At 38.1% G+C, this 129,674-nt stretch overlaps 2 protein-coding genes across 6 annotated transcripts; one reads left to right on the top strand and one right to left on the bottom strand.

Moving 5' to 3' along the window:
- Positions 1-12,567: 12,567 nt before the first annotated feature.
- On the top strand, positions 12,568-36,805 carry Kbtbd2 (kelch repeat and BTB domain containing 2). 2 transcript variants are annotated; one of them, XM_027939641.2, is made up of 4 exons: positions 12,568-12,620; positions 24,346-24,848; positions 31,944-32,109; positions 34,098-36,805. In XM_027939641.2, exons 2-4 carry the CDS (start codon positions 24,679-24,681, stop codon positions 35,631-35,633), a joined length of 1,872 nt encoding a protein of 623 aa, XP_027795442.1. In that variant the 5' UTR covers positions 12,568-12,620; positions 24,346-24,678; the 3' UTR covers positions 35,634-36,805. The 2 variants fall into 2 exon arrangements, with proteins under 2 accessions (XP_027795442.1, XP_027795441.1); XM_027939640.2 differs by lacking the exon at positions 12,568-12,620 and adding an exon at positions 12,841-13,143.
- A 32,856-nt stretch (positions 36,806-69,661) lies between these two features.
- Positions 69,662-127,692, bottom strand: Avl9 (AVL9 cell migration associated). 4 transcript variants are annotated; one of them, XM_027939602.3, is made up of 16 exons: positions 127,389-127,692; positions 113,702-113,822; positions 112,306-112,391; positions 108,270-108,341; positions 105,842-105,931; positions 104,893-104,959; positions 103,855-103,895; positions 101,465-101,503; positions 98,167-98,236; positions 97,276-97,814; positions 92,006-92,140; positions 90,323-90,542; positions 85,820-85,937; positions 82,503-82,556; positions 81,914-82,002; positions 69,662-69,885 (listed from the first exon to the last, which is right to left on the bottom strand). In XM_027939602.3, the coding sequence occupies exons 1-16, from the start codon at positions 127,479-127,481 to the stop codon at positions 69,863-69,865; spliced, it is 1,857 nt and encodes a 618-aa protein (XP_027795403.2). In that variant the 5' UTR covers positions 127,482-127,692; the 3' UTR covers positions 69,662-69,862. The 4 variants fall into 4 exon arrangements, 3 of the variants coding, with proteins under 3 accessions (XP_027795403.2, XP_027795402.2, XP_027795405.2); XM_027939601.3 differs by lacking the exon at positions 69,662-69,885 and adding an exon at positions 73,735-78,605; XM_027939604.3 differs by lacking the exons at positions 69,662-69,885; positions 92,006-92,140 and adding an exon at positions 73,735-78,605.
- Positions 127,693-129,674: the final 1,982 nt, after the last annotated feature.

Here is a 129,674-nt window from a genome sequence, read left to right as displayed (position 1 = left end):
ACGGTGGTGCATGTCTGTGATTCCTACTAGTTGGGAAGCTGAGGCGGGAGGATCGCAAGTTTGGGACCATTCTGGGCAACTTAGCAAGTTTCTGAGAAGCTATTGTGAAAATCTACCGATGGTAGTTTTTTTTTTTTATACTAAACCTCACTTTAGATCTTCTTTATTTTATTATTATTATTATTATTTTAATTTTGAAGTATTGGGGATTGAACCCAGGGATGTCAAGCCACTGGGCTAAATCCCAACCTTGCCACACTCCCTCTTTATTGTGGTGCTGAGGATCTCATCCAGGACTGTGTACTTGCTAAGCGGGTGCTCTACTACTGGGCTATCTCCCCAGCCCTCCTAGCCCTTTTTATTTCTTATTTTGAAACAGGTTCTCATCAAGTTGCCAAGGCTGGCCTTTAACTTGCAATCTTCAAGCCTCCCAAGTAGCTGGGATTTCAGGTTTACTCCACTGGGCCCAGCTAAAAGGGCTTCTTTAGCAAGAAAAATTTAAGAAAATGTATTCTTCCCTAGTGTCAGGAAGACACATGGCCTCAGGCCATCAGGCTTCTATTCTGGCCAGATCCACCTGTGGTTGGTTGTAGTAGTCTTGGGCCATGAGTCTACCTTTGCAGTAGCAGTTCATATTACCCTGAGTCTTGGTCTTCCTCGGTGCTGTGCTAGTCTTGGCAGACAGAGGGGTCAGGGTATTGAACATTGGTGGTGACTGGCATGGCCTGTAAGCCTGGGGCTAGTCTATCCACAGTGATTCTGCTCAGAGCTATGCAGAATCTCACAGTGCCTGCCTGTGGATGAGGTGTTTGGGCCCACCTCAGTATCAGGTTAAGTATTAGAGTACTCTGAGGATGAACTGATGACATTTTCTAGGTATTCCCCTGGTTTATTTTGAGCAACACACCCACTGTGAATTAGGGACAAACCTGAGCTTGAAATTGCCCTCTAGTGTTGAAAAATTCACATCACATCAACAGTGGCAAACCAGGATTTGTATACATGGTGAAAGTGTCTACATGCTCTGAAAAAATTAATAGGCTGCTTAGAATTTCTGGAAAGACAGGCACAAACAAAGCCAGATTAAATATCTAATTTTTCAGTGTCCAGATGACATCATACACCAACAAAACAAGAGCTTTCAGGAAACTATGACCTTCCCTAACAGTCAAAATAAGATGCCTAGATAGTAATCAGTATGAGAGAACACTCAGACGGACAATTTAAACACTGCTTTTAAGGAAACTCAACTAGCTTCAAGAGGACTTGGAGAAATGATTCAATAACATAGAATTTTTTTTTAATATTTCTTTTTTAGTTGTAGTTGGACACAATACCTATCTATCTATCTATCTATCTATCTATTTATTTATTTATTTAATGTGGTGCTGAGGATTGAACCCAGTGCCTTGCACGTGCTAGGTGAGCGCTCTACTGCTGAGCCACAACCCCAGCTCCACCTAACATGGAATCTTAACAAATAGCTGTAAGAAATTTTTTAAAATCAAAGCCAGAGCCAGGCTCTGTGGTGCACGCTTGTAATCCCAGCGGCTCAGCTGGCTGAGACAGGAGGATCAAGAATTCAAAGCCAGCCTTAGTAAAAGCAAGATCCCAAGCAACTCAGTAAGACCTTGTCTTTAAATAAAATACAAAATAGGGCTCTGAGAAACTGATGTGACTCCATTTTTAAAAATAAATAAATAACAGCAGCTTCTACCTCAAGGCCTCTCCTAAGGAAGGGTGCGTGACCCTTGTCCTGGGAAAAACTCACAGAACACTCCTAGGCACATACCCACCCTGCTGAGTTGTTTGTAAATAACAGGAGAGAACTGCGGTGCCAAGTATCCCTGACTCAGTTAAGCTAGGTGAGGACCCATAGCAACCCCCCTACCAACCTCCAATCAGCAAAGATACAGGGAAAATACCTAGGATGCCAGATGACCCCCCAGTAGTTTATGGTGGTTGATAACATGTTGGGAAACCATGTAGTTTAGCATGTACACCCCTTGTGGCCTAAACCAATCAGTTCAAAGGAATCTCTCTCTTGTACTAACCAATCACCCCTACCCAACTTGTTCCTGCCAGTAAATATGCTAATCAATGTTAAGAGTTATTGTTTGACTTTCCCCTCGATGTGGAATGATTTGCTGTGTGATGTTGTGACGCATAGCGTATCCTCCCCAAACCTAATAAATCTCACTGAACAAAGGACCAGGACTCACTCCCTGGGACCACTGCGTTGGAAACGATTGTGAGTCCAGGCTCGAGCTTGCAATAAAGACCCTTGTGTGATTGCATCGGATTCGGCTCCTGGAGGTCTATTGGGGTCCCACAAATCTGGCATTACAGCTCTAGGCTGAGTGCCCTTGAGTTCAATCCCTGATATGCCTCCCCCAGCCAAAAACAAAACAAAACAAAACAAAAAGAGAGCCAGGGATGTAATTCAATGGTAAAGCAGTAACCTTGCATGCCCGAGGCCCTGGGTCTCAACCTCAGTACCACACATGGAAGAAGATGGAGGAGGAGAAGAAAAAGAAATCCTTGAGCTTAAAAATACACTAAAAGAGCCAGATGTAGTGGTGCATGTATATAATTCCTGTGATTCGGGAGGTTGAGGCAGGAGTAATCTCAAGTTCAAAACCAGGCAGGAGGATACCAATCCTCAAAAAAGTAAAAATAAAACTACCATTTGATCCATTCCTGAATGAGATCAATGAGTGATCTCATTCCTGGATATGTTTCCAAAGGAAATGAAATCACTGTGCCAAAGAGACATCTGCACTCCCATTTTCATTTGTACCACTGTTCATAATAGCCAAGAAATGGAATGGACCTAAGTACCCATCAGCTGATGATTTGATTCAGCAAATGTGGAGCATATACACAACAACGCACCGTTCAGCCATAAAAATGAATGAAATCCTATCTTTTGCAGCAATGTGGATGAAACTGGAGGATATTAAATAAAATAAGCCAGGCAAAGAAAGACAATTAGTGCACAATCTCATGCGTGGAATATAAAATGTTGATCTTAAGGCTGGAACTACATAACTCAGTGGTAGAGTGCTTGCCTAGCACACATGAGGCCCTAGGTTTGATCTCCAGCACTAAAAAAAAACATACTTTTTTAAAAATGCGGCAAAATATATTTAGAAGAGAAAAAATTTTACCCTCTTAGGCTCTCTGGCTGGGTCTGAGAATTAAATAGACTTAGCAGGAAATTTTTATATAAAAACGGGAGTTCCCATTAAAAATAATGAAGATCCAAAGAAGTAGTAAAATCTTAAGTGCTTAAATGTTAGGTTAAACAAATAAATAATTGTGGAAAAGTAGTTAAAGTGAATAGGAAGACTAAAGGAAAATAACTGATCTTAACAAGGTCTGTTTGTACAGAATGCTCTCAGTCTGGACTCCCCATCTCTGATGATAAGAATGTTTCTTTTTTCCTTCAGGTATAGGGAGGTCTTTCAAATGGAAATTTTGTCTCCCGTTTTCAGGATGAAAAGGAGCCACAAAATGTGCTTCTGCCTGTTGTTTTTCAAATGTTTTTAGTTTAGCTGTGCACAATGGCACCCACCTGTAATCCCAGCGGCTCAGGAAGCTGACGGGAGGATTATAAATTTGAGGCCAATCTCAGCAACCCAGTGAGGCCCTAAGCAATTTAGTGAGAGCCTGTCTCAAAATAAAAAGGGGTAGGGATGTGGCTTAGTGGTTAAGTGCCCCTGGGTTCAATTCCATGCACGGAAAAAAAAAAAAAAAAAAGTGCTTTTAGTTTAAAATAATTCTCATGCTGAAGTGGCATATTTTGGAGCGATTTGGAACACTGAGGCAGGAGGATCCCAAATTCAAGGCCAGCCTCAGCAATTTAAGAAGAGCTTGTTTCAAACTAAAAAATAAAAAGGGCTTGGGTGTAAAAGCAACAAAGTAAAATTTACAATTTAGCCTTTTTATGTGTAGAATTCGGTGGTATTATGTATTGTTTTGCAGCCATTATCACCTCTGTCTCTGGAACATTTTCTTATTCCCAAACTGAAACTCTGTTTCCTAAAGTAACTCCTCATTCTCTCTCCTGCCTGGCCCTGGCATTCACCATTGTACTTTCTGTCATAATGAATTTGACTGTTCTGTATGCCTTGTATAAATGGACTCATGCAATCTTTGTCTTTTTGTTTTAAGCTTATATCACTTATCACGTCTTCAAAGTACATGTTGTAGCAGATCTCATAATTTTTTTAAATTTGTTTTTTAGTCGTAGATGAACACAACAACTTTATTTTGTTTATTTACTTTTATGTGGTGCTGAGGATCGAACCCAGTGCCCCATACATGCTAGACAAACACTCCACCACTGAGTCACACTCCCAGCTCCTCTCATAATTTTTTCTGTTTAAAATCTGCATAATAGCTGGGCATGGTGGCACATACCTGTAATCCCAGTGGCTTGAGAGGCTGAGGCAGAAGGATTGTGAGCTCAAAACCAGCCTCAGCAATTTAGCAAGGTCTTAAGCAACTTAATGAGTTCCTGTCTCAAAATAAAAAAATAAAAGTGATGGGATGTGGCTCAGTGATAAAGGGCTCTTGGGTTCAATGCCTGGCACTGTAAGGGGACAAATAGATGAGGATGGGGGAACACGTGGTTAAGAGAATAATCCTATAAAATGAGCCCACTGTTCTGACTTCCCATATGCTTTGTTTGCCAAAAAGCAATCTGCCTGCAGCCCTGCCTGGCCCAAGGGGACAGGAAATGTCACATTCCTCAACAAATAGGCAGGGGGCCTGAAGGGCCTAGCAGTCAGTGTAATAAATTATAGGGGTTGAGAAGATGAGGGCTGATTATCAAAGAGAAGATCACATTTTCCTGCTCCAAGGATTGCTAAGCCTCCAGATCACACTTCCAAGACACAAGCGGTTACCCCCTGGGCTGCTCCTTCCTGCCCTTAGAAGAAAAGAGAAGGTGGGGGTTCTGGGGTCTATAAAAGAACAAGACACATTCACTTCTTCAGCACCCAGTTCTGGACCCCACTTCTCTCCAGAGAAGTCTATCTCTGTCCCTTTCTTAAATAAAACTCGCTTTCTATGCCTAGGCATTTCTCTGGTGTTTAATCTTCAACATGGGAGGGGGGGATTGGGGGGGGGGCACTGGAGGACCTGATCTTCAAGACCTGTATCAGCACCAAAAACCAAACAAGCAAACAAAAAACCTCAAACACTAAAAACTGCATAATATTTGATTGCATTGCAATAATATTCCAGTGTATATATATCACTTTTTCTTCATCCATTCAAACAGTTTCCATCCCAACGTTTCCATCTTTTGGCTATCCTGAATAATACTGTGATGAATGTTGGTGGATAAATATCTGCTCATGTTCCTACTTTCAATTCCTGGGGGTATATACTTAGGAGTGGAATTGCTGGATTCTATGGTAATGCTATATTTAACTTTTGTGTGTATACATTGGTTTTTGTTCTTGTTTATTTGTGCAGGGCTGGGGATCCAACCCAGGACCTCACAAATACTAGGCAAATGCTCTTCTGCTGAATACTACTAGTTCTCTATGTTTAACAAGGATAAAACACATAATATGAACTGCTATTAAGTGACTAGTATGTTCTGGGAACTTGATTTACATTTATTAAAGGCTTATACAATATTAAGGCTTTTTTTAATATTGGGGATTGAACCAAGGGGTGCTTAACCACTGGGCCACGCCCACAGTCCTTTTTTTAAACAATATATTTTATTAGAGACAGGGTGTTGCTGGGTTGCTAAGTGCCTCACAGCATTCCTAAGACTGGCTTTGAACTCGAAATTCTCCTGTCTCAGCCTTCTGAGCCACTGGGATTACAGGAGTGCGCAACTGTACCTGGCCAATATTAAGGTATTGAATGACTGTTTTTTGGTCTTCCAGGCTAAGAGAAGTTAAATAACCTGCCATTATCAAATAGCTAGTGAATGTAGATTTGTTTGCTTATTACAGTTTATTTATTTATTTATTTTCAGTACTAAGGAATGAGCCCAGGGCCACACCACATACTAAACAAGAACTCTACCCCTGAGCTATATTCGTAGACCTTTAAAAAAAATTCTTTTTTGAGACAGTGTCTTGCAAATTTGCCCAGGTAGGTCTCAAATTTGAGATTCTCCTTTCTTAGGCTTTGAAGTACCAAGGATGACAGGTAAATATGCCATTGTGCCCAGCTCTGAATGGTAGATTGAGAAGAGAATTTGGTTCAAAGCTAAATATACTCTGTTTTGCTTTTGTTTTCATTTTGTAGTGCTGGGGATTGAACCTAGGGCCTCACAAATGCCAGGCAAGCACTCCACCCACTGAGTTCAGTCACCAGCCCTAAATGCACTTTTTTTAAAATATTTTTTTTTTTTGTAGTTGTAGATGGGCAGAACGCCTTTGTTTATTTTTATGTTGATGCTAAAGATCAAACCCAGGGCCTCATACATACTAGGCAAACATTCTACCACTGAGCTATAGCCCCAGCCTGAAATGCACTGTGATTTGCTATGTTGATCTTATGGTTTGTTTTTCTTTGCAGTCTCAGCCATTTCTTCCTTGCTGAGAGAACCAAGATTTTGTTAAGATAATGAAAAGCAATGTAGCACTCCTGTAATCCCAGATGCTCTGGAGGTTGAGGCAGGAGGATCCCAAATTCAAAGCCAGCCTCAGCAAAAATGAGGCGCTAAGCAACTCGGTAACACCCTGTCTCTAAATAAAACACAAAATAGGGCTGGGGATGTGGCTCAGTGGTCAAGTGTCCCTGTGTTCAATCCCTAATATCCTTCCACAAAAAAGAAAAGCAATGTGATCAAAGAGGGATCTCTTTCCCAACTAATGATTGGAGTCTAATTACAACAATCTCATTCTACTAACCTAGAGGACATAAATGAAATTCTGACCTAGTATGGTGCTGCACCCCTATAATTCCCACTACTTGGGAAGCTGAGATAGGAGAATTGCAAGTTCAAGGTCGGCCTGGGCAGCTTAGTGTGACCTTGTCTCAAAAAACTAAAAGGGAGTGTGGGTGGCTGGGATGTAGCTTAGCAGCAGACTTCTTGTGTGGCACGCAGGAGGCCCCCAGTAAAGGAAGAGCTCTGTTCAGGATTCTGGGAAATATTGTCTTGTATAACTACAGTACAGTATCAAAACTAGAAAGTCAATTTGGCACAATGCAATTAACTAGACTATAGACTTTATTTAGATTTTGTCACCTTTTATGTAAACTCTTTCTTGGTAGGTGTTATATATTAAACAAATGTTCTATGGAATTTTATCATATATATAGAATTATGATTCATGATCATATATACACACAATCAAGATACAGAACTGTTCTGTTACCACAAAGAACTTCTTTGTGCTACATTTTCATAACAATATCCATTTTAACTAGATTTTCTTTGTACCATTACAGTGAAGCAGAGTGTAGAGGATATATTACACATGAACTCTGTACTGTTCCCATCAGAGCTGGCCCCAGTAACAACCTTCCCCAGAGCCCAGGATTTTTTTTTTTTTTTTTCCCATACTAGATATTGAACTCAGGACCTCACACATGCTGGACAAGTACTCTACCACTGACCTACATCCCCATCCCTTTTTACTTTATTTTGAGACAGGGTCTAAATTGCCAAAGCCAGCCTCTAATTTACCTCAGCCTCCTGAGCAGCTCGAATTTTTAGGTACATACCATCATGCCTGAGCATTTTTTTTCTTTTTTTGCGGGGAGGGGAGTACTGAGGATTGAACTCAGGGGCACTCAACCACTGGGCTATATCCCCAGCCCTGTTTTGCATTTTATTTAGAGAAAGGATCTCACTGAGTTGCTTAGCACCTTGCTTTTGCAGAGGCTGGCTTTGAACTCTTGATCCTACTGTCTCAGCCTCCTGAGCCACTGGATTACAGGCATTAGCCCCTGACCTGACTCAGAATTTTAATAGGTTAAAATATTGTTAAACCTGGGGCCAGGGTTATGGCTCAGCGTTAGAGCGCTCGCTTCGCACCTTCGAGACCCTGGGTTTGGTCCTCAGCACCACATAAAAATATATGAGTAAAATAAAGGTATTGTGTCCAGCAACAACTAAAAAATAAATATTGAAAAAAAAAAAAAGCCTCTGGGGAGGCTGAGGCAGGAGGATCACAAGTTCAAAGTCAGCCTTAGCAACTTAGTCAGGCCCTAAGCAACTCAATGAGACCCTGTCTCTAAATAAAGTACAAAATAGGGCTGGAGATGTTGCCCAGTGGTAGAGTGCCCCCGAGTTTAATCCCTGGTATTGCTAAAATGGAAACTTTTGACAAGCCAAATTTACCATTGTTTATCTTCAGTATTTTTTGCTCCCCCCACCAACTTCATGGCTGTTAATAATTAAATGAAATCATGCTTTGTTAACTGAAAATGAATGCTTGAAATGATGTCATTTGTTTAATTTGGAATATAGATTACAAGGAATGTGCTGTATATTCCAAAAAAATTGTGTACATGTTAGAAAATACTGATTTATGTTCTCCCTGAAGTGGACAGTGTAACAAGCTGTGATTTTTCAAGGCTTTCCAAGCCAAGAGGCAAGATCTGTAAATGAATGTAGAGGGTGTTTCAGGTAGACCCCTAAGCTAATGATGTCAAGCATCCTGTAGTTGTTCTAAAGTGGTCGTTGCAAAAAGAACACTGAACAATGAGTCAGCCTCCTGTGTACTGGTCCCTTCTTTCTCATTGTTTCATTCCAGCTCCCTTTGATACTTTTTTTTTTTTTTAAAGGGATGAAAACCTTGAGATAATGGATTGCAAACAAGTACAAAATTTGAAGATAAACGTTCAACCTGTTCTTTCCCCCCGGTTAAGATAATAACATGCCAAAAAGATTAGTTTCTTTGAAACTCTAGAAACATCAGTCTGTCCTGGCAGCCCTCATTGTCTTAAGTGTTAAGAAAGGATGCCTGGGGCTGGGGTTGTGGCTCAATGATAGAGCATTGCCTCACATGAGAGAGGCTCTGGATTTGATCCTCAGCATCAAATTAATTAATTAATTAATTAATTAATTAAGCTCTTGTGTCCATCTACAACTAAAAAAAAAATTTAAAAAAGAAGGGATGTCTTAAATATTAACCAACACACTATTTGACCACACAATATTCATTCCCAGTGCTTTTTTCCCCCCTTGTAGACTTGTGCTAAAACCTGGGAAAATGAAGCGCTTGCAGCTACATGTGACCAAATTGCAGTTCTAGACAAGGAAATGTACATGGGAAGTCTGTTGAGGGGGGGTGGGGGAATGAGATAGTGTCTTGAGAAAGCTTTTACTTTCCTGAAAACAAAACCAAAGCAAAACAACAAAAAAAACCTCCCCATCTTCTTGCCTTGTATAAGAGTGAAAAGGGTAAAACTACTGTCACCACCTTGCATCCTCTAGAGAATCACAGAATCGATGGCATGCTCAAGTGTTTGTCAAATGATTGAATCTTTTGTATTAAATTTTTAAAAATTTTGGGCTGGGGTAGAGCTTTAGCACCAAATTTTGGGCTCAGTGGTAGAGTGCTTGCCTAGCATGTGTGCGGCACTAGGTTCAATTCTCAGCACTGCATATAAATAAATAAAAATAAAGATCCTCAACAACCAAAAAATAAAATAAGAATTTTAGTGTTGTGGATAGAATTCAGGGCCTTTTGCAGGGCAAGCAGATGTACCACTGAGCTACACCCCTAGCTGGAATGATTGAATCTTTTGTATGGCTTCTTGGTTTGATTATTAAGGTTTTTTCATATTTTAATTGATACATTATAGTTGTACACAATGGTGAGATTTGTTGTTACATATTCGTACATGCACACAATATTACAATATAATTTGACCAATATCATTTTCCTCTCCCCCACACCCTGTTTCTTTCTTCTACTCTACTGATCTTCCTTTGATTTTCATGAGACACCTCCCACACACATCTTTTTTTCCTTTTCCTCCCTAGCTTCCACATGAAAGAAAACAAGATCCTTGACCATCTGTTTGGTTCGTTTTGCTTAACATAATGCTCTAAAGTTCCACCATTTTCCTGCTAACAACATAATGTCATTTTTCTTTATGGCTGAATAAAATTCCATAGTGAATATGTCTCCACATTTTCTTTATCCATTCATCTGTTGATGAACACTTAAGACTGGTTCCATAGTTTGGCTATCGTGAATTGTGCTGCTATAAACATGGGTAAGCATGTGTCATATAGTATGATTTTAATTCTTTAGGACAAATATCAAGAAGTAGTATAGCTGTGTCATATGATGGTTCCATGCTTAGTTTTTTGAGGAACCACTATTCTGATTTCCATAGTGGTTATTACTAATTTATAATCCCACCAACAGTATAAAAGTGTTCCTTTTTCTCCTCATCTTCTCTAGTATTTATTATTTTTTGTATCCTTGATGGCTACCATTTTGACTGAAGTGAGATGAAATCTCAGGAAAGTTTTGATTTGCATTTCCCTAATTGCAAACGACGTTGAATGTTTTTTCATATATGTTGGCCATTTGTATTTCTTCTTTTGAGAAGTGTCTGTTTAGTTTATTTGCCCATTAACTGGGTTGTTTCTTAGGTATAAAGTTTTTTGAGTTCTTTATATATTCTGTATATTAATTCTCCATCAGAAGAATTACTAAGAAAGATTTTCTCCCATTCTGGAGGTTCTCTCTTCATATTCTCCTTGTTTTTAAAACATTTTTTAGTTGTTGATGGGCCTTTATTTATTTACATGCAGTGCTGAGAATTGAACCCAGTGCCTCATGCGTGCTAGGCAAGTGCTCTACCACTGAGCCACAACCCTAGCTCTCTTTTCACATTCTTGTTTCCTTGTGCAGAAACTTCTAATTTGATGCCATCCCATTTCTTAATTCTTGGCATTATTTCCCAAGTTTTAGGGGTCCTATTGTGAAATAGGACCTGTGCCTATATATATATTTTTAAAGACTCAAACTGAGTTCCTTTATTTTTTATTTTTTTAATATTTATTTTTTATTTTTCAGTTTTTGGCGGACACAACATCTTTGTTTGTATGTGGTGATGAGGATCGAAGCCGGGCCACCCGCATACCAGGCGAGTGAGCCACATCCCCAGCCCCAGACCTGAGCCTATATGTTGGAGTATTAACCCTATGTTTTCTTCTAGAAGTTGCATAGTTTCTAGTCTAATTCTGAGGTCTTAGATTCATTTTGAGTTGGCCTTTATGCAGGGTAAGAGATAAGGGTCTAGGGTCTGGGGGTTGTAACTCAGTGGTAGAGTGCTTGCCTAGCACATGTGAGGCACTGGATTTGATCTTCAGTATCACATAAAAAATAACACACCTATAATCCCAGCGGCTCGGGAGAATGGAAAGTTCAAAGCCAGCCTCAGCAATTTAGCCAGGTCCTAAGCAATGCAGCGAGACCTTGTCTCTAAATGAAAGATTAAAAAGGGCTTGGGATGTGGCTCAGTGGTTAAGCACCTTGGGTTCAATCCGCGGGACCAAATAAATAAATAATAAAGGTATCGTGTCCATCTCTAACTAAAATATATATTTAAAAAAGAGATAAGGGTCTAGTCTTATTTTTCTATATGAACTATTATCAGATAAGCACAGAGGGAATTCAATAAAGGTTTGTTAAATGACTCTACTTTCTAAATTCTGTAAAACAAATTTTATCAGTAGTTCCAGATACCACACATATTGGCGTGCATTCAGGTGATTTAGACTAGCATCCAGGAAGTGAATTCCGTTAGTAATGTATATGTTTTTATCTTAAAGTCATCTCCGTTCTCTATATTGGACTTGTGCCAAGAGTGAAAATTAGGCAGAGTCTGTGTGAGCATTTCTGCTCATTTTTTGATCCATGAATAACTCCTAGCAAATGAGACAGCAAAACTACAACCTTCTGCTTGCTAACAAGCTATGGCAAGTTAATCACACTAGTGAGGGCCACAGCCATTTGCTGATACAAGCGCTTCGCGTTGGAATTTGTGAGAGAAGGGGAGCCGTCGCATTGCACCAAAAACTGGAGTCTTTCCTCGCAGACGCTCCCCTCCTTCCCCAACTGCTGGTCCTTCCGGGTGCTACTTTGACCTTTTCCTTGGCCTCAGAAAACTCAACATGCTTTAGAAAGTGGAAGGCGTGTTTTGGAGAGCAAGGACGGAGGAGACAAAGCCCAACGTCTTCCTAGGTTCCCACTTCCCAGGTCTGGCATTGTTTAGTCTTACAAGCTCCCACTCCTTGACCCAGCCTGCAAATATCTGCCATTTCCAGGGGAAAAAAATCTAAGAGGAAAACGACTGCCGGTGTCATAAAATAGGGTGTTTTGGGGCCTGGATTTCTCAGTGCTGAATTTCTCAGGCCCCTCCTTTCGCCAGCTCTCTAACCCGCCACTGCCAGATAGAGCTCGCGCCGCAGGCCCGCGCTGATCCGAGACCCTTCCTCCGCGCAGGCGCCCTCGGCGGGCTCCCCTGACCTTCCCCGGGAACCCCCTTCATTTACGCTCGCCGTCACCTCGCGCCGCCCCCGCCCTTCCTGCTCTTTCCGTTTCTTTCTTCGCGCCTGCGCGGCCTCAATTGTTTTGGCTTTCCGGTGGGATCCAGCAAAGGAAAAGGGCGGGGTAAGTCAGCTGAGGGCGGGGGACGAGGGGCCTGTCTCGAGAACCCGGGAAACTGAAAAACTGCCGCTTGTGTCGACAGGCGCGCGAGGGGAGGGAAGGGAGGCCGGGGGAGGGGTGGGCGCGCTTGCGGGCGGGCCAACGGTCCGCTGCCCGCGCGCTTCCGGGCCGCGGAAGGGGCGAGAGCGCGCGGCGGGGGCGGGGCGCGGGCGGTGAGTTGGGCGTCTCGCGGCCCGGGGCTGACGAGGCGGCGCGGCTCCCGAGGGAGGAGTCTGGCGGCGGCTGGGCCCTGAGGAGCGTGCGGCGCTCCCGCAGAAGACGCTGCTTTCCGCACCGTACTGGCGGGCCGAGGGTGGGCGCGAGAAGAAACCGGAAAGAAGAGGCGGCGGCGCCAGCCTTCCTCGGCGGGAGGCGGAGGCGAGACCCCGGCCGGGGTAGCTGCGAAAGGGCCACGCCCCCGCCACCGCGCCCGCGCGGCCTTGTGTGTTCGGGCCCGCCGGCCGGATCGAGGGACTGAGGGACTCGGGTGAGCAGGCATCGCGGGCGCTGGGCGGGAAGGGGAGCCTGTGGCGACCTGTGTGAAGAGTTGGGGAGGAAGCTTGTGGCAAGAGGGGGTTCAGCCCTTTGTGGCCCGGCGGGCGGGGGGCGGCGGCGGCGGCCGCGGCCTCTTTCAAACCCGCGTCGCTTCCGCCGCGGGGGGAGGGGCGGCCGGCCCGGGCGCTCCCGCGGGGGCGTTTCCGGCCCGGGCCTGGGTTCTCGGTGGCCGCGGGTCTCCCAGGCGCCGCCCGCCCTTGCCCGAACAGCGCGCCTTCACTCGACGACCCGCGGTGTGTTCGCGACAGCGTGCGCTGGAGGAGGGCAGCCCCTTCCTTATGTTTTTATTTTTGTTATGTTTCTGATGCGTCTTAAGTAAACCAAGAGCGGTCTAGATTAACAGAGATCCTATTATGGTCTACTAATGATTTTAAGGAGAAAGCAGAAGCTGCCCTTTGAGACGGGAAATTGTGTACGTGTTTACTTTAGACTGTGAAATCGTTAACTTATATGAACTCGACCACCTCCTTCTTATGAATTGGAAAGTAGTGGAGTAGCAGAGTATCTTAGTTCGCCGTCCCGCAGTTGTTTGGAGTTAACGGCTTTTTTCCTTCTGGCTGAGCAATCTTTAAGATCTCTTTGTAGTTACCTTAAAGGGAGAGGAATATCCGTTCCACTGTCTACAGGATTTCTAGAATGGTCAGTTTCCACGAATGCGTGTTTAAATTGAAACAAAGGATTCAGAATGGAGAAGTTAACTTTAAAAATGTATGCTTTGGCCAACGTCTACATCAGTTAGTCTCATCAAAACGTAGGGGACCAGGACTGGTCACGTGTTGTTTATACATGAATCTGTATGTCTGGCTCACTGAGCAATCAGGCATTCAGAAACAACCCTATCGCAGTACGCTCTGACGAAAATTAATTCTTACAGTGAAGCAGTTAGTTACCAGTTTACCCTACCCTGAATTAGGAATTTTTGCCTGAATTTGAGTAGTAAGGACTGCGCATCTCTTCCCAGTTGTGAATGAGTTAAGTTAGTAGAGAACTTTTTTTCTGGCAGTTTTTTTTTCAAAAGGATCCCCTGCCCCCCGACCTAAAATACATTCAGAAGTCAATTCAGCCAGTTTTCCAATCTCCATGGTGTGAAATTTTCTATTATTTTAATTTGGCTGGTAACTGATGTTAAGTTTACTGCTTTGATCTTTTGTTGGCCTAGTGCTTTTTTAATACCTTTTAGATAGGGTCCTAAAATCTTTAAGAGGTCTGTCAATTTTCTTCAGGACTATGGCGTTTCTCTTGAGCACGTTCTAGTCCACACAAGAGTGCTATTCTCTACGTAGTGCTCTTTTTCTCAGTACATGGCGTTGTAGAAGAGTTTGTAAGTTCTGTAACTCCTACCCCTTTTTGCTCCCATAAGAAGCATTGTCATAAAATCTAATGTTATTCACAGGACCTGTAAGAAGATGGGATGGAAGAGACATATTCTAGTAGTTAAGTACACACTCCATGGATTTTTTTTTTTCTCTTTGGTTATTGGAAATAATGAACTATTTCATCATATCTAAACATTGAACATTGTATTGATGGTGCATAGTAAATTCCTAGAAACTTGAGTGCAGTCTTTATAAAGCTAAAGAATACCTTGTTTTTTTCTAAAGATTATGCACGTTTAAGAGAAAAAATAATTATTTTCTTTGTCCACATTCCTAACACAGTTGGTACTGGAAAAAAGGACATACAAATGAAGATTTCATTCTTTCCTTACACCTCAGTCTTTTCCAGTTTTGTAGAGTTTGAATAGACCAAATGATATTTAAATAACTCAGAATGCCCAGTTTGGTTCCAGTAGTTTTTTAAGTGTGTGAAGAGTGTTGCTGGTTCTCTTGGTGTGGATTTGAAGTGCTTCGATTCTTTGTAGGAGAAAGGAATTATTATAAGAGATTTGGAGAAAATATAATTATTTGACAAGAGAGTCTTCCCTTTATTTCTCTACCCCATTCTCATGCCTCTGACAAGTAGTGACTTGTAATTTCTTTGGTAAGCTTCTAAGAAAAAGTTTACCTTCACTTTTACTTAAAGAAAGAAACTAGTCATAATCATTGTTGGCTAGGCTCCTCATGACTTCATACATGAGTGTTTGAATATCTAGGAAATCGACTGTGATTTAATAAATCATTGATTTGGTGGAAAATGAAGTTCCATGAAAAAGTTGAGGTCAGTTTTGCATTAGCATGCCTTTCCACAGCTTTCTTAATAAGACACTATACAAGGCTATTGGGGGGGGGGGAATGTGTCCAAAATAAAAGGACATACTACATTCATATAATTACTTTATCACAGGTGGTGTGCCTTTTTTATTCTTTTGTTTTTTAAAAGCAAGATAACTTACTAGTCATAATACAGTACAGATTCTTACACTACCCTGAATTTGTTTAGGGTGCTGAACATAATAACCTGATGGAACCATTTGGTCTTTTCAGTATTATAAAGAAGGAACACAGGGGACTAGTTATAAGTTGTGAATTTGGCTAGAGAAAGAAAAATGTTGAAATTTATTAAACTTGAGAAATTCTTCAAAGGGCAAGGTGGTTTTTTTTGTTGTTGTTGTTGCTACTTGTTAAAACTCAGAAAATTCTTTATGTAGCATTTGATAATCAAAAGAACAAATACTTTTGATAATTTTAAAGCAAACTTTCTAGCATCAGTGTTTTGTCCACCAAAGGAGAAGCTTATCACATTGAAATGAAGAAAGATTAGTTTTTATGATTGTGCCATCATGACTCTGAATTTAGTTTTTGTGCACTGACATCAGTTTTCACAATACTAGTTTTTGATGAATTTGTTTTTTTGTTTTTTTTTTGATGATTTGTACCATCAAAATATTCTCTAAAAACTTTGAATGAATTTTTCTTATCTCAAATACTATTTAGGACTGGGGATATAGGTCATTAATAGAGTGTTTGCCCAGTGAAAACTTGGGTTCAATCCCCAGCACTGCCAAAAAACAAAATACCATTTAGCCAGGATGAAAAGAATTATTTCAAGTGCTGAGACCTCATAATTGTAATTTTTAGTCCTGGTAAAGGTATGGAGATCAGGAACTTGGAAAGTACTACAAAAGCTTAACCAGTGAGTGGACTAATGGTAATTGCAAAATTTTACATAGTAGTACTGTGTTTCAGGCCTTTAAACTCATTTAATCCTTGAATAAATCATTGAAGAGAGTTCTGTTTTTATTTTCATTTTACAGATGAGCAAACAGTTCAGTGCAGAACTAGGCTTTCAAACCAAGTAGTTTTGAGTTCCATGCTCATGACTTTTTTTTTTTTTTTTTTTTTTTGCAATACTTAATACCCATAATACTCTGAATCCTTTCTAAGAGAAGTTTTCAGTCTTCTGTACTGATATTTGTAGCATTGAAAGATGCAGCACATTGAAAGTGTTTCCTGTGGATGAAATGAAGTATGTATCCCACTACCCTTTGTGGAAGAGAGATCTGCCTTGAACACAGGGCCTCACACATGTCAGGCAAGTGCTCTACCACTGAGCCATGACTCCAGCCCCATTTTTAAAAATTTAATTATTGTTATTTTTTAAAAAAATTTTTGCTTTGTTGCCCAGATTGGCCTTGAGCTTGAGATATTACTGCCTTAGCCTCCTGAATAGCTGCAGTGATTATAATTATTATTATTTAAAAATATTTTTTTGCATTGGTGGGCTCAAAATTAGCCTTGTGCTTCTTGGCAATTGTTTACCACTGAGCTATGCTTCCAGCCCTTGTTTAATTAATTAATTAATTAGTTTTGCAGTACTGGAGATTGAACTCAGGGCCTTATGCATGCTAGGCAAGCATTCTACCACTGAGCTACATTCGAACCCTTTAAAAAATTGTGCAGGCTGACATCGAATTTGTGATCCTCTTGTCTCAGCTTCCCAAGTGGGAAAATAGGTGTGTACCACTGTGTCCAGTCTTATTATTTTAAGAAATTCCTGGTACTGGGAATTGAACCCAGGAGCAGTTTACACTGCACTACATCCCCAACCCTTTTTATTTTTTATTTTAAGACAGAGTCTTGCTAAATTCCCATGGTTGGCCTTAAATTTGGCACTCCTCCTATCTCAGCCTTTCAAATCATTGAGATTACAAAGTGTGTGCCACCATGCCTGGCATCTTTCTATTATTTATCCTTCCTCCATTTTTTTTTTTAAAGAAAGAGAGAATTTTAATATTTATTTTTTAGTTTTCAGTGGACACAACATCTTTGTTTGTATGTGGTGCTGAGGATCAAACCCGGGCCGCACACACGCCAGGCAAGCGTGCTACCGCTTGAGCCACATCCCCAGCCCCTCCATTTTTCATTCATTGCTCAGTTATTTGTCTCATTTTCATATTCATAGTACTTAATCCCTTACTTTTTTTTTCTTGAGCCTGTAATCTTGCCTGATTAACATTGGGAAAGTTTGCTTTGCTTCTGTTTGTGTTTCTGTAACTCCTCATTAGAAGGGTTCTACTGATACACCTGTAAAATGATAACTAGGTTTCAAAGTGAAATTAGTCATCTTCTTCCTCAACCCCCTCCCCCATGAAAATACTGCCTTCAGCCTCTGAAACCTTAGAAAGTGTTTGGAATGGTTTTAAAAATTTCAACATTTCATACATTTCTCTCTTCGTTGGTTCTTTAGTCTTTAATATCAATATTTAAAACCTATAGGACAAATTCATTGTTATTGTTATCTCTTTATGGGTATTAGAATAGTATTTGTGTAAATTTCCTTTGCAGATACTCAAGCATATTTTGCATCCTGAAGACCTAAATATTTTTTGTGTGTGGTGTTGGGAATCTAACCCAAGGCCTTGTGCGTGCTAGATAGGCACTCCACCACTGAACCCCAACCCCAGCCCTTTAATACTATTATAGGAAAGTGAAGTGAGCATTTCAGACAGTGAACTTATACTTATGAAATAAGTTTTCTCCTGCGTTTGTTTTTATGGTAAAATTGAAAAATCAGGTTAGCTCTACAAAGATTTTACTCTAATCACTTTGATTATTTAAGGGAGAAAAACATTGAAATAATTTTCTGTAGGAGGGAGGTGTTTTAGATTTGTAAGTGGAATTGTGTGTCTGTACATTACTGATTTATTTAATTTTGATGCTCATTTAGTTGCAGGTTGTTTGCTTTGAAATGTTTTTGTGGTACTTTTACTCAGAACCTTTTAGACTTGAGTTTCTAAAAATATTAGAAGGAGAAATGTTTTCTTTTCCTTCAGTTATTTCAATTTATCGTTTTACTTGTATAGGAAGTCCTTAGGTGTAAAAAATAAGCAGGACTTTGTACTTTTAATAATTAGTGGATAGAGAAAGGGATCTCATTTTGTGTGTAGCATTCCAACCTTACTCTTATTCTCTTCTGTCAAGCAAATCAGTTAAAACCATTGAATTGAGCTCAGGACTTGGTTGGGGGGGCGGGAGAAGTTAAAAACATCCATAGTTTTGGGCTGGGGTTGTGGTTCAGTGGTATACCGTTTCCCTAGCATGTGAAAGGCAGAGTTCAATCCTCAGCACCACATAAAAATAATTAAAGGTATTATGTCCAATTACAGCTAAAAAATAAAAATAAATAAAAAATCGGCAGTTTTCATGTCAAAATACATAGTACTTTTCTTTGAGTATATGCTATTTGCATGGCTCCCATTTAATTTTTAACGCCAGTTGGCATTTTTCATTGTAGAATATATTATAATGATCAACTTTAGGACTTTCCTATTAATCTTCAAGTACTTGGTACCAGGAATTGTGGCATATAACAGTGATTTCCTATTTTTTTTTTTTTAGAGAGAATTTTTAATATTTATTTTTTTTTTGGTTTTTGGCGGACACAACATCTTTGTTTGTATGTGGTGCTGAGGATCGAACCCGGGCCGCATGCATGCCAGGCGAGCGCACTACCGCTTAAGCCACATCCCCAGTCCGATTTCCTATTTTCTTTGGCCTTTGGTTCATCTAATAATCCATGTGTTCACTAAATACCTTTATACAAGAATTGTCTTGTATATATCTGTTTTTCAGATGTATATAGATGTGGTTGACAAAACAGTAGTTTCAAGGTTTTTTAATATCATCATCATCATCAGTAGTGGCAGTAGTAGTAGTGTTTGTTTTTAGGTTTGGTTTTTAGAACAGGGTCTTGTTATATTGTCTATATTGGCCTCCAGCTCCTGGGCTCAAGAAATCCTCCTGCCTCAGCCTCCTAAGTCATAGAGAATGCAGGTGTGAACCCAGCTAAGTGTTTTCAAATCTGTATTAGCCTTTGTTGTTATTCCCCCCGCCCCCCAACAAATTATCTGGAGAGAGGGATGTCTTCTTCATTTTTGAACCTTAATAAAAGGTATTCATAGCAAAATCTGTTTCTGAAGTCCATCAAACGAGCAAGAGTTTGGGAAGGTAGTTGTGTGATTAAGTGAGAGATATTAGAATATTCAATTGAGAAGAAAAGAATCTATACAGGTTAGGTTAAATAAGAATTACATGTAATTCAACTTCCAAAAATTTAAAATTTGTAATTTTTCTCATTTTTGTGGTCTGAAGGGAAAACATTCCAGCAAAAACTTCCAAGTATATATTTTAGTCACTGAGTCAATATTTCATCAAGCAGTCTAAAGCAGAGATTGGTACATGTGGCCTGTTTTTGTAAATAAAGTTTTATTGAAATACTCATATCCATTCATTTACATATTGTGTTTGGCTGCCTTGGGATGGGAGTTTTTTTTTTATATCATAGTTGGGTTCATCCAGACAAACTCATTGGACGCAGGGAGATCTTAACAGTCCCCAAACCCTAAAGTATCTTGTCTTTATGGTGAAAGAAAATATTAATATATCTTTGGAAAATTTTCTTTTTTAAATTAGGTAATCATTATATATGTTAATAAAACTCGCAATATTTAAGTAGATCTTTAGTAAGTTGTTCTTTCTTTCCCAGTGTGAACCACTGTTAGCAGTGGAACCAAGCACCAAGCCTTTGTTCATTTTGCTTGTATTACAGTTTTTAAGGTAAAGAATAAAATTTCTCGTATTCTTGTTTCTATCATAGTTTGGAGTTCAAAGCTGTGTGAGGATGTGCACACGTGTTCCCAGCAACCCAGGAGGCTGAGGCAGGAGGATCACAAATTCAGCACCAGTCATGACACCTAAGCAAGATCCTGTCTTAAAATAAAAAGAGTGGGGAATTTAGCTTAGTGGTAGAGTGCCTCTTGGTTCAACCCCCACTATCACAGGGGAACAAAAAGTTTGGAGTTCAAGACCAAACTTGGTGATAGAGTGATACCCTATCTTGGAAACAAACAATTTTAGGGCTGGAAGTGTAACTGAATGGTAGAGCCTGTGCTCAATTTAGCATGCACAAGAACCTGGACTCAATCTGCAATACCCCACTCTTGAAAAAATGAATAAATAAATTAAAAGTTTGGAAATGAAAGACCAGAACAGTTCCATTTCAAGAAAAATGTTTTTAATATGCAGCTTGCTTCACTCTGCCTCTAGTGACTACTGTTTTTTAAAACACCATGTTTTTAATTGCCAACTATGGTTTTCCCTGTAGCCTATAGTGAGAATAAATGCACTTGGTGTTTTGGAACCTTTAATGATTGGCACCTCTCAACCTAGGTACTTCAAGTGCAATGATTGGCACTTAATAAATTCTCAATAAACATTCTTGAATTAAATTTAAGCAGCTATTAATTTATAATAAAATTAAACAGTTTCCTTGGTACCTGAGAATTATTCAATCTGAGGATGCCAGCTTCTAAGAATAACAGGAATATGTGACTTTTTGAAGTTAATTTTTGATGTAATATGGAATGGTATGAAAAACAATACAGTTAAAAGAAATTTTTGTGAAATATGTAATATTTCACTTCATAGTTAAGTATTATAGTACAGACTTTCTTTCTCTCTCTCTCTCTCTCTCTCTCTCTCTTTCTTTTTTGTTAGATGTGTTATGGGGAATTTGAAACGTGTTGGTTGATCATCCTAAACTTTAGAACTATTTGTATGTTTAATTGATAAATTTTTGCAGTCTGTGTTCCCAGAGAGATAAGATACTAATTTTGTTTTAAATTGTACTAGATATACATCTGGTTGAATTCCTGTTTAGTGTGATGTCTGAATGACTTCTGCTTATTTTAATGTAATTTTTATTTAAGATTTCTCTCGTGGATTATAAATCTAGCAAAATCCAGATAAAAAATAAAAAATGAGACCCTCAAAAATCATTATAGAAAAATCAGGTCGTATCATTGTGTGGCTAATGAGTGACCAGACTTATCTGTACTAGTCTCTAAGAAATTCTGAGATGTAGCAGTATATCCTTAAGTGCAACTTGGCCCTGGTCACCAGTTGCTGTCACTTTGTTTGAACATGGATGAAGACAATTTGGGGTCCTATAGCTGGGGTTAGGACTTTGAGTTTATTAAGGCATGTATCCCCCCACCCCTCTTGCAGGCCTTTTGTTGCAGGTCTAGGATGGAACCCCAGACTTTACAAGTCAGGCAAGTGCTCTACTGAGCTATATGCCCAGCCCAAATGGATGCATATTCACGTGTGTGTGTGTGTGTGTGTATGTGTATGTGTATGTATGTATGTGTATATATATATATCCCCATAGTTTTGATTTTTAATAAGGGGATGGGATTCAAGAAGGCATATCGCCCTTGGGGTTGTTAAAATTACTTCATGGCCTTGACATATCCTTCATATTGTTGTATGCAAACAAACACTTGTTTAAAAAACCACCTGCTCTGTCTCTATTCCTTTATTTTCCTTACATAACAAATGTCATAAATGCCTCTGTATGGGTGTCTTCCATGTACTGCTCTAAATGCATATATTTTTATGAGAAAAATCTTTATGAGTACCATTGATGTAGAAGGTATTAAGCATTTGCAATGCCAAATGTTGTTTTTTGCAATACTTTACTTGCAATTTTGAGATTCAAAAAAAATTAAAAGAAAAATTTTGCTAGTAAACCTGACCTGAAGAAGAAACATGAAGAAAATTATACATGAAGCTATGTATAATTTTTATTTTTTACAGTGTTTCCCCCAGCAAAGATAATGTGTCTACTTACAGAGCACTACCCTAGAGTCCTTGAGAGGATTTTTTTAAATAGGATACATGTACCACATTACTGCCGTAAAATCTGAAAAATTCTTAGTTACAGAATATAACTGTCCCAAGAGTTTTGAATAAGGGATTGTGGGTGGGTATCTGCTTACTTGTGTGTATGAGAATGATTCTTTTTCTATACTCTTATAGCACCAGATCTTGCTGCATTATTAATGTGGCAATAGCCAGTGATTTTAGGTATTGTTAGCTTTAGAAGTTGGAGTAATAGAACTTAGATTTATAGTATAAATCAGTTCTGGAAAAGCAAAGATGCTACCTTAAATGAACCAAAGTCTCACTCTGCTTTTGCACCTGTTTTAGTTATTTCCATATTTGTTGGAATTTGACAGTCTATATCAAGTTAACAATTTGTGTAATAGTATAGCTTGGCAGGAAGATACGATATGATCTTCTTTTTGACATAATGGATGATATTTTGAGAGAAAAATATTAGTGGTTTTAGTGATGGTCATATTTATAGTTTTTAATGTCAAAATCACTATTTTCTGATTAAGAGATTTAAAGGTTGTTTAATAAAAGAAGAAGAGGTGGTAGGTTTTTTTGTTTTTTTTTTTTATAGATGGCCACAATATTTTTATTTTGTTTGTTTATTTTATGTGGTGCTGAGGATCCAACCTAGTGCCTCATATATGCTAGGTAAGTACTCTACCACTGAGCCACAACTACAGCCCCAAGGTGGTAGTTTTGTAGCTTATAGTAGCATTTTGTCTGGATTTTCTCTCGTTTTTCTGTTAATTCCTTTGCCGCATGTTGTAAGTACTAAATTCCAAATAAGATTTCAAAGTGAAACTTTCATTCATCTGGAATTTTTTTGATGAATTGTATGCAGTATGACTAAAACGTAGGTTTTTTTTTTTTTTTTCCTTCAAGTAGTTAGACAGTTCTTCTAGCTTTTATATGTTGAAATAAGCCAATCTTCCTAATTTGAAATGCCATGTTTATCCTCGTGGTAGTCTAATGTCTTGTGTGTGCTTGGATTTATATTACATCTATAATACATCTTAATATTTAATGAGTCTTAAGAAATTGCCCCCCCCCCAATATTTTGACATCTTTTGTGCATTCTTACAGGTAATTTCCCTGAAAGTAAGATTCAGATGGTCTTTGTATTTAAACTAACTTACTAATTTGGAAAATATTCATATTTGAGTAATATTGCATTTACTGTTTTATGAACACATATTTCCCTCCATTTATGTTTTTTTTTCCAATAAAATTGTATGCTTAAACATAAGATTCCTAGGAAAGATCCATTCTGCAAAGAAATACATTTCTTCTCTCACACTATTGACCTGCAGATTTTAGAATATATAGCTTAGGGCTGAAGGTGCTGCTCAGTGGTAGTGCTTGCTTTCTTAGCATGTGTGCAGGATTAGGTCCAATCCCAAGCACCTTGAAGAATATTCGCCCCCCCCCCCCCAACATATCCTACACATTGGAAATAAATAGTTTAAATCTATTTATTGTGTAGTTTAAATCATTTTAATTAAATATGAAGTCTTAACATTTAAAATATATTTAAAGATGACAGTCATTACAAGAGTGAGGGTTCTTACTCCCCTTTAATTATGGTTATGTGTTTTTGCTTAAGCAAATAAGTAGATCTGGTTTTGGCAACTTAAATTCTTTGAAGAAAAAAAAAGTATGCTTACTCATGTGTTCCTATTTTCCTGGGATGTTTATACTTTGCATAGAAGACAGAAAGTTAAAACTCTTTAAGTGTTTTATTTTAGTTATACATGACAGTAGAATGTATTTTGACATATACATACATAGAATATAACTTCTCATTCTTGTGGCTGTACATGATGTAGAAAAACTGTTAAGTGCTAATTTTCTTTTTTTTAATGTAGACTTTTAAAATGTTCATTTTTCTCATGTGTCATTTTTATTTTAATGTCTAAAGTTTAACTTCAAATAAATATAATTTATAAGCTGCCATTTTAAACATTGTAGTCTAGAAGTGTACTGGCCTAGATAATTTAACTGATCTTTTTTCTTTTTAGTTCTCTGGAGGATCATTGAACATAGGATGTTGCCACAAAATCTACCTCCTGTATTTTTCTCTTTTACTCATGAGCTGCACAATTGCAAATTTGAGCAGGATGTCTGAAGACCATGTTGAAAAACTCTGAAGAATCTAATTAACACAGGATGACCTAGCAGTGATTTTAAGCCTATAACAAGATACTATTCATTAGTGACTGTGTCAGTCTTGGTTCTGAATGCTGCAGATAACAGCAAGCAGACTTTCTCTTTTATTTCTGAAGTATTCACTTGACCTTCTATCAAGACTGACTTTTCTAATCTGTTCCGGGAGATATTAATGGAATACAGTCATGTCCACTCAAGACGAGAGGCAGATCAATACTGAATATGCTGTATCCTTGTTGGAACAGTTGAGACTGTTTTATGAACAGCAGTTGTTTACTGACATAGTGTTAATTGTTGAGGGCACTGAATTCCCTTGTCATAAGATGGTTCTTGCAACATGTAGCTCTTATTTCAGGTAAGTACTTTAACCTTGATAAGTTTGTAATTATAAATAAGATTGTTAGCTTGTTTTAGGAGGAATTCTTTTATATATTAAATTTTTTTAAAAAATTAGGTCTCGAGCTGGGGATGTGGCTCAAGCGGTAGCGCGCTCGCCTGGCATGTGTGCGGCTCAGGTTCGATCCTCAGCACCACATACAAACAAAGATGTTGTGTCCGCCGAAAACTAAAAAATAAATATTAAAAAATTCTCTCTCTCCCCCCCCTTTGAAAAAAAAATTAGGTCTCAATGTTTTGCTTAAATTTTCAGTTTAGATGATGTAGTATTGTCACTTTATTTCCTAACATATGTAACATACAAAAAAAGGTTTTACAAAGGCATAAATACAAGAGATTTTTTAAAATTACCTAAGGTAAAGTTTCAATGTTAGGGAGACATGAAGATTGAGAACACTTTTTTCTTTCAGAGAAATGAAAATCAGATAATTTTACTCTGGAGATATTCAAATACTACATTGAGAAAACAGTGATCCTTGTTTATAAATTTAAGTTGTAATAGACTAATAATTTTTAGAAGATAATAACTGTTATTATTTCCTTCACAAAAATGTATCTTTTTCTTAGACTTGGTTACTATTATTCTTGGGATACCTTTTTTAAAGCTTAACTTCACATTTTTTATGATCTTTTGCATCTTTAAGTTTCATGAAAAAGAATAGAAGCTGGACATAGAAATTGTTTTTTGTGTTCTGTACCCTTAAGTGGACTTTTATTTAATATTTGGAAAGGACAGGGTGAATAAAGATGAATTAAATGCATATCAGTGTATTCCTGCTACAAATGTTAACAGGGTAAATGAAGATCAGCAATGAATTAATTTCTGCTGCTCTTTAGTGGCAGCTATAAACAGGACAGATTAAACTGACCTTTCAAGGCTAATTTATATGAAGATAGAGAAACTTCACATTCCTCAATGTACCACATCCCATAATTGCAGAAGCTAAGGCCAAAATGCTAGTTGCCTAGCTGTGCCTATATTTTTTTATTTTGGTTGAATCTGAATTTTTTATGAAATTTCAGGCACTGATTTTTTTTCTCTGTCAGAAAGATTAGTCTGTTTGCAAATATAGATTCAAAAACCTGTTTAATCATTAGAATTCTGTTGGGTGCTTTTACAATTGGAGATCATTGGATTACAAAGCCAGAAATACTCATTTGGTGGGTTTGAGATATGAAATTGCATCTGTTTATTAGAATCTGTATTAAAGAACATTGTAAATGGTTACAATGCTGCGGGGGGGAGCGTTTTCCCCCTCCCCCCAGATATATTAACTTAGGTTACAGATCAAGGTTCCAAGTTCAGTCAATACCTTGGCTCATAAGTTTTCCTTTTTAATGGCCATTAATTATAAATTGATTACCTATTCATGGAAAGAGCTTTTTGCCTTAGTTATGGATTTTCAGATTGAGATTTGTAATTTAGGATCCTTTGTCATCTGATCTAGCTTTCAAACCTGTACAGAAATTCTATTAATATTTTCTGTCTTTTCTTTATTTTGATCAGAAAGTAACACATGGGTTTACTTAGTTGTCTTCTATTTTTCCTCCTTTATTATAAAGTTTGTGACTGTAGAGATAACATTTTTAAAATTCTCTAGCCATGAGGTTATTTATCTTTAACCAATATAGTTGAAATTAGTGTTCTTAAAGACCAGGAAACTTGAATTTTTCATTAATATTACAATCTTAAAGACGAGTCCTTCCGAGACTTTCATTATTTCTTATTACTAGCAGTTCCTTTTTTTTTTTTTAAGTTTCCTTGATCATCTGAAGGAATATGACCTCCCAAAAGCAAGTCATATATTTTATATTTATGAAATGAGTTAATAGTCCAGTATATGTTTGTATTAAAGCTACTTATCACAAAGATCTTATCTGTGGGTCAATTGAATAGCAGTAAGAAGAAAACACCCATATATTAATAATATTCTTGCCATATATGATCTTTTATCTGAAATGGGTAAATTATTGTATACTTTGATCTTTTTCCAAGTTTTCTTCAACAGGATTCCACTTTCAGGTTTCCAGATTGTTACATACAGTGCTACTACAAATTTAGAAATTCTGCCTATTAAACTAGATATGTTCTTCCTTTGTAGTTTGTGTTACCTGTACCATCCCATCAAAAACCTGTAGATACTTCTGAATAGTAGTTTCTATTTCCTGGTAACATTTACTGAATGTTTTAGACCCCAAATGAGAGAATTATTTGAGAATTAACCAGAACTTGTATGGTACTTAATCTGTTAATGTATTATGTAAATTATGATTTGCTTTTGCTTAAAAATGTCAGTTTGAAAGTTTCAGATTGGCTAGGCTTCTACTATTGTTGGTCTTTAGGAAACTCAGTTACTTAGTTCATTAGTTTGTTGTCAATAAAGCATAATTTAGGAATAACTAATCTCCGTGCCTCTGTATAGTCAGCCATTCTCTTGCCCTTAGTCCCTTTTCAAAGTTACTGCCTTCTAGAATAAAGGTAAAAACAACCGCTTGATCCCTAAATATTTCATTTTATTTTGAATTTTTTTTTTTAGTTGCTAGATGGATACAATACCTTTGTTTTATTTATTTATTTATTTATTTATGTATGTATGTGTATGTGGTGCTGAGGATTGAACCCAGTGCTTTACCATGTGCAAGGCGAGCGCTCTCCCCGTGAGCCACAACCCCTGCCCTAAATCTTTCAATTTTTTTTATACCTTTATTTTACTTATATATTTTTATGTGGTGCTGAGGATCGAACCCAGCACCTCTCACATGTGCTAGGTGAGTATTCTGCTGCTGAGCCACGACCCCAGCCCCATCTTTCATTTTTATTCAGAACCTTTACAGTTCTTTTTCAGGTTGCTTGTGATTATCTCCCATTTTCCATGCCAGAAAGGTGAAGCTGGTAGCAATAAGTGTTTTGAACATTTTTTAAGAACATTTCCTGGCTCTTTATTTTTCAGTCAAATTTATTTGTGGCCATTCGGTGTCCTTTAGTGGGAAGTCATTGATCACCCTAATTGACATTGTTTGTACCCCCTTTCCACTCCTTGCTTGTCTGGAATCAAGCTACCATTCTTATTGCTCATTCTGAGCTATATTAGAAGTCATCTGTGACTAATTGCTTTTACGGCATTTATTTCCCTTGACTTCACAATTTTAATTTTTCTTTTTTTTTAAGTTGTACTTGGACACAATATTTTTATTTATTTTTATATGGTGCTGAGGATTGAACCCAGGGCCTAACATGTGCAAGGCGGGCGCGCTACCACCGAGCTACAGCCCCAGCCCAACTTCACAGTTTTGACACCAGTTTTTGAGTAGTATTATGCTGGTCTGATGATTATTTCTCTCATGATTTTATTTTTGGTGGTACTGGAGATTGAACTCTGGGGTGCTTTACCACTCTGAACCCAGTGCCTTGTGTAGGCTAGGCAGTTACTCTATCACTGAACTACATCCCAGCCCTCTTTCATTGGGATTCTATTTTTTTTTTTTAAATTAAAAAATTTTATTTATTTATATGTGATGCTGAGAATTGAACCCAGTGCCTCACACATGCTAGGCAAGTGCCTACCACTAACCCACAATCCCATCATTGAAATTCTTGAGTGGGTTTTTCTTTTGTAGTTTTTTAATCTTTCTCACATAACTTACCTGTCTTTAGTTTCTACTGCATGAATGTGTCACCTTCATTGTTCCACTGATATTTAATATTTATCTGATTATTATTTCCATTTGACCCATCTGCCTTTAAATCACATGTATCCAAAATTTAACTTACTTTTCTCCTGGGATTAACTTTTCTTCTTGGATTTACAATTTTTCTTTAAATGGCTAACAATAGTTTTTCAGGTTCTTAATAGAAAATGAATAGGTAATTTTGACTCCTCCTTGCCTGTTTTGTGCTCTATCCCATTGCCTTTGTTCAGAAAATAATCAGGACTTGTAGGCCCTTTGTAATATTTTTTGTATCCATTTCTGGCACCTTCATCTCAGGTGTTTTAATTCTCATTGCTGTAGCCTAAAACAAGTTTTCATACTGCTAGTCTTTGGCTCTTGAAGTCATCCTACAGTTCATTTTATCATGTTGAATTTTTTTTAATAGTTTTTAGTTGTCAGTGGACCTTTATTTTATATAGTGCTGAGGAATTAACCTAGTCCCTCACACATGCTAGACATGTGCTCTTCCACTGAGCTACAATCCCGGCCCATCATACTAAATCTTGACTTAAAATCCTTCAGTCTTTTCCATTATGTACAAGAAAAAGCTCAGACTCCTCCTTTTTTTTCATTTTTGGTGCTGAGGATTGAACCAGGGCCTTGTACATGCTAATAAGCACATACTCTACCACTTACCTCTTATCTTACTTTAAAGGCTTTCCATGATGTCTTAACTCATCATTCCAGTTTATTTTTCAGTATCTCCATGAACCTTATGTATTCAACTATGCCCCTTTAACAGTTGGATCTACCATATTTTATCAATTTTGAAGGTGTCCCCCAACTCTTCATTTTTTTTTTAATGTTCTTTTTAAGGTGGACACAATGTCTTTATTTTATTTTTATGTGGTGCTGAGAATCGAACCCAGTGCCTCACATATGCTAGGTGAGTGCGCTACCACTTGAGCCACATCCCCAGCCCCTCTTCATTTTTTGAGACCAGGTGCTAAAGTTTTGAGGCTGGTTTTGAATTTGTGATTATCCTGCCTCAGTCTCCCAAGTAGCTGGGATTACATGGATGTACCATCATGTCTGACTCCTCATCTTATCCTTGAGAGGCCAAAGCTAGTGATTGTTATGATGGATCCCATTCTTTTTGGTGTGGGGGAATGGGGGAGTAATGATGATTGAACCAAGAGGAGCTTAATCACTGAGCCACGTTCCCAGCCTTAAAAAATTTTTAAGCCAGGCCCAGTGGCATACGTCTGTAATCCAGATGGTTTGGGAGGCTGAGGCAGGAGGATCCAGAGTTCAAAGCCAGCCTCAGCAAAAGGAAGGCACCAAGCAACTCAGTGAGACCCTGTCTCTAAATAAAACACAAAAGGGTTGGGGATGTGGCTTAGTGGTTAAGTGCCTCTGATTTTACTGGCTGGTACCAAAAAAAAATTTATTTATTTTTTTTTTTTTTGAGACAGCATCTTGCTAAGTTGCTTAGGGCCTCACTAAACTGCTGAGGCTAGTCTTGAACTTGGGATCTTCCTGCTTCAGCCTTCAGGGTTCCTGGGGTTACAGGCATGTACCACTGTGCCCTGCCTGATGTCTCATTCTTTCTTTTTTTTTTTTTAGTTGTATGTGGACACAATACCTTTATTTTATTTGTTCATTTTTATGTGGTGCCAGGGATTGAACCTATGCTTCACGCTTGCTAGGCACCTGTTCTGCCACTGAGCCAACCTCGATCTGCTATTCTTCCCCCGCCCCAATATTTTTAATCGTAGATGGACACAGTACCTTTATTTTATTCATAAGTTTTTATGCTGAGGATTGAGCCCAGTGCCTTGTGAGACTCTACTACTGAGCTACAGCCCCAGCCCAGCCTGCCATTCTTTTTTTTTAACATTACAATGATCTTGACATATCATACATTTGATTCAAATGGGGTATGAATTCTTATTTTTCCACGTGTACAGATTGCAGGATTACATTGGTTATACAGCCACGTTTATACATACTGCCATACTAGTGTCTGTTGTATTCTGCTGCCCTTCCTATCCTCCCCTCCCCTCCCCTCCCCTCACCTCTCTACCCCATCTACTGAAACACTTTATTGCTCTCTCTCTCTTTTTTTTTCCTTCCCCCTTTATATGTAATTTTAAAAAAAACAAAACATTTTTTTGGTTGTTCTTGGACATAATATCTTCATTCTATCTATCTATCTATCTATCTATCTATTTATATATATATAGTGCTGAGGATCAAACCCAGGGCCTTGCACACCTTCTACAACTGAGCCACAACCCTAGCCCCGCCTGCCATTCTTTCTTTTTTAATCATTCTTTTTTCTTAATCACTACATTTAGGGGCTTTTCTCTTCTATGCATATACCCTATCTCAAAGAATAAAATGGATTGGGGATGCAGCTCAGTGATTAGAGTGTCCCTGGGTTCAACTCCCCATTCTTATTCTCAGCCCTAGGTAACTACTAATCTCTGTTTATTTTCCTTTTTTGAACCATTTCATATAAATGGATACTTGCAGCGTGGTCTTATGTTGGTTTCTTCACTGAGCATGTTTTTGAAGTTCATTTATGTATAGTATTTATGAACATTTCTTTTTTATTGCTGAATAATATTTCATTTTCAATTATCCAAAAGAAAAGGATATACAAGAACTATGCCATTATATATAAAAGACCTGTGCAATTTTGGATTTGCTAATCTCTCTGTTTATTTTCCTTTTCTGGACTAATACAAATGGATTTATACAATATGTGATCTTATATCTGGCTTCTTCACTGAGCAGCAATGTTTTTGAGGTTCATATATGTTATAATATTTGTCTTTTTTTAAATTTTATTTTTTTTGGTTGTAGTTGGATACAATACCTTCATTGTTATTTATTTATTTTTATGTGGTGCTGAGGATCGAACCCAGCACCTTACACGTGCTAGGCGAGCATTCTACCGCTGTGCCACAACCCCAGCCCCAGTATTTGGTTTTTTTTTTTTTTATTGCTGAATAGTATTCCACTGTACAACTATAAGGAGTAGATTAATTTTTTTTTAGTTGTATGGAGGCGCACTGCCTTTATTTTGTTTAGTTATTTTTATGTGGTGCTGAGGATTGAACCCAGTTCCTCATGTGCTAGGCAAGCGCTCTACCACTGAGCCACAACCCTGGCCCCAGGAATAGGTTAATTTATATGTGTTTACCCACAATGGATAGTGAAATAATCTGGTATATCTCTGGGACTGGATCATACATGCTTCTCTATTGTTTCCGTCAATAAACTTCTTAAGTAAATATTCTAAATAAATATCTCATGTTGTCTAATCATTTGTTTTTAGTTCTGCATTTGTTTTACACTGAATTCTTCAGCTTTGTTTTCCCATGTTCTACTATAGGGCTATGTTCATGAGTGGACTAAGTGAAAGCAAGCAGACACATGTACACCTGAGGAATGTGGATGCTGCCACCTTACAGATAATAATAACTTATGCATACACGGGTAACTTGGCAATAAGTGACAGCACTGTAGAACAGCTTTATGAAACAGCGTGTTTCCTTCAGGTAAGCAGTTTTTTCCCTCTCGGTTATGTACTTCAGTTGGTTTATTTTGCAGGAAACATTGTTTTGCTGATATTTCATGTATGTAATTTTCTTATTGCAGATTTTAAAAGGGAACTTTTTTTTCTCTATTTATAAAATGTGAAAAGAGATAAAAGAATAGGTTTTGTTTCACTGGTTAACAGTTTTATAATAGGAACTTAATTAAAAAGGTAGATGATAATTTCATCCTGATTTCATATTCTGCCTAATATGCCTGTGAATTTAGATTTCAAATTAATCTTAATGTTTTTAAATTTAAATGCTATAATTTTCCATGTTTAAAGCTTAAACATATTAATGTCTGGTATTTTCAGAGTTTAGGTTTTCATGGAAATTATTGAATTTAAATATTTATAATGGTTATAGGACTATATTAAGTTATTAAGAAATAAAGTAAAGCAAAAAGTGATGGTTGATATAGTGTGATAAACTGTATTTTTCTCTTACATTCCCTTTAAAAAAGTTTTTTTTATTGTAGGTGGATGCAATATCTTTGTTTTTATTTATTTATTTTTTATGTGGTGCTGAGGATCGAACCCAGTGCCTCATGCATGCGAAGCAAGCACTGAACCACTGAGCTACAACCTCAACCCTCCCTTTTTTAATTTTAAGAGGAATATAAGTATTTTCCTCATTTCTTTTCATGTTTTGTAATAACACTACTTCAGAAACTTTCTCCATTGGTTAAATTTGGGGAGCAAAAAGTTCATGGTACCTCATAGGTATATGATAAACGTGTGCTAATAATTACGAATGACACTAGTCAGATGTTAATACCTGAATATAACTCTGGGAACTAGAACTCAATTCATTCCCTATGTAGCTTCTTTTCTTTTCAGTCTTGTACTGTAAAATTGTGCAGTATTTTGTGTCTGCAGTTTTGTGGAAGTTGAGGTGTAGTAGCTTTATTTTGTGCTTTAGACTCAAAGGTATTCACATCCTGAATTCAAACTTGGAAGGGAAAACTGCTTACTGTAAGCATTGATTTTTCTGTAGTTTGCAAGTTTTTCTTTAAGCCAGGAACTAAAATAATTGCTAAGAAATTGATGCATTTAAAGAAATTCAGATTCTAGAATACTTACTATAAATAAATTCACATTCTAGAACATTTAATGTTAATATCAACACTGTTCCTTGTAATTCTTTTCTGCCATATTAATGAAAGTCATATTGCTTACCCAGATGCAGCAGTACTCTTCTCTCTTGGTTGGGTTGTCTGGTAAGCCTGAGATATAGGCTTTATATCCCAGTCCTATTTATTATTTTATGTGGTGCTTAGGATAGGACCCAGCGACTCACACGTGCTAGGTGAGCGTTCTACCAGTGAGCCACAACTCCAGCCCCCAGGCTCTTTTATTTTTTTAAATGCCTATTCAGTTCTGTATGATGGGTTTTGTGGCTGGGAATTGAACTCGGAGGGCTTTACACATGATAGACAAGCACTCTACCACTGAGCTACATCCCTAACCCACCTCGGACTTTTTTTTCTTTCTTTATTGATGCCTTATAATGATACATAGTGGTATTCCTTGTCCAGCCCTTTTTTAAAAAATTTATTTTTAATTTGAAACAGAGTCTCACTAGTTTAGGCTGGCCTTGAACTTGTGATTCTCCTGCCTAAACCTTCTGAATGGCTGGGATTACAGTTGTGTGCCACTATGCATGGCGTGTACTCTCTTTCTTGGACAGGTGTGTAGGCCTTAGGTGAGAGAAAGAAAATGCAAAACTGCAGTTTTCTATTATTACTGGAAGACCTTATTTCCTTAGTCCTAACCTTAGTCCAAACACGTCTATATCTTAGATAAAAATAAAAGTTGGGGCTGAGTGTGTAGTTCAGTGGTAGAGCATTGCTTAGAATGCATGAGGCCTGGAGTTCAGTCTCTAGCACCAAAACAGTAAAATTGTCTATCTTGCTTTTACCAGCCTTTTTTCTGTTTGTTTTACTTTAGGTAGAAGATGTATTACAACGTTGCCGAGAATATTTAATTAAAAAAATTAATGCAGAGAATTGTGTGCGATTGTTGAGTTTTGCTGATCTCTTCAGTTGTGAAGAATTAAAACAAAGTGCTAAAAGAATGGTGGAGCATAAGTTTACTGCTGTGTATCACCAGGAAGCATTTATGCAGCTGTCACATGATCTACTGATAGACATTCTCAGTAGTGACAATTTAAATGTAGAAAAGGAAGAAACAGTTCGAGAAGCTGCTATGCTATGGCTAGAGTACAACACAGAATCACGATCCCAGTATTTGTCTTCAGTTCTTAGCCAAATCAGAATTGATGCACTTTCAGAAGTAACACAGAGGGCTTGGTTTCAAGGTCTGCCACCCAATGATAAGTCTGTGGTGGTTCAAGGTCTTTATAAGTCCATGCCCAAGTTTTTCAAACCAAGACTGGGGATGACTAAAGAGGAGATGATGATTTTTATTGAAGCATCTTCAGAAAATCCATGTAGTCTTTACTCTTCTGTCTGTTACAGCCCCCAGGCAGAAAAAGTTTACAAGCTATGCAGCCCACCAGCTGATTTGCATAAGGTTGGGACAGTTGTAACCCCTGATAATGACATCTACATAGCAGGGGGTCAAGTTCCTCTAAAAAACACAAAAACAAATCACAGTAAAACAAGTAAACTCCAGACTGCCTTCAGAACTGTGAATTGTTTTTATTGGTTTGATGCACAGCAAAATACCTGGTTTCCAAAGACCCCAATGCTTTTTGTCCGCATAAAGCCATCTTTGGTTTGCTGTGAAGGCTACATCTATGCAATTGGAGGAGATAGTGTAGGTGGAGAACTTAATCGGAGGACTGTAGAAAGATATGACACTGAGAAGGATGAGTGGACAATGGTAAGCCCTTTGCCTTGTGCTTGGCAATGGAGTGCAGCAGTTGTGGTTCATGACTGCATTTATGTGATGACACTGAACCTCATGTACTGTTACTTTCCAAGGTCTGATTCATGGGTAGAAATGGCCATGAGACAGACTAGCAGATCCTTTGCTTCAGCTGCAGCTTTCGGTGATAAAATTTTCTATATTGGAGGGTTACATATTGCTACCAATTCTGGCATAAGATTCCCCTCTGGCACTGTAGATGGGTCTTCAGTAACTGTGGAAATCTATGATGTGAATAAAAACGAGTGGAAAATGGCAGCCAACATCCCTGCTAAGAGATACTCTGACCCTTGTGTTAGAGCTGTTGTGATCTCAAATTCTCTTTGTGTGTTTATGCGAGAAACCCACTTAAATGAGCGAGCTAAGTATGTCACCTACCAATATGATCTGGAACTTGATCGGTGGTCTCTGCGGCAGCACATATCTGAACGTGTACTGTGGGACTTAGGGAGAGATTTTCGATGCACTGTGGGGAAACTTTATCCATCCTGCCTTGAAGAATCTCCATGGAAACCACCAACTTATCTTTTTTCACCAGATGGGACAGAAGAGTTTGAACTGGATGGAGAAATGGTCACACTACCACCTGTATAGTTGTGGAGTTCAGGGAGTGCACGCCTGATTTCATGCGCTTTGTCATTTCCTTTGCTAAATGGGAGGATATGAAAGGACTAAATATGAGTACATAAATATCTATCTTTGATAAATTTTATTTTTATGCCCTACTTAATATTTGCATCAGTATAATATATATCAGTGAGTCTTACAGAAAGATATGCTTCCATAATTGAAATAGGTTATTCAATAATGAGAAACTTATGTGTATCATGAGAGCATAAGAGTCTGATTATCTTACATTGTTAGCCCTGTGTATGTACAGTTCAAGAAGTTCACTTACAAAAGTAGTTTCCTGTTCCTAGTGTGGTATATCACAAATTGTGCTGAGGTTAATTCAGTATATGGATTTCATTCTTGTGCTTCTGTTTTGAAGTCCTGGAATACAGTTTTTCCAGTGTAATTAATTCAGCTGCACTTAACACTAATGTCCATGTTGGTATAGAAATGTTGTCTAAATCCTGTACTATAGTTGAAGAAGATCTTCCATAACTTCATGGTATTACACAGGGAAAGCTATGACTGCAGGATCAGTCTAACTATACTATTAGGTGCATGTACTCTCTTTCCACTAACTTATACTTGTCTATCTAGAATACAGGTTGTCCATTCAGCTGGTCATTTGCCAGGTGTGGACTTAAGTTGCTGGGCTTGCAATATGAATTGCTAGCCCCTCATTGTGCGGGTCTGTGTGGAGCTTTAATCAGTAAATGTCTCCACTTCTGTATTACATTAACATTGGCTCATGCATATAACTACCTGCTGCTGATGTAGTTCTCCATCTTAAAGTTTTAGAGTGGGTTAACCAGGTCATTACATCTTAATTTAATAACAAGCATTACTGTAGAGTGATTGTGTATAGGTATCTGTTAGCTGTCAGGGTGTGTTTTTTTTTAACCTGATGTGTGTGTGTTGGGGGGTTAGGATTAGGAAGGTGAACTGTTCAGGAATTTTCTGCACAAGCTGTGCAGAAGAGCAGATAACTAGCGCTGCTCTGGCATTAATCCCAGGAACCACTAGCAGTAGTGGGGCGCCGCCAATCTAACATGAGCACAGGTGCTTCATGACAAACATTACTAGCATGTTCAACTGCATAATGTTCTGGCACTGTATTTTGAATGACATTAATTTATTAAATAAATTGTATATATTCAATTTGTTTTTGTTTTGTGGTGGGAACGGTATAACTCCTTTTAGTTTGGGTTTTACTGGGTCACCTTAGCTAGTTGTAGGTAATTTCATCAGAATTTTGAGATGGACACATACACACACGCACACACACACACACACAGATACATAATAGTCTCCCATTACCTATAGTTTCACTTTCTGCAGTTTTAGTTAACTTAGATCTGAAAATAAGTGGGAAAGAACAGTTCATAAGTTTTAAATTGTAGGATGTTCTCAGTAGCACGATGAAATCTTTCCATCTGTTCTGTCCTGCAAGGGACATGAATCATCACTTAAGAGCCATCACTTGTCATGTTTGTGTACAGAGAGATACTGTGTTTGTATAACTTATGGTCTATTATAATTTTTCTGTTATTGTTACTGTGCCTAATTTATGTTTTATTACAGATATGTATGATACAGGAAAAATCAGGATTTGATACTACCACAATTTTTCAACTTTGCTGACATACTAGAATCATCTATGGTTGTAGTTTCTTTTTTTTTTAAATATTTTTTTTAGTTGTAGTTGGACACAGGGCCTAGCACATGCTAGGCGAGTGCTCTACTGCTGAGCCACAACCCCAGCCCCTATGGTTGTAGTTTTAAAAGCTTGGGGTAAGCTGGTGCTGGGTGCATGCATGTAGTCTCAGCTACGCGGGAAGCTGAGATAGGAGGATCACTGGAGTTGAGACCAGTCTGGACAACATAGCAAGACTAAGACTCCATCTCAAAGCAAATATTCAAAACAAAGACAAACACAAAGTTTGTTGTGCTGCTTGAATCTAATCCCAAATTAGATCCACAAATGAACCACAAGCTCTTGATGGGTGGACACAGCAACAGTATCTTTGAAAGCATTACAGGTGATTCTTTGGTATAGTCGTATTTGAGTACCATTCATTGGTTTAGGCCTTAAATATTTAAGGATTGATTTAAGTTTACCAGTCTTCCTAGAGCATATCTTGGTCATGTTTAGACATTAACTTTCTTCTAGTGAAGTTCAGATTCTTCATTACACTCACTTTTTTTGTCCTGGGACTGAACCCAGGGCCTTGCATGTGGTAGGCAAATATGCTGAACCACTCAACTATACCCCAGCCCATCCTTTAGCTTTAAGGCCCTCTAAAATTTGTCTTTAAAATTACCTTCACAGTCTTAAAGTGCATTGTTTCCCCATCAACCTTATAATCAGGCATTTGCTGTACTTTTTATGTTACTCATAGAATGGTCTTTTTCATCACAACTATCTTTGTGTTTTTCTGTATTATTCAAGTTCTGTTAAGGTAGTTTTAAAGTCAGTGTTTTTCTGATGCCATTTCTTACTCTGCTGAAAAGAATCACTTCTGATCTTTTAATGCCTAGTATCTTGCTCTTAATTGTACTGGTAATTCTATTGAGTATTCTTTTATCTGTTTTAATGCTTTTTTTTTTTTTCTAAGCAAAATGGTCATTAAGAGTGGAAATTATTTTATTTACAGCTATATCCCCTTCAGTGCAATATAGTGCACTGTATATAGTTGATACATACAAACGTTGTATGAAAAGCAGATAAACACAAAAGAAGTATATTAGTATGTTATAGTCTGCTGGCTCCAAGGCAGAAACACGATAAAAGAATATGGTAGAGAAACCTAGCTCTGCTTCTGGCAGCTGGTAAACAAAAGGGTTTCAGGGACAAGATACAATCCCCAAGCGTGTGCCCTTGTATTCCCAGTGACCTACTTTTTCCAATTGTGCCCTGCTGCTTTATTTTCCATCACCTGCAGGTAGTCTGTTCAGCCATCAATGGTTTAATTCTTGTGCCCTGATGAATGCTGGGTATAGTAGTGCAGGGCTGTAATCCCAGTTATGTAGGCAGGAGGATTATGCTTTCAAGGCCAGTCTCTGCAATTTAGAAAGACCCTGTCTCTTAAAAAAATGTAAAAGGCTGGGGATGCAGCTCAGGCAGAGTGCTCCTGGGTTCTATCCCTATTACTGCAAATAAATTTTAAAAAACCCATTGATGGTAGAGCACTTGTTTGAACATGTGAGGCACTGGTTTCAATCCTCAGAACCACATTAAAAAAATAAAGGTATTGTGTCCATCTGTAACTAAAAAAATATTTTAAAAATCCACTGATGTCAAGAGTGTTCACTTCCCAAGAGCCTTACCTCTGGACGTTGCTGTAATGGAGAGCAAGCTTTTAGCACATCCTTTTGGGAGACATCTAGATCCAAACCTTATGAAATTTGAAAGAGTCAAACCCAATACAGAAAGTACCTTACTCTGATTAGAAGTACTGTTAGTCATCTTCTTAAATCTTTTTGTTGTTGCCATACATGGGTTTAAACCCAGGGGTGTTTTACCACTGAGCTGCTTCCCCAGCCCTTTCACAGTTCTTTATTTTGAGACAGGTTCTCTGCCAAGTTGCTCAGGCTGGCCTTGAACTTGTGATCCCCCTGCTTCAGTATCCTGAGTCCCCGGAATTATAGTTATGTGCCACCACATCCTCTTGGGTCTGTCATCTTAATACTACAGCTCGTCTCCACAGCAATATCTTAAACTCTTCAGCCCTGTTACTTACAACACAAAAACCTGAACCTTAGGTAACTTCAACTCTATTTTTAATTCTTTGGTTGTAGATGGACACAATACCTGTATTTCATTTATTTATTTTTATGTGGTGCTGAGGATCGAACCCAGTGCCTCATTCATGGTAGGCAAGAACTGTCACAACCCCACCCCCTCTTAGCTACCTTTATACCGGGGTTGAGTATTACTATAGAAAACCACATGATAACACAGATTGGTGCCAGCATATCATTTGCAGTCACCATCCTCAACTAGGTCTTAAACATAAGCAAACAAGTTAATAACAATTTGAAACCACCAGCCCCATTAAGTCTTCACCTTCCCCAATTCTTCTCAATTTGCAGTTTACTTCTATTTCACAGGGAAAAAAAGGGAAATTTCTTTGGCTATATTCCTTGTTACAGCTACCTACCTGTATCCACCATTTACTTCTACTCCTCATAAAGAAAACAGAAGTGTTTAAGGGTCTGTATTGAAGATTTCATCCTTTCTGACCTTGGAAACTTTTACTGTGTGATTCCACTGGCTCTCAAAATCTTAAACTTTTTCCCCAACCCCAAAACTTTAAGCTTAAAGTAATCCTTCCCAGCTGATTGTTTTGCAACCAGGTAATTGTTTCAGTATCTAACCTTTCTAATTGGGTCTTTCCCTTTCATTCAACATGATCAAAACAGGCTGGGGTAGAGCTCATTGGTATAGCACTTGCCTCCAATGTGTGAGGCTACATATCAAAGAGAAAAGAAAAAGGCATCATCATCCATCTGACTACTTAAGCTAGAAATTTACAAGTTAGCTTTGACTCATCCCTCCCCTTCACCTCCACATTCTGTCAAGTCACAAGGGCTTGTGGTTCTCAAATCTGTTTAATTCATCCTCACTCCTCACTTATTTTTTTTTAACTTTTTTTTTTTTTTTTTTTTTTAGTTGGACACAATACCTTTATTTTATTTTTATGTGGTGCTGAGGATGGAACCTAGCACCTCAGGGCACATGCTAAGTGAGCGCTCTACCGCTGAGCTACAACCCAGCCCTAATTCATCCTCACTTCTAACATTAATTTAGAGCCCATCATCTCTCACCTGGAGAATTTTAAAAGTTTCTAAATAATTCTTTATAGAACAGCTTTAAAGTATATGGTTCAGTTGCCTGCAGTATATTCAGAGTTGTACAACCATTACCATAGTTATAGAACATTTTCATGACCCCCCAACAGTTTTCTTAGCATACTCCATTCTTTCCAGATGATTCCTCATTGTTATAATTTCTCTATGCTGTAACCAGATTCTTTTATATATATATACATACACATATACACACACACACACACACACACATACACACTTTTGCCAAAGTCTTTATTACCCTTAGAATAAAACCCAGGTTCCTTTCTGATTTACAAGGCCTTTAGAATCTGGTCTCTGCTTGCTTTTCTGGCCTAATTTCCTTCCTGTGAATTTACATATTCACCAAATTGAATGTTTTAGTTATTTTAATGGGCCTTCTTTCATATACACATCCCTTTTCATTTAAACACTTCTTTGGTTAAATCTGAGGTAATTGTACATTCTAGTTTATTCCTGCTTTCACTTTCACTCTCAAAATATTCCTGTTTGGTTGGTAAATGGTGTAGCATTGGCTAAATTTAATTACATTTCAGGTATCTTCCTCAAGGAGGCTTAAAAAATATATTTCTACTGGCCTGGAGATATATCTTAGTGGAAGAATGCTTGTCTAGCAGCAAGAAAAATCTTTCTACTACCTTGGGTTACTGTTGAGAGCCACAGCCGAAGGGGCCCCAGCAACCTTTCAGACTGCCAGCTGATGATTGGCTCACAGCGGCCCCAGCAACTTCTAGCTGATTGGCTCCTCTGCGGTGATGCTCATTGGGCTGTTTCCCTGCCCTTTCAGACCACGGAGCTGCTCATTGGGGGACTTTTTTGGCTCCGCCCACGCGACCCAGCCAATCGGCCTCAAGAGCAGGAGTGGGGGAGGTGGAGAGGCTTGTGGGAAGCCGGTGGTGGCAGTTGGGCTCTGAGGGTTTTTCCTGAGGAGCTGTTTTGTTTGGCGTGTGTGGTTCTAAAAATAAAGTTCGTTTCTTTTGACAAGTGGCTCCTGAATCCTGCCCAGCCAGACTGCGGCATTTGGTGGCTCGCACAGGGAGCGACTGAGGGTAAGAGATAAGGTAAACTGCTCGCCCCTGAGGGCAGGGCGAGAGGATGGGTAGCCATTTTAAGATTCCTCTTTTGTTTTGCTTCACTTTTGTTTTAAGTTGCCTGTCCCTGGAGATGAGTGAGACGGAAGAAAACCGCTCACATCTGAGGAAAAACTACGTCTGAGGAACAGATAGGGAGAAAGGACGGATGCACATGTCAGGAGGATAGAAAGGCTATAATGACTTTTTGTTGTTCCCTTTTTATTTCATTCTGTCTCCGTTTTGTTTGGCGTCATCTTGTTGGGTTGTATTATAGTAGAAATACGGGATCAGAAATTAGTAAAAAACAAACTGAAAGAGTGTTAAGTAAATTGTTAGAGGAAGGAGGCATCTCAGTAAAATCAAGAACAGTCAAGGCATACGTTGATACAATACAAAAATGTAGCCCATGGCTTTTTAAGGAGGAGTTGTTAAATATATCACAATGGAACCATCATGGTGAAGATTTAAAAAGAATAGAAAAGAACAGCCCAGGGACTCTGCCAGTTGGCACATTGCCATTGTGGACGTTTGTATCTGGTTTGCTTAGTCCAAAGCCTTCAGTTCAGACAAAGATAGAGGAACAAAGCGACCAGGTGTTTATCCACGATATCGTGGAGAAAGGCATCGGGCTCCATTGCCAAAAAATGGACAGGGGGGCCCAATGCTCCGGGGCCCAAAACCACAAATATACGGAGCACTGGAGAAACCCAGCAACCCCATCAGGGTAGTGCCCAGGACACATTGTCCATCAGATCCCTCATCAGACAAACCAGAGGGAGCGCAGGGTTGGACATCTGCGCCTCCGCCATATCAGTACTAACTCCAGAGATGGGAGTTCAAATCATTCACACAGGGGTAAAAGGACCTCTTCCCAAAGGAACAGTAGGCTTATTACTGGGACGCAGCTCTTCAACTCTAAAAGGACTTATGATAAGTCCTGGGGTAATTGATCCTGATTATGAAGGTGAAATAAAAATTATAGCCAGTTCTCCAAAGGGTATATCAGTAATTTCACCAGGAGATAGAATAGCACAGTTACAAATAATACCCAGCCTACATGATAAATTTTCCAGTCGTACTGTAGAAAGAGGTTCCAAGGGATTAGGCTCCACAGGTATAGATTGGGCTATGCTTTCTTTAAATTTAGATTCTCGCCCCATGCTAAAACTAAATATTCAAGGACATGAATTTAATGGGCTACTGGATACAGGTGCAGACCTTAGCATCATCTCTTGTCAAGAATGGCCAAAACATTGGCCATTACAACAAGCCACTCAAACGCTTCGAGGCCTAGGAGTGGCGACTAATCTCCATAGAAGTGCAATGGTATTAGATTGGAAGGATCCTGAAGGATGTGAAGGAACTATAGAGCCATATGTATTGGATCATCTTCCTATAAATTTATGGGGACGAGATGTCCTAGATCAATTAGGTTTGACATTAACAAATAACATCAACCAAAATGCACCCACTATTATGACTAGACAAGGTTTTAGGAAAGGAAAAAGATTAGAAAAACAAGAACAAGGTATAGCAGCACCAATACAAATAGATCAAGGAACAGACAGACATGGGTTGGATTTTCAGAAAGGGCCACTGAGACAATCAAAATTACTTGTAAATCAGAAAGACCAGTATGGGTTCCTCAGTGGCCCCTGACTAAAGAAAAGATACAAGCAGCCCATGACCTAGTCAAACAACAACTAGCGGAAGGACATATACACCCTTCTGTATCTCCCCATAATACTCCCATTTTTGTCATCAAAAAGAAATCTGGTAAATGGAGATTATTGCAAGATTTAAGAGCCATTGATAATGAGATGGTTATTATGGGACCTGCTCAATCAGGGATTCCTCAATTGTCTGCTTTGCCAAAAACTTGGTATGTTTTAGTTATAGATATTAAAGATTGTTTTTTTTCAATTCCAATTCATCCTGAGGATAGTCCACGTTTTGCATTTACTATCCCTGCACTGAATCATGAAGGTCCTGATCAGAGATATGAATGGAAAGTACTCCCTCAAGGGATGGCTAACAGCCCAACTATGTGTCAAATTTATGTTAACAAAGTAATCCAGCCCAGAAATCAAAATCCTGAACTACAAATATTTCACTATATGGATGATGTATTATTAGTACACAAAGCTAAAAACACATTGCTAGAATGTTATGCCACACTTACAAACTTATTAAAAAATTATAATCTAGAGAGAGCAATAGATAAAGTACAATTAAATTTTCCAATTAATTATTTAGGAGTTCTATTATCCTCAACCATGGTCCGTCCACCAAAAATTCAAATACGAGTAGATCAACTCAAATCACTTAATGACTTTCAAAAGTTATTAGGAGACATAAATTGGATAAGGCCTTATCTAGGTATACCAACAGGAGAGTTGGGACCTTTATTTGATATCCTAAAAGGTCCATCAGATCCAAATTCACCCCGAATGTTAACGCCTGAAGCAAGAAAGGCATTAAAAATCATTGAAACATAATATGGAAAATATGCATTTGGATAGAATTGATATAAGTTTGCCTTTATTATTTATTGTACTACCAACAAAAAATATTCCTACAGGAGTATTTTGGCAAGGACGTCCATTATTATGGATCCATTTATCTTATTCTCCTAACAATATTCTTACTAGGTATCCTGAGGCTGTAGGACAATTAATACTCAAAGGAATAAAAGCAGCAAAGGGAGTGTTTGGAATTTCTCCAATAAAATTATTACTCCATATACTATGAATCAAATTGATTAGTTAGCTAATGAGTTAAATACTTGGGCAATAATCATGTGCAAATCTAATGTTTCATTTGATAACCACTTACCATCTAATCCTTTATTGTCTTTTTGGTCATCGCATCCTGTAATTTTTCCAAAAATGACAAGAAAAACACCTATCATGAATGCTCCAAATATATTCACTGATGGATCAAATAATGGTACAGCAGCAATAGTTACACCTGATCAAACTTTTACATTTGTAGTACCCAAACAATCAGCTCAAAAGGTAGAGCTTAATGCAGTATTACAAGCTTTTGTGATGTTTAAAGATTCTGTATTTAATTTATTTTCCGATAGTCAGTATGTAGTTAATGCTATAGTATCCCTTGAAGATGCTGGTAGGATTTCCCCTTCCTCTACTGTTTTCTCTTTGCTTTCCACTATACAAAGTCTAATCTGGGACAGAAAAGATCCGTTCTTTATAGGACATATCAGAGCACATACAGGATTGCCTGGATCCCTTAGTTTGGGCAATGATTTAGCAGATAAAACTACACATGACATACATATTTTCTCTACACTAGAAGAAGCTATAAGTTTTCATAAAAAGTTCCATGGCAATGCTAATACTTTACAAAAGCGTTTTAAAATAACTAAGGAACAAGCTAGACAAATAATAAAACAATGTCAAAATTGTGTGACCTTTTTACCACAAGTTAATCTTGGAGTCAATCCTAGAGGATTGATACCTAACCATATTTGGCAGATGGACGTCACACACTTGCCAGAATTTGGAAAATTAAAATATTTGCATGTTACAGTTGATACTTCTTCTGGACTTTTGATGGGCTCCCTTCATGCCAGAGAAAAAACTAAAGATGTTATAGCTCATTGCTTACAAATTTTGCCACTGTGGGCGTTCCAAAACAGTTAAAAACAGATAATGCCCCTGGTTATACTTCTACCTCTTTTAAACAATTTTGCTCATCATTTGGCATTACTCATATAACCAGAATCCCATACAATCCACAGGGACAAGGCATAGTTGAAAGAGCTCATCAAACTATTAAAATGTACTTATTAAAGCAAACAGACGGAATTGGGAAGGGGTATATATTCCCCAAAGATAAACTTAAAATAACCCTTTTTACTCTGAACTTTTTAATTTGGATTCATCAGGACTTAGTGCTGTGGAAAGGCATATGTGTCCAAAAAATGTGCATAAGCCCAAGGTACTTTGGAAGGATATTCTAACAGGACAATGGAAAGGTCCTGACCCAGTAATTGTCTGGAGTCTGTTTGTGTGTTTCCACAGGGAGAACAGCAGCCAATTTGGATTCCAGAGAGATTAACTAAAGTGATTTCTATAGACCAAAAAGAAGATGATTTGGCTCAAATCCATACATAACAGCTGATATCCAAAACTCCAGTTTGGCTATCCTTACATCTGTGACAGAACCAGGATGCTTTTTTTCAATATCTATTTTATTATTGCCCTTTCCCACATCATGAAGTTCTATTTTGGTTTTTGAGCTCATACAGACCTAGGTTAATGTTTTACTGATCAGTTCTATTTTTTGACTATAGAGTTTTTAAACATTGCAATGGAGATTTCACCTGTAAAAAGTTATAGGCCTTTACTATTATGTTATGTGTTGTATGTATTATATTATGTGTGCACACTTGTGTTTTGTGTTATATATTTGAATGTACGTATGTCCATATATCATATATGATGAGCACTCATGAAAAAATGGATCCAAATATTTTTTTTTATTCACGTGATTTAAATGGTTTAATTTAAATTGGGTAAACAACTGTTGAGGATTGTTTTAAAATGTGAACAATAAAGGAGGTTAACAGATCTGTTTGTTTACTTTCACCTTTCCTTTTCATTATATTTAATAATTCTCTTCAAGACAATGTAAATTGTTAAGAAAATTGTTTTCTTTTAGTGCCTTCTGGAATGTTACATAATTTTTTCTTTAGCCATTATTGCCAGAATTCCTATCTTCATCCCAGTGCTGGTGAAGACAAAGATAAAACCAATCTACAGCTTCTGCAATAGCCATCACTGAACAGCTTGCAGAACTTGCCTGGACTATGTATCACCTGCATGCATTGTGAACTATCTGTTGGTGCAGCGACTTGTGGTAGTGTTGGGGTATTTATGCTGATGGTGTCATCGGTGGTACAATTTTTCCAAAAGGAGCCGTCAATTGGCTTGGTGTATCTTCCTCCCTTCTGCTTGTCATGATCGTTCAGCTAAAATTTGGGGGCCAACAGAGGTGAGGCAAAGAAATTCACCCCCCGCTGGTACAAAGACCTCTCCACAGGTGTGGCTGTATACTGGACCGGTAGTCAGTGACGGGTAAGATCCAATTGCAATGGTACCAACCTAAGACAGGAGGCTGACGCCTTGAGGTCAGCTCATCCGATAACGGGTAAGGACCATATGTACTATTGGACAACCTAAGTCAGGCACGGTCCCTAAGCCACATGCTTGTTGTTTAAACAGAGAGGGGGAGATGTTAAGAGCCACAGCCGAAGGGGCCCCAGCAACCTTTCAGACTGCCAGCTGATGATTGGCTCACAGCGGCCCCAGCAACTTCTAGCTGATTGGCTCCTCTGCGGTGATGCTCATTGGGCTGTTTCTGCCCTTTCAGACCATGGAGCTGCTCATTGGGGGACTTTTTTGGCTCCGCCCACGCGACCCAGCCAATCGGCCTCAAGAGCAGGAGGAGTGGGGGAGGTGGAGAGGCTTGTGGGAAGCCGGTGGTGGCAGTTGGGCTCTGAGGGTTTTTCCTGAGGAGCTGTTTTGTTTGGCGTGTGTGGTTCTAAAAATAAAGTTAGTTTCTTTTGACAAGTGGCTCCTGAATCGTGCCCAGCCAGACTGCGGCATGTTACCTTTATTTAAATTTCAGAGGCACCGTATGTTACCTAACACCAAACTATATTATAATTACTCATTTTGATTGTTATCACTATTGTGAGGACAGGAACTTGTATCTGTTCTATTTATTTCTGTGTTCTCAACACCTAACAATGGCTGGTACATAGTAGGCATTCAACTGAACAAAATCTACATAAAGCAGTGTATAAGTCACAAAGGGGATTTGAGTAACCAGGATCATTGAAACCAGGATTTTGGAATCAATAGTGAAATGTCTTTGACAGTATGAAGTAAGGATTAATTGATTTAAATTAAACAAACTTCCCAAAATATAAAGAGGACAAGACCAAACAGTGCCTATCTCCCAAAGGTCAATTTAACATCTGACAATCATATAGTAAATTATATTAGCAGAATGAAAGAAAACCCACATTATCATGCCAATAGAAGAAAAAAAATTGGCAAAATTCAAGATGTTATGACAACTCACCAAATTAGGAACAAAAGGAAACACCCTCAACCCGATAAACATATAAAAAGTCTACTCTTAATAAGCATAATATTTGAAGACTTAAAACATTCTCCTTACGATCAGGAACTAGACAAGGTTGCCTGCTTTTATAGTTCTATTCAAAATAGAGCTAGCCAGACCAATATGGCAAGAAAAAGAAAAGGCACATAGCTTAGAAGGAATCTTACAGTGAACGACTAGACTAAATTTGTAAGGTAATAGGATAAAAAGATCAAACAGTTGCATTTTATGTACTATCAAATATAGGAACTATTAACAGTGAAATTAAAACATTTGCGATTAAAATTAATGAAAGATGTATAAAATTTATAAACTGATAACTTATGACATTGCTGAAAGATTAAAGAAATGAAATATGTTTGTGGCTTGGAATAATCAGTATTGTCAAGATGTCCATTCTCTCCAAATTAACCTGTGAATTCAATACAATCCCTAGGAACTACCTACATGCCTTTTTAAAAAAATTATTTGTTTATTTTTTAGTTGCAGAGGAACATGATACCTTTATTTTATTTATTTTTGTGTGGTGCTGAGGATTGAAACCAGTGCCTCACATGTGAGTACTCTGCTAGGTGAGTACTCTGCTGCTGAGCCATAAACTCAGCCCCCACATTGCCTTTTTTCTTCCTTTTTTAAAATAGAAATCAATGGGCCAATTCCGAAATTTACATGGAAAAGCAAAAGATTTAAAATAGCCAAAATAAAGTTGGAGGATTTACACTAAAATATTTAAAAATCTTAGTATAATGAATATAATATTGTACTTCAAAGGGAGAGGCAGCTAGGCACGGTGGCACACACCTGTGATCCGGGTGGCTCAGGAGGCTGAGGCAGGAGGATCAAGAGTTCAAAGCCAGCCTCAGCAAAAGCAAGGTGTTAAGCAACTCAGTGAGACCCTGACTTTAAATCAAATACAAAATAGGGCTGAGGAGATGGCTCAGTGGCCGAGGGTGAAAGAGTCCCAGCAAGAAGGCGGCACAGGCACAGTAGAAGCAGAGAGGAACATCACAACTGTTGACACCACACTTATGAGCGTCTCACTGCCAGCCACACCCCATCTTGTCTGATCACACTGTGCTGGCAGGACTGGGTGTGATGCCACAGAGAGGGTGCTTTAGCTCCTGACACCATCTCTCTCTGAAGCTCCTGGGCTCATACCACTGTCTGATTGGAGGATAAGGGCTTCAGGCCCCTCATCACTGGTGCTGCCAGTACCAGAGGCCATCACAAGTAAAGAGCCAACATCACCAGTGCCATGTATTACCTGATAGAAGCCACATTCCCACTGTAGGAATGGCCACATAGTGTGCATCCCACACATTCTGCTGACTCACAGAGGTAGTGGTTCTCTCCAGCTCTGACACAGCATGCACTAAGCCTAAACTCACTAATCATAGCCAAAGAAACTACAGGGAGAATTCACTACAGTGCTTAGCTAGAAGTAAAGCCAACACTGCATAACAAACTGATAAATACCCTAAGACACATCTTTGACAGTAGTAAACTATGACTATATAAGAAAGGAAAAAAAAAAAAAAAGAACCAAGACTATTCAAAACAACTAGAAAAGAATAAAGAAATAACAGATTTATTATGTTTATGGCTTTGAATAACCTTGAAGTAAATGGACTAAGTTCTTTAATTAAAAGAAACATATAAACTGAATTAAACAAAGCAAAACCCAACAATATACTACCTTCAAGAAACTCGTTTCAAGCCAGGTGCAGTGGCACACACCTGTAATCCCAGTGGCTTGGGAGGCTGAGAGTGGAGGATCAAGAGTTCAAAACCAGCTTCAGCAATGGCAAGGCACTAAGCAACTCAGTGAGACCTTGTCTCTAAATAAAATACAAAATAAATAGGGCTAGGATATGGCTCAGTGGTCGAGTGCCCTTGAGTTCAATCCTTGGTACCAAAAAAAAAAAAAGAAAGAAAGAAACTCATTTCACCAGGAAGCACACATGTAGACCGAAAGTGAAAGCATGGAAAATGATTGATATTTCAAACAAATGGAGTCATAAAGTAAGCAGGAGCAGCTATACTTTGTCTGACAAAATAGACTTTAAGACAAAAAATGTAAATGAGACAAGATTGTTATATTATGATCAGGTGACCAACTCATCAAGAAGACATAATGATTGTAAATCTATGAGCACCTAGCGTCAGAGCACCCAATTTTATAAAATAATAAACCTAAGGTAGAGATAGGCTCCAGTACAATAATGGGGTATTTCAATGCTCCACACTCATCAATGCATATACCATCCAGACAAAACATCAATAAAGAAACAGAGTCAAATTTATTCTAGATCAAATGAACTTAAGACACTTTCAGAGCAATCCATCCAATGACTAGAGAATATATGTTCTTTTCATCAGTGTATACAATCTTCTCTAGAACAGTATATGGGGCCACAAAACAAGTCTTAGCAAATTGAAAATATTGAAATCATAATCATCCTTTTGTTTTGTGCTGGGGGTCAAACCTACGGCCTCATGATGGCAAGCACTCTCCCACTGAGACACATCCCATTCTCAGATCTTGTATCTTTTCTGATCACAATGAAATGAAATTAGAAATCAATAGCAAGAGAAATTTTGGAAATGATACAAATACTTGCAGACTTAACAACATACTTTGAACAAACAGTAAGGAGGTCAGAAGGGGAATTTTTAAATTTCTTGCAACAAATGAAAATATAAACACAACATACCAAAACTCATGGGATGCAGCCAAAACAGCATGAAGAGGGAAGTTTACAGCAATGATGCCTATATTAAAAAAAAAAAAAAGATTTCAAATAAGCAACCTAATAATGTATCTCAAGGACTTAGAAAAGCAAGGAGAAAACAAACCCCAAACGAGTAGAACAGAAATAGCAAAGATCAGAGTTTTTAAAAAAATTATGAAACAAAGACTTGGTTCTTTAGATAAACAAAATTGTCAAATCTTTAGCTAGACTAACTAAGACAAAAAGAGAGAGGGAGAGAAGACCCAAATAAAATTAAAGACAAAAAAGGAGACATTACAAATGATAACACAGAAATTCAAGGACCATTAAGCATTATTTTGAAAAACTGTACAATAACAAATTGGAAAATCTGTAAGAAACGGACAAATTCAATCAAGAGAATATAAAAAACTAAATGGGCCAATAACAACTAATAAGATTCAAAAAGTAATAAGTCACCTAAGAAAGAAAAACCTAGGACAGGATGGCCTCACTGAAGAATTTTACTAAACTTTGAAAGAACTAACACCCATGTTTCTCAAACTATTCGACATCATTGAAAGGAAGGAAACCTTTCCTAATGTTTTCTGAGACTAAATTTATTGTGTTACCAAAACCTGACAAGGATCCACCAAAAAGGAAAACTAGAGACCAATATTTCTGATAAACAGATGAAATAATCACCAACAAAATACTAGCAAATCAAATTTCACAGCACAATTAAAAAGATTATACATGATCATTCCAAGGATGCAAGAATTGTTCGGCATATGCAAATCAATAAATGCAATACATCACATAAACAGAATGAAGTATAAAAATCATATGATTATCTCAAGAGATGCAGAAAAAGGCATTTGATAAAATTCAACATCCCTTCATGATAAAATCCCTGAATAAATTAGGTATTGAAGGTTCATACAGCAACATAATAAAGGCTATATATAACAAACCAAAGACAACATCATACTGAATGTGGAAAAACTGAAGGCATTTCCTCTAAGTGCAGGAACAAGACAAGGGTGTCCACTCTCCCTACTCTAATTCAGTAAAGAACTAGAAGTTCTAGCCAAAACAATTAGGCAACAGGAAGAAACAAATGATAGACAATTAGGAGGGGAGATCAAATTATTCCTTTTGTAGATGACATGATTCTATACATAGAAAAACCTGAACACTCCACCCAAAGACTATTAGAACTGATAAATGATTTTAATAAAGTAGCAGGATACAAAATCAACATACAGTATAAAACCAATATCTTTTTCTATACACCAATAATGAATTTGCTGAGAAAGAAATCATGAAAGCAGCTAGGCACAGCGGCACATGGCTGAAAAGCCTAGTGACTCATGAGGCTGAAATAAGAGGATCCCAAGTTCAAGGCCAGCTTTGGCAACTTAGTGATAACTGTCTCAAAATAAAAAATAAAAAGAGTTGAAGATGTAGCTCAGTGGTAAAGCTGAGTTCAATCCCCAGCATTATTAAAAGAAGGAAGGAAGGAAGGAAGGAAGGAAGGAAGGAAGGAAGGAAGGAAGGGAGGGAGGGAGGGAGAAAAGAAAGAGGGAAGGAAGGAAAGAAATTGTAAAAGCAATCCCATTCACAATAGCTGCAAAAGAAAGAAGAAAGAAAACAAGAAAGGAAGAATGAATCTAGGAATGACTTTAACCAAGTAAAAGACCTCTATAATGGAAACTACACAACACTGATAAAAGAAATTGAAGATGATGCAAAAAGATGGAAAGACTTTCCATGTTCATGGATTGGAAGAATTACTTTGTTTAAATGTCCATACTTACCCAAAGCAGTGTACATATTCAATGCAATCCCTATCAAAATACCAAAGACTAGAACAAAAATCCTAAAATTCATGTGGAAGCACAGAAGACCCTGAAGAAACAGGGCCTGTGTGGGAAATGGGAAATGGGTGCTAACGGGAGTGATGGAATGAGACAGTGATGGAATGAGACAGTGGTGATGGTTTTACACGTTTGTTGAATATACTATCAACTACTGAATTATATGCTTTAAAAGAATGGACTGTGGGACATGTAAACTTTGTCTCAATAAAAGTATGGCATTTATAAGACAAGTGGAAATTATTTATTTTGTGGTGCTGGGGATGAACCCAGGGCCTTGTGCACACCTAGCAAATACTCTACCATCCTAGTCCCCAAGTAGTAGAAATTTAAATATTGATTTGTTAGTTGATAATATGAAGATATTATTGTAAGACATAAGCATGTAAAAAATATTTATCTTTTAATAATATGTATTCTTAACTATTATAGGTGAAATATGATGCTGGGATTCGTTTCAAAATTAATATAGGATAATCAGAAAAATCAATATTTTGCAGTTATCAGAAGATTTAATCAAGTAAGAATCATCAGTGGATACTTATGATGGCTACAAAATAGTCAAGAAATACTTTGATATTCTCCCTTCAAGGGTGGGAGCTTTAAAATAAAAGTCGGAGCTTTATTCTCCTCCCTTGGGAAACGGGACCTATTGACTCTCAATTCTAATGACCAGACATGGGGGAGATGGCACTATGACTTCAGGACTAGATCACAGGATCCACTGCTCTCTTTCTGGGAGCATTGCTCCAGGGGAAGCCAGCTGTCGATCATGAGGAAACTTGAGAGGCCGTATACACTTTTGTGGTGCTGGGGATTGAACCTATGGCCTCGAACACCCCATGCAATGCTCTACCACAGAGCGACACCGCTGCCCTGCATTGTATATTTAGGGTAAAGGAGCATGAAGTAGGCATCATACCCTCAAATGGTATGACGGTTCAGAAGCCTGTGTGGGTAGGTGGAGAAAGAGAATGCACAAAGGAATAAAGTGGGATTAAAATTTTAACGACGAGTTTAACAACGGTAATGGTGTTCCTTTGTGATCGTGCGTATGCACGCTGTTCCAGGGCTCAAACCCAAGGCTTTGCACATGCCAAGCACACACTCTACCACTGAGCCACACTCCATCTTCTCCAAGTGCCTTTTCTAGCTCCTTAACTCTAAGGCATCTTAACTCTAGGGCCATTTTGTGTTATAGATTATGTGTGATCTGAATTTGAGTTCCACCTTGGAGTTTTTTTCTCAAAAAATTGGGGAAAATAATGACATGAATATATTAAGATTAAATATCTATAAGTATGCTAAGCTTTTTAGCATATTAACTGGCATATAGTAATTGTTTAATATAACTTTTTTTCTGAGCTACATCTGAAGTCCTTTCTTTAATTTTATTTTGAGACAGCGTGTCTCGCTAAGTTGCTTAGGCTGGCCTGAAACTTGTGATCCTCCTACCTCTGCCTCTCAGGTAGTTGAGATTATTGGTGTGTACCACAGGACTAGCTGAAATGACTGTTGTTATTGGATGAGTGAGAGAAACAAAAAGATTAATTTCCATAGAACATTGGAGCCAGGTGTAGTGGGCGCACCTGTAATCCAATCAGCTGCAGAGGCTGAGGCAGGAGGATCCCGAGTTTCAGGCCAGCCTCGGAAACTTAGCAAGGTCCTAAGCGATTTAGTGAGAACCTGTGTTAAAACAAAACAAAAAAATAAATAAATAAAAAGGGCTAGGGATGTAGCTCTTTGGCAAAGTGTCTTAAGGTGCAATTCCTAGGACTAAAAATAAGATAGAATATTGGGGACTAGAAGTGTAGCTCAGGGCTACAGCACACCCTCAGTAACTATGAGGCCCTGGATTCAACCCCCAGAAATGTAATAGGAAAACAAAAACAAAAACAAAAAAAACCTCTTCATAATTATTTAGGTTGACTCATATGTGTTGACTATATATATATATATACACACACACACACACACGCACATACACACACATATATTCAACACTAGGTAACCAGTGTTCTCTATATACCAAAAATTAATATGTAAAAAGAGTGACTTATATAATGTCCTCATTAAAAGTAGAAGACAGGGGCTGGGGCTGTAGCTCAGTGGCAGAGTCCTTGCCTAGCATGTGTGAAGCACTGGGTTTGATCCTCAACACCACATAAAAATAAACAAAGGCATTCAATGTTCACCTACAACTACAAAAAAAATTTTTTTAAAGTAGAAAACAGAGAAACTTTCCCATCATTTAACAAAGGCTCTGTGGAATCAAGCCTGGTTTTTAAAAAAATCGCAGGATGCTGGGAGCCATTAGCCAAGTAGGTATGACAATTTCCTTGCCAGCGTACCCCATGTTGCTGACATGTTGCAGCGACATTGAATGTAGGTGACCTTGCTCAAGGACCAAGGCAGATTAGGGTGTTCCCGGTGTTAAAATATCAGCCACTAAATATGAAATCAAATACTCTTTACTTATTAAGTTCCATAAGGTAATATATTTAAACATTATGTGTGTTTTCATAAATTGGTAAATGGAAAAATGTTTAATATTGCTTTGTGTCTGTGTCTTTGCTGAAATAAGGTTACTAAGTGTTAAGATTCTATCGTGTAATTTATATACAAAGAGTAGAAAAATTTTCAGTTGGGTTTCAATTATAGTATTATAGTATCATAAAAAACATGAAAGTCTTTCATCTTATTAAAGTGGAGTAATTTGTCTAAATCAGAAATTTTATAAGAGTTGTTTCAAAATGTGAATTTATAAAAAGGGTTAACGGTTAAAAAAGAGATAGAAAAAGATTCAAGATGTGAAAATATATTTTAATATAAAAGGTTAAAGGAAAAAAAATGTTTCTAGATGAGATAATCTCTGTGTGGTAAAGTAAAAAGTTGTAAATGCCGTTTAAAAAGATTTTGAGGAAACTAGACTTACTTTAAAAGCTTGAGAAAGGAAGAAAGAAGAAAAAGGTATTTGTACATGGCAGATTGAGACAAAGCTTCTCAATGGAGTTAAAAAAAAAAAAGCCTTTGGTTGAAGGGCAGCCATGTAAACTAACATTAAAGCGATTTAAACAGAATCTAAGCCTTGTTTAAAAGAGTGAAGCTGTAGGTGGTGAAAAAGTACATTTAAAAGTACAGTATAGATGATAATTAAAAGGCTTTAAAAGGTTAAATTGAAGGTGGTCGAGATACCTTCATGGCGGAAAAAAGATTGCTTTATTGCATCATTCGAAGCCTAGTTAATCTTAAAGGCATTACTTTAAAAAAAATTGGAAGATAATAGGATAAAAGATATTTAGATAAAGAAGATTAAAAATTTAAAGTGAAAAACTTTAAAGACAGAAGTATAGAAAGTTAAAAACAAAAAAAGATAGAAAAGATGTAGAAAGATAAAAAAATGTAGGAAGACAAAAATTTTAAACCCACAAAATAGGAAAAAAAAAAAAAACTAGGAGGAAAATAAGCAACTAAGGGTAAATATACAAACCTTAGGGGGAAAAAAAAAAAACAACTAGAAGATAGAAATAAGAAAAAATGGTTGAAAATGTCAAGTAAAGGTATTTCAGATAGAAAATGCAAGAAGCTAAGACAACTATTAGATACAGACATATACTTATTAAAGCAAAAAGAGGGAATTGGAAAGGGGTATATATCCCCCAAAGATAAACTTAAAATAACCCTTTTTACCCTAAACTTTTTAAAATTTAGATTCATCAGGACTTAGTGCTGCGGAAAGGCATATGTATCTAAAAAATGTACATAAGCCTAAAGTACTTTGGAAAGATATTCTAACAGGACAATGGAAAGGTCCTGACCCAGTGATTGTCTGGAGTCGGGGGTCTGTTTGTGTTTTTCCACAGGGAGAACAGCAGCCCATTTGGATTCCAGAGAGATTAACTAAAACAGTCTCTACAGATCGAAAAGAAGATGATTTGACTCAAATCCATAACAGCTGATATCCAGAACTCCAGCTTGGCCATTCTTACATCTGCGACAGTGATTAACCAGGATGCTTTTTTCAATAGCTATTTTATTATTGCATTTTTCCACATCATAAGGTTATATTTTTATTTTTTGAGCTCATACAAACCTAGGTTAATGTTTTTCTGATCAGTTTTATTTTTTGACTGTGGAGTTTTTAAACATTGCAATGGAGAGTTCACCCAGGTAAAGCTACAAGGCCTTTACTATTTTCTTATGCATTGTACGTTTGTGTACACTCTTGTGTTTTGTGTTGTATGTCTGTATGTGCGTATGTCCATATTTCTTATATGAGGAGCGCTCATGAAAAAATGGATCCGAATTATTATTATTTTTATTCACGTGATTTAAATGGTTTAATTTAAATTAGGTAAATAGCTGTTAAGGATTGTTTTTAAAGGTGGTTAACAGATCTGTTTGTTTACTAGTTTAAATTAGGTAAAAGGCTGTTAAGGATTGTTTTTAAAGTAGGTTAACAGATCTGTTTGTTTACTTTCACCTTTCCTTTTCATTATATTTAATAATTCTTTTCAGGATAATGTCTTTTTAGCATCATTGCCAGAATTCCCATCTCCATCCCAGTGCCGGTGAAGACAGCTTCTATGATAGCTATCACAGTAAACTGTATAAACTGATGCATCAATGAATATAACTCAACAAGTAATGCTCAATCAAGGAGTCAACTTACTTTGGGAGGAGACGGATTTTGGGAGGAAATGGACATATTGATAGATTCCTCCGCTTTGAACTGCTTGCAGAACTTGCCTGGACTATGTAACTATCGTTTGGTGCAGCGAATTGTGGTAATGCTGGCATATCTTTGCTGATGGTGTCACTAGTGATGCAATTTTTATTTCCTTGCCAGCACACCCCATGTTAATTGTGGCAGTGCTGACATATCTTTGCTGATGGTGTCACCAGTGATGCAATTTTTTCCCAAGGAGCCGTCAATTGGCTTGGTGTCGTGGCATTTCTGCATCCTCCTCCCTTCTGCTAGTGATGGTCTAAAATTTGGGGGCCAATGGCTTATGCTGGACCGGTAGTCAGTGACGGGTATGATTCAATTGCAGTGGTATCAACCTAAGACAGGAGGCTGACGCCTAAAGGTCAGTTTTCCGATGACGGGTAAGAACCATATGTTGAATTGGACAACCTACCAGGCACGGTCCATAAGCCACATTAACCTCACTCCCCCACTGGCACCAAGGCCAAATTTGGGGGCCAACAGAGGTGAGGCAAAGAACCTCACCCCCCCACTGGTGCCTAGACCTATCCACAAGTATGGCTGTATGCTGGACCGGTAGTCAGTGACGGGTATGATTCAATTGCAGTGGTATCAACCTAAGACAGGAGGCTGACGCCTAAAGGTCAGTTTTCCGATGACGGGTAAGAACCATATGTTGAATTGGACAACCTACCAGGCACGGTCCTTAAGCCACATTGCTTGTTGTTTAATTAATCAGAAGGGGGGAGATGCTGGGAGCCATTAGCCAAGTAGGTATGACAATTTCCTTGCCAGCGTACCCCATGTTGCTGACATGTTGCAGCGACATTGAATGTAGGTGACCTTGCTCAAGGACCAAGGCAGATTAGGGTGTTCCCGGTTTTAAGATAATCGTGTTTAGGGCGTTCCCAGTTTAGGTTCCAGGTTTAAGGTTTAAGATTATTCCTGCTGGGAATAGGGCGTATCCTGCTGCCTGAGTTCCCCTTGAGTTCTCACGGGATTCAGACAGTATATTTTGGAGATAGAAGCCCAGTGGAGGTGAATTTGGGCAGAGAACGTGGATTTGGGCAGAGAACGTGGATTTCCCCAGAACGTGATTGTAGACGGCTGGTGTGAGTTCGGGAATAAAGAGTTGCTGTTTGAATCTACAAGCTGTGTGGTGGCTCGTGATTTTGTGCCCAGCCAGACTGCGGCATTTGTGCCCAGCCAGACTGCGGCAGCAGCAAAATACATAAATTTGCCATCTTAATCATTTTATGGTGTGTATCTCAGTGGCATTAGCAAATTCACATTGTTGTGTAGCGATCCTCACTGTCCATCTCGATAACTCTTTGATCTTCCCAAACTGAAGTTCTGTACCTCTCCCCTCAGCCCCTAACAACCACTGTGTACTCTCTGGTCTACTTTCCGTCTTTGTGAATTTAACTACTCAGGGTACCTCACTTAAGAGGAATCATATGGCACTTGCCTTATGGTGGCTGACTTGTTTCACATGCCCTAAAGGTTCATCCATTTTGTAGCATGGGTGAGAATTTCCTTTCAAGGGCTGAATACTCTTCCATTGTATTTGTGTACCACATTTTGCTTATCTGTTCATCCATCGAGAGACAGTTGTGTTGCTTCCCCCTGAAAGGAAAGTGACCACAACACTCAGAGCGACCAAGAGATCTTTATTGCAGCAGTACAACAGAGGAGAAAAATAGAGAGAGAAAGAGAGAGAGAGAGCAAGAGAGACAGAGAGAGCAAGAGAGAAAGCAAGAGAGAGCAAGAGCAAGAGAGCAAGAGAGGGAGAGAGAGAACAAGAGAGAGAGGGGCCCATTAGGAGAGAGTTTTTATAGCCCAAATCTAATGGGGTCTCTGGGTCTGCAAGCTGCCTTGTTGGCACACAAGGGGGTTAAGTGTTTGGCCTTGAGTGGCAGGTTGAGTGCTCAGCCATAAGTGGGGGCTTGGGTGTTTGGGCTTGAAGCAAACAGGTGATAAAGAACCAGACAGAGAAAGTTTGAGTGGCCAGGTCATCCTGCAGCTAACTTTGTTTGGCATGCCCTGCAGACAGCTTACTCAGCCTGTCCTGCACCTAACACCACCTCTTGGCTGTTGTGAAAAATGCTGCTATGGCTGGGTGTGGTGGTCCATGCCTATGATTCTAGATATCTGGGAGGCTGAGGCCAGAGGATTGCAAGTTGGAGGCCAGCGTGGGCAACTTAGCAAGATCCTGTCTCAAAATAAAAAATAAAAAGGGATGGGAAAAGCTCAGCAGAAAAGCACTTCTGGGTTCAATCCTCAGTGTCTTGCCCCCACCAAAAAAAAAAAAAAAAAGAAAGAAAAAAAGAAAAATTGCTGCTATGAATGTGACTGTATACAAATATCACTTCAATTTCCTTCTTTTAATTTCGAGCCTCAATTTCTACATTTGTTGGAGAAAGTAGGTTTGTTTTCCAACCTTTTTACCATTTGGGATTTAGTTTGTTTGATGTTGTTAATTGACTTTTAAGAGGACACCAATATTCTGGGTTTTATTCCAGGCTGGGGCTTGAGCCCAGGGCCTCCGGAATCCCAGGTAAGTGCTCTATCCAAGTCCGAGCTTTTCTTGACAAAACAAACCATGAATGATCTTTTCCTTTTTGCAATAGCTCAGCTTGGTTAATTTCAAGGTGTTTCATTTCGAGCAATGCTGTGCACCTGAGTAGCTGATTTATTGCTGTTGGAGGAAGTTGATAATGGAAACCTGGTTTGGGAAACTGATAAGTAATTATGAGGGAAACTGATCGAGGTCAGTCTAGCCCGTGGGAAAGGGCACACAAGCCCAGTTTCTCTACAGTAACAAAGTTTTCTTCGAGGACTGAACTGTTATTTTCTTGAGCGAGCTTGAGTTTGCCAGTGCAGGATTTTATTTTCCCCAGGCACAGCACACGAGGATGCTTCTTCCCTCCTTTCTAAGAGGTTACATAATTATGCAGATCTACAACGCAGGTCTCTTTCCCCTGGACAGTGCTTTCTGGAACTGCTAGATTTCCAGATGAGAGCTGTTTATTCTGGATCAGACTGAATTTGGTCAGCTGGATTCTCTTGGGTGTGGAGCGTTTTTCTTACCCTTGGCCTACTTGTGGGGTTTCTAAATATCCTTTTACAGTGTCACCAAGTACTGAGTAAAACAGAAATAGTTGAAAGCCTGGCTTCTCTTGCCTTCAGTTGCCTTTGCGGTTTGTTCAGTCGTCACAGCGTGTCAGCTACAGTGGACTTTGAAAACCATAACCACAAAGCCTCACGTGGGAAAGGAATGCTTAATGTCCCAACATTCATCAAGTGCCTATTACAGTGGGTCTCCCTGTCCTCACAGCTAGTTACAAGTCCAGGTAGCTGCCCCCAGGCCTTGAGGATGGGGATGAGAGGCATTCAGACCCCATTGGGAACCAGCTGGACCTGCTGGAATAGCCCTAGGAGCCGGCTGCTGGGCTCTGCCCATATGCAGGGTCTCCTCTACTTCTCTTTTTTTGGGGGGTGGGAAGGATACTGGGGATTGAACTTGACCACTGAACCACATCCCCAGCCCTATTGTATATTATTTAGAGACAGGTCTCACTTAATTGCTTTGTGCCTCGCTTTTGCTGAGGCTGGCTTTGAACTTGCGATCCTCCTGCCCCGGCCTTCCAAGCTGCTAGGATTACAGACATGCACCACCGTCCCCAACCTTTACCTTTCTTTATGCCTGGCTTCTGTGCCCCCAACCACAAACAATGATTCAAAAGCAGAAAAAAATCACCATTGTAAATCTCCCTAACAAAGCAACTCACTTTCTGTGTTCTCATGGCAGCGTAGGAGAAACTGAGAAGAGACACAGGAAGGAGAGAGAAGAGATGCAGAGGAAGCCCATTTGACTCCTGTTGGCCTGTGAGCCTCCTCCTCCCTTAGAGTGTTGTTTGTTTGTTTATTTTAGTTGTTTGATGGACTTTTTTTTAATGCACTGCTGGGAATCCAACCCAGTGTCTCACACATGCCAGGCAAGTGCTCTACCACTGAGCCACCATCCCAGCCCCCTTAGGTAGTTTTGTATTCTGCATCTTCCCCATCTCCACATTACCCCAGTTTTCCCAATGATTGCTCCATAGATGTCTGACACTGAGTCCACAGTGAGTCCGGGCTTACTAGTATTGCACTTCAGTATCCAAACCCAGTTCTCTGTTGGTTGTCCCCAATGTTTCATTATTATAAAAATCATCACATCATAGAATTTCATGCCCATAACTTCCCTTTTCTTTGGATTATCTCCTGCAATGCTGGTCAGGCTGAGGATGGGAGTTAGTGTGTTTTAAATGAATTAGTTGCTCTCCTGACTTGTTGACCATGCTTCTCAAAAGCATCTCTCTTTTAAAGCAATGCAACAAGCATTGGCTTAACATCCAGAAACATCCCTGAGAGAGTCACCAAGTCAGAGTACGGGCTCTGGCTGCAGGCCGGGAAACAGAGTGGTGGAGACCTCAACAATGCCATCACAGGTGGCCAGGTGTCCTGTCCAGTGTCCTCTTCAGCCTGTGCAGCTTGCACATTTCACCTGAATACAACTTAGTTTGGGCGAAGACCTTCCCATCTAAAAATGTATTTGAAGATTACCAGTCCAAATCCTTTACTTATTTTTTTTAAAGACACAGGCCCAGAGAATATTTAATTTTTTTTTAACTTAGATAAGTTCACCCAACAATCTGGAACTGTCTTCTGGCTCCATCTTTTGGGCTGTGTATGCACAGAAATCCCCTTTTAGTAAAGGAGGGGCACGTGGCAGTGACTGGCCTGGGAGCCCAAGGGAAGAGGGAGATCACCTTCTTTTTCTTGTCTCTCCTCCCAATTCCTTTCCATGAAGCTGTGAGGACTATTTTTTTTTTTTTTTAAACAGTGCATCTGTCCTGTGGTGAAAGCCCACCTTTGTTTCCCTGTTGCTTACCAAACTCTAAGGTGAATGGTTTATTTGTGATCTGAAACTAAAGAATTTCTTGTGTCCTCAAATGCAAGGCTGAAAGATTATCCCTTATTTTCTGCCCTTTGTGACCAGACAGGTACTATTGAGGCAAGCAAGACCCCATCTGAAAACAAAAATCTGATTCTATCAAGGTGGAGTTGGTGTCAGATCCCAAAAGCGGAGGGCTCGGTCCCACACAACTGCCTCCAATTCAGATGACAATGGAAAATATGGACCTTGTATTTCTTTTTAAAATATATTTTTTAGCTATACATGGGCACAATATCTTTATTTATTTTTATGTGGTGCTGAGGATCAAACCCAGGGTCTCACACATGCAAGGTGAGTGCTCTACTGCTAAGCCACAACCCCAGCCCAGGACCTCTGTATTTCTGACTAACTGGTTAGAAGCTGTGTGTTTCTATGACCTCTGATTTGTGTTCCATAATTTGCTAGAAGGGCTCTGACAAAGGCTGTCTTTGGTCAACTCTTTAGTCAGGCTCCTCTGATTCCTCTCCCTGATGAAGCCTGAGTTTCAGTCTCCCTCTCTATTCACCTTGAATCCAGTTTGTGCAACAGTCCTTGCCTTTTCCACAATGAGGTCTGATAGTCTAGCTAGCATGGATATCATTGTGTAGAACCCTCCTCCCCTGAAATGACAAGATTGCACATTATTATATTGATTTTTTTTTGTACTAGGAATTTAACTCAGGGGCACTTGATCACTGAGCCCTATTTTGTATTTTATTTGGAGACAGGGTCTCAATGAGTTGCTTAGCACCCCACTTTTTGCTGACGCTGGCTTTGAACTCGTGATCCTGGTGCCTCAGCCTCCCGAGCTGCTGGGATTACAGGTGTGCGCCATAGTGCCCAGCTATATTGTAAATTATTATATTATGAAGTGATAAATAAGACAGAATAGCTTTATCTTGGTGTGGTATCCCATGCCTATAGCCTCAGCCATTTGGGAGACAGAGATGGGAGGTCTTCTTGAGCCCAGGAGTTTGTGACCAGCCTGAGCATTGTATTGAGATCATATCTCGAAAAAAAAAAAAAAAAAAAGGCAGAATGACTTTAATTTAATTGACTTAAGGAATAGAAAGTGTCTTGAAATAGTCCCCCATCTGTGCATCCAAAGCTATCATAAAGAAAGCATGAAGCCAGCCTAGAACTGTACAAGTATTTGCATTTATATAATTGGCAAAGGACTAGTATGGATAATATACAAAGAATTTCTACAAATGAGACAGAGTACCCTATAATACAATGGGTAAAAAACTTGAGCAAAGCACTTCACAGAAGGGGAAATGGGAACAACCAATAATCACTTGAAAAAGTGTCCAATTTCTTAGAAATTAAGGAAATACAAATTAAAGCTACAAGGTATTCTTTAATTCCCACCTGAGGCACTGGTGTGGTTAAAGAGCATATTCTGTGGGTGCAAGTGCCATTGGTGCTGCCATGTGGCAATCAACTGGGATTACCTTGTGTGATACATGGTCACATGTTCTGCTCTTCTTCCCTTTGAGAGGTTGACTCTTCTTCTTGAACTGGGGCTGGCCTTAGTTTGGCCAATAGAAAGCAGCAGAAGGGACTTCCAAGCTAGGTCAGAAGAAGCCTGCACCCTGTTCTTGGAGCCCAGCCTCCATGCTGTCAGGAAGCCCATGTGTCCCAGAGGGTGTCTCTTTGCTGGTTAGAACCCAAGAGCTGCCACTGGAAGTTGGATCCTCCAGTTTAGTTGAATCTCAGCAGCTGATACTTCTGGGATCAGATGAACCATCCCTGCTAGTCTCTGCCCAAATAGCAGATCCTTGAGAAAAATAAATGACCATTACTGTTTAGAGTGTTTTTCCTCCTTCCTCATTATTGTTTTAAACTTAGTTTTTTTTTGTTGTTATTTTTATTCATTTATTTTTTAATGGTGCTGGGGATTGAACCCAGAGCCTGTGCATGTGAGGCAAGCACTCTACCAACTGAGCTAAATCCCCAGCCCTGAAGCTTCGTTTTTTTTTTAAATTTTATGGTATAATTATGCCATCATTTATATACCATAAAATTAGTTTAAGTGAGTGATTTTTAGTACATTTGAAATGTTGTGCAACCATTACCAGAACTTTGTAACACTTCCATCATCCCATTAAGAGCCTCTGTTAAGCACCAGTTTGGGGAGGCATTGTTACGCAGTGGTAGAGAACAGAAGCCTTACAAAGGTGAAGGTGTGCACTCACTCTGGCTCCGCAATTCCATTGCTAGGTCTGAACCCCAGAGAATCTCTTGCACACATGCTTCAGGAGACGTGCACTAGGACGATCGTAGCAACCTTGCTTGTAAACGCTAACTTGGGAAGGGAGGCAAATAAAATAACAGTTCATGAAAAGTGAGTGTAGAAATACACTGCAAATATGGAGAGTCCTCAGAAAATATGGAATGAAACCACCATCAGCTATCCCACTCCTCGGTCCATACCCAAAGGACTTAAAATCAGCATACTATAGTAACACAGCCACATCAATGTTTATAGTGGCTCAGTTCACAACAGCTAAACTATGGAACCAACCTAGATGCCCTTCAACATTAAGCACTAAGCGACTCAGTGAGTCCCTGTCTAAATAAAATACAAAATAGGGCTGGGGATGTGGCTTAGGGGTTCAGTGCCCCTGAGTTCAATCCCTGATACTAACAACAACAACAACCACAACAACAACAACAAAACCCTTCTATTGCTATGTATATCTTTTTACAAATAACTTTAATTTGTTCATTTATTTTTTTTATATGGTTCTGAGGATTGAACTCAGTGCCTCACACCTGCAAGGTAAATGCTCTACCACTGAGCCACAACCCCGTGTTCATGTATATCTTAAAAGAAAGAAAAAAAAAAAGAAAGAAAGAAAAGAAAAAAGAAAAAGAAATACATTGCAGTATATTCATACAATGAAATACTTTTGAGCAGCAAAAATGATGAATAGCTAGACAAAGCAACATGACTTAAAGACTTAAATGAACCAACAAAAGCAAGTCAACAGGTCATATGTACACATACATGAATTGTATATATATGTATACATGTATATAGTCAAGATTCAACTTGCATAAAATTTAAAAATCTGAAAAAAATCCCCCTGAACATAATGTTGTGTAGAGGGAAATATGTGATGAAATTTAAGAAAAATAGGGATAAGAGATACCATCTTCAGTTAGATGATGGATTGTTATTACTTCTTACACCCTACACATTGAACATTCTTTTAAAGCTTTTTTTTTTTTTTTTTTTTTCCCAGTGTTGAGGATTAAACCAGGGCCTCATGGGTGCTGGGCAAGAATTCCACTATTGAGCTATATCTCCAGCTCATTGTCAATGGTTAGTACAAAGAATTAAAAATAATCAGGCTGGGGTTGTGGTTCAGAGGTAAAGTGCTCACCTACCATGTGTGAGGCACTGGGTTCAATTGTCAGCACCACATAAAAATAAAATAAAGATAAAAAAAAAAAAAAAAACAGTGAAGCACCAGGGAGTAGTGGCCTCTAATCCCAGCAACTCAGGAGGCTGAGCAGGAGACTCCCAAGTTTGAAGCCAACCTGGGCAATTTAGCAACACTCTGTTTCAGAACAAAAACTAAAAAGGGCTGGGGCTATAGCTCAGTGGTAGAGTGCTCCTGGAACAAACGTGTATTCAGAGTCGACCACGTATCAGACACAGCACCAGTCTGAGTATGCACAAGTTCACAGTCCTTTCTATAGGCAATGATATCACTCATTTCTGGTCCTCTCCCTACTAGCTACAGGAATGCACACCGTTCTCTTCATAATCTCTCTTTTTCTTGTGGACTTGACCCTTTCTCCTCTGGTATCGTGAAACGTCTCCCTTCTTCCCCAGTTACACATCAGAACTGTCTGTCCATTTATCCAAGGTTTACTAAGTGCTTCCAAGTACCTGGTACTGTATAGGCCTTGTGGATACAACAGTGGATAAAACAGACACAAGCTCTTGTTCACATTCTTGGGGAATAACAATGGACAAATATGAGAGCAAATGCATCTATGACATATGCATCCTGTCCTTAAACCCACTGCAACAGGAAAACTTGTGGCTCAGAGGTTAAGGAGCCAGCAAGTGTGGGTACTGGATACTCCAGTTTTATGGTCCCAACTTGTTAATTATAAGGTTCTGAGCAAATGTAGAGTGAGATTATTGTTGCCAATGAAATGAAAACACAGGCATCTTTTTGTAATTTTCACTTGTCCATTTTCTAGAAAGATGTGCCTGAAAACTAAGCCATATTCCTTCCCTTGATCATACGTACCTAACTCCAGAAATGAATTTTGAACATGTCGGATACATTTTACGTGAACAACTTGAATTTTTTTTAGTTGTAGATAAACACAATACCTTAATTTATTTTCGTGGTGCTGAGGATAGAACCCAGTGACTATATATGTGTGAGGCAAGTGCTCCACCACTGAGCTACAGCCCCAGCCCATTGATTTTAAGTTTTTGCACCTATATAACCATCTGGGCCATGTTATTCAATCAATATAAGCTTAACACTGCAATATATCACAGTTTGAAAGAGGATAAAGCATCTTTTTGTTCCCAAAGAAAATGAATTGATGTTTTTAATATTTATTTTTTAGGTGTAGATGGACACAACACAATGCCTTTATTTTTATGTGGTGCTGAGGATCGAACCCAGGTCCCGCCTGTGCTAGGTGAGTGCTCTACTGCTGAGCCACAATCCCACCCCCTTGATGTTTCTTTACTAAATGTTTTGGCCTGTGAAGTTGGTATAAATTTAATTGCACTTTCCAAAACCTTCTGGCTTACTTGATGGAAGGTATTTCAGAAGCTTGACCCTGGAAAGACAGCCATGTCACTTGACACCATCTTCACACAGACAGGACCCCAAGTCCTTCTCTGGCCTGTTTCTGCCACTAGGGATTTTCCCCTTCTCACTCTGTTTCTTCATACTTTTTTTTTTTTTTTTGGTATCAGGAATTGAACCCAAGGGTGCTTAACCCACTGAGCCATATCCCCAGCCCTATTTTGTATTTTATTTAGAGACAGGGTCTCACTGAGTTGCTTAGCACCTCACAGTTACTGAGGCTGGCTTTGAATTTGCGATCCTCCTGTCTCAGCCTCCCAAGTTGCTGGGATTATAGACGTGCACCACTGCACCTGGTTCCCTTTTTATTTTTTCATACAGGGTCTCTCTGACTTGTTCAGGGCCTTGCTAAGTTGCTGAGGCTGGCTTTGAACTTGCAATCCTCCAGCCTCAGCCTCCTGAGCTGCTGGGATTACAGATGTGCCCCACAACGCCCATCTGTTCCTTCATACTTAAAGTCTCACCAAGCTAATCTCCCAGGGTGGAGTAGGAGGTGGCTCTCTCTTCTTTATGGGACCTTCTGGCTTCAGTATCCACAAAGACTGTTCATTTTCAGCTCTCCTCTGTTCACACCTCACCCCTCACCGGAGGTTCACTCACACTGACCTGCTCCTCTTCTGCATCTCAGACCATAAAGCCCCCATCTGGTGGGGACTGAAAATCAGCTCCTATCTTTATTACCTGTTCTTGAAATCTTACCCTCTTCACTGAAGCAGCTCAAACGCCTCTTCATCAAAGAAGTCTTCTCTGCTTGTCTCAGTAGAAAGGACTGCCATGAAACTTTAGTGGCCCTCCCAACATGCTCATCACTTTCTCTATGTCACAAACTGATGCTGGTTTCCTTCTGGACACAGGCAGTGCCTCACGCATGGGTGGGTTTGTGACTGGGTGAGTCTGTACTCATTTCTGCTGGGGCTGCAGAGATGGTGGCCATCATCTCAGGGTCAGCTTGTGAATTAGCAGGTTCCTCTGCCTGTCATGGGGAACATTTGGTTCTGTGCTAGAGCACTTTATGCTATACTTTGGTCGACCATACTCTGGCTTCCTGGAGAGCAGCCTTTGGTGAGCTAAGGCGCAGCTCCCATGAACGACATTGTCCATGTGGGAAATCCATTTTGCATTCTCCATGAATGACACTAGACACTTTGAAACAGCCTGCCCTTTCAGGGAGAGCAGTCCCAGGATTAGTTCAACAATTTAAAAGGACCCAAAAGACATGCTCCAACTAGAAGAGTGGTGACAAGCCCCCAAAAGAAAATTCTAAGGATAATAAACCTCAGATGTTCAAAATAATTAACTGCACTGAAACTTTGAGTCTCAAAGTGAGGAATCTGTCACCAGTGGAAAACCACACCTTAAAGATTATTATATACAAAAGATTTAAAAATTCCAGTCCTGTTGGCCTTGTGATAAAGTGGTGACACACACAAAAATACTCAATTCATCTTTGTCTTGAAACTCCACCTGGGACTTTCCATCCGCAGGCATTTTGTGAGAGTGAATGACGTATTGGGGGCACAGAGGCTTTGGTTTCTAAATGGATAATCTTGCACAAAGAACCAATTCAGGACACAGTAGCCAGGGACAGTGTAACTGAACCTGTCCTGAAGCTTCTAGGAAGCGCTTGCTCCATGACTGTTTTCTAGGGCAGGTGGAAAGGCTACTGGTGCATTCTCGGCTGTCCTGCTTCTGACTTAAGCTCTCCCCAGAGCAAGTACAAGTTCTTCTGTTATCAGGAAAAAAATAATCGGTGGATTGGATTGCATATAAATGAGAATCCTGGTGTTACTTGCAGATGGACTTTTTGCACACACACATACAACCTAGTCCCTGCTTGTAAAATACACAATGGATAAGTGAGTTTTCTCCCAGTCTGAACGCATCAGCACCGTGGCGGTGCTGTGCATCTTGGGCACTCTGCTCTATCAGAGTGACTGAAGCAGATGCTCAAGTGTCCTCCTGGCCCTGGGACCCCACAGCCACAATCACCTCACAAGGACTTTTCATGACCACCACCCGGCTCTCCTGAGCTAACCTCCCGTGAAATCAGAGGCAATGTTCTCACAGTAGCTGGTTTTTGACCAAAGGCTGTGCCCCAGTTTTTGTTCTTGGGCTTATCGTGTTGGAGGCACATGTGATCTAAAGTGAGAGGGAAGCTGCGAAACTGGGCCAGCGAGGCAGGGCCAAGGGTGGCAGCTGAGTTCAGAGGTGAGGCAGGTGGAGGCAGCAGGCCCAGCTCCTGGATGAGCTTTCTAAAATGCCACTTGCCCCCGGGGAAATGTCCCCGTGTCCCTGTTACCCTTAGACCAAGTTCACGCTCTTTCACAGGCTGTTGGGGCTCTCCTCGCTCTGACTGGCCTTGTCTTCTGGCCTCATCTCTTGCCTGACCCTCCTTGCTACCCTGGTTCCAGCCACACCAAAGAACACTGGGTTTCCAAGCCACGCTGCTTCCAAGCCTTCCCCGGCTATTCTCAGCCCTGGGGCCCTTCACATCTCTTGACTTCCCAACTCACCCCTAAAGCTCTCAGCCTGAGGAAGAGGTACGCATTTTTTGGCCCCTGTGGTGTGCTGACTCAACACCCTGGTTCACAACCCAGCACATTCTACCCTCTGCTGACTGCCCACCTTGGACCAGCAAGCTCCACGAGGGTCAGGATCTGTGCATGTGCCATGTAGTGTGTGTGGTATACAGTAGGCACTCACATACTGCACAAGGAAGGCAGGGCTTAAAATAGTGTGAGGAACTCAGGTTAGTCTAATGAGTGACTTCCAGTGCAAATAAATAGCCAAAGACTGTGAATCTTGGATCTCTGTGGGGGGGATGGGGTCAGGGGATGAGGGGTGAGGTGGTGTCAATGTCTCTGGGGCAGGGTTAAAGGTCCTTCAGGTTTGTGGTTCTCCAGGACAATTCTGTAAACACTGGACATTTATGTGATTGTTTGTTTGGTGGGGACCCAAACAGGTAACTCTTCCCCTCAGATCAGGCAATGCTCTGCTCAGGCCCTGTAACAAAATGAGAAGAATATGGACAAATTAAATGAGTAAAACCTTAGTTAATATTAAAAAAAATTTTTATGGGCACAATATCTTTATTTATTTTTATGTGGTGCTGGGTATTGAACGTAGTACCTTACATGGTAAGACAAGTGCTCTACCACTGAGCTACAGCCCCAGCCCCCTTAGTTAATATTTTAAAAAATATTTGTTTAGTAGTCAATGGACCTATATTTTATTTATATGTGGTGCTGAGAATCAAACCCAGTGCCTCACATGCTAGGCAAATGCTCTACCTCTGAGCCACAACCCCATTCCAGAATATTTAATTACTACTATAAGCTTTTTTTTTTTTTTTTTGTGGTCCTGGGAATTGAACCCAGGGCTTTGTGCATGCGAGGCAAGCCAATATTCTCATAATCTTGAGGTAAAGAAGTTTTTTTTTTTTTTTTTTTTTTTTTTTTTGCCGGGTTGGGGAAAGGGGGTTCCTGGGGATTGAACTCAGGGAGACTTGACCACTGAGCCACATCCCCAGCCCTATTTTGTATTTTATTGAGAGACAGTTGCTTAGTGCCTTGCTTTTGCTGAGGCCGACTTTGAACTTGTGATCCTCCTGCCTCAACCTCCCAAGCTGTTGGGATTACAGGGGTGCATCACTGTGCCTGGCCTGGGTTTTTTGAATAAGATTAAAATAATTCCTAAACTTAAGTAAATAAATTTGACTACATTAAGAAACCTATCCACCAGAAGATGTCACTATTGAAGATAAGTCACAGAATGAGTCTCTAGCAACACACATAAATTGATAGACAGTATCCAGAAAACACACATTTCACACATGCACACTTTCATACTTGAGTGTGCTAATTGTTTTGGTTTGTCATCTCCAAAATGCAACTGAAACTCAATCCCCAATGTAATAGCATTAAGAGGTGTGGCCTTGGGGCTGGGGTTGTAGCTCAGCGGTAGAGCGCTCATCTAGCACGTGTGAGGCCCTGGGTTCGATCCTTAGCACCACATAAAAACAAATAAAAAAAATAAAGATATTGTGTCCAGTTATAACTAAAGAATAAATATTTAAAAAAAGAGGTGTGGCCTTTAGGTGACTGGATTAGGTGCCCTTATGAAAGGACTTGACAGGCAGTTTAGTCCCTTTTTCACTCCTCTTGTCCCTTGTGCCATGGTAGGACAGTGTTCTTCCCTTCCAGAGGATGCAGAAACAAGGTGTCATCTTGTAAGAGGAAACCAGTTTTTTCCAGAAGTTGAACCTGCCAGTGCCTTGATTGGCAAAACCTACAACAACGTGTGTGTGTGTGTGTGTATGTGTGTAAACTCATGCATATGAGAAATAGAAAATCTAATAGAAAAATGGATAGATGACTTCAAGAGGCATTTTGCAAAAGTGGAAATCTAAATGGATGAAAGTTTCCAACCTTAGTAGTACTCATGAAAATGCAAGTTAAAACCTACAATGGAATACCCACCAGAAGGGCAAAAATGTACAGGTCTGATGATACCAAGTGATAGAAACAATATGGAACAACGGGAATTCTCATACCCTGCTGGGTGGAAATGGTAGCACTACTTTTTAAAAATCAAGTTGGCATTAACTGAAGTTGAAGATGTGCATCTTTGCAGAGGTGCGGTTCCCCTCCTACAGTTATACCCTGGAGAAATGGGCACAGGCACAGAGGGACACGCACACATGAGCATGGTCAGAGCAGTCCTGCTTTCACATCAGCCCCAACCTCAAGCAGCTCAAGTCTGCCTACAGCTGACTGGACATCCGGTGGCAGAACTATAAATTGGAACAGAATTAGAAAGTGATAAGAGAATGATCTCAAAACCCAAAATTCAACAGAAAATGATGCAAATGGTATGATTCCAAGTGTAAAGTTTAGAACCAGGCAAAAGCAGACCGTGTTCTTTGGAACAAACATAGGAATCATTACCATATAAGTCAGAATGCTAAATGAATGATTTGGAGGAAGAAGGAATAATTTAGACAGCTGGTGGGCTTTTTAGGTGCTGGTAATATCTTCCTTAACTGAATTATGCTTGCATGAATTTCTGCTTTGTATTTATTGTACTGTATGTATATTTCATGCTTTTCTATGTGTATTTCATGCTTAAGTTGTCCTACTGATTGTAAATCTCTAAGACAGGGAAGCATTTTATTTAGTGCTCAATAAATGCCGAATCCACGATTCACAGTAGTCGGAAAGACTAATGAAGGAGGTAGGCTGGAGCTGGTCTTTGACTAACGTGTATAAAGGGTTCTCTCCATAATGCTTCACCAACTAGAAGGGTGGAAAAGCAACCACAGTGGTGTTAGCCAAGGCTTCTGTTGGCCAGGGGGCTCATAAAGTCAGGGCATCAGTGCTGAAGAAGCTATTAAGTTCAGGGTCCCACACTAGGCACTCAGGATTCAGTGTGCCTAGTATGGGCCTTTTCATTTAGCAGCAAAGTTGCTTTGGGGCCAGCAAGCAGTTTCTAACTCTCCATTATGGAAATTCCCAAACACATTAAAAAGCAGAGTAATCTAATGGGCCCCTTACTCAACTTTAGCCATGACCAACATTTCATCAAGTGGCTTTTGTCATTTTTCTATGGTTCCAGTCCACATTTATGTGTTCCAGGAGTGCAGCCCAGTTCACTGAAGGATAAAACAGACATTGAAAAATATTAGAGAGCTAATTTTTTTTGACAGTACTGATAATTGAACACAGGGGTTCTTTACCACTGAGATATCCCCAGCCTGTTTTGATACAGGGTTTCAAGTTGGCAAAGTTGGCCTCAAACTTGAGATCCTCCTGCCTTAGCCTCCTGAGTTGCTGGTATTACAGGCATGTACCACCAAGCCCAAGGAGTTTTAATTTGTGTGTCATATTGGGATACCCAAAGGCCGGTGTTCATAGGATCAAGAACAAAGATCACATCCACTGATCTGCTGCCCCACTTGATCCATCCAACTCTGTGATCATGCAGAGTGTGTCTGCATGCACCAGATGAGGATTTGCTGATGGTTTAGTTGGACAGGTCAATTCTACCACAGTGTGCTTCCCTGACCCTGCAAGATTATCTCAAGCCGTAAAGTCCTTCATGAAGTGTTTCTTGGAAAGAAGTGGTTCCAAAATCATGCTCCTTTCAAATGCTATCAGATTCAGTTACTGCAAAAGGTAGCTCTTCCCTGGGTAGTGATGGGGACCCTGTCTGAGTAGGTAATCAGATAGGGAAGGATGCCAGTAGGGCCAAGCTCTACCACCCTCGAGTCCTTCCATCAACTCCAGGGCTCTCATGGTCCATGTCAAAGAACACTGGTGGCTTCGACTTAACCCTGTACCATCACTCAGAGAAGCACACATTCTCAGCTGCAAGGACCTTTGCTGCTTCTATGCACATCACAAAGCCCCAGTTTGTAGAAGAGTTGTAAGGGCTCCACAGTACCATGGACATATATATGAGAATGTACTAGAGTTCTTAGGGAAATGTTGAGGGCTATTTTGAAGCTTAGCAGTCCAGGTGTAAAAGTGGGCTGCCTCAGGATAGCATCCCACTCCTCTGGGGCTGTCAGTCATGTGACATGTCATTATCACATGAACGACCTCTTTGGTACTTTGTGTAGTACTGAACAGTCAGTGTTCCACAGAAGCCATGGGGAGGTCACCAACTTGAAAGCTGAGGCGCTCCCTCCTGTGAGCAATGTCAGAATGAGGCATTAAATGAGCAATGAGTCCTTTGGTTCATCTGTGTGCTGGTTAGTAAATGAAGCTGGCACTGCATCCTACCGGAGGCACACCAGGAATGAGAGGGCCACAGGCAGGGCGTGTCTAGGAGGACAGGTCAAGTACCACTGTATGCAAGACAAACAGGATAATTTTATTCTCATTTTTTTTCTTAAAATATACAATAGAAGTTTTACAATTCAATATGATTAGACTTGATTTATAATTTTAATACTTTTTTTTTTAAAAAAAAAAAACAGTGACAACAGAAACAAAGAACAAGTACAAATTATAAATCTTCTAGAGCAAGGAGAAACTATCTTTCTGATCAAAACATGTAGCACAGCTAAACTTCCTTAGAAAACTTTTTAAACTTTTCTAAGCTAAACATTCTTAGAAACTGTTTGTGGAAAGCCTTTCATCTCAAATATCTAAACTATTTTTATAACCACTAAGTGCCTTTACTAACTCATTGATCAAATGCTTCCTAAATTTAGGAACCAATGACCAAATGAAACATATAAGTCTTGATCTTATTTTCCAGCTATAAAATATTAATATTTTAAGAAAAAAACCAAAATATTTTCTAAGCACAGAAGCTTTCTGAAAACTTCAATGGCCTTTTCTGGCTCAGTACCTGACTGAAATGTTCAAATGTTTATATTGCACACGAAAAAATTTGAGCAGCATACTACATGTGTGTGAGAAGCTGATGAAAAATAAGATTGGAAAAACCCCCTAAACTGTATTACATTTACATGATTTAAATATATAGTCTCTATATCTTTAATTAGTATAAGTAAAAAGGTAAACTTCTGAACAGCACAGAAATACAAACATATTTAGAGTTTTACAAAATATATCCAACCCCTTAGACATGCACAATCTCTTTGGAGTTGCCACAGAAGGGAGCTAGTTTCTTCTTAATAATGAAAGCAAGAAGTTATGTGTACAAAGTCATTCATATGAAAAGAACAAAGATGCACATTCCTTTTCTTTGTCTTTGACAAATATTTATGGAATGTTGGAAATTATGGAAGAACAATTCCAATGTTATGAAGCCTGAAGATTGGAATGAGAAAACTCCGAGTGGCACATTACATGCTGCATGGGATGACAATCACCTTGAGTGACCAGGGCAGTGTTCTCTGTCATGTTTAAAGGGTACCAAAGGATGGGTGGAAGTCATGAATGCCATGCCATCTCTGACCAAAGACTCAGAGCATGCCATTTCAAGAGTCCAAAGGAATGCCCAATATGGTTACAGTTCACAGGCCACTTTTGGCTCCTCTCCACACTGGAGAGGCAGCAGACATTTTTCTGTGGTTAAGGATTGGGACACTGGCCCTTACAGCACTAAGAGCTCTCAAACTTACCACCAGCACTGGTGAGAAGAGGACCACTGGCTAAATTCCACAAAACTTTTCTCCACAGAACATATTAACAAAACTTGCCTGCTAGGAAGATTATGCCATAGTTTCATTTAGAAATTTGTTACCAGCAGATTAAATTGTAACTTCTAAAAAAATTCTTATAACCGTTAGCAGATTAAATACTGCTCTCAAAATACTTTCATTCAGATTCTAAGTGTCTGTTCCTCAGTCATGCAACCACATCTCACTTCTCTTTCTTCCTCATTTGCTTTCTCCTTGGTTTTCCAAAGGAAATTAATCTAAACAACATTAAATGACTATTAGTATAGAACTTGGAAAGCAGGATATGGTTGAGGAAGTGAGGTCATATCTCTGGTTTGCTGCCAAAGATAAGTGCTGCAATATATAAAAGTGAAAGTAGATAAGAATTCTTTAGGGCTTGGGAGCTAGTGAATCACTAAAGGATTTGGGGATACACTATTCATACTGGTCACGTGAGCCAAACACACAAAATCATTCTAAGCTTTTGCAACATGCAACTTTTTCTATTCATCTAGCCCACAGACAGTGTTAGATCTTCCTGTCTTACTTATGCTGTTGTTATTGTAGTGCCTAGGGTTTTCCCCAAACAGTACTTTAAGTCACATGGACAGCAGTGAAACCACCTCCCGCTAGATACAGCCTGTGTGCTTAGAACAGCTGGCTGACTCTAGCTCCTCAGGCCTAGTTACAAACACTCAGTTCTTAAACATAAAAGACTTGGTATTCACTGGAGAAAGTATAGCCACCAACAGATACGCCTTCTATTAGTGTGATGTCAAAAGATGGTCCCAGTGGCCTCTCATGTCTCACAGAATCAGTGTCTGGAGGGGGGCTAGCCACTTAGCTGGAGTCTGGAACGCAATTAGGTGGGCTACCAGGACAGGGGACAGGCTTCCTGCCCTCAATATGCTGTGAACTTGGGGATCCTCCAGAGAATATAATGACCTATGAGCCTTGAAAACTCCAGTATCTTCTAGAACCTAAAGGAAAGTGTGGGTATGGTCTTCTGACCATTTTTGATAAAAATTCTATTTTCTGAGATATTTGTTAAGTGATCACTTAAGAGTCAGACCCTTAACATGCAACATTAATTGAATGTCCAATTAAAATATACATTCAATTGAGGAACAGGTGATACTAAAGCAAAGTTAAACTTCATGTAACTATTTTTACTTTAGTGGCTTCCAAAACATGGGTTGGACTGCTTTTGGATGGGAGATGGAAGTTTACCCCCATCATACAAACCTGGCACAAACTAAAGGAGGAACCAGTATCTTGCTGGCTGACCCTTCACAAGGCTCTCAGCTCCTGGCATGTGACCTGGCAGTTGAGAAGTACAACTGAACATGAATATACCATCATGTTCCAACTAATGATGTGGCCTTGAAATGAGATGAGATCTTAGAAGGAATTCTTTATAGTCTCAGTAGAACAGTGACTAAAGTACCTTTTAAGGTTTTGTTTGGTATTATTTTCTTATCTTCAAATATTTCCTGAGGTTAATTTTTCTGGCTAACATGAAATAATGAAGTTCTCACATTAAGCCCCTCAATTTATCATTATTGAATTCTCAAGTTTTTTTGGGGGGGTGGGGTGGGGAAGGGGTATAGGTATTGAACCCAGGGATGCTTTACCATTGAGCCACATCCCCAGTCTTTTTTATTTTTGAGACAGGGTCTTGCTAAGTTGCTCAGGCCAGCCTCCAACTTGCGATTCTTCTGCCTCAGCCTCCCAAGTCACTGTGATTATAGGTGTGTGCCACTGCACCTGGCTGAATTCTTGAGTTGTTATGTTCCAACATACATATGCTTTTAGATTTATAAGACTTGAGTAGCACAAACTGGTAAATTTAGGGATATTTAGATTATGCCTCCATGTTCATTTTCCATGCCTTAGGAGGATTTATTTTATAAACAAACATTTCAAAAGGGATAAATCAAATATAATCAGTGTCCTTAATTAGATCCCATATTTCCCCAATACTTCCCATATCATATGTAGACTATACTTACAATGAATTTCCAAGTGTCCTTTGCTACTGAGAAGGCAATCTGTTCCCCATAAGCCCTCCCTGAGAACATCATTCAAGTTCCCGTGCAAAACAAATGAACTGAGCAGGCAAACACCTGAGCGCTAGCTGTGTACAGATAGTCAGCATGCAGCACATGCATGCTCGTGGCAACCTAAAATCAGACATCCTTATGAAATAGTGACTGAGGGCATGGCTGTAGTTTTTTTTCCCCTTGCCTCTTGCTTTTGTAAGTTGAGATTTCTATTTAATATTTATGACTCATTTTATTTTTCTCTTAAAAACACTTTTAGAAGGGGGCAGGGACTGACTACAAGAGGACTGTCAAGGAACTGGGAAGGCCAAGTGCCTTGAAAAGCTTTATGAAGAAGAACATCGGGTTGGGGAATGCAGCTCAGTGGTGGAGCACTCACCCAGCAGGTGTGAGGCCCAATGTTCCATCTCCAGCAGTGCCAACAGAAAACAAAACAAAATAAAACCCCACCCCAAAACAAAACAAAGCTAAGAGAAAAAAACCTGTCTAGGTCTGTCAATGGAAAACTATTCAAAAGAAGAAATAGAAGGCACAAACTTTGGATTAAAAAAATAATAATAAAGGCAGTAACTTGACTAGGGTTGACAGAAGCCACACACTGGTCTTGGAAAGCACTGCCCCACACACATTCATGTCAAACTGCTCCAACACCACGGTCACCATCACTGTGTTAGTTCTCTGCATACTCTCTGGCTCGGTTAGGAAGAGGACGGGAACACAGTGACACTCCTGGCTGCTTCAAAGCAAGTTTGTCAGGAAGGAACAAATTAAAAAACCCAAAAAAGACACCCTAACCTCAGAACTTCCCCTTCTTGACATTCACAGTTCTGGGAAGAAATGATTTGATAAATGTGTTTTGTGGGTAGAAAAAACAAACCAAAAATCATCCTCTAACTCAGGAAAACAAAGGCTGGACTGTGTGGCCTCTCAACTTTATAAACACATTTTAGGGTTAACTTTAGAGAAATTAAAATAATAGTATAACTTAATTTTAGCAAATATAAATTATAATGGCCATCTAGATATTCAAATAGCAAAATAGAACAAAATATACATAAGTAAAAACTTTTCTAAAGTAAACAAATGTACATCTCAGAATTCATTAGATGTTCATTGTGTGTTCACTGTGTTTTAATCAGGCTCAGAATGAAATAAAATGAAATAAAAGTAGTCAATTTAAACCCGAACCTGGAGTCAATTTAAACCCCAAGCCCATTCCTGCCATGGATGTGATTTCATCTTTTTAGCATCCAGTGATCTTCATTTAGAAAAAGTGCAACTGTCCATGTAAACAGTTCTACGTCTCAGTCCCCAGCTGTGGACCCAGGGCCAGTGAAGGAGAGGTTGGGAGCAGCAGATGGACAGGAGCACTTAACACCTAAAAGAGCCATGCAGCCTCTGCTACCAGCCTCAGGGCTTCCCATCGGGGGGCTCAGGGAGACTCTGGGGGGCAGATGTGGTGAAGGTAGAAAGCCATGAAGACATAGCTGTCCTTGCACTGGAAAAAGCTCCTCCAACTGACTGACCTGGGTGGAATGACAAGGATAAACAAGGAAAAATGTCAGCGAGAGAACAATGCTCATTAATAAAGTTAACTCACTGGACGCCAATATGTTATAATTAGGAAAATAACCATTTACATTTCTGGTTTCAAAACAATCCCTCTCCATAAGGGAATATCTTATAGGAAACTGGATGATTTTTTTGGTGTATAGGAGTCCACTCTTGCATTTGAAAGATGGACAGGGGCACTTAACACCTAAAAGAGCCATGCAGCCTCTGCTACCAGCCTGTTTATCAACCTGTTTAATGCAGTATTAATATCAACACTGGCTGTGCATCAGAATTATTTGGAGAGCCTATAAATACCTTAAATATTGAGTTGATTATTGATAATAACCTAATCAGGATAGAGTGGTTAGGCTGTCTTAGGGAAATTTGCTTTTTATAAGTTAACACTGTGTTACATTCACCAACTATAGAGCTCTATCTACCTGAAAAGTTGATACTAACATGAAATTATTTAAGTTGAATCACATTCTGAGAAAGGGGAATGTAGAAGAGAACTGGCCTTTGAATGAATGAATTTATTAATTGGTACTGGGATTAAGCCCTGGGGTACTTAACCACTGAGCCATATTATCAGCCCTTTTTGGTAATTTATTTAGATACAGGGTCTTGCCGAGTTATTTTGGGCCTTGCTAAGTTGCTGAGGCTGGCTTTGAATTCGTGATCCTCCTGCCTCAGCCTTTCAAGCCACTAAGATTACAGGTGTGCACCGCCATGCTTGGCTTGGACTTAGAATTATTAGCAGTGGCATCACTAAAAATCAAGTACAATAGCTGAGTGTGGTGGCACACGTCTGTAATCCCAGCAATTCAGCAGGCTGAGGAAGGAGGATCATAAATTCAAGGTCAGCCTATCAAGATCCTGTCTTAAAAACAGAAAAGAACTGGGGATGTAGCTCAGTGGTAGAGCATTGCCTAGAATGCATGAAGAACCTGGGTTTAATCCCCAGTACCACAAAAACAAAACAAAACAAAGTGAACCTGTAGTACAGCTATAAGTCCTGTGTTTGTCTTTTTTTATTTTTAGTTGTAGTTGGACATGACAACTTTATTTTATTTATTTATGTTTTGATGTGGTGCTGATAATCAAACCCAAGGCCTTGCTAGGCAAGTGCTCTACCACCAAGCCACAACCCCAGCCCCTGTGTTTATCTTTTAAAATGAGCCCGTGGAGTTCTTTCACTGTCCTTCTAGGGATATAGGATGTTGGAACTATAAGGATCTCAACATGGAGCTTTTGATCTGTTTAGTAAGGGTCAGTTAACCTTTCTCGGGAACTAAGAAATGAGAGATGCTCTACTGGTATGACAAAGCAAATGAGGCAAAACATAATTGGCAAGTCAGAGATAACTGAGTTCCTTTTACTATTACAATACTTCTAAGTTTGAAATTAAAAAAGGTTAAAAGTATAAAAAAGGAATGAGAAATAACTTTAGAATAGTTACGGAACAATCTTCAAAATATTTTAAGTGCCAGGGCACAGCGGCGCACACCCGTAATCTCAGCTACTTGACAAGCTAAAGCAAGATGATCACAAGTTCAAGCATAACTTGGGCAATTTAGTGAGATCCTATCTCAAAATAAAGGGGCTGGGGATGTACCTCATTGGCAAAGCACCGCTTAGCAAGCATGAGGCCCTAGATTAGATTCCCAGGACTCCCCCCAACCCAATTTTTTCTTCTTATTTTTTTCTTGAATTTAATTTTTATCAAGATAAGGTTTGGTCATGTGACTTGAGTTGGTCTCAAATTCCTGGATTAAGTGATCCTTCCATATAACTGGGACTATAGGTATGTGAAAATGTACCTGTCTATCAACATTTTTTTAAAAGCTTACCAGGACAGTAAGGGTGAATCACTGACCTGAGGCCCTGGTCATGAATTATACTTTGATCTCAGTTAACATATAATTTTTTTTTTAAGTGAAAAAAGCTAGGTGCAGAATTACATACTTAGTATGCTATGATCTATCTGGCTTTGGTATCTGGGTCAATAACAGCCTTAGTTCAATGCACTATTTTCTGAAACATTTTGTGTAAAGTTAGTATTACTTCTTCCTTATACTTTTTGATAGAATTCAATGTGAAGCCATATAGGTCAAGATTAAATTTAAAACCTGTGGCAAAGTTTTAAATTTTGAGTTCAATTTTTCTACTAGACATATAAAGTTATTCAGATTTTCTGTTTTTTATTTCATCAGTTTTGATAATTTGAGTCTTTCAGAGAATTTGTATACTTCATCTATGTTGTCAAATTTGTTGACATAGAAATATTCACAATGTTCCTTTATTTCTAATTTCTGTAAGATCTATAGTGATGTACCATTCTTCATTCTAATATTGGTTATTTGTGTCTTCTCCTTCTCTTTCTCTTTTTTTGGTACTGGGAATTGAACTCAGGGGTGCTCTACCACTGAGCCACATCCCCAGCCCTTTTTATTTTTTATTTTGAGATAGGGTCTTGCTAAGTAGCTAAGGGCCTTGATAAGTGACTGAGGTTGACCTTGAACTTGCAATTTTCCTGCCTCAGCCTCCCAAGTTGCTGGGATTATATGCCACTGTGCCTGGCATTTCTTCTTCTTTTTATCAATCTATAAAGGTTTTATTAAATGTCTTTGATCTATTTTTTTCTTTTTTTTTGGTACCAGAGATTGAACCCAGGGGTGCTTAACCACCGAGCCACATCCCCAGCCCATTAAGTATTTTATTTAGAGACAGGGTCTCACTGAGTTGCTTAGGGCTTTGCTAAGCTGCTGAGGCTGGCTTTGAACTCAAAATCCTCCTGCCTCAGCCTCCCGAGCCACTGGGATTACAGGCATGTGCCACCATGCCCAGCAATATCGTTGATCTTTAGCAACAACAAAAAAATTCAACCTTTAGTTTCATTAATTTTCTTTGTCACGTGATACTACATCAGAAGATAGCAGCTCCTAATGTCCATTTTATTTTGAGTCTCTGCTATTTATAAAGAACTGTGGGCATCTCAGGGAATGGTGCAAAAAACTCTGGTGAAGTTTCGACCCTGGTGGCAGAATAGTGATCTCATTAGAAAATTTTGTCACTACCTATCAGATGTGTGAAATTAATGAATCCTATATTATCTGGTGTGATAAGAACTTTTTAAATAGGTAAGATGAAAATTTGAAAACCCCTTTTGTATTATCGTAATATGTAGTTCTCAAAAACTTTGTTTTTATCAATTACATATTGAGGGCAGAAAACAGAAATGTACAACTCCAATCTGTTCCTGGTTAAAGGCATGCCTTACCAACAGCTTTTCCTGTTTGTACAACATTCCGGCTAGTTGTGACCATGACGTTTCCAATTTTTTTGCCACGTTCACTATTCTGAACAGAACTGAGTAAAAGAGAGAAGTGTTAAGTACAATTTAAAAAAATCTCACACATGCACACATACATTCATCACTCTATAACCATACCAAGTTAGAATTATTAAGAAGCTAAAATTATTCATTATTTGTTATAAAATCTATTAACCATTTAAGTGCAAATTTTCAGAATATACTGAAAGATTTAGATGAAACAACAACAACAAAAAAGGTGAAGACATAAGGATGTGTGTTAAATCTCCTAGATAGATGTGGTTTGCCAAAGGTACTTCACCAAAATAAGAATGGCAAATCCTATTATTAGGATTAACCTCCCTCTCTATCATGGAACAAAAGTATTTTTACTTTGAAATATACACACTGCCAAGCTAGACAGTGTTATGCATATATGTGGTTACTATTTAAAGCACAGTTTATCAAGCAGAAAAACAAAATTCCTAATTAACAATGAAACACATGGCATAAATTCATACAAAAGAATTTTCCCCATATTTTTTTGGGTACTCACTGAGAGAATCTTAACTTCATGTCTGATACTGAGTACTGGCCTTGAAATGGATGGCTGTAAAACAAAGAGTTACCACACACACGAAAATCAGTAAACTTCTCAGGGGTGACATAACTGGGTCATAGCTTTCTATTAACACTATGAGATCCCAAAGAGATTACTCAAACCCTCTTGAGTTTTAGTTTCCTCCCTTGTTAAATGGGTGGTGTGTGTGTGTGTGTGTGTGTGTGTGTACGCGTGCTTGGGAGAATGGGCAGTTATATTAGTGTACCCTGATATTCTGAATTATTTGGTCTGGGTTAGGCTCAAGCATCAACATTTATTTTTTTTCTTTAATTTAATTTTATCAAGATAGGGTTGGTCATGTTGTTCGGGTAGGTCTCAAATTCCAAGATTAAGTGATCCCATAGAGCTGTGCCTGCCCACCAACATTTTTTAAAAGCTCACCAGGACAGTAAAGGTGAGTCACTGACTTGAGGCCCTGGTCATGAATTATACCTCGATCCCAGTCAACTTATAAATGTGTGCTACTGGTCATGAGATGTAGGTGGACCAGCAAAAATCCATACTTTGTTAAAAAAGCAATTAAATATGCAGGTCTTGCTGGACATGGTGGCTGAAGCAGGAGGATCTTAAGTTCAAAGCCAGCCTCAGCAGTTTATCGAGGCCCTAAGCAACTCAGTGAGACCCTGTCTCTAAATAAATTATAAAAGGGACTGAGGATGTGGTTCTGTGGTTAAGTGCCCAGGTTCACACCCTGATACCAAAAAAAAAAAAAAAAAAAAAAAAAAAAAAAGCAGGTCTTCAAAATGGTACTATATTATTAAAACAAACCAGGAGGCTGAGGCAGGAGGATCACTTGAGCCCAAGAATTTAGGGCCAGCTTGGGAAACACAGCAAAACCCTTTCTCAACAAACAAAAACAAAAATAAAACCCCAAACACACATCTTGACTACAGTCAGACTATGAACGAATAGGTCAAGAAATCCAAATCTTTGTGCTGGGGCTATAGTTCAGTGGCAGAGCGCTTGCCTAGCATGTGTGAGGCACTGGGTTCGATCCTCAGCACCACATAAACAAATAAAATAAAGGCATTCTGTCCACCTACAATTATAAAATATATTAAAAAAAAAAAAAAGAAATCCAAATCCTTACCTCATATTCAGGGGTTCCTCTGTCAAAGTCTAACAAAACATGACCCTGGTAAATTCTTACTCATGCAAACTAGGCAAGTGTTTACCACTGAGCAACATCCCCAGCCTTCCATAGCTGCTTAATAAGTGCTATTTAAAAAATGGCAATGAATTGCTCTGGGTCAAATTAAGCATATGTAACTCTTCCTCCAGAAAAATTCTGAATTCCTGAATCACAAGACTGAAAAACCTTGGAGATCACATAGTCATTCTTTCTGTTCCTGGGAGGCTGTATTTTAGGAATGAAATGTGCCCTTGGCTTATTGAAAATGGCCTTTTCTAATCTTTAGAAGTTGAAAAGGGCTTCACTGATAATAAAAATTACAATTAGTTTGGAGTATTTCTAAATTATACTTAAAGACTATCACTTGTATTCTTTTTTTCTTGTTCTTTTTTTTTTTGATGGTGTTGGAGATGGAACCCAGGGCCTCACTCATGCTAGGCAAACCAAACACTCTACCACTGAGCTGCACCCCAGCTCCCATTTCTTGTTTTTAATCTGGTAAAAATATTGAAAATCTGCTATCTTGACCATACAATTACCCTAGTTAATAGGTCCTTCTTCAGCCTCCTCTCAACTTACATAACTTTTTAAATTTTATTTAAAGTACTATTTTACAGTCCTTTAAAACTCACTCCAAGTAAACTCACTCTCATGGACCTGCATTACAGTCTGCAGTGCTGGTTCAAGATGAAGGCACCAGAAGCAGTAACTAAACTCTTACATTTCATTATGTTAACTAAATGATAACTAAACCCACATTAGCACTGAACCTATTAATTTTTCTTGATAGAGACATTTTTTCCCAAACTCTTCCACATCACTTTACCCCCACACGCTTCCCCAGGTCACTACCGCTTAAATATCTGGGTATGTGTGCAGGGGTGTCCTTTTTAGGACCATTTAAATCACATCCTTAGTTAAATAAAATTAATCCTTGCTCCCAAGTAGGATGGCAGTCAGTAAAAAGTTGACCCTCTGTGAAAAAAAAATTTTTTTTTTGATTCTGGGGATTAAACCTGGGTCCCAGGGGTGTTTTACCACTGAGCTATATCCCTAGTTCTTTTTGAGACAGGGATTTGCTAAATTGCTGAGGTTGGGCCTAAATTTGTGATCCTCTTCCCTCAACTTCCTGAGTTGCTGGGATTACATGTGTGAGCCACAATGCCTATCCTTTTTTTTTTTTTTTTTTAAAGTACTGGGGATTTTTCTGCAATACTGGAGAACCCAGGGTCTCACACATGTGTCCATTTCTTACCAAGAAGTAAAAGTTTAAAATGCACAAACATACACACATACAAAACCAGTCAGGTATGCTTATATCATTAAAGACAACATCATTTAAATCTTTTAAACATAAGTTCCCAGCATGTATGAATTACATCAATCGATCTCCTAGGAGTCTACTCTGTTGTATTCACACCCAAATGTTATTTCATAACTGTATCACTCCATAGTATATCTTTTATGTCTACATGGGATAGTTTGTCCAGTCAACATTTAGTATTGTGGCAGGTATTAAATTTTGTTGCATTTTAGAATCTCAGATATTTCCTTCTAAACTTTGATCTTGTTTGCTCACTCAGTTGAAGTACAGCTCTAGGGAAAGTGAGAGAAGATCATAATGTTGAGAGCATCACCATGATAAGAACTTCCATTATGACCACATCAATGCTGGAGAAATGTTAATCCTTCCAATAATATCTTGTGTTTTTTGTATAAAGACTTTGAATACGAAAGCAGTTTTTAAGCTGCTTCTCTGTATGTAGATTTTTTTTTTTTTTTTGGTGCAGGTATCAGGAATTGAACTCAGTGGTGCTCTACCATTGAGTTACATCTCCAGCCCTTTTCATATTTTGTTTTGAGACAGGGTCTTACTAAATTGCACTGGCTGGCCTTGAACTTTTTTATCTTCTTGCTTTAGCATTCCTGGTTGAGTGAGGTATGCCCTGGGATCACAGGTGTATACCACCACTTCTATGAGCTTTTTAATAAAAAACTATTTAATGTGATTCTTGAAGATATTCACAACATCAAAATTAAGACATAGTTTTCTTTGTATAGGGCATACTTAGTAAAGAAACCATTTTATGTACTATCAGTCTTCAGATGATGTGCTTACTTTGGATTTATTTCTGCAAGTGCTGGATGCTTGTTGCTGTTCCATACTCTGTAGTTGTGAGTATTCTTCCATGCTGTAACAAAAGTTGTCCCATAGTCCGATAATATCTTTTCATTATCTGTCAAGTAAATATTTGAAAGAAGTTGATCCTGTCTGTAGCCTTTCACAGATGTGAAGATTAACAACCATAAAGGGTGAAGGAATGGCTTTATCCCCCGCTCCCCCAACTTGTTTTGGGAGATGGCCTACCAGATGTCAGGAAACTTGGGTCTAGTTCCAGAATCCTGTTAAGAAGCTATGTGGTCTTTGGCAAGTCACTTAATCCCTCAGAACTTCATTTTCCTAACTGGAAAATAAGAGGGTTGAGCCAGATATTTTCTAAGGTTCCTTACAACTCCAAAATGTTTCCCTGTTCTCTTTACTATTACAAGAACAGCATTATTTATTAAACAAAAACTATTTATTTGATTGTGAATAAACATACTGGTTTATACATATGGAGAAGGCAGTTAGGATATCTTTCTTTGCAAAAATGTTATTTTTCTACAAAAAATAAGGTGAATACATATATTAGTTCTTTTTAAAACATATTTTTAGTTGTAGATAGACATAATTCCTTTATTTGTGCAAGGCCAGAGTTCTACCACTGAGCTAATACTTAAAAATAATATAAATGGGGATTTTCATACTTAATGCTCAAAGTTTTCAAAGCAGAGCATTTCTTCCACTTGGAAGAACAGAAAATGGAGAACAGATTCAAATGGCTATTGCTTTATGTATTAACTGCATGTTGTTTGCTGTGAAGGTAAAATACAAGTACCTTCTGTTGCTAGAAAAAGAAGAGTAGGAGATAGGAAGCTCCATTTGCAGTATAAAGGTGTTTTTTTTTTTGGCAGGAGGGTACTGGGGATTAAACTCAGGGACACTCAGCCACTTGGCACATCCCCAGCCCCATTTTGTATTTTATTTAGAGACAGGGTCTCACTGACTTGCTTAGCACCTCGCTTTTGTTGAGGCTGGCTTTGAACTCATCATCTGCCTGCCTCAGCCTCCCGAACTTCAGGGATTATAAAGGTGGTGTTCTAAGAATATATTCCTCAAGCAGCTCATTGGGCTCAATTTGCTCTCTTCCTTGATAAGACCTGGGCCTGAGCCAGACTGTTGGGTTGAAATTCTAGCTGTTTCACTCAAAACAGAGCAGGGAGGAAGAGCATGAGAAGAAGATTACCATTAAATAGGGATGAGAGATGCATGGGAATGGGAGAGAGAAGGGGAATCACAGGGAAGATGGAAGGAGACCCCCACTGTTATGCAAAATTACATATAAGATGGTGTGAGGAAGAAAAAAGAGAGAGAGAAAGAGAGAGAGAAAAGTGTCATAGAGTGGGTAGAGAGAGGTGATGGGAGGGGAAGGGAGGGGAGGGGGGAATAGGAAGGGTAGCAGAATACAATAGACACTAATATGGCTGTATGTATAAACGTGGCTGTAAAACCAATGTGATACTGCAATCTGTACACGTAGAAAAAAAAGAATTCATACCCCACTTGAATCAAATGTATGATATGTCAAGATCATTGTAATGTTTTGAGCAACTAATAAAAAAAAAAAAAAAGAAATTCTAGCCATTTCTTACCAGATGTATGAACCAGCTATTCAACTCTTTCTGCCTCATTCTGTCTTGCATACAAAGTGGGGGTTGGGGGTTGGGAGAGGAAAAAAGGTATCTACCTCCAGGATTCTTTTTTAAAATTTTTAATTTTAAAAAATTTTTTATTTTTAGGTGGACACAATATCTTTATTTTACATTTATTTGGTGCTGAGGATAGAACTCATGCATGCTAGGCAAGCACTCTACCACTGAGCCACAAACCCAGGCCGCCCCCTGCCGCCCCCCCCCCCCCCCCCCGCCCCAGGATTCTTATGAGGATGAAATGAATTATTACATGGAAAATGCTATACACATTAAATGTTTTTTAAAAAAGTTAGCTAATTCTATTATTCAGTGTTTTACTGCCCCCTGGGAAAATATGTTTAAAAGTTAAACTAATTACTCTGGAAGCCAAGTGACTGGTAGAGACTTGTAAAGACTGAGATTCATTCTAGATTACTGGGTTACAAGATTTAATTTTAGTGTTTCAGCTGCTACATTTATAGAGGCAGCAGACAATTAAAAGCATCCCACTGACCAATAAGGATTTTTTAATTTGCTTTCCTTTACAAATGAAGAACATGCCTGGACTTAAGACTCCATATATTGGAGGGTGATAGAGATAGGAAAGACAGTGGAAAGAATCTGACCTAACTTTCCTAGTTACATATATGAATATACCACAGTGAATCCCACCATAATTTTATCAAAATGAACTCTACTGCCATGTATAACTAAAAAGAATCAATTAAAAAAAAACAACTCCATATATCCTATGTGTGAAGAACTGGCTTAGGAAAAGGTGGTATAATATTGATTAAAAAATTACTGTCACAATAATGTGAATCTACTTAATGACATTGTGGAAATGTACATTAAAAGATGATTAAGATGATAAATTTTGTGTTATATGTATTTCATGAGAATTTTAAAAAATAGTGGTAGAGATAACTGAAGGAGACAGAAAACTCAAGCTCAACATTTTTTTTTTTTGTACTGAAGACTGAACCCAGGGGCACTTAACCACTGAGCCATATCCCCAGCCTTTTTAAAAAATATTTTTTATTTAGAGACAGGGTCTCACTGAGTTGTTTGGGGCCTCGTTAAATTGCTGAGGCTGGCTCAGTCTCCTAAGCTGCTGGGATTACAGACCTGCGACACTGCACCTGGCTTCACTAGTCTTTTAACAATAAGAAATCTAGTGAATAGTTGCCAAATGTCCAAGGTGGAAAAGTTCATGTCAGAATCCTACTCCACTGTATGTATATATTTTTTCCTAAGTGGAATGAGATAGTTTTAACACTGCATTTATGTTTAAATCATTTTAATCATTAATAGGAATAAATATTATTTCTTACAATGGGGTATACATTTGAAGGTTTAATTATCCAGAATGTTATTTTTCACAAAAGAATGATGAAGATCAGTATTTACTGTCTTCATATAAGCTCATGCTTCTACTACAAAGAAAAATTTAGTTTCAAAACACATGTTTAAAGGGATTTATTTTTTGCAAAAAGACTACCAAAAATACCAGAGGCACCAGGTCTGATATGCACATCTGTAATCCCAGCTACTTGGGAGGCTGAGGTGGGAGGACCACTGGATCTCATAAGTTCAAGACCAGTTGAGCCAACAGTAAGACCCATCTCAAAAAAAATTATGAAGTCAAACATATGAATTATTATTATGAAGCCATTATGAAGTCAAACAACAACAAGTGCTGGCGAGGATGTGGGGAAAAGGGTACACTTGTACATTGCTGGTGGGACTGCAAATTGGTGCAGCCAATTTGGAAAGCAATATGGAGATTTCTTGGAAAGCTGGGAATGGAGCCACCATTTGACCCAGCTATTCCCCTTCTCGGTCTATTCCCTAAAGACCTAAAAAGAGCATGCTACAGGGACACTGCTACATCGATATTCATAGCAGCACAATTCACAATAGCAAGACTGTGGAACCAACCTAGATGCCCTTCAATAGATGAATGGATAAAAAAAATGTGGCATTTATACACAGTGGAGTATTACTCTGCATTAAAAAATGACAAAATCATAGAATTTACAGGGAAATGGATGGCATTAGAGCAGATTATGCTAAGTGAAGCTAGCCAATCCCTAAAAAACAAATGCCAAATGTCTTCTTTGATATAAGGAGAGTAACTAAGAACAGAGTAGGGTCGAAGAGCATGAGAAGAAGATTAACATTAAACAGGGATGAGAGGTGGGAGGGAAAGGGAGAGAGAAGGGAAATTGCATGGAAATGGAAGGAGACCCTCAGAGTTATACAAAAGTACATACAAGAGGAAGTGAGGGGAAAGGGAAAAATAATACAAGGGGGACAAATGAATGCCAGTAGAGGGGGCAGAGAGAGAAGAGGGGAGGGGAGGGGAGGGGAGGGGAGGGGGGATAGTAGAGGATAGGAAAGGCAGCAGAACACAACAGACACTAGTATGGCAATATGTAAATCAATGGATGTGTAACTGATGTAATTCTGCAATCTGTATATGGGGTAAAAATGGGAGCTCATAACCCACTTGAATCAAAGTATGAAATATGATATATCAAGAACTATGTAATGTTTTGAACAGCCAACAATAAAAAATTTTAAAAAAAAAATCCCTAAAATACTACCATAAAGCCCAGATCCAAATATATATATACATAGATAAAAAGGTCTGAAAGATAAAATATTCAAATATTAATAGTAGTTATCTCTATATAAAAGAGTAACAGGTAGTTTTCTATAACAAATATGTATTTCTTGTGTAATTCAGAATATCATATATGTTACAACATGAAAAATTACAAAAAAAAAAAAAAAAAGGGTGACTGTGTGCTAAGTGGTTTCTTACCTAACTGCAATGTAGCAGCCAGCAGGGCATGGATATAGACTGCAAACTGGGCCCGGATCCATTCGTCACCTCCCTCCCAGCCAGTGCCATCCAGGAAGACGTCATCTCGGTTTTCAGTCACGTGCTTCACCAGGTAATCAGCAAATCTTAGGTCTGCAGTGGTTGGGTTAAGTAGCTTCCTGAGTTCTGGATCATGGATTTGGATCAGAGCTTCTTCTACCTACAGGATGCCCAGGTATAAGTCAGAATCTGGGCATTCATGCAGATACTCATGCCACACTTAAAAAACTACTGGGAAGTTGGAACTAGAAATAAAAATATATGAATAATAGCATTCTCAATTGGTGACTCTAAAAATGTGCCAGGTTTTTATACTGGAGCTTTTTTCTTTTTGTGTTTTAAAATACTCATTTTCTGTTTTTAGGAAATACATGCGTAAATATACTATTCTGAATTATAAAAGTAATTCATGTTGTTTCTAAATATTTTTGAAAAATAGATACCTATATAATAAAATTACCTTTATTTCACTATAGAAATGAACTTAAGTATAATTCCTCAAAAGTCTTCCTTTTAAGTGCATACTTCAGAATATCTTTTATTATGTAATATTTGATATAAAAAGAAGTTTTTGTGTAACTTATACATTGGTTTTCTTTTTTAAAAAATATTTATTATTTTTTAGTTGTAGTTGGACAAAATACCTTTATTTCATTTATTTATTTTTATGTGGTACTGAGGATCGAACCCAGGGTCTTGTACTTGCGAGGCAGGCGCTCTACCATTGAGCCACAACCCCAGCCCCTACATTGGTTTTCAAAATAGAAATAATAAAACAAATAACCAAGAAGCTGCCAACCAACTTCTGTACTACAATATAACCAACAATGCTGAAGCAACTCTGGTCCTCCTGTCCATATCCAATGGTCCTGGACAGTGTACAACTTTGTTTCCTTTCCAAATTTGGGATCATAATAAATATGACTTCAATCATGGCTTTTTCAAGTATTATTGTTGTTCTCCCATGAAGCAAGTAGTTTCCATCATTAACTCCAAAAACTTTTAACATGTCTAAAATTTCTTTTTCTTAAAATTACTTCAATTGTAAAATTTAAAAAAAGATTTAAATTTTATATACTGATAAAATGTCAAATCTCTATTCTTAACTTTAAAAAAATATTTATTTTTTAGTTGTAGCTGGACACAATATTTTATTTATTTATTTTTATGTAGTGCTGAGGATAGAACCCAGGGATTCGCACATGCTAGGCAAGCACTCTACCGCTGAGCCTTAACCCCAGCCCCCTTAACTTTCTTTTTAGAATCAGAGCATAGAAAGATTTAAATTATTTGAACAATAAACACATTTTAGTCATAGATCCAAAATGCTCAGGTTGGAATCTTGACTTGATCACTTATTAGCTGTTTGACCCTTGCAAGACACTTATCTTTCAGTTCCTCAGCTCATGCAGGTGTAATCCATAGACAGTAACAACACCTATATCTCACAGAGTGGTTATGTAATATAATTAGATCAGTTAACAGCAAGTGCCTAGGATGCCTAGCATACAGTAAGCAATCACTATCCTTACTAGTGTTGTTGTTATACCTTTAAAATTACGTTTAAGAAAGGAACAAAGGGATCAGTAGGGCCAAGTACACCCACTTAGATGTACAACGTACTTCCACAATGGCATCACTGAGGTGTTTTTGTTGTCGAAAAAGGATGTTAGTAGCTCCAGCAACAAATCCCCGAACGGTGACATCAGAGAGTAGATGATGCTGCTGCAATGCCATGTAGGGCAAGCACAGATATCCCTGTGGATCACAGGAGTAATAGGAAATATCAGAAAAATAAAGAACAGCTGCCTTTCTTTTCAACCTGACAGCAGGAAAGCTAACAGTAAAAGAAATGCCTATTGCTCCCTGCCTGTCTCTATATCTGCTAATCTTTGACTCACTAAAATAATATTCCAGGGGAATCTTCGCTCTTGACTGCAATATATCCATTTACTGATTAGCTAATCTTCTTCATGAGGGGTTAAATATTGGCAAGGTGGTTAACATGAAGGTTGTCTTACTTGATCACTTTGTTCCTGGTTCAATTTAAAAGCCTCTCTAGTAATTAACAAATAGAATTTTATAATTCAGTAAATGAAGTACTAAGCCCATTAAAAAAGTATGTTGTTTAATAGAAAGTTGTTAGAAATTTAAAAATACATGTATCTGCATGTAAACACTGAGTACTATTATGAGAATACCACATTATTTTATTATCCTAGTAAAATCATGCAGGACTGGGGCTGGGGCTCAGTGGTAGAGTGCCTGTCTAGTAACAGGAGGGCCTGGGTTTGATCCCCAGAACCAGCCCCCTTCCCCCCCCCCCCCAAAATCATGCAAAAATGTAAAAATACTTGCTGCTATTTAAAGCAAAAATGACCTGGTAGTAGTTGTGTATTTAACTGGCTTCCATTTGAATTGTATTTGAAATAGCACTTCTTTGATAATTACAGTTCAATTGCTAAACTTTAAATAGGCATTAAGTATACGAAAAACAAATAAGACCCCATACTTCCTGAGAATAAAGGTACGAACACTGGAATGACTGACTGAAGAAGGATATGAAATTTCTGCTTAATGATTCTAAACAGAACAGTTTTCAACATGTGGTTTCACTTGCGTATGAAGCCAGGAGGACAGATTTGTTGAGCCCTGAAGTTGTTTTCAGTCTCAAGTTCTGTAAGTTTTCTACCACTCATCACTTTTTAAACACTAAATTAGTTATTTGGGTGATATGCCAGATATAACTTGATTATATCATGAAACAAATCTAAGGAGAGGAGATACATCTTTTATAACTTCATATTCTTCACTACATCTGTATCTGACAGATGGTTGTTAAGCAGTTACTATGGGAGAGAAGAGTTCCAGAAGTTGGAATATAGGTCTAATGACTTGGTTTTATTCTTATTCTTGATAATGTCTTTGATGCTCAATAAAACCCTGACTATACAACCAGCAAAACAGATCAATGTCTATGTATAGAGATGTTTATAATGCTTCTCAACCCAGGTCTGTTGGGACTGAAGGCTGAAAGGACCTGTGCCCCTCATTCAGAACCACTCAGCCAAAATAGGTGGTTTGGGGCTCATGCTTCATGCTTGAGCTGTGTGTCGTGCATTTAAAAGAAATGGTACCTCCTACCCCCACAAATGCCTATTTCCAAACAAAACCTCTACAATACTGAATGTTCCTTACACTTGATGTGTTCCCTACAGAATACCTGCTTCCCAGTTAGGACTGAGACTCTTGATAAAGGTACTCTCAGAACTGTCAATTATTACCAAAGATTTACACAGTGGTAGAGTGCCTGTCTAGTAACAGGAGGGCCTGGGAGTAAGAGAAGTAAGAGAACTTACATTTCATAATCGATTCTGTTAGGGAAGAAAGGTCTTTTATCAACAGTGGGATTCTTGGCTAAGTCAATAACAGTATCAAAACTAAGAAGTAGGTTTTTATTTTTTCTTCTGTAAATAGGGGGTTGGAGATATAGTTCAATGGGAGAACAGTTGCTTTGCATGGGTTTGATCCCTAGCACCACAAAAAAGAGGAAAAAAAAGGAGTTATAAGCTTTTTAAAAATGTATTTCAAAAACCTTCTTTAGATGGGCATGGTGGTAGATGCCTGTGATCTTAATGACTTGGGAGGCTGAGGCAGAAGGATTATAAGTTCAAGGCCAGGCTGGGCAACTTAGTGATATCCTGAAAAAAACAAACAAAAGCACCCCCAAAACCAAAAACAACAAAAACTTTTAAAAATAATAAATATATAAGCCCTTTGGCCCAGCGTTCTGCCTCCTGTAATTTATTCTACAGATAAACCTATTCTGTGTGATATTCCATTTATGAAAAGTTACTGTGACATTATTATATCAACACATAGGAATCCTAACTGTTCAGGAATAAAGGACTAAATAAATGTTCAGCCATATAGTGAAACACACTGCAGCCATAGAAAGTGATGAAGTTCATCTCTAAGGAATATCATGTAAAGGAAATTAAGGCGCAGAAAAACAGTCATAGTCAGTTAACACTTGGTAAAAAGGGAGGAGATAAATCTATGCATTTTTTTTTTTTTTTTAACCCAGAGGCCCATGCATGCCCAGTCCTTGAGCACTCACTGAGCTACATCTCCAGCCCCATTGCAGTTAATTTTTTTTTTTTTTTTATTCGAGACAGGGACTTGCTAAGTTGTCCAGGCTGGCCTCAAACTTGTAATTCTTCTGTCTCAGTCTCCTGAGTAGCCTGGATTATAGGCTGTGCCACTGTGCCTACTTCTATGCATTTCTTTATGCATAAAATATCTCCAGAAGGAGATGTAAGACACTGATACCATTGACTACAATTGTAAAGGGCAGCTGGATAGCAGGAATGAAATGGAAGGAAGACTTTTTAAAAAATCCTTTTTATTTTATTTTTGATGCTGGTGATTCAATCCAGGGCCTAGTGCGTGCTTAACACACTCTTCTACTGAGCGATACCCCAGCCTATAGAGACTTTATTATAAATGCTTTGAAATCTTTAACTACTGAACTATATGGGAGTATTACACATTTATCACATTGTTTAAAATGATATTTTGAAGCAGTTTTAAAATTGTGCCATTACTTTTAATGATGATCAATTCAGTGTAAATCTTAGAAACCTTAATGTATGGTGGTAGCAAAAGTGCAGTTCCTTTTACATAAAGCAGCCTCCATATCCAAGCCCACTCCTGGTTTCCTACTTTTTAAGGACACTTTAACTTCCATATGTGAAACTGCAGTATAAAATGGTAAAAACAAAACAAAAAACACTAAGAAAATCACCAAGCAAACATCACTAAGATAAAAAGTCACCATGTACACATCACTGAGCTATTTACATACCTATGTTCATAGCAGCATTATTCACAACAGGCAAGAGGTAGAAGCAATCTAACTATCCATTGATGAATGAACAAATGAATAAAGAAAGTCAGCCATATTTATACTATGGAATATTATTCAGCCTTAAATAGGAAGGAAGTCCTGTCACATTCTACAACATGGATGAATCTTGAGGAGGTTATTCTAAGTGCAATAAGCCAGTCACAAGTAGACAAATACTGTATGATTCTACTTATATGAGGGAGCTAAAACTGTCAAATTCATAGAAATTTAAAGAATGGTAGATGTCAGGGACTGGGAGGAAGAGGAAATGGAGAGTTATTTAATGGGCATAGTTTCAGTTTTATAAGATAAAAGTTTGGAAATCTGTAGCACAAAAATGTGAATACAGTTAATACTACTGAACTAACTGTATACTTAAAATTAGTAAAGATGGTAAATCTGATTTTTTTTTTAACTACAATTGAACAACAAAGTAAAAACACATTTCAATTTAGTAAATCTGATGGAACTAAGAGTTCATCTAAAGAGCTGGGAAAGCATACTGTGCTTTTTTGTTTTAAGAATATTTTTTAGTTATTTTGTACCTTGATTTGATTCATTTATTTATATGCGGTGCTGAGGATTGAACCCAGTGCCTCACACGTATGGGGCAGGTGCTCTACCACTGAGCCACAACTCCAGCCCCACAGTGTGATTTTTTCACGCGACATGGAAAAGATAAAGATATGACTGGAAATAACAGCTGTTTTCTCATCTTTTCTCTTGTTAGGGTCAGTAAGCATGTTCATGAACTAGAAACTTCCATACTGTAAGGCTTCCAATTCTCTCCAAAATTACCTACCAAAAATCTCAATCTACGTGAGGATTCAGTAAGTTGATTCTAAAACTGATGTGGAAATGTAAAGGGCAAGAAACACTTGAAGAACAATGCTATGACAGGAAGACTTTTCTTTACCAAAATGATTCACATGGTAATAGTACAATGTGAGGACTGGTATGGGATAGACAAATGCCTCAATAAACAGCAACAAGAGTCCAGAAACAGACTCCCTTCCCTACTATACACAAAGATCAATTTCAGGTAGCCCAAAAGATAAAATTCAAAATTATAATTCTTTTAAAAAAATAATATAGGAAAACATTTTTATGACCTTGAGGTAGTAGAGAATTTCTAAACAAGACTCCTAAAGCACTAACAAAGTAAAAAAATTAACAGAAAAGATATTTAGATATATGAAGAAGTTCCACAAATCAGTGACAATAAGGGAGACAATCCAGAAGGTTTGGATCAATACTGCGCAGAGTGAAACCAAGTGGCCAAAAGTTCATGAAAATAGTGATTACTGAAAAATGCAGACCACCACAATTGGCCTCTCTTTTGAAGTGGCATCTTGTTACATTGCCCAGGCTGTTCTTGAGCTCCTGGGCTCAAGTACTCCACCTGCCTCAGCCTCCTGAGAAACTGGGACTACAGGCTACAATTTTAGTATTTTAATATATATTACATGCAGTCAAGACTGGATTTCCTCAATTCATCCTTTTTAAAAAAGAAATCTGAATAATTAAAAACAAACCCAAGTCAGGTGCAGTGCCATATGCCTGTAATCCCAGCAGCTCAGGGGGCTGAGGCAGGAGGATTGAGTGTTCAAAGCCAGCCTCAGCAAAGGCAAGGAGCTAAGCAACTCAGTGAGACCCTGTCTCTAAGTAAAATATAAAATAGGGCTGGGGAGGTGGCTCAGTGGTCAAGTGACCCTGCGTTCAATCCTTGGTGTCCCCCCTACCAAAAAAAAATATCCAATACATTCAGTGATTTCTAACTCCATATCTATTAAGTTTCAAACTCTTATTAATTAAAATCCTCTGAGTTATTTCCCTATAGCTTTATACTATGGTCACAGAGCATCACAGCACTATATATTTAGTGTGTATTTTACAATTTTCAAGGACAGTTTTCAGACCTGAAAATGTATTCAATATTGAAAGTTAAATACTAATGTCTTTATTACTAGACATTACACTTTACCTTTGTGAAGATGGCCAGGGGCATGCCATAGTGGTCCTCTTCCAAACCTGAAATAAGCCCTGGTATCAGGACCACCTGCCCCATATTGGCTTGAGGTTGTACAGTAATTGGAGTACTATTTGAGGGCACAGAGTCTTTTGGAAATAAGTTTGTCTGGTCTGACCCCACCAGTTCCCTTTCTTTCAGGTTGGGGTCCTCTAAGACACTAGGATCCAAGGTCTCCCAGTCACTTTCTGAAGATTCTGGAGATGGACGAGATGGAGGTTTCAAATATTGATTAGTATCACTGGGTTCCTGTCCTTTACTGCTGTCATGTTCTAGTTGGAAAAAAGGCTTTTCGGTCTTGATGGAAGCATCTCCTCCATGGTTTCCTGCTATGATTTTCTTGACAGTTCCCAAATTGGTATTTGACATGTTAGAAGCTGACCCAGAAACAAAATCATCTGCAGGAGGATTACTTTCCTGAAGACCAGCATCTTCAGACATACTCTTCCGGGGCCTGTACTGAGAACAGTCACTGAGACCATGTTCAATCATGCCTAAAATACATAATATTGGAGAACAGCTTGGCTTATAATAAAATGAAAGAAAATAAGAATTATATATTCTGTTTTATTTAGTGAAAGTCTCCTATTAAAAAAAAATTTTAAAGCTATGTTTACATACATTTTAATAAATAAAAAAGGAAAGAAAGAAAACCCAGAACTCCCTTGATCTATGCCAAAAGGAAAATGCCATGTTAAAACAGAAATATTAGGGCTGGGGATGTAGCTCAGTGGTAGCATGCTTGCCTAGCATGTACTAGGTCCTGTGTTCAGTCCTCAGTAGTGCAAAAACAAAACAAAACAAAATGTTAAACAAAGGATAGAGTAGATATTACCATTCTCTTACCTGGAAAAAGGGACAACACAGTCATCAGTGCACCCACCAATTTATTCACTGGAGAAATATAAAAAAGAACCTGAAATGGATTCAATCAAAATTAAATTAGAAAATCCACCATAATATTAAAAAAGGGGAAGAGCAGCAATTAATAAATGTATAAGCAATGATAGAAAATCACCATTTAGCGTCCATCATGATTTGAGTAAAAATTGCCAAAGACACTAAAACTACTGTGAAAGATTGTTGAACAACAGGGATACTCACAATGCATTATCCTACAAATTACATATTGATAACATGTTAACTGCCACCTTAACCAAAATTGACATCACCAGAAATAGTACAAGTAGTTATGAGCCTTTGATGTCATATCCTGAGAATATACCACCACCTCTGAAGCATTCTTACCAAAAAGTTAAATTTGAAACTAGCCACAAGAAAACAGAAACTAAACACTGCAAGACTAGTCTGGATTCTCTAAACAGTGCGAATGTCATGAGATACAAAATGAAACTAACAAAAAAAGAGAGATAGCGTAACTGTTTGAAGTTAGAAGGAGTGAGCAATGCAGTAATACATAATCCTTGATTGGATCCCCTACAAAAATCAACAATTAGCTATGAATTTTTTTTAATCTCTAACAAAATATAAATTATTTATTGTGACACAAGTATAAATTCTAGCTTACAGTTTAGTCTTATGTCCATGAGGTTATATTCACATAGGAGAAAAGTTCAGTCATTCTTTTTATTTTTAGTTTTTGGTACTGGGGATTGAACCCAGGGGCACTTAACCAGTGAGCAACATTCCCAGTTCTTTGTATACTGGGGATTGAACCCAGGGGCACTTAACCAGTGAGCAACATTCCCAGTTCTTTGTATTTTGAGACAGGGTCTCATAGAGTTGCGTAGGGCCTCGCTAAGTTGATAAGGCTGGCTCTGAACTTGCATTGTTCCTGCCTCAGCCTCCCTAGCTGCTAGGATTACAGGTATGTGCCATAACGCCTGGCTAAAACTGCAATTTTTATAAAAATACATATTACTAAGAGATTGATGGGATAAGTCTAGTCAAGAGAGATCTGAGAAATAAAAACAAACACAAAGGTACAACAGAGACAAAATTTAGAGATTAACACCAGAGAGTTGTGTAACCTCAGAAGTCATTTTCTATTTAAAATTAGAATCCATTCTGCAAAGTCCTTAATATCTATCTTCTAACACCTCCAGTGATAAGAAATTCTCTAGTTCACAAAGTACACTTCAAACATATAAAGTATTTCTAGAAAAATCCAATTAAATTTTTGAGGAACCAGGAAAAAAAAAAAAACAGCTATAAAGGAATTATGACATCTGGGAAAATTTGAAAATGGACTGTTTACTAGATGTCATTTATTGGGTCATGTGAAATTTCTCAAATGTGATATTGATATTTTGGTTATGCAGGAATATTCCCTTATTTGCAGTACCATGATGTCTACAAAATTTCTTTCAAAGTTTCATGATTCAGCTGGGCGCAGTGGCCCACGCCTGTAATCCCAGTGGCTCAGGAGGCTGAGACGAGGATCGTGAGGTCAGCAAAAATGAGATGCTAAGTAACCCATTTAGACCCTGTCTCTAAATAAAATACAAAATTTTTGGTTGAGTGTCCCTGAGTTCAATCCCCAGTAATCCCCCCTCAAAAAGTATCATAATTCAGGGGAAAAATGAAATGAACATGTATAAAGCAATATAATGTGAAAGTATCAAATTGTAAATACAGATCAAGGGTAAAAAGGTATTATATTATCTTACCAACTTTTAGTAGGTTTAGCATTTTTCAGAATAAAATTTGAGAAAAAATTAAATTAGAAACAGGATTCAGTTAGAGACTACACCAAAACTAATACCAGCTAATGCTAAATGACTTGGTAAACAAGCATAGATTTGCTTATGTTTAAAAAAGAAATCACAGGGGGCTGGGGATGTGGCTCAAGTGGTAGCATGCTCGCCTGGCATGTATGTGGTCCGGGTTCGATCCTCAGCACCATATATAAACAAAGATGTTGTGTCTGCCGAAAAACTAAAAAAAAAAAAAAAAAAAAAAAAATTCTCTCCCTCTCTCTCTTAAAAAAGAAAAAAAAAAAAAAAAAGAAAGAAATCACAGGCTAAGGGGTGTAGCTGAGTGGTGGCCAATGCATGCTTAGAATGAGAAAGGCTCTGGGTTTAATCCCCAGCACAAACAAAAGAAAGAAAAAAATTAAATTATATATTAATAGATTCTTTTGTAATTTAAAACACAAATTCAGAAAAGCCCAGAATCAAGGCATAAATTTTAAAGTAATCTTTATTTTTTAACCTTTATTTTATTTATTTATTTTTATGTGGTGCTGAGGCTCGAACCCAGCGCCTCACACGTGCTAGGTGAATGCTCTACAGCTGAGCCACAACCCCAGCCCTAAAGTAATCTTATAATAGGAAAATCTTCCAAAAGTAAATGGATACACTCACTCTTTAGCTCTATAGGTATTTGATTAAATGTCTGCCTGTCTGTTAAAGAAGAACAGTAACAACTACATATTGAATAATGTACTTTTGTTGTAAATGGATAAACATTTATAGTATAGCTACATGGAATATTATTCAGTCTTAAAGAGAAAGAAAATTCTGACACATGCTACAATATGCATGAACTTCAAGGGCATTACGCTAAGTAAAATAAACCCAGTTATAAAAAGACAAAATACTGGGTTTGGGATGTAGCTCAACATTATAGCACTTGCCTATCATGCATGAGATCTTGAGTTTCATCTCTAGCACCCCACACTCCATGTACACTCACACAACAAGTATTGTATAATTCCATTTATATGAGGAACCTAGAGTAGTTAGATTCAGAAACAGAGGGTAAAATGGTGGTTGCCAGTAGAGAGGGAAAGGAAGAATGGAAAGTTACTGTTTAATAGGCGCACAGTTTCAGTTTTGTATGATGAAAAGAGGTCTATGGGGATAGATGGCAGTGATAGATGCACAACAAAGTGAAGGTACTTAATACCACTGAATTACACACTTTAAAACAGGTAAGATAGACCTCCATGATGGTGCACACCTGTAATGCCAGCTATTTGGGAGACTGAGGAAGGAGGATTGCAAGTTCGAGGCAAGATCAAACTGCCTCCAGAAGAAATGCATGAATTTACCCTTCTATGGCAGTGAAAAAGAATATATGCTTCAGCTCACAATTTGATAGGCCAAAAATGTGTTAATACTTTATCATCTGTTCCTTTTTTATGTAAAAAATGTAATAAATATTGCATCTTTTCTCTCACCTTTTTTTCAAGAAGAATTAGTTTAAACAGGATTAAGACCTGCAGAAAGGAAAAAAGAAACACTGTTTATAACAAGTCTTTTAATCATTTGCTGTTTCCCTTCCTGAAACACAATCATAGATCATTTAATTAATATTAAGTAACTACAGCACTTTAAAAAAATATATAAAAAACTATGAACTCATACCAAGAAATTAAATATATACCAGTATCTTTTTTGTTTGTTTTATTTTGGTTCCAGGGATTGAGCCCAGGGGTGCTTTACCAGTGAGCTACATCCCCAGACTTTTTATTTTTTATTTTGAGACAGGGTCTCGCTAAGTTACTTGGGGCCTTGTTAAGTTGCTGAGGCTGGCTTTGAACTTGCGATCCTCCTGCCTCAGCCTCCTGAATTGCTGAGATTACAAGTGTATACCACCAAAACCCAGCTACCTGTATCCTTATAATAAGATAACTACCTATGTTCTCTAAAAATTTGTGAGCGTAACTTAAATCTTCAAATGAAATGATCATTTTTGGAAGGAATGTTGCCATTTTGCTTGAATATGTGTAAGTTTTTAAAGGGCAGGGATTATTCATTTATTTCTGGGTGTCATTCAATAAATGGTTAAAAAAAGGAAATAGGGGATACATACATAATAGTTTTATTTAGCTATTAAGAAGAAAAAAATCTGCTGGAAAATGGGATGGTACTGAAGAGCACTAGGTTGAGCAAAATAAGACTCAGAAAATCAAAGTTCATATTTTCTCTCTCATACATGAAAGCTAGGAAAAAAAAAGTTAAAAAAGGGAACCTCATGAAAATAGGAGGGATACTAGCAGAGTTGAGGAAGGGGTTCAGGAGAAGGAAGAAGGGGAGGGAAAAGGGGAAAGAAATTTATCAAATGTTAGCTACTAAGTTACAATGAATCCTGTCACAGGCCAGCCATGGGCTGTGTGTGTGAACTGTGAGTATTTGAGCCTATGGGAGGACTGGCCTGATGTTGCGTGCTCTTTGGGCCATGCAACAAACATAGGCACTTTCCTCTCTCTCTGCCTTTGATCCCACAGAGCACCTGAGATGGGGGTGACTTGCCAAGATGTCAATAAATCTACTAACAACAAGACATCATGAAGCGAGACTTAACTCCCTGAAACCTGACCCTCTGCCTTATTTGGAAACATTCCTTTGAACCTCCCCTTGTGCCCCCTCTATCAAAATAAAAAATTCAGGTGGCTCCCTCTCTTTCCAACGGACCTCTAAGGTTGAGAGCTGTCACTGGACCCTGAGAAAAAGGTATTTTCTCTGTCTTTGTGTGATTATTTTGTGCCAACCCAAATTTACTTGGAGCAACCTGAATGATTTAGTCATGTGTTGTGACAGAATCCCACTTTTACGTATAGTCAAAATAAATCAATAAGAATGAATAAATTTGAAAAAAAAGTTTGATAAATGAATGACATGTGTATGTCCTAGTCAACATATGCCTTAACAATGAAGATCATACTCCTCACATCAAAACAAAACAAAAAAGATCAGAAAGGATAAAGATATTTTACTGGAAAATGTTCCATTTTTATGACAACACAAAATATTCTGTAAGATTATAGGGGGTATGGGACAGGAGGGATGGTGGAATGAGATGGATATCATTACCCTAGGTACATACATGATTGTACAAATGGTGCGACTCTACATGTGTACAACCAGAGAATTGAAATATTGTGTTCTATTTGCATATAATGAATTTATATGTATTTTGCCGTCATGAATAACTAAGTAGAACAACAAAAACTACTCTGCAAGATCAAAACATGTTCTTTCTAGTCTAATGTCATTATAGCTGAAATTACAAAGACAAGAGAAATGCATTATATCATAAGAAGTAAACAGAGTATGCGCTCCTTTAGAAATTTCTGATTCAAGCACTCTTTTCTTGTTAATATTTTTTAGTTGTTGATGGACCTTTATTTTACTTATATGTGGTGCTAAGAATTGAATCCAGTGCCTCAGACATGCTGATTTCCATTTGGGCAGTGCCCACATTACTGATGAGACGTTCATATATTCACAGCTATCCAAGGAGCAAGAAAACATCTGCTCAAAAACAGACAAAAATTATCCTGACGATTAAAAGAATTGGTTACTTCTAATGCTAGGCAAGTGCTCTACCATTGAGCTACAGCCCCAGTCCTCTGACACAAGCATTCTTGACACTTTCAACTTGGTATAGTTAGAAGATGAAACACTATATTAGAAGAACTAAGAGTAATGCCTATCATAAGAGATCTGATACAAGCGTGAAACAATCTCTATTTGATGCAGTACTCTTGAATTTGCCATTAAAATAAACACAGTAAAAACAGTGTCTCCCATTTTAGTACATCATAAATTAAAGAAGGTATCATACCTTGTGTCGAAAATGAAGGACAAGATCTCGAGGAGACAGACCTATAATGTTAACAAAAAAGCTAATCTGTGACTATAGTTATACTGTTTTTGTTGAAAGTTAGGAAGAGAAGGTTAAAAAAGAAACTCAGATAATGCAAATATTCAAATATTTATGTAATATTTAATTCAATACACATACGCTTAGAAACAGGGCTATCCAATAGAACTTTCTGTAAGGATAGAAATGTTTTAAACCTGCCCTGTCCAGTACAGCAGCCACATGTGGTCACTACATACTTGAAATCAGGCAAGTGTGACAGGCAAACTGACTTTGACTTCGGGTACCAGGGATTGAACTCAGGAGAGCTTAACCACTGAGCCTTGTCCTCAGCCCTTTTAAAATTTTGATATAGGATCTTGCTAAGTTGCTTAGGGCTCACTAAATTGTTGAGGCTGGCTTTGAACTTTTGATCCTCCTGCCTCAGCCTTCTGAGCTGCTGGGATTGCAGGCATTCACCACTGTCCCCAGCCTGACAAACTGACTTTTAAATATTATCTAATTTTTATTTATTTTAATCTAAATGTAGATAGCTATACATTGCTAGTGGCTGCTATTGTGGACAGTGCAGGTCTAATATCTTCTTCCATTGTATAAGCAAACTATACAAGTTTAAAATTTATACAGTTTGAGCTAAGTGCAGTGGTTCATGACTGTAATCCAGTGATTTGGAGACTGAGGCAGGAAGATCTCAAGTTCAAGATCAGCCTGGGCAACCTAGTAAGGCTCTGTCTCAAAAAAAAAAAAAAAAAAATTGGGGATGTAGCTCAGTGGCAAAGCATCTCTGGGTTCAATCCCCAGTACAAAAATAAATAAATAAATAAAAAACAACAATGCCTAACAGGATATTTAAGGAAAAAGCAGTATCATACATTGAAGAATTTAAATTTAGGTCCCACTTACAGATGTAATTCTGATCATAAAGTTTCACATGCATTTTAGTTAGCTGAACAAAAAGAAATGAGGGCATTTCTTCTGACTTATAAAAATGTTACTTACCAAGATATACTTGGGATCCTTCTAATGAAGTTCCACTCAAGGAACTATTCATATGGTCATAAAGCTCCTATGAAATAAAAACTGAGTTTAGAATACTTTATTATCATTTTTGACAATGAGTTAGAAATACACTGATCAGAAGATAGTTGGTTTATAAACTGAGACAGCTTATTTTGTCAGGTACTAGATTTAGAACCATCAAGGTCTCTCTGAAATCTTGCCAGTTTTCAACATTCATTCCTTCTTTTTCAGACATGAGAGCTATCATAAGAGATCTGATACAAGCGTGAAAAAAGCTATCAGATGGGTTGGAGTTGTAGCTCAGTGGTAGAGTGCTTGCCTAGCATAGGCAAGGCCCTGAGTTCGATCCTCAGCCTAAAGATAAATAAAATAAAGGTATTGTGTTCATCTACAACTTAAAAATAATAATTTAAAAATAGCTATCAGGGTATTACTTCTATTTTAGAGCTTGATTCATTCACATGGTGGTATGAACATTTAGGATGAATTCCCTCTGCTTCCTTGCTAAATTCCTAACTGTCCTACTCTTATCAGTATTTAGGAGAGATCCATCATCTGTATGGTGAATGACAGCCTTGAGAAAAACACGTTATCCATCTTTAATAAAATATCCTATGGTTTCTCTGGTTTATGAGAATTAGGAACAAGAAGCTTGATATATAAACACACTGTACAGTTTATTAATAAGAAAAGTTATTAAAAGAAACATTTAGTTATTTATAGTCATATTTCCTAAAAAACACAATTTTGTTAAATTAAGTATTTGGGTAGATTCCCAGTACTTCAATGTTTTACAGTAAAGGGATTTTCAGAGAGTTTCTTTCTTAAGCTAATAATTGATTATCCTTCACAGTGTTACTGACAAGATGCATTTAATTCATGAACTCTACCTTCAGTTAAACACATCTAGTCAGGGGCATAAGGTTACCTTTAGAATGGAAATTTGGGAAAAATCCTTCTCTTCGAAATATGCATGTGTAATGAGTTGAAGTTTCGCTTGAAGTAAGCCATAGAGGGGCTTAATAGAAAAGAGAAATTACCATTAGGTTTATAATAGAAAACAACAAGAACAAACAACAAACCCCTACAACTTTTTAACTTGAACAGAAGAGAGAGATGAAAATCACTGTCAACTCCATGGCCCTTATTATTAATTCATAGCAGGAAGCTGAGATGTCCCCTATACTTGCTCTTGTACCGCAGGGGAAGGTGTCTAGTGCCCTGGCAGTACAGTGAGTCAAAGTGTGGGCTCAGACAGTGCTTAACTCTGGGCACTCAACCACTCACACCTGCTTGCTAAGCTGAACGCAGGCATAACAAGACTGCATCTCACAGTTGTTTAAGGATTAAATAACAGATAAAAACAGTAGAGTACTGACATGTAGAAGGCACCCAACATTAGATTTAAAACGCATTCTCACTGTGCACATGTTCTTGGTGTGCCTGTGGCAACACTTAATCATCCTCAAGGCAGTCTTATTCTTTTCTCTAGTTGAATATTCATCATTTAATTTAAGTTCATTTCCCCTTTTTTATCTTCTGGAAAAGTTTAGAACAACTCATCTGTCTTCTATCATAATATTCTTTGTACACCTGAATGAAGCTATATAATTTTTATTTCTTCTAAATAAGATCTTCTTTTACTGCATCCATCTTTTTAATCTTCTTTTTTAGATGTTTTGTCATTTGTATGTCCTTTTCTAGGATGCACAGACTGATATATATTCTAATTAGTTAAAAATAAGTCATGCTGGAATAGTTTTCCCCCAATATTCCTGTTAGTGTATTATTATTACCATATTTTTATATACAGGCTACAATGTACTGTGAACAACCAGACTGAGTGAGCGAGCTCTTCCTATCCATATCTGTTTTAGAGACAGATAAAAACTGGATTTTCACCTTGATTTTTATCAATTCCATGTCTTATGAGAATTAGATATTGTTTCTCTGAGATGTCTTCACTTGTAAATGAAAAAAGCAAATATATCAATGTTGTTATAAAGATAATAATGACAATTATAAAGGCCACCCTTCTAAATAAATAATACATAAAACTGTGTATTATGAGATTAGCAACCTACCAATTTTATGATATTGGGGTCTTTTATAATTCCTTTTCCAGCAGACTCTTCTTATCCTATATTTAAAATTATTTTCTTAGAAGAAATATAGAATCTCAAAAATCTTATTAAGGCCCAAAGAATGATTATTATTCAGGGTTTTTTAGCTTAGTAATAAAACCCAAAATACATTCTGTCTTGCAAAAACAATTTGCATTATGCAAAGTACACTTAAATTGCCTGTGTGTACATGAAAGTAGACAATTGCAGAAGAAATAATTAAACAAAACCTACATACATTTGGTGACAAGGCTAGTGAAAAAAGTTCAATTTTGATTTAGGTTTACTGTAGAAATGGCTACATTTCTATATGATAATCATATAGCTCTAAGATAACTGATATGATGCAGATATGAATTATTCCCACAAAGGGGATTTTGGGGACTATGTGTTTAACATGTAGAACTAGAAATTTGTACTGGAAAGGTGCTATTATCCCTTTAGTAATAAACATGATATGGTGGTAAATGATTTAATTAAGAGAGCTATGAAAGCCAAGAAATGTTAGGCATCTTCTTTATAAAAAGTTAAATAATTATACTCTTCCATTTGATCAACTTGTACCCAGAAGAAACAGTTTTCATGTATTATTATAGTTACAATTTCACTATGTCATTTCCCTTCCTCAAACATATTTTTTTTTTTGGTACTGGGATTCAACCCAGGGGCACTTTACCACTGAGTCACATCCCAGTCTTTTTTATTTTAAGATAGGGTCTCACTAATTTGCTGAGGCTGGCCTTGAACTCACAATCCTCTTACCGCCTCAGACTCCCAAGCAGCTAGGATTACAGGCATGCAACACTATCTCTGACTTGAAAATTTAAAGAGAAATTTAAGTCTAAAAATTTTCACTACAATAGCCATGAACTTCTGTATCATCAATAAAATCTTAGTAATTATATTTCAAATTTTAGTAAAATATTATTTATCCAATATCTTGGGAACTAAACAAAAATGGATAAATGAAACACATCAGCTACCTCATTTTTATCAAGTGCCAGCTTCCAAACTAATAAACTATCAGATTTCCTCCCTTTTACCTATACTTGGGTAGAGGAGCAAATGAAAGTAAAATTGCTGAAAGGTAAAAAGAGAAAATGCAAGAGCATAAATAATAAGCTCTTGACTAATTTTAATAAATTATTGTTCTCATAAATCTCTTCTAATAATGCCTTATTCTCAAATAAATTTGCCATGAATGTTTAACACACACATAAACAAGTCTCTTACCAGCTTGCTTAGAACACAGACACTTTTCTGAACAGTTTCTCTGGTGACATCTGCTTGCCTTACTTTCAATGCCTATTATAAACAAATAGTCATTATCAGAAATATTTCATAGCAATATTTACAAAACATCTTTCAATATGAAAATAGTTATTAAATAGAAGAAATCTCTTATATTTAAATTAAAAAATTTATTTGAGAATCTCAGAAAATATTTATTGAATGAATAAATGTCAGCTTAGTCACTTTGCATCAGAAGCTATGACAGGCACTGGGAATATAAGAGAAGGGTTAATTCCTATTCTCAAGCAATGTGTAGGCTGATAGAGATTATGTACAACTCACCACACCCAAATCAACCAATCAATGCAATCCAACCACTACTGATTCTGGTTTTAAAATGGGCCACCCTTTCACAGGATTGTTTCTGGTGAGATAGGGCTAGTTTAAGAGATGACAAAAATAGCTTATTTCTCCACAGATGGAAGAACTGTCAGCAATTTTGTTAAGTTAGTTGTTCTGGGAAGCCTGTTCTGGGGTCTGCTCTGGCTGACTTGATTATGGCCCAGCATTAAGCATAACTCATTTCTCAATAATGATAATCATGTAAGAATTCTGTAGTTTTCTGCTGGTAGAAACAAATCTTGATTTGATCAACTTCAGGTAAAGCTGTGAGGGAAATAAGAGGGACTGTTTGGCCTCTAGGGTGCTGCGAGACTCTCCTTGGATCTGTCCAGAGGATCAAAGGACCTCAAGTGACTGGTGATTAATCATTACATTGGGTGAAGAGTAGATAGTAGATGTCTTTTCCCTTGAATGGATTCATCTATTATGTCCTACCTTCAAAGGGAATTAAAGTCTTTCTCCTAGGCTCTAAGTCCTTCTGAGATATGGCTTATCTATCCAGTTTCTCAGATGAGGCTTGAAAAACTTAAGAGAAATGGGCAACTCTGATATACTCTGAAATGGATCAGTCTTAAGGGCTGGGGGAGAGAGGTAGTATTTAAAATCCGTGCAGGATATTCGAACTCTAGTTAATGACAACAATGAGGGGTAAGAAGAACTTGGAAGAAATAATTTTAGTAATACTACATGACCTACAGAAGACAAGAGGAAATAAAGGGATGGATTTCTGAGATAGGGCAGCAGCTCAATTCATCTCATATGTGTAAGAGTAACAATATGTGAAGAAATCAAATACACAAAGCTACTGGGCTAACTTTTTGTGAGGCAGGCCCAACATGGCTTCCTCACTGACATTTCCGGCTAGCTATGCTTTTAGTATGTAGTCCCTGTCATAAACATATAATTCAGCATATGTACTTAAGGTCATAAATATCTGCTTGTGGACATATACTCACTTATGTAACCTGTTGGCACTGTGCTTTGTTTGGTCTACATATAAAAAAGGTCTATGGAAAAGACTCAGGGGGCTGGGGACTACTGTCACCTCTGAATAAACCATATGCACTATTCCAACTTGCCTCACATCTTCTTGCACCTGCTGGGATCCTGGATCTGCTTCCCAGGGTCTGAGCCTCAGAATGACACTCCGATTTTCAGGTTAAAGTACACTTGATAATGTGAAGTAATATATTTAGCTTTAGATTCAGTTATTCATTCTACAAACATTATCTGGGTGTGTTCTATATTCCACACCCTGGGTTTGGAGGGTTATTTCATAGTAGTTAACTACTTCAGATATCTTGAAATTTACACCTGTAGTTTATTTATGAATGGTTCAGGAAAAAAATTCACACACACACAGATCAGGAGAGGCAGAACATTAAGAACTGCTGAGTCTATGTGGTGGGTATATATGTGTTCACTGCACCATTCTTTTAATTTATCTGCATGTCTGGAATTTTCATTATAAAAATTTAAAAATGTTTACTAATAATTATTCATCTCAGATATCTTTTCAACTTTATAATTGCCCAGGCTCTAGTCCCAGAGATTCTAATTCAGTCAAAGAAACAAACAATGGGCTGGGATTGTGGCTCAGTGGTAGAGCACTTGCCTAGCATGTGTGAGGCACTGGGTTCGATTCTCAGCACTGCATATAAATAAATAAAATAAAGGTCCATTGACAACTAAAAAATATTTAAAAACAAACAAACAACCCCCCCCCCCAAAAAAAAAAACCCACAAAAAATCCTCCAGGTAATTCTGTTAGAAACCATTGTTTCAGTGCAGTGGTTTTGACACTTGATTACACATTAGAACTACCTGGGACATCTTTAAAACTCCTGATGCCCAGAACATTAGCTCGAAATCTCTGGGGTTGGACTCAGCCAACTCTGACTTTAAAGTTCTCCGTGATTCCAATTTGTAGCCAAGGCTAACTAAGAACTACACACTACTTTAGAGCATCAATGAGAAGAAAGAGATTTTTTTTTTTTTTTTAGAGAGAGAGAGAGAATTTTTTAATATTTATTTTTTAGTTTTCAGCGGACACAACATCTTTGTCTGCATGCAGTGCTGAGGATCGAACCCGGGCCGCACGCATGCCAGGCGAGCGCGCTACCGCTTGAGCCACATCCCCAGCCCAAGAAAGAGATTTTTATTCATAAAGATTTATTCCCACTACAAAAAATAGTGCATCCTACAAGCGCCATAAAAGTGTGGGGATAACCATCTTAGTTTATTTGAATTGATTAATTAGGGATATTAGTGTAAATCAGGGAGTAAGTTGGCAGGTAGTTTAAGAGTAATCAAAATCTTAGTTATAGATTAACTGTGTGCACTTGGAAACCATTGTTAAGTACATTGCCCTACTAAAATGTTGTTTGAAAAGCACATTACTGGTCCATTTTTCTAAGTTATATACTGTTAAATAAAACTGTAAGAGGCCACTAATTTGGACTGTGCTCTTATACTAGAGTCAACAGACCAAACCAATAGAGTTTAATCTCAGTTAAATTTGGTTGATTGCAGAAGACTCTAGCCAATGAGTAATTTAGGATATAATCAGCTTTACTGGTTTCTATGCCTCCTTCAATTTTTCTAAAAATCCTGTCTACATATGCTGTTGGTTATTATTCTCCAAACCTGCTCTGGTTCTAGGAGCTGCCCAATTTGTGAATTTTTTTTTGTTCTTTTTTTTCTTTCAAATAAATTATTAAATTTAAATGGCCTAACAATACTGCTATGATTTGGATAAATATTCCCCAAAGGCCCAGGTGTTAAAGACTTCGTCACCAGCCTGTGGTGCAACTGGGAGCTATTGGAACCTTCACAGCATTTCAAAGACAAATGAATCATTTGGATATTGCTATCTAAAAACAATGTACAGGGCTGGGGATGTGGCTCAAGCGGTAGTGCGCTCGCCTGGCATGCGTGTGGCCCAGGTTCGATCCTCAGCACCACATACAAACAAAAATGTTGTGTCCGCCAAAAACAAAAAAAAATAAATATTAAAAAATTAAATAAAAAATAAAAACAATGTACAAAATGTACAATTATATAATCATAGGCACCAATGTCAATTTATAAACATATTAATGTGACTAAGTTGGTAATATTAGAATAGTTATAATTTGCTTATAAAAATCTAAAATGGGGGCTGGGGTTGTGGCTCAGTGGTAGAGCGCTCACCTAGCATGCCTGAGGCATTGGGTTTGATTCTCAGCACCACATAAAAGAAATAAAGATATTGTGTCCATCTAAAACTAAAAAATATTTTTAAAAAAAATCTAAAATGAAGTTGGGTGTGATGGCACATGCCTGTAATCCCAGCTACATGGGAGGCTGAGGCAGGATGATCACAAATTCAAAGGCACTTGGGCACCTTAGCAAGACCTTGCCTTAAAAAGGACTGGGGGTGTAGTTCAGTAGTAGAGTGCTTGCCTAGCCTATGGTAGCCCTAGGTTCAATCACCAGTAGCACAAAACAAAAATAAAACCAAAAAATCAGTGAAAATCTAAAATGACATCACAGGCACCACATGAAAAATAAAGATGTGTTTCCTTCACTAATAACACTTAAGAAAGGAGTTGGGAGTGTTTTTTCTATTGTTGCTCACCATTAACTATCATACCTTGGCTTCAATTTGTCGATAGCAAGAAATACCATAAACGGTGGCTCCATTTCCATTTCTGGGTGGTAAGTGAAAAAACACAGTATCTAAGAGATACATGGAAAAAATGTAAATAACAAAGCAAATCACCCTTATTAATAAGTATGAAAATTTGAAGTTATCATAATGTAGTTATTAACATGCAAATGAAGATGTATGAAGGAACCATGTCATACTTATATTCAGCATCACAATCACTGGTTTCTTGAAATTTATCTCAATGCCTTATAGTATATGCTCATCACAAAAAACACAAGAGGCTGAATTAGAACAGGTCAAACAGTACAGTTACAGAATGTACTTTATATATAAAGAGAACTGGTCCAGACTAAAACAAAGTAGAGTCATAAAAACCAATGGACAACATTGAATCTTGAATCAACTAAGAAATTTGGGGGACAGCTGGGGAAACTGGAACACAGACTGGATGTTACATAGTATTACTGTTAAATCTCTTAGCTGTGATAATGGTATTAGAAGTTATGCTGGGGGATGATCTTATTCTCTGGAGATGCCTACTTAAGTATTAAAGGTGAAGTGTCTGTCATTGTTTCCAGCTGATTTTAAAATAGTACAGAAAAAAACTGTTCACATACACAAATACAAAGAAAATTTGCAGAATATTCACTTAATCTTAACTTTTCTGTGTTTGAAACTTTAATAATAAAGTTATGTAGAAAAAGGATCTCTGAAGTTACAAATCCTATGTTTAAATGCTATGCTTAACTGTAAGTAACAACTGATTCATTCTGTAAGGAAATTATTAAATACTATATTAAGAAAACAGGTAATCAAGTTTAATCTGGTATTTTCCTGCATCTCTAACACCATAGTAAAATATGGTGTAGGAGACTCAGTAAGAACTTCAAACTACTACTTTCTTTGAGTGTGTGAACATACTCTGCATGTGAGCAAGCAGAGACTTGTGACAGCTCCAGAGCTGGAGAAACCATCTCAGGTGTTCCCAGGTGGGCGGGCACTGGAGTAAGTAGTAAGTCTGAAGCTACAGACTCAAATAGTGTTCAGCTAACTTTCTTCTTTTGTCTCTGAGAGGAGTCAAAATAAAGTATAATTATAGGGAATGCTTTCTAGTAGCAGCTGTCCTGCTTTGCTAATCACTTTTGTCAGGGCTCCTGGTAAGGATCACAGGCCATGGCCAATTTAAGTTCGGCACTCTCTGGACATTCTCTTCTCTAGTGCTTGACTAGTCATCTCCAAATAGCATATAAATATTTTATAAATAACGACAACAGGTTAAAAGACTCATTCACCACAGCATTTTTTTTTTAAACTAGCACCTACTTAAAAAATAAGTAAAAATAGGACCTACTAATTGCTCCACTGTTTTCTCACATACCTTCCTGGTAATTGTGTGCGCCGTCTGGTAAGGCAAGGAAGGGCAAATATTTCCATTCTTCAGGCAAAGTGTGGCTGTCATGTCCATCTCCTGGAATCAGGGGCGGGTAAGAGAATTCAACCTACAACAGTAAGGAATATTAGCTAAAAGGTGGTTGATCAAAAGAAGCATCTTATCCTGACAGGCAAAAACACTTTTAAACCCCAAAGGACACTAGTTGGGGTAAGCCACATTCACTGATGTTATCAGCAATCCTATGACATAGAAGAGTAAAAAAGAAGGAAAGATTTGTAAGCCTTTTCTGATTGAAGGGCACCAGCTGGAACTCAACTTTTTTATTTATAAAAAATGTTATAAATAAAAGCGTGGACACTACATATAGTCCAAGAATTCTCTGAGTAAAATTAAGGCTGTTGTAGGCTGACTTAGACCCAGAGTGTTTACAACATGGTTTCTTTGAGAAGCGTGTTCAGAATTTTAAACAGCCAGCTTTGGAACACAACTCATTCATAAATTGTAGTCTGCCTACACTGTGTTGGCAGTGTTCTAGAATTCTTGTCGCCTGATGGTAGATTTACTATTAACCTGCTAGTTGAGTTCAAAACAGTTAATAGAAACTCACTTCTATTTCTATATATACACAAAACAATTAAAAACAATCATAATGGCTACACAGTATCATTTCATTAGTCAATATTCTATCATTGAACTTTTTTTATTTTTTGTACTAGGGATTGAACCCAAGGGTATTTAACCACTGAGCCACATTCCCAGCCCTTTTTTGTATTTTATTTAAAGACAGGGTCTTGTTAACTTGTTGAGGATGGTTTTGAACTTGCAATCCTCCTGCCTTAGCCTCCAGAGCTGCTGGGATCACAGGCATGCGCATCGTGCCCAGCTATTCTCCGGGTTTTAAAAAATATCATTATATCAATTAATAAAGAAGGTGATCTCAAAGAATTTTTAAAAAATTGTAAACTTCAATATGTTCAAGTGTGATATAATAAAATATATATTTGAAATATTTATATTTTAATATTTCACATATTAATATATTTAAGCAAATATATTAAAATCACATATTAATATATTTAAGCAAATATATTAAAATATTTAGCCAGGCATGGTGGCTCACACCTATAATCCCAGCACTTTGGGAGGCTGAGGTAGGAGGATCACAAGTTCAAAGCCTCAGTAACTTAGTGAGACGTTATCTCAAAATAAAATATACAAAAGGGCAGGGGATGTGATTCAGTGGGTAAGCACTTCCTGGGTTCCATTCCGGGTACCACAATAAATAAATAAAATAAAACATTTAAATATGTAATAAATATATAATTATATACTATATGTTAATCAATCAATCAAGTCTTTGTGCCTGGTTCCTAGAACAAAACTCCTAAAATACTTGGCTTTTCCTGGAAGATGAGGGCCTTTCATAATGTATAATAAATGCCAATCAACCATACCTGAGTTTATTCTAGGATGAGGGACGGTCATCAGAAACACCAAATTTTGATAAGAAAGATGAAATTTTAAGGTGCATCCCTTGACCTCTGGTGAGTGGAAAGAGGCTAGAGACTGATTTCAGTCACCAATGGCCAATGTGTTAATCAATCATGCCTATGTAACAATGTTCAGGGAGCTCCCAGGTTAAGAATAGCAAAGTGAAGTGAGAGTGGCATGCTGGAGAGGGCATGGATGCTTCATGCCCTTCGAGCATGCGTGTGTGTGTGTGTGTGTGTGTGTGTGTATGTTACTGGGGATTGAACTCAGAGGTACTCTACAACTGAGCTACATCCCCAGCCCTTTTTATTTTTTATTCTTATGTCAGGGTCTTGCTAAATTGTAGAGGCTGACCTTGAACTACCTTGAATTTGTAATCCTCCTGTCTTAGTCTCAGGATCATAGGACAAGTGCTATGCATTTCTTTATCTGAGTTGAAGGTCATCCCCACTGCCCTCTGAATTTGAAACCAGTCAGAATTATAGGTGGCCTGAGGACCTTGGATTTGTAACTGGTATCTGAATTGAGAGCAATCCTGGGGAACTGAGACCTTAAGCCTGTATAGTTTGATGCTGAGTAGTTAATGTCAGAATAGGATTAAATTATAAGAATCTGGTGAACTAAAAAAAAAATTTTAAGAATCTGAGATCAAACATCAAAAAAAAAAAAAATAATCAGCGATTTCCAAACTGATGGTTTCTTTAAATCTTAAATTGTGTATTTTTCATATTTTGAATACTAATCACTCTATATGTCCCCTTTCTATATGTCCAAATAAACCCAGGCAGATGCATAATTCCATGACAAAGACGCTTAAGAGGAATTCTCTTGGAAGTTACCTTAAATTTTAAATATACTCAGTTGAATCAAAATGCAATTTAAACAATAATGCTAATTAAATCAACCACTACCACAGAGAGTGAAGGTAGTAATGGTAGTCGGCCTCACTGCCTACTTCTAGGGGGAAATCATGATCACCATAGTTTATACAAATGGCTCTCCATGTATAGTTATGTAGACTCTGTAACACAACTATACATGGCAGCCCTCCATATATATGAAAAATATAGACAAAAACCAACATTAAACTCTGTAGAGATTAAGAAACATTTAGACTATTATCCAAAATTAGGTAGCATAAGTTTATAGTTCAAAATCTAAACCAAGTTTGGGGATCAAAAATGTTACCTGAGGGCTGGGTTGTAGTTCAGTAGTACAGCACTTGTCTAGCATGTGTGAGGCACTGGATTCAACTCTAAGCACCACATATAAATAAATAAAATAAAAGTCCATTGACAACTAGAAAAAATATTTTAAAGTTGCTCTCTGGGGCTGGAGTTGTGGCTCAGTGGTGGAGTGCTCGCCTCGCATGTGTGAGGTGCTGGGTTCGATCCTCAGCACCACATATAAATAAATAAGTAAAATAAAGGTATTGTGTCCTCCTACAATTAAAAAAAATTTAAAAAGAAGTAAAAATGCTGTCTGATAACACACACCAATGTGAAAGAGGTATGAATGCCCCCACAATTAGAACAGTAATGTTATTAAATCAAGCAAACTTCAAATATCTCTATCTCTATTTATATAACCAATATTCATGTAGCAAGTCTACCTTGATTCCAATCATTTTACAAATTCACATGATTACAAACTGAGAAGAGGAGGGAAAAAGAAGACAATGGCTGACTTCTAAAAAGTGAAAGCTGAATAAAGATGCTATAATCACCAAGAATAAAAAGGCAATTTTTGCTAGGCGTGGTGGCTCACACCTGTAATCCAAGCAGCTCAGGAAACTGAGGCAGGATGATCAAGAGTTCAAAGCCAGTCTCAGCAAGGGCGAGGCTCTAAGCAACTCAGTGAGACCCTGTCTCTAAATAAAATATAAAATAGGGCTAGGGATGTAGCTCAGTGATCGAGTGCCCCTGAGTTCAATCCCAGGTACCCCTCTCCCCAAAGAGCAATTTTAAAAAAAATGCCAAATGAACTATGCAATAAAGGGTGACCTACATTTGTCCTCCAGGAATGGTAAAAATCACCACATAACCCTTTTCATAGTTTATACATCAAGTCAGCAGCCATTTACTTTGTTCTCTGGAAATAATATTGAGAAAACAAAGAAAGACTACAAAATAAAAACAATAGCATAGTACCCTAGTGTGAACTTTTGAGTACTTCAGAAGTACCCTTTGTTCACTTTTTAACAATGTAATATCCATTCCACTCTCAAAATCACACAATAGAAGCCACACAAATTAAATCCATCCATTTAAACACGGATACACCATGGCTTACTGAGGAAAGGGCTTCCCAGTTAATTCTACTGCTGCTCTACCTCTTTGCTCCCTTCCTAGGCACAGCAAAAATGTTATTGCCTGTCACTCAGAAGTAAAAGTGTTTCTTTTCTTAATAGACATTAACAGTTTAGGTACCAAAGTCAAGGCTTTGCCTTGTTTTCCACTTAACAAAAAAATGACATAGGGATGTAGTAGAGTACTTGCCTAACATTTGTGAAGCCCTGGGTCCAATCCCCAGCACCACAAAAACAAAACAATACCATGTTTTTATTTTTAAGATTAGGTCTAAAAAATACAGTCCTGGAAGTCAAAGACATGTTTTCATTCAGTTATGTTCTCTTCCAAAGCTTTTGAAAAGTCAATACTATAAAAATAATTATAAAAATAATTGGCATTTTTCCTCTTCACAGTTGGCAAAAAAATCACTGTATTTGTCAATGGTTGATTTTTAAGACAACTTGTGCTTAACAATCCTGTATCTCAGCATGATGTAGTATTTCATAGATTCACGAATGCCCGAGAGGCCCAGAAAAATATAGTGTATACTACAGAAGTAAAATGGTACTACTGAGACTTACCAGTCAAAAGAAGTTTGTTTCTAGATTAATGCAAACAAAAATCTTAAAGCATTTGCTTTTATGGGTTTAAGTATTTTAAATAAAAGGCTGCTACTACTATTTTTCCCCCAAGAATTAAATAGTCATTTTACTATTCTATATTTTTTAAGATGGAGTACTTACTTGGATTTTCACCAGGAAGATGGATGATATGCATTTCACATCTCTCCTGCCTTTTTGCATTTTAATTTAAATGTAAGAAGTTTATTTTTTATATAATTATGAATCCTACTACAGTGAAACCAGAATCACATCAAGACTGTATTACATAAAATATGGCATTTTATTTTATTTTTAATTATTTTTTTAGTTATAGATGAATGCAATGTCTTTATTTTGTTTATTTATTTTTATGTGGTGCTGAGGAGCAAACCCAGTGCCTCACATGTGTGAGGCAAGTGCTCTGCCACTGAGCCACAACCCCAGCCCAAATATGGCATTTTAACTATATAATATGAAGGATGTAACTATATAATATGAAGGAGGCAGGCTTTCATACTAAAGTTTCTTGAGGCACTAAAATTAAGAACTCATCATTCTGTTTTCTATTTTAAATCACTGGAACTTTACAAAAGTATATATGTTCATTAACATGAAAGAATACATATACACAGTCAATTAAAATACACCTTTATAGTATAATGCTCCTTAAAAGAAATATTTCTTCTAGGAAGAAAAAATCTTGTAAGTATTTGTCTTAATTAATGTTAACAGTAAATATATACAAGAGAATAAACAGCACTGTTATAGAGATTTGGCACTCACTGAAACATCAGTATTTACAGACATACAACTCAAAAATCAGAAATACCCTCAGATATGGTGCTAATACAGTTTGATTTGTATTTCAGACAAATAATTCCCAGTAATACCAGATTAGTTTTTGGAGAGCTACTTTATGTAAAGCTAGACAGCTTCAAATGTTTTTAATTATGAGCTCTTATTTAAAAGTAAAAAATGCCCAATGCCATGGCAAGGACTGTAATCCCAGCTACTTGGGAGGCTGAGGCAGAGCATCATGGGCAACTTAGTGAGACCCTATCTCAAAAAAAAAAAAAAAAAAAAAAAAAGGAAAAAATAGTGCCCAGACATAGTGGTGGTACATGTCTATAATCCAAGTTATCTGGGAGGCTGACGTGGGAGGATACTAAATTTGAGGCTAGCCTCAGCAATTTAGTGAGACCCTACTCAAAATTTAAAAGAAAAGGGATGAGTGCTAGAAATGTTGCTCAGTGGTGAAGCATTCTTGAGTTTAATTTCCAGTACTGGGGGAAAAAAATCATGAAGGATTTTAAATTTATTTGGCTCATTAGAATCTTTTATACTGATGAAATCTAGAACTCTTATACTCCTAGGTTGCAAGAAAAACAAGCATTTGGATCATGTAGCACAAATGTGTACAACTATGTGGAGAAAATCTCAACTTTTTTCTTATAGAGGTTTTGATGAACTATGCATTCATTGATAAACACTCCATCAAGATACACAACTTTCATCATCCCAGAATGTAGCCCTGTTCAGACTGCTATAGCCAAACATCAGTTCTATCTGTCCTTAAATTGAAGGGCATGTTTCTGAAGATAGTCTCTGATGAGGGGTATTCCACAAAAGTTTGCTGATTTCATTAAAGAATCAAGGAAATGTAGGAAATTTCAGCAATCATCTATTTTAAAACTCTCATTTTACTGTTAAACTGAAGTCCATAAACATAAACAACTTGCCTAATTGTAAACAATTAGCTTACACAGCCAATAATCATTCAGGCCAAATCAAGAGAATCTTGGTTCTCTTGATTCCTACATACACTTTTCTGCTGATCAAGTAGAAACTAGTTAAAAGTACAGAGGATATTAAGAATACTGTACATAAAGCTCCTCTACCAGAGGTGAGATAAGAATTTATATAAAAATGTAAAGTGGAATCATAGATAAGAGATGGTTACAAATGAAAAGTTATTTATTTCCAGGTTCTCAAATAAACAAGGACGATATCAAAGCTACAAAACCCATTTTTCTTGAAGGAAAAAATTTAATTGGAGGGAGGAGGGAGAGGGAGAAGTGCTGGAGATTGAATTAGAGTAAATCATATACCATATTTTTGTGCTTATGTCAAAATGTATCCTAATATTTTATATAACTAAAAAGAACCAATAAAAATTAATTAGAGGGTTAGGGTTGTGGCTCAGCGGTAGAGTGCTTGCCTGGTCCTGGGTTCGATCCTCAGCACCACATGAGAATAAATAAATAGTATAAAAGTATTGTGTCCAACTACAACTTAAAAAAAAAATTAATTAGAATATTGGGCTGAGGTTGTGGCTCAGTGGTAGAGTGCTTGCCTAGCACATGTGAGGCACTGTGTTCCATCTTCAGTACTGCACAAAAATAAACAAATAAATAAAATAAAGATACTGTGTACATCTACAACTAAAAAATTTAAAAAAATCAATTAGAATTTTCCTAAAATTATTTAAATCAATTTATTTCAATGAATTTTAGTAATATTTTGTATATCGATTTATTTACAAGAAGGCTTTAGGTTTCCTTCTTATAAAACCTATGACAGTTATTTACTTTTTTTGTTTGTTTGTTTGTTTTTTGTGGCACTGGTGATTGAATCCAGGGGTATGCTATAACTGAGCTACATCTCCAATCCTTTTATTTTTTTTTGAGACAAGGTCTTGTTTAGTCACTGAAGCTGTCCTTGACCTTTCAATCCTCTTGCCTCAGCCTCTGGAGTAACTGGGATTACAGGCATGTGTCACAGCTCCCAGCAGAACCTGTCTTTGATCTGATGGCATTTTAAGCAAATATAATAGGACCAGTCTTACTCAGAAATATTAAGTAGGTAAGTAGACTCCTCTCCCTATATGTCTTCATCTACCTCTTACAGTACTCATCCCTAGCAGACCAGGGTCTTTCTCCAGTCTTCCAACATCTAGCAAAATCTACACTCAGCAAGGGATCTGAATTTTATTAATAACATGAAGAAGAAGGTTACCCATGGTGTGTAAGCATTTTATTAGCAATCAAAGACATAAGCCAAAGAAAGGCACTTTCCAGCCAGCTGAGATTATAAGAGGACAAAGGAATCTCCCTGTTATTTCTAAACTTCCATTATATAACTTGACATCCAGTCTGCTTAGCCAGCCATAATGCCAAAGAAAACTGTTTCCCAATGAAAACTATTCCTGTTAATGTTAGAGCCCTGCAAGGTCAGAGATTTTCATCATTTGAGCATATACAAAAAGCACAGCCCAAATCAGGGAAAACACTTCACTAAAATACTAAAGTTTAAGAAATAAAAGTGTGGGGCTTGGGGTATAGCTCAGTTGATAAAGTGCTTGCCTTTATCAAGGCTCTGGGTTCAATCCCCAGCACCACCAAAAACCAAATAAATAAATAAACAAACATATAAACAAACAAATAAATAAATAAGTAAAATAAAATTGCAATGGAGGTCCATCTTCTTTCAGGACAAAGTTCCTCTAAAGCTAGTAAGAAAGAAGAATTTTAAAATGCTGTTCTACTCTAACCTTTTAAAGTTTTGTTCTTTCTGTTCCAAAATTCTACATACTTCAACAAGAATCACAAACAGTAACTTTAGAAATGTTTTATCATTTGTCACTACAGGACGTCAGTCAAGAGCAGGTGCCAAAACAACAGGCTTTTCAGAGGGCCATCTGTCACCCAAATCTGAATGGATCAGAGCTTCAGTACAGCCTAACATAAACCAAGCTCCCTAATGGCAACTCGCTCCTGAATGTTCATTCCCACATTCTGTCATCCAGGAAGACTTTCCCAGCCTACTCAGATCAATAGGAAACTATGCTGTTCATTTCACTTCTCCTGGTTGCTTTATACATTGTTGCAATTACTGATAATATTTGCTCCAGTTCTTTTATAATTTTCCTGTTTTTAGAAGTACAATGTCACAGAACTTTATTCAAGAATTAAAACTGCTAGCTATGTATATGAAACCATCAACTCTATCAGGAAAGAGGTTAAAAAAATAATAATGCCAACATTTTTGGGCTGGGGCTGTAGCTCAATGGCATGCGTGAGGCACTGGGTTTGATCTTCAGCACCACATCAAAATAAAAAAATAAAATAAAGGCACTCTCCATCTACAACTACCAAAAAATAAAAAAATTTAAAAAAGGCCAACATTTTATGACATCAATTTGAAAAATAACTTGTTTCCTACCAAGTATTTTAAAAGTTCCAACTTCTCTATGGAGGAACTAAAGAATTTATCTGATATATATGATTATATTTACTTAGCAAAAAATGAGGCTAATATGACAAATAGAGTTCATATACTGGAACAAATAAAACTCTGGAACAAACGGTTGGAAGCAAATTTAGTATAGAAAAGGTGAATGTAAATCATTTTATGACCAAGAATCTAATTTCAGGTAAGTTTATAAGGAAGAAGGGCCCTTTGTTAAATGGCTAAATTAAAATTTTTTTCAGATAAAAGAGTTAGAATTCATAAATATTTCAAAATTATCTTAATTTTGTAGTAATATTTTTTAAAATGTTGTTGTATTTTTATACCTTTATTTATTTTTATGTGGTGCTGAGGATCAAACCTAGTGCCTCACACATGCTAGGCAAGCGCTCTACCACTGAGCTAGAGCTGCAACCCTTGGAGTAGTATTTTAAATCACTTAAAATGTTTTAAATGTGAAGTATATCAATAAACTACAAAAATCACTGCTGCAAACCAGCATGTTATCTACAGAAGAATTCAATCCTACAAATTACCCCAAAAAGAGTAAAAAAAAAAAAAAAAGAGAGAAAATTAATAGATGTTCTTATTAATTTAAATGAAGGACTTTTTAAAAAATTTTAAATACAACTGAAAGGGCTGGGGTTGTAGCTCAGTGGTAGAGTGCTTGCCTAGTATGTGTGAGACACTGGGCTCAATCCCCAGCACCACATAAAAATAAGCAAACAAAATAGAAGTATTGTGTCCATCTACAACTTAAAAAAAAATACAACTTAAGACTTCAAAGGTGGAAAAAATTTCAGAAAAGATGAACAAACATTGTCTACAAGCCTAGTTCCTGGGTCTCAACATAGCTTTATTTAGAAGATGGCTTTTACGTTGTGGTCCATTTGAAGCAACAAAGTCATCATCCTTAAACCAAGCAGACTGCTGAAAAGCATTATTTTTAGATAAAGGTTTTATCTCAGTGCACTTGAATCTAAAAATTAAAATTACAGTCAGGTTAGGGAATTTTCACTATGAATAATCTCAGTGCAAGGAAAGAAGTGGCAATCAACCTGACCCACAGCAACAGTTGGAAAAGCAGGTTAACAAAGCACACTCAAGCAAGTTAAAACCACCTCAAGTCAAGAGTCACAGTCCTTGGGGCTGGGGATGTGGCTCAAGTGGTAGCGCGCTCGCCTGGCATGCGTTCGGCTCGGGTTCTATCCTCAGCACCACATACAAACAAAGATGTTGTGTCCACTGAAAACTAAAAAAAAAAAAATATTAAAAAAAAAAGTCACAATCCAAAGAACCATGCACTGTTGTTTTGGCACCTGCTCTTGACTGACGTCCTGTAGTGACAAATGATAATATATATATATATTTTTATTTATACATGGATATAATATCTGTTTTGTTTATTTTTTTTTTATGTGGTGCTAAGGATTGAACCCAGAGCCTCACATGTGTGAGGCAAGCACTCTTTACCACTGAGCCACATCCCCAGCCCAAGCCAAGCACTTTTAATCCTTTACACCTGGAAGGAAATCTGAAGATGGGGAATGAGGTAGCAAATTAATCCATTCTAGGGTAACTTACATAATTACAGCCTCTGATAACACCTGACATACTGGTTAAAAACAACAGTAGTGTCTATAAGATATTTTAAGATGTGTGTAACACACACTTTCTAAAACATGAAATGAACTTGGATTTTGAGGGGTTAAGAAAATAAGAGTTGTAAGACATCTAAAAAGACATTAATTTGCATAAGTGAGAAACATAGTTTAAGAATGAATATAAGGTACAGTGAAAATTCTAGTCCATTGTTTTTATAATACTCATTTCTTCCTGGTTAAAAAAAAAAAAAAAAAAGGGTGGCATGTACCTGTATTCTCAGCAACCCAGGAAGCTGACGTGGGAGGACAGCAAATTCAAGGCCATGCTCAGAAACTTAATGAGAACCTGTCTTGAAATTAAAAAGGGTCTGGGGATGTCACTCCCCAGTATCCCCTGTCAAAAAAACATTTTCCTTAATACTTTATAAAAACCAAGACTAAAAGGGGGGAAAGCAAGGTAAACAAAATGAAAAAAAAATTTCTACCTTTTCTAATACTATATATACAATACCATGAATTTATACAAGTTTTGTCTCCAGCAAAAGTTTGGTTGTTTTTTTATTAAACTGACACTCAGTTTTAATCAACTCAATGTTAGACTTTCATTCACTTTCTCCGTTTTCTGAGTGAACTGGATGGGTTAGCAGCCGCTCTCAACACAATCTGGTTGGTATCTCCACTGGTTTTTTAGATAATTCACTCATCAAACCTTAACTCTCTTTAGGCTACAGAATCACTGTATCATCTATTCAACTTACCACCATTAAAGGAACAATAGAAAACTGACATGATTACTAGTAAGCCAAAAATGTTTCTCTAAGAAGTAGTAATAGTTCCATTAGGAATAAATATTTGATGCTTGCAAAAACTATAGCTTTTAGTGCTTCATTTTCTGCTGTAATACAAGAGAGGTGGGTGTAATGTTAAAAAGCTGCAATAAATCAAGCCATTTTGAGCAACAATTTGGATTCTCATCTTTCACTGCACTGTGACAGAACCCTCTGCACTGTTTTCTATAAGTAACCCATATTTAACAAGTTTATTAAAAACAAAACCAACCCCCCCCCCAAACTGCCAGTCTTTGTGAAGCACCATATGGACCATAACAATAATACATTCATTTTTAAAGGTTTTTTAAAAACTTTATTTATTTTTAATATGGTGCTGAGTATTGAACCCAGTGCCTCACACATGCTAGGAAAGTGCTCTACCACTGAGCCACAATCCCAGCCCCAATACATTCATCTTTATTTTCTAAGAGCCTACAACCTAAAAATGCTGAAAAGGATGTAGCTGAGCACAGTGGCGCATGCTTACAATCTTAGCTACTTAGGCTGAAGCAGAAAGACCTCAAGTTTGAGGTCAGTTCTTAGCAAAAACTGTTTCAAAAACAAGAAAAGAAAAGAAAGGAAAAGCTGTAGCTCAGTGGCTGAGGCCTGGGGTTAAATCCTCACTACTACAAGGAGTAAAAAAAAGATTTTTTTTTTGTTGGGGATGATGGAAAAGTTTTGGGTACAGATTGTAGTGATGATTACACAATGCTGTGAATCTGTTACTAAACTGTAAAATTATGAATGGTTAAAATGATAAATATTATGTATACTTTTAAAAAAAGAGAGATGCAATTATATTCATTAGTGAGCTAGCTGTAAAATATACTCAAGTCCCCAATCTTTCTGCATTTCAGTTTATTCATCTGGAAATTTAAGGGAGTTGGAGTGGATGATCTAACTTTCTTGTAAAATTCTTGTAAAGTATGTGGTAGTGGGAACTGGGAAGTAAAGAAATATTAAGCTATTTGGACTTGTTGGAGGTCACAGGAACTATGTGATGCCATGATGTCATCCAGATCTCCTGATTCTTGGTACAGTATTAATTTTACAAAACTAGTGATTTTACTTGTGTGCTAAAACACAAAGCCAGAAAAGGCAAAGAAATGTCAAAGTCTCCAGGTGCTACTTTAGCCCCCTGTATACTTAGTGTCTCTTAAACCTATTGTTCAGTTTTCTCTAATCTCTAAGCAGTACTGCATGTTATTTCCTTTCTGAAAATATAAATTATATTACTTCTAAAACACACACAAAGTAAAAAACACAATAAATCTTGACTTTTGGACGACAGCCAAATTTAAGAGATTTCAACCTATCTCCTACCAATGTAGATAGTTTCTTCTTTCTTGTCCAAAGTTCCATTCTGTGTGGTTCTGAAGTGGGCCTCCACATCTTTTTTTTTTTTTTTTACCCTGAGACACTTCTACAATGCCACAGCAGAATAAACACATATGGTGTGAGAAGCAATGCTAGTTCTGACTCCAGGATTGTTTTGCAGAGTGGCCTCAGCAAGATCATATTACCTCTTTGAAGTTTCAATTACTTCACCCATATCCAAAGAAAGTTATAAAGTGACTAGTAAGTTCAAACTAGTGAGTGCTACATTGGATGCTGTTTCATCCTTCTTGGCGTCTTTCTATGCTGTTTTTATCTGAGGGATGAGGAATATATCTTATATTTAAGTAGTCTTTAAAACACATCTTTTCCCTCCCTTCACCACGTTTGTAATCATCCTCTAACAACTGAACTCTTGCCAGTTAGTCTTCTAAAATGCTACATCTTCCGTGAAAGGCAGGAACCCAAAAGCTACCTTCTAGTGGTAGCAATCAGTATTTTCAATACTTTAAGAAAACATTTCACTTTACTGTTCTCTGGCACATTATGACATCATTGCCTTCCAGTGTTTGCTCGTTCATTAAATAATCCTGTTTCTATTTGTTCCTTGGCCTTCAATACACAGATTGCAAATGTCCAATTTCAGATGCTGGGTTAAAGATCCAGTGAAGAAACTGAAAAATGTCTATCTGTACATTTTGCTCGGTGAATACACTTTCTATTATTGCAATTATTTAGAGAGGTCAACCTCATCAAAAGGCAAGCTCTGGACAAGATCAAATAGCAAAAGGCCCAAGGTGGGGCGGGGTCAGTCGCCAACCCTAGCACGACAGATTCTAAAGCGTCCAAGACATAAACAAAGGAAGTTGATTTTCCTACACGGCGCGTGCATTAGCCTCAACCTACTTGAGGCATTTGCGTGGAAGCCACTGCGCTCACAACCTTGAAAACCCAAGACCGAATGCTGGATTTTTGTAAGGATTTGCATTATGGGTGGACACCCCGCAAGTCAGTGGAGACACTGACGGATGGGGAAGAGAGTGGGACTATCTCCATTCCTCCCTCCCACTCCACCAAAGGAGGCCGTAAAAACCTACCAACCTACACGGACCAACCAGCACCTCCGCTGCTCATCATGCAATTCTCAGGAGCAGAAGAAAGAAGGGGTTGAAGGGCAGATGGAAGAGAAGCAAGCTGAGCAGAGTGGTGGAGGGCAGCGGGCGCCCGCGAACGCGCGAACGGCTAGATGCGGGCGCGGGCCCTTTCCTCACCTGGCAGCCCTTCTTGTGGTGAAAGCCGACCACCACGATGTGCAGGACGGGCCCCCGGGGGCCGCCCTCGCTACCGCGCCCGGCCTTCTCCATGGGGCCCGCACCACGACGACTTCAACTGCCAAGGCCGGAGGGCCGGACGACCCCGCGGTCCTCGGAGGCCCGAGAGTGGCGGGCCTCAGGTGTCAACGAGAGGGCCGCATGAGGGCAGCGCAGGGGCCCCGGAGGAGGAGAGCAGCTCCCGCAGCTCCGCGCCGCCTCCCGCGGCCACCGCCGCTCTTCCTTCATCCGCTTCCGCGGCTTCCGGGCTGTCACCTGATGCGACGGCAGCCGCCGGCGGGGCGAAGCGGGGCAGGAACCGGGGAGGAGCCGGAGGGGAAAGGGCGGAGCCTGGGAGGGGCGTGGTTAGAGGAAGATAGGTCTCCAAGACGGGGGCGTGGCCTTCGTGGTAGGTGGGCAGGGTTCATACGGAGAGGGCGGGGCCAGGGAGGAATCAGCGTGGGGGGTAAGGGCGGGGCCTCTGGGAGGTCCTGGGGGCGCTGTTGGTCACACCTGCTCCTCTTTCTTGAGATTTGACGTCAAGTTTTTTTCTCCTCCCGTTGTTATCTATTCTTCCTCCTTAAAATCTCTGCCCCTTCCCTCCTTGTTCCTTAGCTTGCTTTCTTTGTGAACATCTTCTGTTCTCTCTTTAAGACCTCCACCCTCAGGCTTAGAGTCTTTCTGCTCTGACATTTATTTAAATATTTAAAAACAAGGAAGCAGATTGGCGAAGCTGAGTATCTTGTGTATTCAACCTTTAAATTGCTTACTTACCCGAGATTGCCTTTTGTTTTCTTCTTGGTTTGTTTTCTCATTTAAAATTTGTAAGACTTTGGGGGCAAAAAAGAGTTTGGAAGCTTTTTTACGGCCTAAAGCAGAATATCCTTGACAATAAAGGATGTTTACATGGAGACCTGTAAAATGATTATCTAGTCCCAAGATTAAATTTTTTTTTCATTCCATCTTTTCATGTGTATACTATTTAGCTTAGCACAAAATATATGGATCTGTTTGTCTAGGGTTTAATTCCTTTATTGATTGTATTATTTCAAAATTTTAAATCTACAAATCTCATATAAATTTAAAGTGAATAATAGAAATGCTAGCAGATTTAAAAAGTCATAGCCAGGGAAGTTTGAGAATTAAATAATGTATAGCTGCCTGCTTCAAATACAATTTGATATTACTATAATAACTGGAATTGAAGCATATCTTCCCTAAGTTGCACGTCCTTTAGTATGGGCAACTTTAGCATTTGATATTTTCCATATCTTGTCTTGAAATGTAAAAGACTTCCATTCTAATCTAAGGATACCTGAGAAAAACAGCAGTTTTCGAGTCAAGTTTAATTTCTATGATTCAGTAGAACTGGTTTTTTTTTTTTTGGTGGAGGGGTACCAGGGATTGAACTCAAGAGCACTCAACCACTGAGCCACATCCCCAGCCCTATTTTTGTATTTTATTTAGAGACAGAGGCTCACTGAGTTGCTTAGGGCCTCACTGTTGCTGAGGCTGGCTTTGAACTCTCGATCCTCCTGCCTCAGCCTCCTGAGCTGCTAGGATTACAGGTGTGTGCCACCACGTGAGGCCAGTAAAACTGTTTTAATGTTAATAAAATACTGAGAATTTTCAGTATGTTGCCATCCATTTTTTTATATTACAAAACTTGGCATTGGCTCAGAAATGTCTGTAAAATTATATTGTTCCCTATAAATGGAATTTGTTAGTTATTTCTTGATATGTTACTTGTTTGATATGTCAACTATTTGATGTGTTAACATTTTCTTGATGTAAACTGCCCTGATATTTCCAACAATTGGTATAGCTAAAGTTTAAGTCTTACTGAAAGCCTTTTTTTTGAAGAGAGAGAGAATTTTAATATTTATTTTTTAGTTTTCAGTGGACACAACATCTTTGTTTTGTATGTGGTGCTGAGGATCGAACCCGGGCCGCACACATGGCAGGCTATCACGCTACCGCTTGAGCCACATCCCCAGCCCGAAACTAACTGAAAGCCTTTTAAAGAAATGTAAGGACAGAGCATCTTAGATCTCTGTCTACTGAGTAACAGCTTTTATATATGTGTGTCACTTTGCATCCTGGAGCTTTCACCTAAGACTAAATCATCTATTCATATCTGTTATGTTGGTTAAATGTTAAAAAAAAAAAAATTCTTGGGGCTGAGGATATAACTCAATGGTGGAGAACTTGTCCAGCATGCAAGAGGTCCTGGGTTTGACCCTAGTA

Source organism: Marmota flaviventris, chromosome 1, assembly GCF_047511675.1.
Source record: "Marmota flaviventris isolate mMarFla1 chromosome 1, mMarFla1.hap1, whole genome shotgun sequence".
In the NCBI taxonomy this organism is placed as follows: domain Eukaryota; kingdom Metazoa; phylum Chordata; class Mammalia; order Rodentia; family Sciuridae; genus Marmota; species Marmota flaviventris.
Note: the sequence above shows the minus strand (reverse complement) of the source record. Positions and strands in the feature narration are given on the sequence as shown.

Coding starts and splice junctions, on each gene's coding strand:
- Kbtbd2 (XM_027939641.2), top strand. CDS start 24,679: ATGTCCACTCAAGACGAGAGGCAGATCAATACTGAATATGCTGTATCC. Junction 24,849..31,943: donor ACATGTAGCTCTTATTTCAG/GTAAGTACTTTA, acceptor GTTCTACTATAG/GGCTATGTTCATGAGTGGAC. Junction 32,110..34,097: donor AAACAGCGTGTTTCCTTCAG/GTAAGCAGTTTT, acceptor GTTTTACTTTAG/GTAGAAGATGTATTACAACG.
- Avl9 (XM_027939601.3), bottom strand. CDS start 127,481: ATGGAGAAGGCCGGGCGCGGTAGCGAGGGCGGCCCCCGGGGGCCCGTC. Junction 98,237..101,464: donor TAATTCTTCTTGAAAAAAAG/GTGAGAGAAAAG, acceptor AATCCATTTCAG/GTTCTTTTTTATATTTCTCC. Junction 90,543..92,005: donor TCAGTGATGCCATTGTGGAA/GTACGTTGTACA, acceptor GGCATCCTGTAG/GTAGAAGAAGCTCTGATCCA.